This window comes from the organism of the source record quoted next, unplaced genomic scaffold (genome assembly GCF_019419815.1).
Source record: "Pyrus x bretschneideri cultivar Hongxiangsu unplaced genomic scaffold, Pyrus_bretschneideri_v1 Contig7, whole genome shotgun sequence".
NCBI lineage: Eukaryota > Viridiplantae > Streptophyta > Magnoliopsida > Rosales > Rosaceae > Pyrus > Pyrus x bretschneideri.
The window spans coordinates 9,474,638-9,579,540 of record NW_025999809.1 but is presented as its reverse complement, the minus strand read 5'-3'; the positions used below and the strand labels follow the sequence as shown (position 1 = coordinate 9,579,540).

At 36.9% G+C, this 104,903-nt stretch overlaps 14 protein-coding genes and 2 long non-coding RNA genes across 19 annotated transcripts; 12 read left to right on the top strand and 4 right to left on the bottom strand.

The window, feature by feature from the left end:
• The first annotated feature begins 1,631 nt into the window (after positions 1-1,631).
• Positions 1,632-2,336, top strand: LOC103945237 (VQ motif-containing protein 22). The gene has a single exon (XM_009355776.2). It carries the CDS (start codon positions 1,632-1,634, stop codon positions 2,334-2,336), a length of 705 nt encoding a protein of 234 aa, XP_009354051.2.
• A 4,178-nt stretch (positions 2,337-6,514) lies between these two features.
• Positions 6,515-9,438, top strand: LOC103945181 (glycine-rich RNA-binding protein 4, mitochondrial). Its single transcript, XM_048573593.1, has 4 exons — positions 6,515-6,722; positions 8,702-8,770; positions 8,865-8,971; positions 9,057-9,438. The coding sequence occupies exons 1-4, from the start codon at positions 6,578-6,580 to the stop codon at positions 9,192-9,194; spliced, it is 459 nt and encodes a 152-aa protein (XP_048429550.1). The 5' UTR covers positions 6,515-6,577; the 3' UTR covers positions 9,195-9,438.
• Positions 9,439-10,870: 1,432 nt separating this feature from the next.
• Positions 10,871-14,320, top strand: LOC103945182 (choline-phosphate cytidylyltransferase 1-like). 2 transcript variants are annotated; one of them, XM_009355722.3, is made up of 8 exons: positions 10,875-11,211; positions 11,555-11,668; positions 11,993-12,088; positions 12,181-12,223; positions 12,579-12,734; positions 12,834-12,914; positions 13,740-13,850; positions 14,014-14,320. In XM_009355722.3, exons 1-8 carry the CDS (start codon positions 11,084-11,086, stop codon positions 14,140-14,142), a joined length of 858 nt encoding a protein of 285 aa, XP_009353997.1. In that variant the 5' UTR covers positions 10,875-11,083; the 3' UTR covers positions 14,143-14,320. The 2 variants fall into 2 exon arrangements, with proteins under 2 accessions (XP_048429600.1, XP_009353997.1); XM_048573643.1 differs by lacking the exon at positions 11,555-11,668 and having other exon boundaries at positions 10,871-11,211.
• A 1,006-nt stretch (positions 14,321-15,326) lies between these two features.
• LOC103945183 (RING-H2 finger protein ATL74-like) lies at positions 15,327-16,291 on the bottom strand. Its single transcript, XM_009355723.3, has one exon. The coding sequence runs from the start codon at positions 16,087-16,089 to the stop codon at positions 15,553-15,555; it is 537 nt and encodes a 178-aa protein (XP_009353998.1). The 5' UTR covers positions 16,090-16,291; the 3' UTR covers positions 15,327-15,552.
• A 3,037-nt stretch (positions 16,292-19,328) lies between these two features.
• On the bottom strand, positions 19,329-21,612 carry LOC103945184 (polygalacturonase QRT3-like). The gene is given in 4 exon segments (XM_009355724.3): positions 19,329-20,613; positions 20,615-20,734; positions 20,975-21,211; positions 21,364-21,612. Coding segments are annotated over 4 exon segments (1,545 nt in total). The 3' UTR covers positions 19,329-19,674.
• A 13,347-nt stretch (positions 21,613-34,959) lies between these two features.
• On the top strand, positions 34,960-38,613 carry LOC103945185 (allantoate deiminase 2). Its single transcript, XM_009355725.3, has 12 exons — positions 34,960-35,178; positions 35,265-35,341; positions 35,741-35,844; positions 35,918-36,002; positions 36,098-36,214; positions 36,651-36,760; positions 36,845-36,950; positions 37,038-37,124; positions 37,508-37,750; positions 37,858-37,983; positions 38,061-38,225; positions 38,316-38,613. Exons 1-12 carry the CDS (start codon positions 35,025-35,027, stop codon positions 38,436-38,438), a joined length of 1,497 nt encoding a protein of 498 aa, XP_009354000.2. The 5' UTR covers positions 34,960-35,024; the 3' UTR covers positions 38,439-38,613.
• A 3,895-nt stretch (positions 38,614-42,508) lies between these two features.
• LOC103932416 (receptor-like protein EIX2) lies at positions 42,509-45,766 on the bottom strand. Its single transcript, XM_009342013.3, has one exon. The coding sequence runs from the start codon at positions 45,679-45,681 to the stop codon at positions 42,601-42,603; it is 3,081 nt and encodes a 1,026-aa protein (XP_009340288.3). The 5' UTR covers positions 45,682-45,766; the 3' UTR covers positions 42,509-42,600.
• Positions 45,767-46,461: 695 nt separating this feature from the next.
• On the top strand, positions 46,462-47,317 carry LOC125472613. The gene is made up of 2 exons (XR_007254533.1): positions 46,462-46,849; positions 46,976-47,317. It is a non-coding gene; the product is annotated as an uncharacterized LOC125472613 (long non-coding RNA).
• Positions 47,318-52,204: 4,887 nt separating this feature from the next.
• Positions 52,205-56,897, top strand: LOC103945189 (zinc transporter 1-like). Its single transcript, XM_009355728.3, has 3 exons — positions 52,205-54,847; positions 55,200-55,349; positions 56,482-56,897. The coding sequence occupies exons 1-3, from the start codon at positions 54,224-54,226 to the stop codon at positions 56,785-56,787; spliced, it is 1,080 nt and encodes a 359-aa protein (XP_009354003.2). The 5' UTR covers positions 52,205-54,223; the 3' UTR covers positions 56,788-56,897.
• Positions 56,898-65,203: 8,306 nt separating this feature from the next.
• LOC103932412 lies at positions 65,204-67,373 on the top strand. The gene is made up of 3 exons (XR_007254250.1): positions 65,204-65,362; positions 66,021-66,129; positions 66,899-67,373. It is a non-coding gene; the product is annotated as an uncharacterized LOC103932412 (long non-coding RNA).
• Positions 67,374-68,037: 664 nt separating this feature from the next.
• LOC103945191 (protein SUPPRESSOR OF FRI 4-like) lies at positions 68,038-72,870 on the top strand. The gene is made up of 7 exons (XM_009355730.2): positions 68,038-68,347; positions 69,389-69,489; positions 70,137-70,263; positions 70,402-70,778; positions 71,419-71,564; positions 71,661-71,714; positions 72,410-72,870. The coding sequence occupies exons 1-7, from the start codon at positions 68,154-68,156 to the stop codon at positions 72,479-72,481; spliced, it is 1,071 nt and encodes a 356-aa protein (XP_009354005.2). The 5' UTR covers positions 68,038-68,153; the 3' UTR covers positions 72,482-72,870.
• A 401-nt stretch (positions 72,871-73,271) lies between these two features.
• On the top strand, positions 73,272-77,316 carry LOC103932414 (GTP-binding protein ERG-like). Its single transcript, XM_009342010.3, has 8 exons — positions 73,272-73,906; positions 74,775-74,864; positions 75,289-75,434; positions 75,731-75,889; positions 75,990-76,056; positions 76,277-76,384; positions 76,508-76,647; positions 76,736-77,316. The coding sequence occupies exons 1-8, from the start codon at positions 73,412-73,414 to the stop codon at positions 76,818-76,820; spliced, it is 1,290 nt and encodes a 429-aa protein (XP_009340285.2). The 5' UTR covers positions 73,272-73,411; the 3' UTR covers positions 76,821-77,316.
• A 554-nt stretch (positions 77,317-77,870) lies between these two features.
• LOC103932411 (protein UNUSUAL FLORAL ORGANS-like) lies at positions 77,871-80,012 on the bottom strand. The gene has a single exon (XM_009342006.3). It carries the CDS (start codon positions 79,431-79,433, stop codon positions 78,111-78,113), a length of 1,323 nt encoding a protein of 440 aa, XP_009340281.1. The 5' UTR covers positions 79,434-80,012; the 3' UTR covers positions 77,871-78,110.
• Positions 80,013-88,152: 8,140 nt separating this feature from the next.
• On the top strand, positions 88,153-94,531 carry LOC103932410 (DNA polymerase eta). Of its 2 annotated transcripts, none has more exons than XM_048573921.1 (16): positions 88,153-88,317; positions 88,964-89,135; positions 89,229-89,340; positions 89,437-89,607; positions 90,245-90,409; positions 90,546-90,649; positions 90,844-90,963; positions 91,050-91,173; positions 91,693-91,806; positions 91,939-92,154; positions 92,499-92,607; positions 92,704-92,834; positions 93,278-93,350; positions 93,440-93,573; positions 93,788-93,896; positions 93,988-94,531. In XM_048573921.1, the coding sequence occupies exons 1-16, from the start codon at positions 88,242-88,244 to the stop codon at positions 94,278-94,280; spliced, it is 2,223 nt and encodes a 740-aa protein (XP_048429878.1). In that variant the 5' UTR covers positions 88,153-88,241; the 3' UTR covers positions 94,281-94,531. The 2 variants fall into 2 exon arrangements, with proteins under 2 accessions (XP_048429878.1, XP_009340278.2); XM_009342003.3 differs by having other exon boundaries at positions 88,154-88,317; positions 89,015-89,135.
• Positions 94,532-94,728: 197 nt separating this feature from the next.
• LOC103945195 (proteasome subunit alpha type-4) lies at positions 94,729-97,614 on the top strand. 2 transcript variants are annotated; one of them, XM_009355735.2, is made up of 2 exons: positions 94,729-94,889; positions 96,723-97,614. In XM_009355735.2, exon 2 carries the CDS (start codon positions 96,734-96,736, stop codon positions 97,484-97,486), a length of 753 nt encoding a protein of 250 aa, XP_009354010.1. In that variant the 5' UTR covers positions 94,729-94,889; positions 96,723-96,733; the 3' UTR covers positions 97,487-97,614. The 2 variants fall into 2 exon arrangements, with proteins under 2 accessions (XP_009354010.1, XP_048429879.1); XM_048573922.1 differs by lacking the exon at positions 94,729-94,889 and adding an exon at positions 94,991-95,116.
• A 1,637-nt stretch (positions 97,615-99,251) lies between these two features.
• On the top strand, positions 99,252-102,015 carry LOC103932408 (haloacid dehalogenase-like hydrolase domain-containing protein 3). Its single transcript, XM_009342001.3, is given in 5 exon segments — positions 99,252-99,410; positions 100,550-100,743; positions 100,745-100,942; positions 101,203-101,409; positions 101,532-102,015. Coding segments are annotated over 4 exon segments (762 nt in total). The 5' UTR covers positions 99,252-99,410; positions 100,550-100,683; the 3' UTR covers positions 101,829-102,015.
• Positions 102,016-104,903: the final 2,888 nt, after the last annotated feature.

Genomic DNA, 104,903 nt, shown 5'->3' with positions numbered 1-104,903 from the left:
AAGCTGTTTTAGACAAGAAATACTGAAATGCAAAGAGTGAGACTTTGTCGTCATTAAACGTTTAGTGTTCATTTACTACAATGAAACCTTTCTAAAGTAATACTTAAAGGAATAACCTACTTAATAATGACAATTGACTGAGTAGTAGGCTGCCAAGTGCAAATATTGATTGGTAATTGCAATGGCAACATCCCACTTTAATTCAGCATATGTCATGTTTGAAAATTTTTTATATAAATATATATGAAAATGATGACTTGAAAGCGTTAAATTTATTAATGTTGTGTATTGTACCATACAACAAATATTATTTGTTGTGACGTTTTATACTAAAAATATAGAAAATCCCTAATCTCAAAGTTGCCGAGGAAACTAGACTCTAAATAAATATTCAAGTAATGTCAAAGAAATATAACAGTTGTCCTATAATGGTGATTTTCGTATTAGTCTCCCTATCTCAAAGCATACGCATGCATGCAAAGTTGCAAACACCCCCACAGATCCTCTATAAAAAAATAAAATAAATAAAAAAAAATAAAAAAAAGAAAGAAAAAAAAAGAAAAAAAGAAAAAGAGGGACAACTAGTAGTAAGTTACGGTTATCCATCTTTTTCGGAGGCCGGGAAGATCCACAGAAACATTTTAATCTCCCTCTGGCCAGGTTTAGCTTCCACACCAGCAGCGGGATTTGAACTCAAGACTTCTAGTTTTTAGTTTGAAAAAGCCTCGTAATTCACAATTTACCAATGGACTACCTGCTCGTGGATCCCACACATATCCTTTGAGTATATTAACATTTTAAATGGCCTTATCTGAAAACTTATTTAATGGAGCAGAAAAATGTTTAATTAATTAAGTTTTTCTAACCATGGTTAGCTTCTTTTTAACAATTTTCTGACCAAAGAAGCATGGACCGTCTCAAATTGGCTCCACCAATAAATTGGAGTCCAATTGTGATGTGGCTATGACGACCTCATTGATACTAGCTAATCAGAAAATTTTCATTGTAACCGGAACACGAGTGGTATATCACGTATTTTTATAAAAGTGATGAAAATTTTTATTTCTTAAGTTATTAATTTTTTAACACACATATTCCACAATTTGTATAATAATACGTGGTGTATTACTCTGTGTATCGGTCCCACGGAAAAAAAATTTCTAGCTAACAGATGCAATTTCCAGGAAGCACTGTCACCGCATGTGCGTCGCCAATAAGCATCTTTCTCCTCTATGAATGGAAAGGTCAACAAAAAGAATTGTCTTAATATTGACCAAAAGTCACTACAAATACAGTAGAGATATAGAGCTTGTTTATAGTTCCCTTCACAAGTCACTATAAATACAGTAAGGATATAGAGCTTGTTTATAGTTCCCTTCACAACGTAATAGAGTGACATATATAGCCCACCACTCAAAACCATGAGGTACCATTGTTGAAACTCTAACAGTGCTTCTCTACTCACTGTCCTAAATATGTTGAGATCTTTGGCCGATACCATACTGGTACTTCTTCAGCGACTGTCATCCTCTAGGGTTCCTCGGCATTCAATCACTCCAAGTAAGTAAAAATCCAATCAATTCCTATATTATAAGTTATTTTACAGTTTTCAAGGATCAAAAAGGACAAATATGCCTGGTTCGAATGAGAGGGGGCAATACTACCAACACGCCCTCATGGATAATGGGCAGAGAACACCACCCAGTAGTGGAGGGCTTTCAGATTCCACCATCGTCACAACAAGTAGCCCTACTGTGACAGAGATCACTAGCAGCCCAGGAGGCCAGCTCACTCCAACAGGAAGTGTGTCAAAACCCATCAGAAGGAGGTCTAGGGTTTCAAAGAAGACACCCATCACCCTCCTCAACGCCAACGCTAACAATTTTCGAGCTTTGGTGCAACAATTCACAGGTTGTACTGCTTCTAGCACATCCCTTTCCTTTGGGAACCAAAAGGGTCCGATCAACTTGAGTTTTGGATCCAATAATAATGTGACTGGTTCTGTAATGACACCTTTTGTCAATCGCAACTATAACTACCAGTATCAGCAACAGTTGCAGCGGTTGGCGCAGCAGCCACTACAATTACAACAAGAACAACAACAACTACATCGACAACCGCTGCTACAGCTACAAGAAAATCAACAGCTTCATCAAGAGCATCAAGGCATGTATCCGATTGATAACGTTAGCGGTAGTGGTAACGATGTGTTTCAGTATTCGTCGAGCAGTGGTAATTATAATTCTGTACCGAGTATGGAGGTTGTGGATGGTTTTGTCATGGATCGGGAAGATATAGCTTTGTATGAACTTTCTAGGGAATTTTTCTCCGGTTAGAACACAGGGTCACTACATATTCATGAAAATAAGAAAAGCCATGTAATTTTCTTATGATTAAGTTTATTGGTTTATGATGTAATATTAGAATAATTAATTAATATCTCATTTTCACATGTTGTTCATATGCATGATATTTTGTTACTTTCTTTTAAATATCAATTGATACTGAAGAAAGATGGGATGGAACACAAATTACTTGCATGTTTTTCAATTTAATCATTATTTTGGTGTGGAGGAATCCCATGCATTCCCATCAGGAGCACGAAAATTCTGTATGTGTAAATTGCTAAACTTTTATTCTATCTACTAGTATAGTGGTATATGCCCACACAAAGTGTGTGTTAAATTTTTTATTTGTTTTCTAATAATTGAAGGAGAGTGAGAACGTGGGAGTATGAAGACAGGGAGAGAGGTTATTTTTTGTATTTTTTTAAATTAGAGATGATAAAATCACCTGTGGGTGAGGTTTAAACAAAAATCAGCAAAATTTTGTTTTGTGAAATTACGTTACTATCTTTAACATTTTTGTTGTGATAGAAGACAAAAATATATTTTTCATTTTTTTTTTTGTTGACAAAGAAAGTTTCATTGATATGTAGTTTAGATAGTATTTTTAAGGTAAGCAAGCAACATTTGTTAATTACAATATTTCAATTTCCTTGTAGCAAATCAAAGCAATGTAAACACTGCAGCTTAATTTGAGATTACAAAAAAAATACCTACTTCATAAAAAAATTGGGTTTTGATCACCTGTTCTGCTCCTAATTATATACTTACTAGTCTTGGGAGTCAAAACAATTTATGGTTTACCATAAAACTAATTGGTAATATGCATAAAAAGTAGCTTAATTACTTATAAGTACATACAAAGTCCCTTATTTCCCCGATGCGAGATTAATACTCTCAACACACCCTCTCACGTGTGGCGAATTTTCAAGCCTAGCACATGGATAACACAAATTGAATGACGTGAAGACGTGTGACTAGCACATGGATAACACAAATAAAGTGAAGTGAAGACGTGTGACTGTTAAGCTTCACACGTGGAACAACTATCTCTGATAGGATGAAGAAAATTAACGTTCCACCATAAAACCAAATGACAATATGAAAAATAGCTCAATTGTTTATAAGTACATGCAAAATCAAAATCGCTGTTTTCCTTGACTTGAGATTAATACCTCAACGCCATGGAGGTTCCAATGTTTCATTATTGGTGGTGTGATGCAGTAGTTGTGCTAGCACAGCCGCAGTACTCAATTTAGTCAGGGGTATTGACTAATGACTTATAAGAGAATAGACTCAATAAAGAGTGAGAAAAGGGTGAGGGATCGGAACAAGAAAGTGGCTGTTGTTTAATTGAGGACTATTTTTTTTATGTCAATCGACTCTCAGTTGGTTGACCAAGTATCTTAGCTTGCTGATTGGCTTGGTAGAGGGTATACATGCGCCAAATGTAATTAAGAGACTCAATCTTTTTGTTTCCAAGCACTATTTTAAAAGAAAAGTGTTATTGACACTCTAAAAATCTTATTATACATTCCACACAAGTGTATTTTTCTTTCCTAATATAGAAAGTTTGGAGTGTAAAATGAGATTTTTGGAGTGTTAATAACAATTCCCTTTTAAAAACTTAGGAAATAAAAATGGAATTCATTTTGTTTTTAACCATCTAATTGCATAAATTAACAATGAATCAAGTGATAAAAACAAGCAAGAGAATACATGAATAAAAAGTGTGAAAATTATTAAATGCTTCACTAACTTGCATGCGTCCATTTTTTTTTTCGTGAGAGAGAATTTTGAGTACAAATTTCATAAATAGAATTATAAAATCAAACAAAAAAACAAGCAAATGAGAGTAATTGTAAATTAATGCCATATTATAGCGTTTATAATAGGCTGATGTATTAATATTTTTCGAACACATATTGACAAGGATTATTTTTCCTTTTTTTTTCTCTTCCCTTCCTTCTTCTCCTGTTTGAAAGTTCAAGATTTCATTTTTGTAGAGAGAAAAAAAAAAGGTACAAAGAAAAAAGAGAAAAAAAACCTTGAAAAGAGAGAAAGAAGAGGAGAGAAAAAAAAAAGGGAGAGAATCCCATCCATTATCTGCTAGCAACATGCTTCTCTCAAGTGGCTAAAAACCTTCCCATTTGTTAAAGTAGGATGGTGGATGGATGGACATTTTGAGTTTAAGCTTCTAATCACATGAATTAGTGTAAGTCGCTTTTACTTCTTCCTTTTTTGTTGGTTCAAACTTCGAAGTTTTTCAATTTTCTAATATGTTTTGCGGTTTTCTATACATTGGGTTTTTAACTGTTAAACTATTAATAGAGAAATTAATTTCTCCTATTTAGTGAGAGACAAAATAAAAAAAATCACCAAAATTTAATATTTAAAAACTTCAAAATATAAGATATCCAGAGCATGATAGTATTTTCGTGCCTCTGTATACGTTGATGCCATGAAAGGAATACGTAGTAGGCTAGTAGCCCGCGTATATTTTTGCTCACACCCTATCTATCATTACTATTGCATGAGTTTAAATTTTTAGATCTCTATCTATTCATACAATTCTTAAAGTTTAAGCTCATCAAACAATGATAAATAAGATGATAACCATTACCATCACTTGAGTGATTGAAAAAATTATTTTCCATGTAGCCTTGTTTGACTTGGACTGGTTCCAGTCAATATGCTCTTTCCTAAGCATGGAGGAAAATTATTCAAGCCTGAAGCCGTCAACCCAATTGGACTGATCAGATCCGGTCAATCCAAGTTATTGTCCTTCTTAAATAGAGTGCCGTAATTAGCTTCATCATGGGTCTTTGTCTCCCCCTTACCTTATAACTTGTCCATCCCCACCACTACCAAGTATCCTAAAGTTCTTTGTGCACGTTTGAGATCTTTCAAGTTGGATCAGGATCCTCTCCTAAGCTAAGAGTGAGGATTCTCTTGTGCAAGTTCATCGGACCGTTAAAATTTTATCCAACGATTACAATTATTATAACTTTTAGAGGGATCTCCTGTTTGTAACCGTTGGATAAAAATTTCAATAGCTTGATGAGCTTGCTCAGGAAGATCCTTACCCTTATCTCAGGAGAGGATCCTGATCCTTTCAATTTATCAACATTCATGGTTTTTGAAATTTCCAAGCATCACTACTTAAAAGTTAAAATTCCGGGTTCATGAGCAATATTTGGAAGTCTCCTTTTTGACTTGTGACTTGTGACTTGTGAGTCTCCTGTAATTGAGGTTCATCACCTCTGTCAGGAATGTGCTTTTATTTGACCTGGTCTTGGATGTAAATGTGTTTTAGCCTCTGAACTACATGTTGTTTATTTATAGAACAACAAGGCAGCGTGTTCGTCTTTCAAAGTTTGAGTCCACTTTCCATTAAGTAAAAGTTGTTTAGAATAACCACTCGCTCAACTTGTTAAAATAATTTGTCTGTTATAAGTAGGAGATTTTAAGTTCAATTTTCATGAATTACGAATTTCGATATTTAATTGTGACGGATCATACTCGTCTTCCAATAGCGTTGTATGAATAAAAAGTAATTAGCATATCGTTTTGTCACTTTATTAAAAATAAAAATAAAATGAAATTATGGATGTTTAAAGTAGACAAATGGTTTACTTATTTATTTCGCAACCACATAAAGTGTAAATATAAGTTAGACCAGTTGATGAGACTTGAAGCCCCATTTGGTAAGCATGATGAGATGAGTTATCCAATTAAATTAGACTTGTAACCCATCAAATGTTTGATGAGAAAAATTACAACACGGATTGGATTGGCTATCCCAACATATCTAATTTGAGTTGTCTACGCCATCGACCCAATCCTATACAATTTGGTGTTTCACCAAACAAGAACTGAGATTCAAAGCCTAAACAATTTCTACCAATTCAATCCTATCCATGAGGGTCAATCCTATCTTGCCCACCAAACGGACTAACGGACTTTGAGAGTACAACGTTTAGGATGTCTCATAGTCAAAAGACAAAAAAAGAAGGGAAAAAAAAAAAAAGAAAAAAAAAAGGAGTGTGGTATTGAGAAATGGGATGGGCTGAAAGCATAGGGTTGAGGCTGTTGGGCTGGAGCTCGGGTTAAGACCCGTTCTGAAAAACGGGTCGCGGGCTTTTTGCTGTTAACTGAAAAATCGAAGCCGCGAAGAACAGCAGAAGTAAGCAGAAAACTCGGCACTCGAAAAAGAAGAAGATTGAGAAGGCATGTGGGCGGCAACGGTCTCCTTCCCTTGTTACGCACACCCGAAACCGATTCATCTGTCGAATCGTACGGACTCCAAGCCTTTGAAGCTCCAAGTGAGATCTTCCTTTTTCGACTATCCTCTCGCAAGCAAAATCTTGGTTAAAAGTACGCTTTTTTATTACTTTAATTCATACAATTACTGTGAATTCGGTTGGTTTTCCATTTGGGTTTTCTTCAATCTGTGAATTGTGAGAAATATTGATTGATTTTCTACCTGGGTCTGCTTCAATGTGTTAACTTTCGTGTAATTCATGCAGTGGATTAGCTCTTGTTCTGAGTTTTTACTGTTTCACTATCTTGGTTTTTCTTGAAGTTTAGATTTTTATTTAGTTTATGCTGTATTTTAGCTCTGATTGTTTAATTATGACTGACTTATCATTTGATTTTTTACTTAATTTATCTTCTCAATTGTGAAATTTGTGCATTTTTGTAGTGTTAGACTGGAAATTTATTAGCGGGTAGACATATTTTGACTACATTTTATTTGGATTGAGGATGGTTAGCACGCACTCGAATTTCGCTTCGATGTTTAAAATGGAATAAATGTAGGTGAGCAGAGGCACAATAATGAAATTTGGCATGCGGGTGGGATAGTTTAAAATGAGTGTGAAGACTAGGAGGCAGCAGTTTTAAGATTGATAACAAAGAGAAAGTCAAGAGTTTGGTGACTTATTTCATTCTTGTGGTTTAATATTTTCGAAGAGGAAATGGATTAATAAGAGGTTATTGATTACAAGAGGAAGTGAAGGGGAAGATTTCAGTCAGTCCTGGACACATGAAGTTAAGTTGGCACCAACAAAACGCAAAAATACAGCTAACAGAGGTTGTTCATCTGCAGGGTGATAGTTAACAGTAACACGGTAGCATTGAAGGCAATGGATTGGAAAATTGGTAACATCTAATCCATTTGTGGATTTGTAGAATACGATTTGGTTTACTTAAGCTGTTATTAATTGCGCAATCACATGGTTTTCCATCCAAAGTAAGCTCACTGCAAGCAAAGATTGCTTGGAACGCAAATTAAGTACTACCAAGCAAAGATTGCTTGGAACGCAAATTAAGTACTACCAACAATGGAAAGAGCAAGGAGTTGGTAGCAGCTATAGGAATTTCTTCACTGAGGCCTCAGATCTTTCAATTTACAAAAGATGCTAAGTTTAGAGCCTTTTTATGTACCTTAGTATAGGTTGGTAGTAGCAGCTATAGCGAGTTAGCACTTCACAAATATATTACTAGGTAACTGAAGATCCCCAAAAGTATAAAGATACCATGCAATTTGTCTTTAACTGTCCAAGTTCTAATTTGTTTTGAGCTGCAGATATACCTAGGGGTGGTTCGGTATGGGATCCCATACCGAAACCATTGTCCCGATTCCCAAACCGAAATTTTTGGGAATCCCAAATTCAATCCCAATCCCAAACCAAATTTTCGGGAATCCCAATTTTCGGGAATCCCGAAATAATTTCGGGATTTCGGGACAAATCGGGAATCCCGAAATGTTTTTGGGCTTTTGGACTAAAATTTGACATATTATGTTTTTGGGCTAAAATTTGACATATTATAAAGTAATAAATAAAGTAACAAACTCAAAAGCAAAAATATTAGTTACAAGCCAAGGTTTATAAATAAAGTAACAAACCCAAAATCAAAAAAATTAGTTATGAGCCAAAGTTTCAATAATTAAGTTACAAACCAAAAGCTAAAAAGCAAAGCTTAAAGTCTATAAATATTGTTGGCCTCTTCGGCCCCTTCGTCCCCTTGATCTTGTTGATGCTTGTGGTTGCTCCCTTCTTGTTGGTAATTGTGTGTATATATATATATACAGATTAAATCTAAAACAATGAACGGTTGAAATAATTATCTTATAATAAAAAAAATTATATATATATATAATATTTATTTCAATTCGGTATGGGAATACCGAAAAAATGGAGATGGAATACCGAATCCCATACCGAAAATTTCGGTTTGGTTCGGGATTACATACCGAAAATTTCGGGAATTTTGGTTTGGGATTTTTTTGGTTTGGGATCGGGATTTTTTCGGTTTGGTTTGGGATTTTTGGGATTTTTTTCCAGCCCTAGATATACCATATTCCACCAGTGAAAATAGTTTGCAGCAGAAATTTTCGAGTTTCGGCCAGATAGCTGAAGGTACGTACCTTTATTTGCAGCAGAAAATAGTTCACATAGTCCGATCCTTTATTTTTCATGTACACCATGTAACTGTATTTACTGTGTTGATCAGTTAAACTAGTCAAGGATGAATCCTCAAGAAGATCCAAGGGGTTTGCATTTATTCAATATACCAGTCAAGATGATGCTATGCTCGCCCTGGAAAATATGGATCGCAAGGTTCTAAATTGGCCATTTTTCTTTTGCTTTTTTCCCTGATGAAATATTACCCCTAGTGACTCATTTTCCTTTTTGTTACTATAAGAATCTTGACGGCAGGATCATCTACGTAGAGCTTGCGAGACCCGGGAAAGATGCTTATGGAGAATACCCAAGAACCTCTGGTCCGCCAAAGAAGCAGAATTTGCCACAGCAAGAGGAAGTTGCGGACTGCTGGTACTGATAGAAAACAGCACTGTAAGTACGCTCGCTAGAATGGAAATGCAGAGGTGCATTTCACCCCTGCAACTATTAGCAGCGCGGCCGAGTGTTCATCACTGTGTATGTGTAAGTGGTGTATGGTTAGAGCATTGTAATTGGAAAGTCTAGAATGTCGTTACGATACAAATGAGATACTGTATCATTACGATATAGTTTGTAATGATTCTTATTTCAATAACTTCTTATGCTACACAGATTGGGATTGAGCACCGTTTGTCGAATGTCTCATTGATGCTCTGGTGGTCTGTATTAAGTCCGTCGTAGGATCCAAACCCAATTGACCTTTGTTTGTCACAAACACGCTGTTGTGAATGATTGATGTTAGCATTTCCTGTAAGCTGGTTGCGGTTTACATAACTCTAGCACAACTTCTAACTCAAGAAAATGCTCGTGTGATCTAAACGTATTCCATTGGGACGGAGAAGAAATTTGATTTTTCTTCCGGTTGTATTTCCAGTCAAATTAGAATTTAGCCAGTTTGAACATGAATATTTAATTCAGTGACCAACCCAAATAATATTCAACTTTTGGTCTGTTTGTCATAAACATTTTCTTCATAAGGTAGCAGCCTAGCAGGACAGACACCATTCTTTCTCTGCATTTTTGTCTGTAAGCGTTCAAGTCAACTGGTATCAAACACACAATTGAAAAGAAAAGGTATTTAAATGGTATAATATCAAAAGAAATGTGCAAAATCAACTGGTTTAGCAACACGTGATCTCACTTAAGTGGATGAGGTTTAAGTTTGACTAACAACTTATCATATATATGGGTGGACTTGTGGCACCATTTTTTTTATCCAACTTGACACATTTTTTTTGTGGGGTCTATTCCGTCTATCTTTTAGAACACAATTTATATATTATCTATATAAAATATCAGATAAATTCAAAACTATTAAGACATTTATTTATAGTGAAAAAAAATAAACGAATATGGTTTTACAAAACAACCTTAAACTCGTAATTCAATGGTATATTAAGAAGATCCCATAAAACGTTTGTCAAAAACTATATAAAAGATAATAATACCACATATCCATCTCCTATATATATTAGTTAATGAAATATGAAGTTGTAACGTATTCGTATCGTACTACTATTTGTATTAAAAAATAAAGAACAATAAAAAATGGGAATTATTATTGGCTCCAAAATTCTCATCTTACACTCCAAACTTTCTATATTTATCTCTACTAATTAATAAAACACTTATTGTCAACCAAAAGCCTATGAAATCACCAGTTTAACCTTCTAATTAAAACAGAACATGAATAAGAAATATGGGACAGAAATGTAATTTCACACAACCAAATTTTGCTTCAAAGCCTCACATACATGTAATCCTAATATATATCTAATTAAAAATAATATATTTGTTAATGAAATACGAAGTTGTGACGCATTCATTTCGTACTACCGTTTGTATTAAAAAATAAAGAACAATAAAAAATGAGAATTATTATTGACACTCTAAAATTCTTATCCTATACTCTAAACTTTCTATATTTAAAAATAAAAAATACACTTGTAAGAAATGTAGAATGAAAATTTTAAAATCCCAATAACACCTCTCTAAAGAATATAACTGATTTTTGGATGTCGGATAACCGTCAAAACAACGTTGGGGGGCGGATACAAATAATCAATTATCCTCGTCACACCCGTGTTCTTGAAGAGAAACCTGCGTAGAAGAGTATTTGTACGTTAACGTACAAGACTCCAACTGCTGTGGTCCTTGAGAGAGAGAGGGAGAGAGAGGGGCTGTGAAGCTCCCTGCTTTCTGTGTGAGAACCAATTCAGCAAAAACCCAAAGAATTTGCAGTTGAGTGAGAGACTGAGAGAGGCAGAGATGGAGGAAGAGAAGCAGCAGAGTATTAAGGAGGAGGAGGAGGAGCGTCCAGTGAGAGTATATGCAGACGGCATTTATGATCTCTTTCACTTCGGCCATGCCCGTTCTCTCGAGCAAGCCAAGAAACTGTAACTCTCTCTCTCTCTCTCTCTCTCTTTCCCTCTAGAATTGAAGTGGGTTTTTATTGCTTCAGTCAAATTACATGCTTTTTCTTGAATATCAAGCAATTTCCCTGTCAAGACTTGAAATTGTTTCTGGGTTTAATTGGATGCTTACTTTCTTGAAGATTGGTCAAGTAACATTTTTGAATTAGTTCTCTCTTTGCTTCTCTCTGCCTTTGAATTCGAATTCGATGCCAAAAAGTTTCTCTCTATGTTCTTTGTTACTGATTTTACTAGTAAATTTCTAAATTTGAAAAGTTGAATGAGTTTGATTTGGTTTTGGATTGTTTCATTTATGTCTAAACTCTAGGTTCCCCAATACGTATCTGCTTGTTGGCTGCTGTGGTGATGAAATTACGCACAATTATAAGGGAAAAACTGTTATGACTGAGAAGGAGCGCTATGAATCACTCCGCCATTGCAGGTTGGCTTATGCATTTGCCATAAGTGTTCTTGTCATTTTCCTAATCTATGTTAGGTTACAACTTATCGTAGCAAGGAGTCGGATGAAAGTATTTGTTAATCTTATGCTTATTGCTATTAACCTTGTTTTATTAGTCAAAAGATTGCTTTTATCTAACGAAAAATGTTAATTTTGGTAGAACCTAGCTTTCCCTTTTTAGGGAGGGGGTCCACGTGATAGCCAAATTGTTGAACACCATATTTTTGCATCGTCACTCTCAGTTAGCTACTTGACATTACTGAATTGTTGTTCCTAAAGCATTGTGTTGTAATATATTTGCTACAGATGGGTGGACGAAGTTATCCCTGATGCACCATGGGTGCTCTCGCAAGAGTTTCTGGACAAGCATAAGATTGACTTTGTGGCACATGACTCTCTTCCGTAAAGTTAACCAACCCCTAATTAATTACGATTTGCAAATTTCTGCATCATCAATCTGATGCTTCTTCTTTTTCCTAAATTTGTAATTGTAGCTATGCTGATGCAAGTGGCTCTGGAAAGGATGTCTATGAATTTGTAAGTTCTATTGATAACTGAACCTATATGTTTATTTCCTATTAAGAACATTGTTAGGCCTTCTCTTTTTCCATTTTTGTATCTGTCAAGAGCTTTTTGTTCTTTGCAGACGATCGTGCCATAACCAGTTATTGTCTAGTAGACTAATTCTGGGTGGCAATAGGAATGAATTCTTCCCGTCTTATATGCTATGTTTGCTTTCATCTTGCCGTGTTTCAGCTAATTGTTTATCAGTCATTCACTAATGTGAATGCTAACAGTGTCTTAACCTTATTTTGGTAGTTTTACTCTGTAGATATATTTCTCCATCACTCTTGACTATCATTTTTATATGTTTACGTAAACCGCCACACAGGTTAAGTCTGTTGGGAAGTTTAAAGAAACAAAGCGAACTGATGGGATCTCTACATCGGATCTCATAATGAGGATAGTTAAAGATTACAACCAGTATGTGATGCGTAATTTGGACCGTGGGTACTCAAGAAAAGATCTAGGTGTCAGCTATGTGAGGGTTAGTTCTTGTTTATATGAATGTGTCATGTTCAAGTGATCACTTTCTTTTGTTCTAGTGCGAAAAGTGATTTTCGTCATCCTCATTTCTTACTGTTAGGAAAAGCGACTGAGAGTGAACATGGGACTGAAAAGATTGCGTGAGAGGGTGAAGGTGCACCAAGAAAAAGTAGGAGAGAAGGTATGATACCATGATGCTTAATAATCTTTGGTTCCTTTTTATACGCATCACTGACTAGGAGTATCTGAGATTTTAATCCAGTAGGCTCCAGTACCATATATGTAACAGCATGCTTCAAACACCTATACTTTTACATCGCTATCAGTTTGGAATTTCCTTTCATAACTGAATCATTGATTTATATACTTCCCAGTGGAGCTACGCATAAAATACTAAATAGATTTGGTTGCATATTGGAAAACAATGCATGAGATCAACCATTTGTTAGACTGATGATAGTCCAAAAAGAATCGGATGTGTATTGCCTTTTTGGTCTACCCTCTCCAAGGGTACCTTTCCCGTACTTTTACTTCTTCCACGGTCCAACTGTGTTTGCAATTTTGCTGCATATTTTTGCAATTAGAGCAAATGTTTAGTTTTTTAATGGACAATTGGACTTTTGACATCTCTTATCTTTTATTTGCTTCTGGCATCATATTTTTTTTTTTTTTTTTTTATTTTTTTTTACAAATTTGTTGACTAATTCCTTAATTTTGAGTGTCGATGCAAAATAGTTCTCACATCTTACGGATTCCTTGAGAATAAGGTCATGTTTTGCACTCGGCAAGAGCGTACCTTGTATTTTTGAAAACGTTTAGGCTTAGAAAAACCAATGAGACTCACAAATTTTCTTGCGGACATTAGTTCCTGGATAATATTGACAATCTTGTTGGTTTTGCTGGGCCCCTTATTTCCATGCACTAGTAAGAGCACCAGTAAGTGTGTTTTTGCTTAGAGATGTCTGGTCATAAGTTGATTGTATTTTACTCTCTTGTGGATGCGCAGATACAAATAGTAACACAGACTGCCACCATGCGTCGTAATGAATGGGTGGAGAACGCTGACCGGCTGGTTGCTGGATTTCTGGAGAGGTTTGAAGAAGGTTTCCATAAAATGGTGGGCTCTCTCTCTCTCTCTCTCTCCCCTCTCCCTCTCCCTCTCCTTCGCTCTCAGTTTTGTTATACCACTTGCGTTTGCATGCATGACAGCTGATTTGAATATAATCAGGGAAGATTTTTGTTTCATTTTTTGACCTGAACTTGTCATGGTCCTGTATCAGGGAACAGCCATAAGGGACCGAATTCAAAAGCGAATAAGGACACAGCAGTTCAGAGGGCTTTTATATGAAGAAGATGATGAATTCTATGATGACTCTGAAGAAGAAAACGATGATGAAGATGAGAACTGAATTTGCTTCTGTTGCTGTCAATTGCTTAGGAGCTGGAATACTTATCCGTTGTATTATTGTTAGTGGTCTGTCATTTCGTTTCGATAGTGGCTTGTTTGATGTAGTTGACACAATCTTTATGAAGATCACAAATTTGTGCAAAATCGTTCGAGTTTCCACAAATGAATGGCTTTTTCCTTGTCGGTTTCTTGTTTCGGAATCTCGCACATCAGATGAGGGTGATCGCACTAATCAGTACATGTTGGAGAATTTTTACAATATCCATCTAGCAAAAACCAAATGCTGGATAGATTTCCTTGTAAATTTAACAGAACGAAACTGGGACATGCCTTGTTCTTTTCTTCTTTCATCATTTGTGGCGTAATGTGATCCCTTCACCTCTTTGAGTCTATCACATGGGGAGTAAAGTACAGCGGCTCGTCCTTGAGAACTGAGGAAATTCTAGTGCTGGTGGCTTCAGCAGCACTAATAAAATCATATTAAAAACAATTGTTTTTCTATTTATCAACTTTTGTCAACTCATGCTGTTCGAATTCATGACCTCTGTTAATAGGGTGGAGATTGAGTGTTAGAAGACCAAGTAACGTATTTCAAACGTAATTTATGTTTTACAAAAAATTGTGGCTCAATTGCTTTAACGTATTTCATATAAACAGTTCACGTGAGGTGCTGATTTAAACTTTTTTATCCTCACTCTTACTTGTACAAAACATAAGGCAATTAGCATTGATCTAAATGAGTAACATTTTGCACAACAGGAAAAAATATAGAGAAATGTTAAGAAGACTCTTAAAGTGAAACTCTTTATAAACTCTCTACTACCTCACCCTTTAATGTTATTCCCGTGCTAACGTTATAAAATATTGTATTAAAAACTTTAGGTAGCAGAGAATCCATGGAAAGTCTCATTTCTAAGAAAGTTTCCTTAGCATTTCTAAAAAAATATATGCTAAGAAGACTAAATATGTAAATAAAATTTGCTAAACTCAAAAAATTATATGCTAGAGTCTAGACAAAGATTAAAAGGTCCCAAAAGTAGCTTTGTTAAGTGTGAGTTGTAATTTTAATTTTTATGCCTTCACATTATTGTCCGCACCCACCCTAAAAAGAGAGCTCCCATAGTTTTTGTTATATAAAGTCAATTAATAAGTTAAAGTTTTACACACACACATGAAAGTGAAATATGGCGACACCAAAACTATAACATTTATAATAATATAGTTTGCATGCTTCAAAACTCCTCCATTCATAACTCCATATGATATGAACCCTAATAGGATATATAGGAAGAGAAACTAGTATAACCAGATACTAATATGAAACCCTAATACAAATTCATGAGTTTCTGCAGTGTCATATCCCTTCCGCAACTCAACTAAGCCGATGACGTTCTTCTCTGAATTGAGTCTCTTAGGGTGTGACAATCTCAGAAAGAGAGGGCATGCAGTCACTGGACTTGAGCCGATGCCGGCAAGTCGGACAAGAAGAGTGGCAGAGCAACCACTTGTCAATGCAGGCAACGTGAAACCGATGGTTGCACTTGGGCAGCACCCTTAACTTGTCCCCATCAGAAAAATCAGCCAAACAAATAGCGCAGCCTGAAGACGACGAAGATGGAGAAGTAGTACCTGAATCAGCGTAAGTTGAAGTAGGCAAAGCCACCATTTCCTTCTTCTTTAGGCCTGAATTAAGCCGGCGTGAAGCTACCCATTGGACCGGTTCAATGACGGCACGACTTATGCATTGAAAAACGCAGTGCAACATGGAATTGATACCAAGAGCACACACAAAGGCACACAAGATTGCTGCCAAGATGACCATAAAATTGAGATGATGATTGGGTTGGAATTGATCATGATTAGGGTTTTGATCACAAAGTGTTCTTATTGAGATGGGACTGGGAATTGGAGGCACAGAAGGAATTGGAGGAGGGGATGTTTGAGCCATCGAGATAGAGATGAAACTGAAGTGGTGGAGAAAAATTAGAAGCTTTTGTGAGTGGTAGTGGGGATGGTGGAGATAGCAGTTTAATTAGTGGAGAGAAGGGGCATGCATAGAGTTTTAATTTGATAGTACATACTGAAGGGGAACGTAAGTTTGAGGGAAAAGAGAGAAGAGGCTAAGGCTCAGTTAATGGACGTAACGAGTAATATGATTCAGGATAAATGGAAAACACTTAATTTGTTATATAAAGAAGTTATATTTTGATATAAAAATATTAGATTTGACATATGTACATAAACTTTCTTTTGTAACTTTAAGTATATGTATACTAGACAGTGATTTGTAATTACGAAAAATGGTCCATCAATTAATGGAGGGTGTGGAGAGTAAAATGATGGATGAGGAAAATGGTGGCAATGATTGGATATGCTTACTTGGCAATCCACTGTCTTCTCTTTTGTTTAATGCGCTTCAAAGGTATGCAAAGGTATATCTCTCTATGATCTAACCAAAGGAACCTTATCAATTGATCCTATTGGTTGATTGTTTCCCACCAACTTGAAAGTAGTGGAGAGATTTTTTAATGTGTTTGGATCACAGGGTAGGACATCATATATCATTATAAAATTGAAGAAACACTTAAAAAAAAAACTTATATAATGATATTTGGTGTTCTACCTTGTGTTTCGGACACACCGCAAAATCTTTCCAAAAGTAGTTTTCAAGTTATTTTGGAATGTAAATTAACCCTACTAAGACCAATACCTCCTTCTAACTTCTTGGCCAAATCTGGGAAGTTACCCATGAATCTTTTTCTATGTTCTTTGATTGAGATAATGGAATATTTTTCTTTGGCATATGATGCGATATGTACAAACAGAAATTCACCAAAATACAGAGTTATGTCACCATAATATATATATATTTCATTACAGAACCAATAAACCTAGAAAAGATAAAAAATAGATTTTTTGTGAAGGAATTTTTTGCCTCACAAAAATAGGATCTGTGCTTTTACCTGAGTCAAATTTGAAACAAATCTCCAAGTAAGTGAAAATTATTACCATTAAACCAAAGTTAGTTGAGTGAAATACCAGACATTTGACATTTCAATGCTTTGAATGAGATTTAAGTTGAGTTGGAATTGAAGTAGAATGCTAAGCCTTTCGACCGAGCTGATTTCATAAGATCCTTAAATAATTATCAGATGATGAGTTGTGCTACCACGTTGTGCGAAAGCAACTGTTGATAGCATTTCTTATATTAGATACAAAAATTACTCAATTAAAGTCCGAAGTGGCTAAAATAACACCTGCGCAGGTGAGTAGCATCAGAACCACGATCAATATCTTAAGCTTAAGGAAATAGCACAATAAGTATGCTCTGTTGATATAATTGGAAAAGAAAACACTTTTTGTTGCCTAATCTTTGTTTCTTTAGTATGGGTCTCCCCCAAGTCCTTTTCCCAGGCTCAAGAAATTTATCATTACAAAGTTTAAATCTTTCTTGTTTTTTTTTTTTTTTTTTTTAACAGTATTCTAATTAGGGTAGTTGCCTTGGTAATATTCAGCCAAGCTTGACAATTAACTGGCCAAGCCATTAAAATCCAACAAATAACATCTCGTGTCCACTCCCCATGAGCCTCAGGCTTGTCATGTATTTTTCGAAAAAGAAATGCTAAGGAGACTCATTTAAATTGAGATTTTTTTTATGAATTTTCTGGCACCTCACGGTTTAACGTTATTTCATGCTAACATTATTAAAAAATATTGTGCCAAAAACATAAGGCGCCAGTATAAATCTTATGTTGTTCTTATTTTATATTAATCATTGTCCAATATTACAAGCAATAAATGATTAATTTATGCATCCAAACTAAAGACTCGGATTTCTTTATTCTTAGGCTCTGGACACTAATGTCCGGAGGATCCAAATTCCATTACCATTAGTACGCACCTTTAAAGTACAAAGTCCCAAAACTATTATTGTGACATTAGTGGGAATCGTTTTAAATATGCCAAACACCATCATCACCACTACATCGTGTTTTGACTTGTGACAAATAGGGTTTATGGTTTAGATAAAGTTTACTCATTTTTATAGCGTACTTGTCAAATACAATAAATCACTCATTTTAGTTCCATTTCAACCGATTCGCCTCATGGATTTGAACACTATATAAATACACAAAGTTCATGGCATAATATATTTTTTTTTTTTTTTTTTTAAATCTTGAAGTTTTCTGAATTTAAAACACTCTATATATGGTTCAGAATTTAGCATAAGTTAGTTTGTTTGATTTTTTTGCTTTAAAAAACTCACTTACAAAAATTCAAACACATTACGCAACAACGATAATTCATGGGTAGAGACAAATACAATTCTATTGGCTTATTAGTAATTCGATGTTCGATTTTATTCTTAATTTTTTATTTGAAAATACAAGCATCAACTACTTGAATTACAATCTCTCAATAGATCTTCAAAACTAACCTTAAAAGTACTATTTTCTTTTGTTTGAAAAGTCCATCAATTGCTAATAGTAATAGGTGTACTCTTTCTTTCTAATGTTTTTCTCTTTGTCTAAGGTTACTCTACCATCTCTAAAGACTTGTAGCTCATATGATTAAAAAAATATTAGGCAATTGGTTAAAATGATCAGAAATTAAATCTTTGCCAAACTAATTACAAATCCATCTTTATCTCATTTTTTATAAATCCACCTTTTCACCCTAATAAACTCATTAATTTTTTGAATTGGTTAGTTCAACACTTAAATGTGGTAGAATTATTAGAACGAATAAGTTTTCAAAAATATTTGTCCATGCATCCAGAACCACACCTAAGTCGCTTGTAAATATGAAAGAAAGACAATGACGAATGAGTCCTGATCAATAGCTAACCCCCTTCAGCATATACAAAGATTAGTTACGCTATCTATTCAAGAGCTTGGAGTTTTGGCCATTTCTTCTCCTACTCCATGCAACTTCTACCTCACATCTGTTCATATAATCCCCAAGTATTATGTGTACACGTTCACATCTACACAGTCAAAGAGTCATGTTGCTCAAGAGAGTATGAAACGGGTTCACCTCTACGTCATGTTTCATTTCACATGAATTGCTCTTGTTTTGCAGACTCTATAATTGTTTCTAAATGATGTTCAACCAGTCGTCATCTCTAATCATTTCAAGTTTTGGCTTGTGTTGAAATATTATTGTCACATGCATCTTTAATTGTAGTAAGTAAACCAGAAAAGACCTTCCTTTTATTTGATTGGTCAATTTCTATTGCACAAATTTCAGCAATGAGCCATATTCAAAATATGACTTTGACAAAAGCAAATGTGGCCTAAGTTTTACAGAGGTATATGTATTGTATTTGATTAACTCAAACTACTACTACAAGCTACAACATATATGTGTGTGTGTGTGTGTGTGTGTATTCCGTGGCATAATTGAATTGTATAAATCATGACCAAAAAAGAGTAGTTGATAAAAAAGAACATGACAAAATGTTGCCATCTTCCCCAACCTATTCACAATTTGTCCAGTCAATGATCCTGACACAAATTTAGGTCAGCTAGCTTCAGTTTGCCACTCCTTGATCAACTGTCACGAAAACAGAAGCCGGAGCCGCCACATTCGACTCGATCACAACACGGTTATTCGACACGTTCCTTAGGGTATGGTTGGGGAACGCATTGCCACCGGCGCTCAGCGTGTATTGGACATGCCGAATAAGGTTAGGAAATAGTAGAATTGGATTGAAATCTACGGTCCATGAGCTCCCATTGCCTTGCACAGACCTCCTTCCAACTGTGCCTTTTGTGTTCATGCCCCTCACATTGTTCCTGTCCACATATACTTGTTCAACCTCTTTGAAAGGCCCATTATTTTGGTCCAATTGAACAATCTCTACCCCCTTATCGAACCCACTAAACATGTTGTTTACAATATTGACCCCATTGGCAACCCCTTTTATTGATTTTAGGACAATGTATGCTTCACCAAGGAAAAAACTGTTGGAGATATCAAGCTGCACCGGATCTTCCGCAACAATGCCGCTGTAGTCCATGTACGAATTCACAATTCGGGTTTGTGTCAACCCGGGCAATCTCAAATAAATTCCGGTGCCCCCAAATCCGGTAGCCTTATTGTAGCAATGTACCCCGGAAAGTATGTTGGCTGGACCCGAAATCATTATACCTACCGCAGCAGAGAAAATCACCACATCTGTCACAGCATTATCATTCCCCATTAGGTTAATCGCAATCCCAGAAAAGTTTCTTTCACCACGATCACTACCGGCGGTGATGTGCTGCCCTAGGAAGGAGTTTCGGATGTAAGTTTCGTGGCCACTTTGGACTAGGATTCCATTGGTGGTGAAATGTGTTATGTAACAATTGTCTATGCTTATTCTAAGTGAGTTTATGACTGAAATGCCCCCTCCCCTGTAGTTAGAGTTCAAAAATAGGTCCTTGAGAGTCATGTACTCATAGTTGTAGGATGATGAAGAAAGCTGTGCAGGACATTGAGCTCTCCTTTTTGGTTTCTGCTTTCTTGTTAGCTGATGATGTTGGAGATAAATCAATTAGGTATCCGTCAGTTGGGAAATCGTCTGAGGCGCGTAATGTTCCTCCGTGAATCTGTTTGATAAAAAAAAAATGTTCAAATTATTACACAAACCTAATCACATCGCTTAATTCATATCATCATGTTGATATGTATTTGATCAACAATTACGAAACACATATGAGACTCGGTACATTCCCGAGGGCAAGCCAAAGAATGAATATCTGGCATAACTCGCATGTATTGGAATACCGCGGAAAATTTATGGTAGGATTTTATCAAATCTTCAAGAAAATATGTTAATCGGGGCATACCATAAGATTTCCTACTCCAGCTCCAGGCAACCTCAGGGGTCTGCTGATCAGATAATGGCCACCCTCAAGATCGATCTGGGCACCTCCAAGATTGGCAATACCCTCAATCAAGAACCCTTCAGTTGGGCCTCTAAATGCATCTGCCATTGCTTGAGCAAGTGCATCACTGCTGTCTCTGCTCCCCGTCGGATCAGCGCCGTACGATGTCACGTGATAAACACGTGGACTAGTGCTCCCCTGCACCAACCATCACCCATTTTCAACATGGACTGACAAATCACAAATACTTTTCAGCAACAAAGCTTCTGTCCCAACATTTTGACCAAGAATTAAACAACCAAATTATCAAAGAAAAATTTGAAAGTTTATGCACAAAGCGATTGAATTACCGTTGGCGGAACAATAGGGCTAGGACTAGGAGAGGGTCGGATTGAAGATGGTGCAACAGAAAGCGAATCGTGGCGGGTGAGTGAAGCCTTGAACTCTTGCAGTTTTCGCAAATGATCATTGTAATCGCCACCGGAAAATGGACGATAACCCATTTGAGAGTCCTCTGCGTAGACATGAATTACGATGAAGCTACAAAATGCCATGAAGAATGACCATATTAGAGCCGTTTTCGGCATTGTTGCCTCCATATCTAAACTCCTCTGTTTTTCTCTCTGGTTTTAGCAATGTTAGATACAAGTTGTTGGGATATATTTGATCACCTTATATGTCCGGGAGAGAGAGAGAGAGGAAAAGGGAAGGAGAGAAAGGTAGAGTAAAGGGACATGGAAAGAGATGGGGCTAACTAAGATTTGCCAAGAATGTTGGACGAAATGTTTTCCTATAGATTATGGGATCATACAAAAGACACCACCCTTCAATTGTTGGTATTTATACAAATGATGATGACAAATCCTTAAAATCTTTGTTGTTTTTAAAACTGATGAGAAATTTTAATTGTTGTTTTAATTAATCTTTCCATAACGGAAAAGTAAGCGGTTACCAACTTCTTACTTTTGGGACCCCAGCAAGTTTGACATTGTTTAAAAGGTATTTTCACGTCGTTGGGTTTGGTTGATCTATTTATTGAATTTCAATAAGACACTTTACTCTTATTCATCAACAATATTTTTACCTATACTCATTTATAGAAATTTAGAATATATACAAGGATGAAAATATGGTGCAATTACATGGCCCATGACGAAAAGGAATGTTTGAGCTCGAGACTGTACTTGGTTAAAAATAAGACTTTATGCATTGTGACTTTATTTGACACATATTTTATACTTCTTGAAAAAAAAAGGATTTTCCCACTAATGTGGTATCATTTCACCGTACAATAATAATAAACTGATCGAAACTGTTCATTCTATTTGTCATCGTGAAGATATTATTATTATTATTATTTTTTTAAATATTCGATTTAGAGACGATTTAGTTGTTCATGTGTCAAATAAACCGATAGTTATGGTAACATGTGATGAACTATAAATTTCTTAGATTCATATGAATGATTAAGCAGTCTCCAGACTGAATAAATCCTTCTAAAGATGATCTTTGAAAAATACTAGATAATAAACGATTTCAATTATGATATCTTAATAGTAAATTAATGTCAAGTTAGTAGGAAATGAGGAAAGTTTTCAAGTTAAAAGGACATTGCATGTCACGAGTCATTCTTTATTGCAAAGAATAATTTTCATGCAACGGGGGTATAAGTGAGTAACATTTGTATATGGTCTCGAGAATGACTTCCGTGCAAAGAGGGTGCAAATGTGGATGTATTTTTGTTATATATGAGTTTCTCTTGCATGTCACAATTTAATTTACAAATAATAAGGAAATGCGCATTGCCCCATATATATAATCGAGAATATTTTTTCTCATAATTAATCCTCAAGTGATGGTGATGATCATCGTTCAATTTAACACCTTTAGATGCTTTTAAATTTCGAAATCAATGTAGTGGACAAACACAAATCTCAAATTCAAACTCATCTAAAGATAATAAATAAGATGATAGTGAGCATTACCACAATTTAAGAGCGGTCAGCAAAAATGCACCCTATATAATCAATTTATTGGCATGCGAAAAAGTGCTTAACCTAATTGCTCTTGTAGTGGGTTCATTGTTTGAGACAAATCATGCGTCTTAAGTGCATAATTTGAGAAGTAAAACGACAAAGAATGCCTATGAGGTTTTGGCTCTTCCTCCTCCTTTTCTATCTTTTCTTTAGGCTATGAAAGGAAAGAATGCCTATTGTAATTTGTAATCTGCCATCTGTAAAATTTGGGCAAGTAAAAAACAAGACAACCTTAGGATAACATGGAAATAACTACACCTTCAATTGACAGCACACGACAGCCATTGATTATAATTTTCAAGTACTGGAATGCATGCTTTCTATAATAATGTTTGACAAACCATGTCTGATGCCCGTGAAGTTATTAGGATGATAAGGACGGAGATCGGTGTTGATGCGGAGGTGGGAAGCATAGTGCATGACATTTGGGCTAATTACAAATGATGTGGGGTCTGTCTCGTTCGAGTTTGTTTGTCGAAAAGGCAACCGAACTGCACATTCTGTTGCAGCGTTTATAAAAATTGGAGGTTCTTTTAAATGAGATTGTATTGGTCTCAAGTTCTTTTTTAACATCTTGGTTAAAGATGTAAACATTTTAATTAGAATTTAATAAAGTTTATCTGTTGAGGAAAAAAAATAGGAAATTATTATTAGCACTCTAAAAATCTCATTATGCACTTTTCGTAAATGTATTTTCTTTCTAATTATAGAAAGTTTAGAGTGTCAAATGAGATTTTTAGAATGCTAATAACAATTCTCGAAAAATAATGCATGATTTCTCGACTCCTAAGCTCAGATTCCATGCAGTCAAGGACTCATGATATCAATATATGTTACAAGATTTGCAAATTTTTGGGTTAATGTTATTTTGTTTTTTACCTTGAAGTATCTTTTCTTTTGAATGCAAATTACTATATCTTAGGGCTTGTAGTAGAATTGTTTTTAAATTGAAAGTATTTTTAAAGAAAATATTTTTGGGTTTTAAAAGCACGTAAATGTTTCTTGCAAGAAGCATCACTTATTGTACATAGCAATAAAGTGATTTCTTAGGATTCATTTGTCATTTTATTGAGGATGATTCTAAAAACATTTTCACCTAAAACGGTTTCAGCCATTTTAAAAGCACTTTCAAACAAGCTCCTAATCAATAAGTGTTGTGGGGATCAAACCCTAGAATTCTTTCCAAAAAGAAAACCCAAGAATTCTTTCCGTCACATATACTTGTGAATAAATTTACGGTCATGAAAAAAAATAATAAAAACTTTTAACTTGAGGATGAACATGTGAACCCTTAATTTTGTCATTATCCTTTAATTTAACCTTTAATTTTTTCATTAACCTAACTTTTCCCTCACTTTTCAATTCCAACTTACATGGCATGTTTACATTGGGTTAATGCAATAATATGGTGCCTTATCATATACCATGCAAGAGCGGAAACAAAGTTAAACAACATTCTCCAATTTGGACTTGAAAAATTCTTATCCTTCTTTTTAACAAAATCAAAGAAAACAGCAATGGAAAAAATTATGTTAAAAAGAAAACAGCTATGATAAAAGTTGTGTCTATTTTTCATTATGCGATCTAAGAGCATCTCCAATAATATTAGTTAAATATTTTTTTATTGTAACTAGTCAAATGACTCAAATGTTAATTTGGCTAACCAATACTAGCTTTTAGCTTAAGTTAATTTTTTTTAACATTATTTTTTCTAAACTTAACAAACCAGACTCCTTTTCTTCTCTTAAAAGCCGTGCTATTTTATAGTTTTTAACATTTAGCAAAAATTTAAAAGAAAACTAATGAAAATAGCTTGAAAACTTTAAGTTTTAATGATAAGGACAAAATAAAGGGTAAAGTGACTAGTACCAGGATTGACTTTTTAGTGTAAAAATGTGATTTTCGTTAAAGTGAACAGTACCATGGGCTTTTCGTTAAAACTCCCAAAATTTAACTCTCTCTCTTTCTAGCTAAATTTAGCTAGTTACTTTTCAAAAAATTAAGATAATTAGTCATTTAACTAACATGTTGGAGCTTTATTTTTTTGTATTAATGTGCCAAAAAACCTCATTTAGATAAGAATCCGGATCCTCTTTGTGAGGATTGTGGATGCAAATTTTCGCCTTCTCCTTCTTTGACACAATTGCACCTACAAAACAATCAACACCTTTGGTCAAGACCAAGAGCCTCACCCACCCACGATGAATGGGGGGGCTTTGGCTGAAGAACCTCTGATGCCAAAGTTAGAATATAGAGAGAAAAGTGTTTGGAGAGTTTTTGGGAGTTTTGCAATAGTGTGTAACTTAACTTTTTAGAGAAAATGGGGTCCAATTTATAGAGCATGGTTGGCCCTCTTTGGGAGAGAGAGTGGCCGGCGTTTGGGTGTTTTTTGGGGTGTAATGGGTGAGTTATTTGGCAATTTATGGATCCATTAATTGGCCAATTAACTCAAATTATATGGAATGCTTTGAAGGTTATGGAGTAAATACCTTGTAGGGAATTGGCCAAAAATAATATTTTGGGCCAAACGTTGGTTTGGCCCAAAGCTTTTCCAAATATACTATGGGCTGTCTGGTGGTCCCAGGCTGTTCAGTAAAGGTGGTTTTGGATGAGTGGATGGGTCAAAGAAGTCCCAATACGATAAGGGTCCCTAGTGCAATATGGATTTTTGATCGATAATGAATACGGCCTGAAAAGGGGGTGATTTCAAAGTCCTAGTAAGAGTAGGATTGGTCGAGATAAAGTTAGATCAGAATAAGAAGTCCTAATCTGAATGTGGTTTCAACTTGATCTTAAGGAGGATTTGTTGCTATAAATAAAGAGAAGAGTGCATCATTCAAGCCCTTTCCAATTCAACACACAAATGCCCTGCGCAAACCTCTCAAACATCTTGAGATTTTTATTTTCTTTTTCCGTCAACACATCTTCAGTTTGGATAAACAACATTGTGAAGGCAACCGGCAAACATCTTCAGTTTGGATAAACAACACTGTTACCGTAGAATCAGCCGACCGAGGAGCACCTTCAGTTTGGATAAACAGTACTGCATTGAGGCTGACTGGTTACCTATCCAAGTCTCAGTCGAGAAGGGTTTCCGAATCCTTATTGGCGGATGTCATCTTATTAGCCTTCTCGGCGAATTAAGGTGTTACGAGTTACGACATTCGGCACATTGAATGCTGAGTGATTTTATGATTGGATACTCACAAGTGAGTTTCAGAGTTCGGTATTCTGACAACCGAACCACATTTACCATCAAGACATACATCTCCTTTGAGTACTTGTGTCCATATAGTCTGGTGTCGATTCGACGTGCTTATACTCTCACGAATATAATCACTGTGACCGAACCCGGCGCCCACGATTCGTGAACTTTGCAGAACTAGTAGTTTTGTCTTCAGGCTCGAGAATCCAAAGGTCGAGACATGTTTCTTCCTCGACCGCAATCGCAAGATCAAAAAGTCAGTAACACGCTCAACACCACATCAACAAATTGTACTCCTCGACCATGCTCGACCGACGAGTTGGCACGCCCTGCATCAACCAAATGATGTAGTTAGCTCATTAGTTACTCGACCTGCGCACCACGTAGGACTTTGTAATTTTTAAGGTCAACAGGAATATAAGATGAGGATGAATGAAATAATTTTGAATTTGTTACCTATTTTGGGCAGTTTTGGCTTGGTTGAGGGATGCTTGCCCGCTGTTTGTGCATAAGAAACCTGGTGTGCCTTGAGGGTAATTTCGTCATTTTTACCTAAAAATCCATGTGTCTCCTCTTGATTATTTTTGGCTCCACAAGGATTCTTGTGAGGATTCCAGAGATCCGTGAATCGTGTCTGTTCATTGTATGTTGTGCAGTCATAAATCATTTTTTAAATATTTTTATTCAAAATTAAACACAAACAATACCTAACAAAAACTGACCGCACGATATACAATGAACGGACACGATTCACGGATCCCTAGAATCCTCATCAAAAGGATCTGGAAAGGATCCTGTTGGTTTAGTTAAGATGTTGGAGATGCTCACGAGAAGATCGATATAATTTGATTTTTACTATAGTATTTCACTTATGGAGTATGTGGTCGTGTCCTGCCTCCATGATAACTAGTGGCCAAGTAGAATACAAATACTTGGTTCCGACCATTTCATCACAACCCTAATTTATGAAAAGTTTAATCATTGTGTCAATGCGAGGCCCAGCAGATCATATGATGGAATGATATAACAGAAGGCCACGGGCATGTACTTTTTTTTCAGTGTGTGGAAGCCTGGAAGGACACCAAGCTGGATCAAAACAAAGAGTTCTTTCCCTCCTTGTGTGCCAATTTCAATATCTACATGAATCTACTATTGCCTGGTCTTTGCTTTGTCACTTAAGGTCACAAATATCAATTGCATCACGTAGGACAATCAAGTAGGGGAAATATTAGGTAAAAGCGTTTATATATATATACACACACACATATATATAATGAACACTAAATTCAGCATATGATGCATTTCAGTGATCCAAACATTGCACATGTAGCTCTATTTTGATTGCACACCTGTGTGGAGCATATTAAAAGACAGTTTCTATGCCAAATTAATTATATGATTCACATAATAAAATTAACGGTGAAATCAGTTAAATTGATTTGTTAAGATCGGCGTCTCTATGATATATGGATGTGAGGTTGTGAAGAAATGTTATGTATTACAAGTTTATCAAACCTTGCAAGGAGTTGGACTAGTCTACATATTGTAAATTAACTTTATCGTGAGATCTTAATTTTTTTTCAGTGTTTATGTCGAAATTTCAATATGATTATTTTAGTTGAAATTACAACTTTCACATCACATTGTAGGTTTTAAATACGTTGACGATGTTCCACTTTTAAAAAATGTCTAATGCCATAAAATAAAAATAAAAATAAATAAATAAAAAGTACCGTACAAATGTAAGAAAATAAATCTTCAAGAATGAATTGCTTCCTTTTAGTCATCAATTGGATATAAAAATCTTGGAAAGGTACAAAATTGGTAGATATTTCTTCACATCATACTTTGATTGAAGAATAATAGTGATGAGGTTCCTTTTGTTGGCTTGGATTTACATGTCATATGCAATATATAAACAAATTTGACATGTCTGTTGGTGGCAAAGTTTCGTTGGTTTTAATCTATGTACAAACAAAGAAAAAGAAAAAGTTAAACTCGGTTTTCATAGGTCATGCATACGTAGAGAGTGACAATTGAGTTTAAAAAAATATATAGGAAACATGATGTTTTGATGAACAGATGCCTCAATAGACTAAGAAATAACTATTTACATGAAGTTCATCATCTTTGATGAAATTTTATTTGAACATGTCAATATATTTTGAAACAACCAAGCTACTAGAAGGGGAAGAAAAAGTTTGTCACACCTGTGAACACGAAAAATTTCGAAATTTCGATGTCTACAACACCATTGGCCATTGTCTATAAAAGTCTTTATTACTGTATCAAGACATATATGTAAGTTTATACATAATATATATATATATACACACACGTGATGTACATGTAGCATATATCCGTGGATTAGACCAATTAGTTAAAGTAGCGTACGTAGTCTTTACACTTCAGTTTGAATTCCCTCTTCATGAATTAAAGTAATAGTTTAGAAGTTGCTTTATGAAAAATAATATGTTTGTAAACAACTAATTATGTGTTAGAATAATATTGTTCGTATAATAATAATTGATTATATGTAAACAAGGAAGTTTACCAAGGATCTCCTGATTACATGAATTTCAAGTTTTAGTTACTGAAATGATGGAGAATATGATTGTATATCCCCAGATTGAATAGACGAGAAATTTTATTTTCTAACGTTGTAGCTCTTTATTCTTAGCTGCTTAAGGCGTGACTTTTCCGTTTGAATTATCGTGCATGCAACATCCATCCCCATTAGTCAAGGTTAATGGAGAACAAATCATATGGTTAATGAAAAATCTAGTCTTTTACTATATGAATAATATGGATTTGGGCCTCTTAAAATAAACTCAAATTTAGGTATAAAATATGGAAGTATTAAGGACTATGAGATTTCTCTGGCTTTCAAGAGAAAAACTTCATACGATGCATTGTAAAAGTAATCAGTTGTGAATGAGGCTGTTGAGGAATATATATAAATATATATATATATATATATATATGTGTGTGTGTGTGTGTGTGTGTGTGTGTCAAGTATGAGGAATGTTACTAATTCATGATATAACATGTACAAAATGAAAAACCTTTTTGATTCTATATCGCAACCACAAGGGCGGGAATATACTCTCTGGTTAGAGAAACCATATAGCGTAACTAAATATTGCCTTCCGAGTAACTCCGACATTTGGTGGTATTCATCAAGAAGTGTTATACGATATACCAAACAGAAGTATATGCGTATCATAGGTTACGGATGATCATTCTGTGTCTTCAGAAATCATCGCAACTCTGCAGCTGCCATTTATGCCTCGTGAATTTCATTCGCCATACCACTACGGTTATGTGCATGTTGGAGGTCCAACGATCTACCTTATTCTGACCGCAATCATGTGCCCAACCTCTACATTTTATCTTATTTTTGAGGCAGAAAAGATGCATGTTATTGTATTGGGGTATCAACTCACACCGAAAACAAAACTGGAGAGGGGTCAAACTTGTTGCCACTCGTTTCTTTGGTTGTGATACAACGAAGTCCCACATGTCTGAGACCTATCATGCGCATGCTTGGCTGCTATGCTTCGTATGTTTCTTTTCTTACTAAATAATGAGTTATGAAGCTTGTTGATGGAAGGGTTTCTTCCTTTCGTTTGAATAATGCTTGGTTGGGTGTGGCTATGTGCAAAAGAAGATAATATTGAAGGAAAACAAGAAGATCACCGGAAATTCAGAGGCGTTTCCTTTATTTATATGGTAATCCTAATTTGAAGCAAGGCTTAACTAGGTTTTTTTTTATTTTTCCTCTTTCTCTTTGAGGTTTCTAATAGAGTTTAATCTAATGGATGGATGAGCCATTTTTCTTTAGACACACTGACACACACGAGAACATGTTACAAAGTTCTGAAGCTTTTATGTTTATTCATGCCTGACAAAAATATTAGGTTTTGAAGTCCTAAACTTATGTTGCTGCAATTTATGGCATTGAAACTGGCCTATTGTGTATTGACCAATCAACTGGGTGAAGTGATCTTCATGCATTACTTCCGATTTCTTCCTGTCTTATGCCTAGCCTGACTTGATAGTAATTATATTGTTATGCGCTCCTTCACCATCAATATTTATGTACTGATGCATATTCTGCTCTTCACCATCAAGATACACTTGCCCGGACACACAAACACGTCTCAATCTTTATGTCTTTTCATTTTCTAGGAGGATTATATTTTGATGTCCTAATTAACTTCATACTACTGCAATATGTAGCCTTCTAACTTATCCTACTTTTGTAACCAATCAACTTGGCGAAAGGAATCTCCAAACATGGCTTCAATGTCAATCTAGCTAGATTTTTTTATAGTTATGTCAACCCTTGTGCGTGTGTGTAAATAGGGTTAGGGAGAGATGACTTACTTTCATAAATGAGACATGTATAGGTGCATAGATGCATGGTTTATGCTTGGCGTGACTTGATAGTAATTATATTGGTATTTGTTCCTAGTCGATGCTGTCAAGAATTCTTGACCATTAAATAGGAACATTTTCATCTTCGAAGTATTTTCTCCTTCTAAAATACAAATACCTTTTTAGGAAGAAATCAAACTTCGGTTTTGTGTTGATCTTGTATTGCGTTTTATTTCTATGTTTTTTCATGTTCGGTGCTGTATAATCTTCTTCAACATCTTTTCTTTTTTTATTTGAAAGAGCTGAAGATGCTTTATTTACCACCAAGTAAAAATGAATACTATATGGTAGTGGCATGAAATTTTTTGGAGTACATCAGAATCATTCTCAACAAGTCCATAAGAAGTTATTGCATTTTTTTCATCGGGTTAGTGAAGATGGTAGCGACATATCAAATGATTTTCTACCTGACCTTATGAAGTCCTGAACTTATGTTAAGTTTGAAATTTATCCTTCATGTTTTGACCAATCAGCTGGGTGAAGATGGTGTCCACCCAGCTAATGTTTTCTTGTCAATCTCAAGGGATGTTATATTATGGTGTGAAATGTCAAAATTTAACATTTCTCCTCCCTTAATAAAGTCAAATATTCAAACTAATTAATTCTAAAACATGCTTAACCATCTGGCATCAATCAGATAATGACCTTAATTAATGAAATGGGTAGGCTGGGTAGGCTCCTTGTTTCGAACTCACACTACATCTATCCCTCCTTTAAGCCTACGTTTTCTATGCTCAAATATAAGCTTAGACAGAAAACATGCAGCTTGCACTAGCAGTAAACATGTGCTGTACCAGTACAACATTTCACGATGTGTCCAACTACATGAAACTATTTTTCTCATTTTTATATTGTTTCTTCCCCATGCATCCACTTTCAACGATTCTTGTGCATAAAAAAAGAATCTCGAGGAATATTTTGTAGGTCCACTACTGCTCCATATCAATGGAATCCTTAGGAATTTTAGTGCATGATAGCTTGAACTAAATTTTAATAAAACTAAAGGAAAGACAATCGTAAAATATTGCATAGAGGGATATTCGTCATCACGCACATATATAATTAAATAACGCACTGCATGCATTGCTTTCCGGTCTTCAGGGAATCTTCAGACCACCTATGTCCTTCCCTTACAGGTGAAACTGGGAAAAAAGCCAAACATAAATAAAAAGAGTTCTCTGTTGTTTGGACATGATAAGGAGAAACCGATTTGTTGGAATTTTTAGATCGACGAGTCGGGTGGTTCTATTTTAACAATATCGATACGGTTTTCAATTTTACAGCATGTTCAATTCATCAAGTGTGGGGTTTTATCAGGATTGACCATATTTAAACCCATTATTTCTTTTTGCACCCATCAATATGGGATTCAACACTCCTCCTCACGTGTAACCCCATTTAGTGGTTCACACATGGGGATCCATACATTGGTAATTGAACTTAGAGGTCAACTCTATGTTAAGAGTCCAGACATGTTTTCAATAGAACTCAGAGGCCAGCTCTATGTTAAGATTCCCGACTTGTTTCCTTCCTGGTGACAAGCTCGTTAGCTTGAACGAGCTCAAACCTTGGCTCTGATACCTTGTTGGAATTGTTAGATCGACGGGTTTGGGGGCTCCATTCTAACGACATCGATACTGTCCCCAACTTTACCACCTACTCAATCCGTCAGGTTTGGGGTTTTACCACAAAACGGCATCGATATTAATTAGAGTGGGATGATCATATTTAAATCTATTATTTTCTTTTTGCATCCACCTATGTGGGATTCCAACATGATTGAAAAATATAAGAAAAGAAGGGGGAAGGAGAGAACTGTAATATAAGAAGAAGAAATGAATTTTGGAGCTACCAGTTTGTATTTGAAAGTAAGTGGACAAGTTGCCATTTGCGCGTAGTCCAAATTTTGGCCTCCTTAATTTTTCGTCAACATTGAAAGAGAGGCCTAGCTTGTTTCAAGACTTGAGTAATACATACAATACATGTGATCATCAAGACAAGAACTTGCTTGGCTGGTTAAACTACTTGACAGATTATGACAACTTTAGTCTTACGTGATTTGTTTTAATTGCAAATTAAGCGAAGAAGTCACTCACGTAACTTCAACTTGTCCACTTTTGTGAAAACAACATCTCTACCAATTATATATGTCAATATAGGCTGGTTAGCAATTTACTACTAATAATAGTGTTATTGCTTTAAATTTACTACTGTACATATGCGTAGACGCATAGTTTCATCACGAAATATCTTGATATTTTTAATAGCAAAACTATTACAAGTAATAATATATTTTATTAAGTTTTCAATGGGTTACATTTTTTAAGCATATATTTTAATTTTATTAATGGAGTCGTGACAATCCAAAAAAAATTTCTGACATGGGATTACATTCTTTATGTCTGTAATGCTGTTTTCAAGTTAAACATGTGGATCATCTTCAACAAATGGTAGCCTGTTATAATATAGTATAAATGAGCATGATTCTGTATCTTATTGCGTTACTAATTTTCTTCATGAAAATATGCCCATAGACAAGTGTGTCGGCCTTAAGCTTTTGTCTTCATCATAGGACGGTAACACCCGAACATTCTCAAACCAATCAGTTTGATGAGCAATCTTTTGTATTTATTTTTTGTGTGAATTTATTTTGTGTTCTTTTTTATTAGTTGACATGTGTTAGTCTATGACGATAAAGTTAAGAAGGGTTAATAAAATTAATCCGTATCAATTAATGATGAGGTCATTAAAAAACTACACACAAATTTGGTGAAAAAGATTTGAACTACTGTTAGCTTACTAATTTTTCTCTTCTTAAATTTGAAAAAGAAAAATGTTAGAGACTATCTATTTAAATTATTTTTGTAAATCACATGATATAACGGTTAATGATTGCCACATCATGTGTCTACAAAATATGATCTAAAAAGATGGTTTCTTTCTTTAAAAAATTTGGACAATATATTTAGTTCTAAATTTCTCATATTGAAAAAAAAAATATGGATATTTTTGTTATAATATTAGAGCATATTGTGCTATGTGACAATGCAGCCACTCAACTTTTCCATATCTTTCATCACCTATCATTCATGTTTTTCTTTTTAGTTATTCACCTTCCACTAATTTGTTTTCAAGCTTTTAACTTGTTTGTTCATTATATTCTTTTTGAAAGGGATGCGATTTCTTGCAATCCCTATAACACAATATCAAATTTCTTATTATTTGTACTGAAGTTCGAATCCCTCCTCAATCCTCTTTATAATTAGATTAATTTAGCTAAACTATAGCTTGTATAAAAAAAATATTCTTATAAAAAAATATTAATAATAGCTCTATAATAGTTTGAATTCTCCCTTTGAGTTATAGAAACTTCCTTTTCAGTTAACACACGCGGGTCATTCGAGTGTGAAATATTTAAATTTTAATGCGAGATAAGTTAGAAACGAGAATAGAATTTATAAATTATACGTATGATACATATATTTTTCTGGTAATAAACATGCTATATGATGCTAACATTAACAGTAGTGTCATTTTCTGCAGATTCGACATAATTTATAAAAGAATCCTTGTGGGATTCCAAAAACCGCAACATCCATTTTAAAATCTTGTTTTGAATTAAAATAATCAATAGTCTCATATCTTGCATGGATGCTCTCCACATATTAAAATCAAGATTCTGCCAAGTCATACGGGATGGAATTGGTTTCCATCCGGATTCATCTTGTGGGGATCTTAGAAATTTTTATATTTTAGTCATTTATCGTATATCGTGCAGTTATAAATCATTTGATCTTTTTTATTTAAAATTAAATAAAAATAGTATATGACGAAAACTAGTCGCACAATGTACGATGAACGGTTAGGATCCCCACAAAATGAATCCAGAGAGAATCATCTTCCATACAGGACTCACATATATAGTGGAGTCCGCATCAACCTACCCGTTATCATCGTCACATTACCACACAACATATTGATAATTGGTTTTATGAAGAACTTCAATTTTTATATGGGATCAGAACATGTTTATGCATAAACCTAATGAATACACTTCACGCTACCTTATTTGTATTGTTCATATATTAGGTTTGAAAATTCGTCATAATGAGATGTCGTGTTGAGAGTATAAATCTTACATCGAAAAAAAAGCCAATGCACATGCTTGTAAAATTAGTCTAATTTTCATATTAATTTTATAGTAGAATCAAAATTTCTCTTATGTAGACAACCATTAGGGTGCACCGTACATATCACAATTTGCACAAACCTTAGCAATATCATTTGCGTGGCTGCCTCCCTCTCTCTGGTTTTGGTTCAGGTGGCAGCCATGGCAACTGTTACACGTGTCGACAAGAGAACCTATTCAACCATTAATCCCACCTCCATTTTCACCTCCTGCAGGTTCCATGATTCAGTGGTTTTGGTCAGCTATTTGGTGCTTCTGCTTTCTTCAACCATCACTCCATCTTTTGGGGTTTCTGGTAATTATCAATGGCACTAATTGACATGTTTATCTTAAAATCTAATTTGTATTTGTCTTTATCATTAGTAATATTCGTAAGAATAGGTGTTGGAGAAGAAAGCGGTTCGTATCCGGAAATTCTGAGGGATGAGGCTGTGGCTAGACTTCATCAGCTTGGACGGGTATGATATTTCCAGACTTCATGTTCCTTTTCTTTTTCTTTTATCTATGCTAATTTAATATCGCCATCTTTTATTTTTTTTGGAATATAAAAGAAGGAGATATTAAACTAGTTCGATATATACTAATTAATTTATCTAGAACCCATGAATTTTCTATTTTTCATGGGTTCGATTATTGTCTATTTGAAATATATAATCTTAAGTAGGGTTCTTGCAATTGTTACAACTACTGTAACAGTAACAGTAATCCTTAGCAGCTGATCCATGTATGGTTCTTGCGTTGGTTTGGTGTTTCTTTTTGGTTTCTCATTGCTCAATTTTGCAAATCCATGTATGTTATGGTGGTGAAACTGATCATGTTTTAATTTTGATTTTGTTGCCTTGACCCTTGAACATCAGGTGAGTGATGGTGATGGATATCTTGAGAGGACATTCATGAGCCCGGCTGCTCTGAGGGCAGGAAATCTTATCCGGGAATGGATGGAAGACGCGGGTTTGAGAACGTCAGCTTCTATCCATCTATGCATCCAAAATGTGTTTCAGGAATTCTTGTCTCATGTTTTTCTTGATTTTCAGATGGGTTGATTGCTTGGGGAATGTACACGGTCGAGTTGAGGGAAGGAATGCTAGTGCTGAAGCTCTGTTAATGGGTTCTCATTTGGTAATATTTTCTTCCCTCAGTTTCCTAATTATTTGAACTTAAACTTGGGAGTGTTGTTTTTGGATCCTGATATTTAACAATTTGGGTTATAACAGGATACCGTTGTTGATGGTGGGAAATTTGATGGAGCATTAGGCATCGTTTCTGTGTTATCTGCATTGAAGGTTTTGAAGGTCAATGGAAAGTTGGGAGAACTAAGCAGGCCAGTTGAGGTCAGTGAACAATTAAAGTTTTATGGGAAAGATATATATCGGCGCTTTATTGAAACGTTTTTTTAGAAGTTTTCTGTGGTAATATTCTGCTATGTGTTTATCTTTCTTGAATAAAGGTTTTTGTGAAAACATACCAATTTTTCATTTGGAGATATCTCAAAGTAGAATTGCGTGTAGGGTCTATTATGCCTTTTCGATTAAACTTCATCATTAACTCTCTATTTTCCAATTTGTGGCCTTTTCATTCAAGTTGTATATTTCATCGGAGTGAAATTAAGGGAAATTTAACCTGTTCAGTTTTCCAGTTAGTCCCTTCATGTTTTACAGTATGTAGGAGCAGAAATTTCTTGCAAAACTGTATGCGGGGTTGCTTGTGGTGGCTACACCAGAAATATAACTATTTGTTTCATGCTATTCATGCTTCACAACATTGCAGGTAATAGCATTTAGTGATGAAGAGGGAGTAAGGTATCAGTCTACATTCTTAGGCAGTGCTGCTGTAGCAGGAATTTTGCCAGTTTCAGCACTCAGAATATCCGATAAAAGGTTTCCTTGGATAATTCCCATTATATATCTGTTTGAAACACTATTTACCATCAATGTACTTATATGTAATAAATCCTTGTTCAGTGATGTAACAATTGAAGATGCTCTTAAGAAGAACTCCATAGAAATTACAGAGGAGCACTTGTTGCAGCTTAAATATGACCCAAATTCTGTCTGGGGTTACGTTGAGGTACGGTGACCTATGCTGGTTGCATTGTATTAGTATCATCGCCTTGTAAGTTATTTTAGCATTTGACCCTCAATGTTCATGTTGCAGATTCATATTGAACAAGGACCTGTACTAGAATGGGTTGGCTTTCCTCTAGCAGTGGTTAAAGGCATAGCTGGACAGACACGAATAAAGGTATACGATTATGGAATATTTCCGTTTGCATAGTTGCATCATATCTAAATTGTGGTCCCTTTTTATCATGAAAAAGAAGATAATTCTTATATAGTCAGTAATCAGTATTCTATTTTGTGGCTGGATATTATTTCCGGAATTCTGGGAAATTCAAAATCGAGATAAACATAATATATGAAAAATTGGATGAGTATCATGAACTACATATATGTGTATAGCTCACAAGGGTACAATCTTGTAAAATTTTATGGCAGAACTCAGTCAATATGAGATTTGCACGGAAGCTCTTTACAAGTAATATAGACATTATTTGATCATCGATGCCTTGTTGCAATTTAGCTTCTTATCTTGATTGAGCGGTTTGATATGCATAAATGTTGTAGGTTACGATGAGAGGTTCCCAGGGGCATGCTGGAACAGTTCCAATGTCTATGCGTCATGATCCTATGGCTGCTGCTGCTGAAGCGATTTATTCATTAGAAAGCTTATGTAAAAGCCCTCAAGATTTTTTGTCCTTTGATGGTCATTGCAAAAGTTTCTCGATGGAATCACTTTCAGCTTCACTTGTTTGTACTGTTGGAGAGATATCAACTTGGCCGAGTGCAAGCAACGTCATTCCTGGCCAGGCAAGAAGTTCACCTCACGACATGTCAAATTTGATAACCAGCCCAAAGGTGGTTAGTTATCATTCACTTCTTAACATCTGTAATGAAAATGAAACTCTTGGTTTCAGGTAACATTCACCGTAGATTTACGTACGATAGATGACATGGGACGTGAAGCTGTTGTGTATGAGTTTTCTAACCAAGTGTATAAAATTTGTGATAGACGCTCTGTTTCTTGTACAATTGATCGTAAGGTAAGGGACTTTCCTATCCTAGTTAATCTTTTTGCAAGAAGCTTAACCGTTAACATTATATGGTTTGTATTTTTCAGCATGATGCAGGTGCAGTCATTTGTGATTCTGAGTTGAGTTCAAAGCTGAAATCTGCAGCATATATCGGGCTCAAGAGAATGACAGGTGCAGCCATTGAGGATGAAATTCCCGTGTTAATGAGCGGAGCAGGACACGATGCAATGGCTCTATCTCATTTAACCAAGGTTTGTTTTCATTTTCCAGAGAATTATGAACCATGTTATTGTTTGCTTTATTTTCTTGTGTACAATTCTGACCTGAGAAATTGTGAACAGGTGGGAATGCTTTTCGTGCGCTGTCGAGGAGGCGTAAGTCACTCCCCTGAAGAGCATGTATTGGACGACGATGTTTGGGCATCTGGTTTGGCAATTTTGGCATTCATAGAGACTCAACTGTAAACTGCAGGATCTATTGACATGGATTATTGCAGAACATCTAAATAATCTTAGTACGTATAAGAAATTTGTCAATTGTACAGTTTCAGGTGGCTGTTTTGTGTATAGTTTTTGCTCGCTCTTATGAGGTATCATGTTCTCTGCAATGTGAATAATAGTCTTTTTTTCGTTTCGTGTACTCAAAGAGTGTTGTGTTATTTCTGAAACTAGTATTATTTCCGACTTGGAGGTTAAGATTGACCTACCCTCAAAACCAATGCTTTAGTACGATAGGGCTATAAATTGGTGTTATGTGCAATTTTGTTACTTTGGCTTTTATAGCGGTTGCAACTTTAAAGGGAACTTGTATGGCTCAGGTTAAATGCTACACCAGCGTTCAATGTTAATGACATAAGAAAATGTGAAAAAAAACAACTATCCTTGTATTGTTTACACAAAACGGTACATAGCTGTATATCCATGCCATGCAAGTTCATCTTGGCTGCAAGAGCTTTGATGAATTGTTGATGTAAACGAGTACTTGTTTGAAATGTTTAAAAAAGTTGAAGTCAATTTGGAACGATACTAAAAGGTTGGGGAGTTTTAGGTACTCAATCCAAATAATAAATACTAATGTTTTAATACGAATTGTCTGGACTATCAGTTTAGAGGTAGATATACACTTGAACAGTTACTGATTTAAAGAAATTGAGTTGCCTATTACCAACGGGAGCCTTACTACACTGGTACATATATGTGTCGATCATCCAAATCTAGAGATTTAGTAGTTTGCTTTCTTAATTATGATGGTGAACTTGTATCTGTTCATACTTTACACCAAAGAATAGGAGTCCGGTCTGTCGTATATAACAACTCAAGAGATAGTGAGACTGATGAATTATAAAACGACATGGAAAATATGAGGTAAAACGTCTACTGCATTATCGGTTTTAAGAATTATTCTTCACTTTTTTTCATACCATTTATTTGTGTGTGTTTGGTTGTTACATAATTTTCTTGTTATTTGTTTCGTCTCTCAGTTGAGCACTCTTTGGATCAAACGTCGGATAATTGGCCAAGCACGAAGATATATGGTAATTCTTCTTAGGGATGTGTTAATCATAGTACCCTTGTTGTTTATGTACGTAATTTAATTTTCATTAAGTTTAATGATTTTTAGTTGTGGTGTGAATGTGTGCGTTGGCGGGTATTTTCTAATTGTGACTGCCGCATTTGGGATTTGGATCCCATCCGGATCCAAATTATGGGGATCCTAAGGATATTCACATCTTACCCGTTCATCGTGTATCGTGCGTTCAAAAATCATTTGACTTTTTTTATTTAAAATTAAACACAAATAGTACCTAACGAAAACTGTTCACACGATATATAATAAACGGTTAGAATGTGAGAATTCTTAGGATCTCTACAAAATGAATCCGGAGAAGATCCGCTTCTCTGGATTTGTAGAGCATATCAGTGAAATGGCTGCAAGGAGTGGCGACCGCCAAGGCAAATTCTTCTGACATCGTTCTTGCATTTAGTATAATTGAAAATTTACAAATTCAGATATCTACTTGAAATTTTTATTATTTGGGAATCTATGAGCTAGTAGAAGTGGTATAATAAGGTATTTGTATTTTTTTGACATTGTTCACGTAACTGATATTGTCAGTAATTCATACACGTTTTGAAGGAAGTATAACTTTGTAGCGGTGTAACACTTTAATCATTGTAACAGATAAATCCTCATCCTTTATGCCTCTTCGCATCCTTAGTCAATCACTAATAACTGTGTCCCAAATTACAGATTGAGTGTGAGGAATATCATATAATCCATAACTTTCCAAAAAATTTCTTGTATTTCCTACTGTGGTTTTGGAAACAAATGGCTTATTATAGCACTTTTACTTGCCCGTGTATTCCTGAAAATTTTCGATTATTTGAATTTGTAAATTTTTAGTTGCACGAACCATGTCGAATAGGGTTTTTATTCAAGAATCTGGATATTGAGAAAGCAACTGCAGAAATGAGAATTTCCTTCTAAAGCAAAGAAAGTGAGAGGTTGAAAAAAAAAAAGAGTTTTAACGAAAAGTCCATAATACTATTCATTTTACCCTTTATTTTATCCTTGTCGTCAAAACTCAAAGTTTTTAAATATTTTTTTATTAGTTTTCTTTTAAAAAAAAAAAAAAAAAAAACAACACCTTTTGACAGGCCTGCACACCATCAACATTGGATAAGAAACCCCTTTGACAAAGCATAGATAATTGTTGGGTGGCCAATAGAGAGCCTCATCACCACTCTATATGGAACGCATGCTTGACACCTTCCTTGTGAAGGCTTTGCTGCCTACCAAACTAAGGCAGGGTCGTCCAGAGTGGGAGTAGGATTATCTCCCATCCTAACTCTATCATCTTTTCTTTCTTTCTTTCATATTTTGTTTTTTGTCTTTATAATAAAATTACTATAAAAAATTGATATTGCTTAACCATAGTTGTTCAAACAAAAAGAAAAAGAAAGGGAGAGAAATTAAGAAAGGAGAGAATCCTCTCGGGCCGACTCCCCTCTTATATGTGTGTCCATCATCCGTATCTAAAGATTTAGCAGTTTCCTTTCTTTACTTTTCTCTTTTTTTTTTTTTCCTCTCTTGTGTGTATTTAACTTTTGAAGTTTACAAAAGTTAGGATCACTTGCATTCCACCGTTTGCTCATGTCCAAGAAAGGAAGTATTACTTTAATATAGTGGCGTTCTTGCATGTTCAAATATTTAAAAGTATCAATGGACAACGATGGTATATTTCATACAATAACAAAACATGAGCAGAGTTGTAGAAATTCTAAACACAATTAATGGAAGTGGAAATCAGCATTGTTTGAGAGCGTATACTATGGCCGAAATATCACTTACTATAACGATGGGCGAAGAGAATTTGAGTATGCGAAAATTTTATTTGCATATAATCGATTAGGTTGTTTTTGTAAGTGGAGTTCTATTTTTTTGAGGTTATTTATAAAATCATTTGCAAAGAGTGTTAACGTTTGTTTATTGTGAAAGATGCAAAGAGGTTAACATTAACACTCTTTGCAAATGGTTTCTTTGATATTATTATAAATAACCCCGAAAAATGGAAAACTACACTTACAGAAAACAGCGTAATTGATTATGTGCACAAATAAATTTCTCGTAAACTCAAATTCTCCCCAGTAAGTGATCTTTTGGCCATAGAATATGCTCAAACAATGCCCATTTCCACTTTCATTGATTGTGTTCAGAATTTCTATAACTCTATGTTGCAGTTATTGTATGCAACCAACCATCATTTTCCATTGATACCCTTGAGAATTTGAAAATGCAGGAGTGCCGTTCTAAGAAAGTAATACCTTCCTTTCCTGGACATGAGCAAAGGGTGTAACGCAAGGTTTGGCAGATAGTTTTTTGTTCATAAGCATGAAAAACCTTGCCAGTAATTCATACCATGTTGCGATGAAAGTACAACTTTGTACCCGTCCAACCCTTTAATCGTTGTAACAAATAAATTCCCATCCTTTAAGCCTCTTTGCATCAAGACTCACCCCGACGCTGTCGCCTTTCCTCGCTGGACAAGACGAGCAAAAAAATTCGAAACTTAATGGACAAGGAACTCTACTCCTTGGCCTACAAGTAAATTCAATAATACTTAAAACTAATTTCCAACAAAAAAACACTGAAGATTTTAATTAAAAAATGAGAAGCGCTCGCGCATGCTCGTCTATCATTATGAAAGTGATTTCAACAAAGGGTAAGCTAGGAAGTCGCATCACATGGTTTTCAAATTGAAGAGATTTTTTTAATGTGTGCGAAACACGGGTCAGTACACCATATGTTATTATACAGGTGGAAGGAAGTTTTTTTTCAAAAGTCCCTCCACTTATATAATGACGTATGTGCCCATATTCCAAGCACATTAAAAAATCTCTTACAAATTTGGTCTAAAAAATTAATCTACCTAGTATTTCTCTTCACTAAAATATATATGCTTGGAATTCATATCCTAAACAACATGAGAAAATAATGTTCCGTAAGTGACATGAAATCACTTTTCATGCATGCATATCGGAAGTCCATGATTTATTTTTTTGCATAGTAGTATCATACATTACATTACAATAACAGCTAGGCATCGATTACTACCAACATTTCATTTTATTTTTCCCACCTCCTTCTCCAACGAGCCGCTTTGAGTGCAATTGCTAGGGCTGCCTTGTCTTTGATGTTGTCGAAGAATCTAAAATAGGCATACCTCCATGACTTCTTTATTATTAAAGTGCCACAAACTCCCCAGAAGCCTACGACAAAGCCGAGTATCACACTGACATACAACCAAAGCCTTTCTTCTTTATCTGTGTTGTCTTCTACAGGCAAAGGTTGTCTTGTAGGCGTCTCATCCCCGGGGCAAGCAGTTGAAAGAGGAGCGCCGCACAATGCTGGATTTCCCTCATAAATGGATTTGTCAACCAGCGTTTGGAGTTGGTTGCCTGTAGGAATTCTTCCTGTCAAGTTGTTGTAGGACAAGTTCAAGTGAGACAGGAAGGTAAGAGAAGAAAGGCTTTGAGGAATCTGTCCCGAAAGGTGGTTGAGCGAGAGATCAAGAGTTTCCAGCAAACGCAAGTTTCCAATCTTCGAGGGAATCTTTCCACTTAATTGGTTCATCAACAAGTTCAAGGTGCCCAATTCAATGAGATTGCATACTTCTTCAGGGATTTCGCCTTGTAAATTATTTGACGAAAGATCAACGCTCTTCACATATTGCATTTGGCTGCGTCCATAGTCGAGTTCTCTCCCTTTTGATGTGACTGTTGTTTGCGCATCGTATATATATCGATAGAGGTACCATTCACTGGAATCATTAGTGCCTAGAGAAGCAGAATCCACTAGAGAAGTCATGTTATTCAAACACTTTGGAATGCTACCTGAAATGTTGTTGTGATCAAGGTCGAGGATGTGAAGGTAGATGAGGCTGCAGAATTGTTGGGGAATCTGTCCGCTCAAACGGTTGGATCCCAATTGTAACAGTTGCAATGTTGATACATTTGATCCAATCCATAAAGGCAGGTTTCCCGTGAATTTGTTGCCTCCCAGATCAAGTCTCCTCAAAGTAGAACAATTGTTCAAGGAAAAAGGAATTTCGCCGGTGAACTTGTTGTTGTTCATCTTTAAAACTTGAAGAGACCTTGGGATACCCACTGAAGTCGGAATATTACCAGAGAGATTGTTGTATGCAACATCGACAACAGTTATTGTGCTCCACAAACTCCATTCATGAGGGAATTCTCCATATAACCGATTTCTTCTTAGCGACAGGACCATCAGTTCGTGGATTTTGCATACAGAGGGTGGAATAATACCTGTCAAATGATTCTCCGAAAGACACAATTGTCGCAAATTGGGCATCAATTCGTCAATGTTTGAGGGAATTTTCCCGGATAACAAATTGCTTTCAAGATCAATGACGGTCGCATTAGTTGACCAAAGTGGTAGTAGACCATCAAACTGGTTATGACCCAAATTTATAGATTGCAACTCTGGAAACTTCAGTTGGAATGGAAGCCTTCCCTTGAATTGGTTGTAAGATAAATCCAGAGATTTAACTTGTGAAGATATCTTCATGAACCACTCCTCTGGTATGGAATCTGAGAATCCGGCTCTACTAATGGTGACATCAATGAGCTCAGTTTGAGACTGAAGCCAAACAGAAAAGGCAGGGCCTACTCGACAGTTGTTAATCAGAATTGTGTGGAGCTTGAAAGGAGGAACCCACTCAGAAGACACGTTGAAAATGAGGGACATAGGTTCCTCGCTGTATATCGAAATATATTTTAATCTGGTGAGATTTAACATATGGGATTCTGTTAGCATGCCTGCCCATGAATTTGCACTCAGATAAAGATCAACTAGCTCGGAGAGTTGTCCCAAACTTTCTGGAATGGACCCGTTCATATGATTATAAGACAGGTCCAATGTTTTCAACAACGACAAGTTTCCAATAGATTTAGGAATTGAGCCCCAAAAGTAGTTGTTCCCAAGGTTAAGATATCGCAGATTTTTTAATATTCCTAGGGAGGCCGGCAATTGGCTCGTGAACAAATTAAAAGACAAATCCAGTGACTCTAATGTATTATTCGGACAATCTGAGAAACTCCTCAAAAACTCTTCTATCCCCCCATCAAGTATGTTCCCAAAAAGATTTAAGATCTTTAGCTTGCACATATTTCCAATGCCTTTGGGAATGAGACCTTTAAATCCCATGTCAGATAAATCAAGATATTCTAGAGATTTGAGGTTTGCAAGTTCAATTGGAAAGGGACCACTGAAGGAATTCAAGCTTAGATCAAGTTTTCTAAGGCTAGTAAGATTAAAAAGCCATTTGGGAAATGAAGAACTATTTATATGGTTCCATGACAAATCAAGGACCAAAAGTGATGTGAAGTTGATCCTTTGCAGTGAGAGTGGAAGGCTTTCAATTACAATATGACATGAAGATAAGTGCAACTCTAGTAAGGATGGAAGCATGTTAACAGCATGCATCCAACTTACTTTTGAGCCACCAAGGTCGATGCCTCCGAGGTTAAGGTATTTCAGGGAAGAGAGATGAGAAAGCCAATTCAAGTTTCTGGAAGGTATTTCCAATAAGGAGACATCAGAACGAAGGTCAAGATAGTTCAGGTATGACAAGTTACCAAGGGAAGAAGGAATCTCCCCCCCAAACGACGCAGATGAGATATTGAGATACCTCAAACTTTCAAGCCGTCCAAAGAACTCAGGAATTTGAATACCTTGAAAATTGTTGGAGCTTAGATCTAGGTAATTTAAATGTTTCAAGGTAAGCAAAGAAGGATTTATCTTACCACCTAAGCACGAACGTTCATAAGCAAGCTCGTCCCAGTTTTCATCATCACCAGTGGGATTTGGCTCATGCTTATTCCGGAGGTCCAGCTTCGCAACATGACCTGTGCGGTAGTTGCATGAAATCCCTTCCCATTGACAACAATCATTGCCCACCCAAGAAGAAAGCCTGCCAGAGGGATCGGTGAGATCTTGCTTGATGTTGAGAAGCGCACGCCTCTCTTCATCCATGCACAACTTCACAGTAGTGCCCGGAAGTCCATCACCCAAGCAGACTTTAGCAGTGTCTAGATATAAGGACGCCAACAACAAGAGGAGCAAATAGTGAGAATTATTGAGGTGATAGGTAGGGTTGAATAACTTAGCATACAGGGCATCCATCATACAAATTTAATGTTCTCTCAATTTTCTGCAGATGGCTAGTGAGCACAATAAGGGAACTCATATATAAGGTGTTTTTGCTGAATTTTCCAAGTGTGAACAGCCCAGTGTACAAGTCTTCGAGTCCCGTCGGACTCAGGTAGGTGCCCATATTCCAAGTCCTCAACTCATTTTCCAAGTTTTCGAGTCCCGTCGGACTCAGCTAGGTCCCCATATTCCTAGTCTTCTGATAAGAATGTGTCTCGCATTGATAGGACAAGGATCTTGCATAGGCTTATAAAAGGTTGGGCTACTCCCCATAATACCAATTGGTTTTATGGTGAAACCTCAACTTTCTTCATGGTATCAGAGCAGGTTGTCTCATGTGTAAAGCCAAACGGCCACATTCGCTCCACGTCGCCTCGTTGTGTTGTCCACGTGTTAGGCTTGAAAATTCGCCACACGTGAGGGGGGCGAGAATGAGTCCCATATTGATGGGACAAGAGACCTTGTATAGACTTATAAGAGATTGGGCTACTCCCTATATTGCCTTGTCAATTGATTTTATGATGGAACCTCAACTTCCATTTTACAAGTTTATGAGTTCCCTCACACTCAGGTAGGTGCCCACGCGCTTTTAAATCATTTTCATGACTTTAGTATCCAAGGCAATTATGGTAGGGTTTACTCATTGTACCACAAACGTGTTACAGTAGCGTATAATTGTACTACAAACATGTTTACTTTAGGCTTGGTAAGAAATTTTTATACAGCTTTGCAGAGGTAACTTATTTGGTATTTTCGAATGGCCTTGTCATGGTTTTGTTCCTGATACAATCGATAGTGGGGGAGGCTAGGAAGATTCAAAGTCAAGACCTCAGGTGCATGGGTAAATGCTCTTTATCAACTGCGCTATAGTCCCCTTGCAGCTGCTACATACGGTCTTCGCATTCTGTCGAACATGTCCAAGACATTCAAATAAATATGGAACAAATTAAGGTACAAAATCGTGAAATTTTCACATTGCCAGTCAAAAGGTTGGTAACTTGGTATCTTCCAAAATTGGTTACAGGGTGTGTAATTTGAAACTTCCCTAGCTCTACCGCGTTTTTCAAGTTTGCAAGTCCATCATCCAATGAGATAGTAAAGTTGATCTTTCTTCTTGACTAGGGTGTCCACAGCAATAATGGTAGGCTCTATTCATTGGACTTGTTTAGCGCGTTATACAGTTTCACACACAGTTGCCCTTGCTTTGTATAATTTCTGTCTGTACCCTACTTTCTTGTTGTTGCATGAAATCCCTTTCCATTGACAGCAATCATGTTCCACCGAAGAAGGAAGCCTGATTCCGATGGGTGGTCGCGTTGATGCATTTTCTCTACTGTGGGTGCCAAAGCTATAAATGCTTGGTCGGATCAGTTATTTTCAAAGCTAAGACTAGTTTATCACTGTATTTGATAACTACTTTTACATGCCAAAGCTATATAATGCGTTGATGCATTTTCTCGACTGTGTTTGCATTTACTTTCTTTGATCTCCTATCTTGGAAATTAACATGCTCCAGTACTTTGTATTCATAATTAATTAAGGATTATTAAATCAAAAAATAATTGTGTTACTGCACCTCCTTATAGTTATAAAATTAATTTAATTCTAACATTATTAGTTTATTACCATAGAGATTTTAATTGCAACTACTTCTCAAGAAGCCAAACAACACTGACATTGAAAGCAATGTATGGAGTTCCTCTTCCCCCAGTTGATTGGTTCAAGCACAACATAAACTTTGGACTTCAGGAGCTATCTTCTGAGCAAATGAATAAACTTAAAGAATCATATAGTTTGTGAATGTATCCCGATACTGAAGTGCAGAGTACAAATATGCATCAGCAGGGTCGTCTTAAAAAAACATAAGTTCAACTTTTCATAATTAATAATATTTTTATACAACAATATATTTACATTAAGGGATGAGGGAATAAATTAGTTGCGAACTTGTTATTCTCGAAATTCGAAACTAAGACCTTACTTATAACCACTAGACCGTAGTACTATGTGCTCTGTCAGACCCAACCCTAAAACTAAAAAAAAGAAAGGGGAATCAGAGTACATTTCCTCAAGAACGTAAAGGATGGGCAAGGAAAGTTTCCGTGTAGACTTCAGAAGAGAAAGGAGGCATTCGCCAGCATAAGGGGGCCCACCGAGCGAAAAAATCATAAAAGAAGCAAGGTCCACAAAAGTTTGGGAAGTAGTACACCGGATTCACCTTAGCTGTGCTTGTTTGGTACCGAGCTCTTTGATGGCCTTTCGTTATCCGAAAACGCTAAAAGGGATGCGGGCTATTGACTTGCATGACCCTAGGTTTTACCCTATCTACACCCCCTGTCAAATAAAGTAGAGGGAGAGAACAGGAAGACAGAAGGAAAAAGGATTTCTACTGCTTTGTTTTCGCTCCACTCGTGACCGGCACCGTTTGCTTGTGAGAGGACCAATGAGACAGAACATTGTTGTATGTTCTAACAATTACTATTAACATATTATTAATTATGCCACTTATAGTATTACGGTTTAATGATATTTTTATTCACATGATATTCAAATAATTCCTACCTACTATAACAAGGTGCAACCAAGTTTTGCTTTGTAGAAAATTAACAAATGCATATAGTAGGAGCAAATAACAATATAATTACTTTAAATCGGGCCTGACTTAAAACTACCAAGCAGATACGCGGAATTGGTCATGGACTTGTTAGACAGCTTGGTATCGCAATTAAAGGAGCGGGTTGCAAAATGTTCGACCTCCCTTTTCCCCATTTTTGTTGGCTACATCTTTCACCACTTTGGTTTTGGGTTGTAAGGGCTCAAATTTTACGACAGGAATCATTAGGCAACTACACACTGCGGATAAGTAGAATGGGAGATGAGCCAGATCAACAATCTGTATAGAGAAACCATAGCGTCAAAAAATAATAAATTTATGTTTGTTAGTAATGTTTTTGTAAAATAAATTTTAAGATGACAGCGGTGGCAGTGCCAATAGCAGGGTATCCGGCAGACCAATCCTGCATAGTCATAGAGTTAAACCAGTAGCAGCAAAAACCTAAGAAGCCTCGCCGGCAGGTTGACTCACGCTCCACTCTTCACCAACAGTTTGCTATCTGGTCAATCAAATCCCATTCCTTACAATAGCGGCAGCTGAAATTCACAATTTTGGATATGCGTTTCTTCACGATTCAACAAGAAGTCGTAAAAAAAAAAAAAAAAAAACTGAACTGGGTATTGAGAAAGCAATTGCAGACAAGAGATTTTCCCGTGAAAGTGATGCGCTTGTTCTAAAGAGAGCAAACTATTGACGGTGATCACGATGGATGCTTGCTGCTTATTATGTAAATTAAGAGTGCGATGTCAATAAGCTTTTGGTGCTTGCTTATTAGTCAAGGCTCACGCTTCTTCTTGGAGTATGTTTTATGTCTCTTATGGCCAAATGGGGAGAATCATAATTACAATTCGACTTATAAAGGACTCATTTGATTGCCATTTTGTCTTCAAATTTTACTTTGTGTTCGGGATTGAAAGAAAGTATGTGAGAGAAAAGAGTGGTGAAGAAGTGTGGAGGATGGTGGTGGGAAGGATGAGGAGAAATGAAAGAGAATGCATGAAACAAAAATTTAAAAGTGAAACAATTTAAAATTGTTACAATTTTTTGTACTAACTTTTCATCTTACGTATCATTTCTTCTAAATATCTTCCACATCCCTCTCCCACTAGGTTCACGAATTCTAAAATTCACTTATTGAACTATCTGATTGTGCAACCAGACACAAAAAAGAGAGTCCTCTATATTCCTCTTCCCACTTTCTTACCCATGGTCCCACCCGATTGAGAGAGAGGCAGCGTGCATGAGTTAGGCCTGATTTGGTACTGAGGTGATTCTAAAAAAAGTTGGTATCAAAAAAAGCTGAGAGCTGTTTTTGTGTTTGGTAAACATTCAGCTTCAGCTTTTTTTCACAGTTTTGGATGAAAAAAAGCCAAAAACAAGAAACTGCAAAACCCAGCTTTGAAAAATCGGCTTTTTTTTCACATCTGTTTTACATAAAAGTTTACCAAACACTATAATACTGTTTTTTTTTTTCTTTTTTCAAAAGCACTTTTACAAAAGGGTTTACCAAACACTCTGCTGCTTTATTTCACAGCTGCTTATTCTTACAGCACAATAAAAACAACTTTTTTTCAAAGTACAGCAATACCAAATCAGCCCTTAGTCGTACAAAAGATTTTCTCGACCATGCTTCTTTCTTACATCCTTCTTCATTTTTCATTTATCTCATATATTTTCTCATTACCTCTAATAAAAAAAATTAAAACTAAAAACTAAACATGAAATTATTATCAACATAGCTCTAAGCTCTAAAGTTGTATAGCTATGCTGACATGATCTAAATTACTCCAAGTGCCAAGTTCTTATCGGCATGAATAGGGTAGAAGTTCAACTAGAGGTTCAAAGACAAAAGCATGCAAACAAATGTTTTTTTCCCTTTTGGGGTCAATAAATTGTATTATTTGCCAGCATTTGGGATTTCAAAGTGCACCAAGAATCAGTTCTAAGATTTCAAGCAAATGACATAGCATCGTATTATTGGAGAATTTCTAAGAGAAAACTCTAAATTTTTGTTAAACTAGCAAGTGATTAGTGTCAAAAAACTATTTTAGTAACTTAGTTTAAATTTTCATCTCTAACAATACTCTCTATTTTAACAAACTTTGAAGTTTGAATACTTCATTATTAACAATTCAAATCTGAACCACTTATTTTCTAAAGCTTCTCTCTCTTCCTTTTATCCTTGGTTCAAAGACCCACTGTTGAATTTTATAAATTTTTTAACATTTATCATACGAACAGTGACTCTGTAAGATTTAAAGAGCAATTGTTCACTTCACTATTATATATAGTTCTTTATAGATTCTCTTGGAAATGAGTTTTTTAGATTTGCTCTTTCAAATAGAGTTTTAATAGTTTTATTGTTTCTCTTAGAAATGCTCCTAGAGCTCTGCTTGAGTAAGCCCCAACAAAAAATCTTTATTGGAGTACAACCAAAATGGGGAATCTCCTTTTGTTTATGAGCTTATTTTTAACACATTACTTGAAAGTATGTTCTAAATCTTTTAGATTGATATTGGTAGACTGAAACTGGTCCAAAAATAAAAATTCCAGTTGCTAAATATATTCCCTTCAGGAATAGTATTGTGTAGTCTATAGGACCACCAACCAAACAATATTGGAATTATGTTCTGAACCATTCAAATTATTGCTTTCTATAAATATATTTTTTGTTGGAAATTACTTCTTTGATTTGAGGCTGAAAAGGGAGATGCTGGGAAGGAGGAGGGAGAACATGGAACCACAGACATCGAATGGCAACAGGATTTCGTCAGTTTTTCATCCTCATCAGTCTTCTTCATATGGGATGGACAGGGAAGATTTTTTCTCTTTTCGGAAAGATATGTGGCCATGTGAACAATACCATAAAATAACAATCTAATATAGTAAAATTAAAAGGAAAATGTTTCTTAATTTTAAGAAGTGGGACAATTACTTAAATTATCAAATTTTCCATCACATATAATTAAGATTTTAAACTTTAGAGGTGGACATTTTTGCGTGACGTAGAACATTTTTGTTGTTGGCTCACATGCATGCGGGCGAATCGTGAAAAAAGTTGAAGTTTCAATTGAAAAACCAATTAACAACGGAGGAAGTGACACAACTCTTTAAAGCTCTAGAAAGATTTCTTAACTTTCTAATGTGAGATTTTTTCCATCCTCACAATAGTCATGGAGTTCTATTTTGAAGAACAACGAGCAAGAAGGCAATTTGTACACCCAACATGTGAAGAGTACTAGTAGAATATGGACACCCACCATGAAGTATATGCATAACAAAAAATGGTGGAGGCTCTAGAACATTGAAGCCTAAGCTCCAAAAATGTATTATTCCATTTGGTGTGGACATACATGTTCTACTCAACATGGGCCTTAAAACGTTGTAGGTTTTTTGGCTAGAATAAAGGAGCATCTCATCTTAGCTTTCTCAGTTCATCACAATTTAGTCTAGAAAGAATGTGTACTAAAATTTTGTTGCATGGCACAAACTTTTGTTCAGATAAGAAGTAGCTACAATGCAATTTATATGGGAAGTTTTATTGGCAGAAATTTTTCAATATAATGGCCATACTATCACGTCGTATTTAACGTTCAAATTCTAGTAGCGCATTATTATACCTTAAGTTTTAAAATTACTGAGTGTATTGTTGACCAATATTATAACACGTAAAGTAATAATATCACGTAAATTTACAACACCGACTTTGTTTGTAGCATAACATCTCTATCATAATATCATCAATATATTGGCTCAAACAGCACACTTGTCGTTTGTTCACTTCCACACAAACTGAATTCAATTCCATGTCGTCATTTTTACTCCAGCCTTTCTTTGGCCAAATTCTCCAACTCACATATATAAATAAACAGTGTATAGATTAGGCTTTGATAAGCCATAGGCTCACAACCACAGAAAGACCAGTCTATACCACTCCTTTTTCTTACACTCTTCTTCCTCCTCTTCTTTTCCCTTTAACCTCTTTTGTTCTGCAGAATGCACTTGCAGTACCGATGCCGAGCATCGCGAAGAAGCCAAAGCTCTCAAATGCAAGCTAGTTGTAATAAGTTCAATCTTTTTATGGCCAGTAGTTCCCTAAATAAGCATCGAACTTATTGCAACTAGCTTTAATTTTTGAGTTTTATGCCACCATGATTTGTTTTAATAACAACGTTGATCAAATGAAGAGGTAAGGAAGGAAAAATAAAAAGTACGATATAAATCTGGACCTCCCGTGAAGTATATATATGCATCAGTCAAAGTTGTCAGGGTACAATGGGTGGAGGTTCTACGACATTGAATGATTCTTAGTTCTGTATTTCTCTTTATAATCTAAAGTAGCCAGCATGTAGCATAAAGAATTAAAAAGGTGAAAAAAAATATATATGTTATTTTCTAAAAGCTTTCAATGTGGGGAGTCTTCTTCTGTCCGCATAAAGTATCAGAGATAATCGTGTAACTTATTCTTTTTCTAGCATATATATATTTGGAATTGTATCCTCTCCGAGGCAAAGCCTTCGGATCCTTTTGATCGAACAACACGGGCTGTTGGATTTTGATTCAACGGCTACAAACAAGAGGATCCTTCTAAAAGTTATAATAATTGTAGTCGTTAGATCAAAATCAACCGCTCGTGTTGTTTGATCAGGAGGATTCCAAAGCTTTGCCTCGGAGAGAATCCAATTCCTATATATTTAACGCAGAACTTATTCTTTTTCTATATTTTATTGTACTTTTTGCGTATGGCATTTGATACAAACTATATATAAAGCTTGTTTCGGATGAAAAAATATTGAAATGCAACTGGCATGCACTTATATTTTTGTTGTTTGGTTTCAGAAATAAATATCTCTATAATGTTTCGATTTTAAGGAATATCAGTAGTATTGTTGTCATCAATGTTAGAAAATCACTCGACTTCAACGTGAACATATAGGAAACAAGAGAAATACTACAGTGCTCAGGATATCAACCATTGATGCACGTGCAAGTGGCGTCTACAATGTTTCAGCGATTCCGCGTTTACAAATTGTCAATGTGTTAAGCAACTGTTGTTAGCATAACTCATAGCTACAGTACATCACTCTTAATTTCAAAGGCAGACCTCCTAAAACAAAGCTCTTTACGATATTGAACAGTACGTTCTTAGAAGAAGACTAAAAATGTTAAGAATTTTTTGTCCTTTCTAATAAATTTTGGTACGTGTGAGTGCAGTATGTGAAATTGTCATCTTAAAGCTAACACACTGTCACTTGTATAATATGGCTGGATAGCATGATCGATACTTAATAAATAAATATATTACAACATAAATAAATTAACAATACAATATAACGATGTGACGATATACATTCTAATCTATGTTAAACATGACTATGAGTCAAGACCCATGACCAGAATATAACCTTTTTTGTTAAAATCAAAACCGTTTTGGTGCTTGATGTGCCCCACACAACAAGTCAATTCCTTTTCCTAAGTATTGAACAAAAACCATGCTCATGCAATGGCCAATTCCATTCCAAAATGGAACATTGAGGGCTTTTTTCTGCCATCCCTAATAAATACTTATGCCCCCGAGTCCCAGTCAGTGGTCATAAGTGACAGTTTAGATAGTGATCTAAAGTCTAAAACCTAACTAAAATCCTCCAACCTCCTTTAAACTGTTGCGTTAACACATAATGTCGTCATTTGGCTTCACTAACTATACAGTTGCCAACCCCACTTCCCTTCCTAACAAACAGAACTGAATTCCATGTCGCCATTTTTACCTTAATGCCTTTTGCTTTCCCCAAATTCTCCAACTCATATATAAAGTGAGCATGCTCACCACTCCACAACCCCATTTCAAAACCTTCTCTCTCTCCCTCTTTCTCTCCCCCCTCCCCCCTTTCACTGATAGCCATGAAAAAGCTCACTCTCACTCATACGCTTCCTCTTCCTCTTCTCCTTCTTCTCCTTCGTTTTGTCCCCATCTCAGCTTCCGTGGAATGTGAATGCAATTCGGAAACCCTAGACCATGACAAGTTCAAAGTCCTCAAGTTCAAGCTAGTTGCGATAAGTTCAATCCTCATGGCAAGTTTCCTTGGTGTCTCCCTTCCAATGTTGGGCAAGAAAATTCCGGCTCTAAACACCGAAAACGACATCTTCTTCCTGATCAAGGCTTTTGCGGCCGGTGTGATTCTAGCAACAGGGTTCATCCATGTGCTACCGGATGCTTTTGAGAGCTTGAGAAGCCCTTGCCTTAGCGAAACCCTGTGGGACAGCTTCCCGTTTACTGGCTTCATTGCCATGCTTTCAGCGATTGGGACGATGATGATCGACACCTTTGCCACCAGCTACTATAGAAGATCACATTTCACCAAAGCACTGCCAGTGAAGGAGGATGAAGAGATGAATGGGGTGCACCAGGGTCATGTGCATGTTCACGCACATGCCACACACGGCCATGCTCACGGTTCTGGCGCGATTGCACCGGAGGATTCAATTTCTTCTTTCGAAATTGTTAGGAATCGAGTGATATCACAGGTAGAGTTGGTTTGGATTTTCAAGTTAATGGTTCAATTTTTTGGTGCTACATTTTGTTGGGTTGATCTGTGTTTTCACTGTTTCCACTGTTTTTTACTCACCAGTTTTATTAATTTCTTTTATATTAACTAGTTTTGGGGTATTTAATTTAATTTAAGATAATTATTGTTAGCACTCTAAAAAAAAAAAATTCTTTATATTTTTTATAATTAATAAGAAAAATACACATATGAGTATTACATAATAAAAATTTTGAAGTGTTAATGGCAGTTTCTAATTTGTATATGTTTATTTTTATCTATGCAATTTTTCTGATTTAATTATGTAAATTCTTTGCATGAATAATTTTTAGGTTCTGGAGCTGGGAATTTTGGTTCATTCAGTAATTATTGGGATATCTTTAGGTGCCTCACAGAGTCCCAAGACAATCAAACCTCTTGTAGCAGCTCTTACTTTCCATCAATTTTTCGAAGGCATGGGCCTTGGTGGGTGCATAACTCAGGTATCATCAATTTCCTCAAACATTTCATTCTTGTTTCATTATCATTTAATCCCCCTGCATAAATGGTGACTAGCTAGTTAGGGCAATGTGCTTGTTGTCTTACACTTAAATTTGAATCTCTTTCAGTAGATTAAAATTGGAGTAGTGCTAGAAAAACCAACATTTAAACCAAATGATGTGGTTGATAATGATTAAATTATTACTTAAGTGTTGATTAACGTGCTTATTTTTTTATTGGTGACACATCATATTTGCAAATTTGGTCTAGAAATTTGGTTTACCTAGCATTACTCTTAAAAATATGGAATAGAAAATTAGATTGGTTATTGAATTTTAGTCGAAATGGAGTTTTGGTCCATGAACTTTGATCTGTTATATTCTCCTTTAAACACTTTACTTTGACAAATGTTCTGATGCTATTACTAACCAGGACCCATTGCTTCACATTATGACATATTAAATGATTAATACTCATGAACTTTTAATTCATAATTAAAACTCTAATTAGGCAATTTTTAGAGACCAATACTCCAATTTTCTCAAAAGCCAAATATACACCACCTTTCCCCTCCTATGTGATATTCAATAGTAGGATACATATTAACATGTTTAATGTGTCAAACTTCAAGTGAAAACATGCTTTCTATGATGTTCTAGCCATTTACCGATTTTCACATGGCCACATGGGTACCATTTTGTGGGGTTTAGAGCTCCAAATGGTCTTGTTGATGTTGTCACGTAATCTTCTAGGTGCATATTCAGAGATCCTGCATATCCTTTGTAGGATTCAACTGCATTCCATCACGACTAAAATGCCTCACACATCAGTTCATCTCAGCATTTTTTGAAAGTCAACATTCATGTTTTAGGGTACTTGGATTGATGTGTCTTTTCACTAATGAGGGTCCCTAGTCCCACAAGTTTATTCATAATCCCACAGTTACGTAAAATTGTCTTGTCACTAGATATATACACTTGTCTTTGTATAAATTTTGTCGTTTGATGTATATACCCGATGGCAAGACAAAATATCCCCTCACTCCCCAAATCCGAAAACATTTTAGAATTGTGAGTTAGGTTAAACTCCATTACAATTTCTATATTTTAAATGATGTTTCCATTGTCTGTGCAGGCCAACTTTAAGTCCAGGGCCATTGCAACAATGGTGCTTTTCTTCTCCCTCACAACCCCAATTGGAATTGGTGTTGGAATGGGAATATCAAACATTTACAACGAGACCAGCCCAAGTGCTCTAATCGTGGAAGGAGTTTTCAACTCTGCATCAGCTGGGATCCTAATATACATGGCTCTGGTTGACCTACTAGCAGCAGATTTCATGAACCCTAGAATGCAAAGCAATCTAAGGATCCAGCTTGGGGCTAATGTCTCACTTCTTCTGGGCTCTGGATGTATGTCCCTCTTGGCCAAATGGGCATAAATGCTTTAATGTAAATTAGGGCTCCCTTTTGTTTTGTGTTTAGGCTTCTCTGTGTACTTTCATCTTGTAATATAGACTATATAGTCTAGTGGAATTTTGGTAATGCTCAATGTGTTAGTAAAAGCAATCTAATTCTTCTGAAACACCACGACCTAAGACGGTCGAAGCATGCTGGCCGTCACTGAACATCCCACATCAACCAACAGAGAGGGGGTGATGTGCCTTATATGTATATGCCTACCTCCATATAGCACAAGACCTTTTGGGAACTCACTGGCTTCGATTTCCATCAGAACTCCGAAGTTAAGCGAGTTCAGGGAAAACAATCTCAGGATGGGTGATCCACTAGGAAGTTCTCGTCTGAGTTCCCAGAAACAAATCCGTGAGGGAATGGTAAGCCCAAAGGGAACAATATTGTGCTACGGCGAAGTCGGACTGGGATGTGGTAGAATGGTATCAAAGCTACTCTGCCGTTCGGTGCGGATGTGTAGGCGAGAACGCTAGGTTCCTCTTAAGTAGGGTGGATTATGAGATCCTACGTCAACCAATGGAGAGGGATAATGTGCCTTATATGTACATGTTCCCCTCCCTATAGCACGAGACCTTTTTGGAAACTCACTAGATTCGGATTCCATCTAAACTCCGAAGTTAAGCGAGTTTGGGCGAAAGCAATCCTAGGATGGGTGACCCACTGGGAAGTTCTCGTCTGAGTTCCCAGAAACAAATCTGTGAGGGCGTGGCCGGGGCCCAAAATGGACAATATCGTGCTACGGCAGAGTCGAGACTGAGATGTGACATAATGGTATCATAGCCACTTTATCGTGTGGTCTAGTGTGCCGACAAGGATGTCAGGACCCTAAGGGGGGTGGATTGTAACATCCCACATCAACCAATGAAGAAAGGGTGATGTGCCTTAAATGTACATGCTCACCTCTATATAGCACGAGGTTTTTTGTTAACTCACTTAACTTTGGAGTTTTGATGGTAAGCCCAAAGCGGATAATATCGTGCTACGGTGGAGTTAGACTGGGATGTGACAGAATGGTATCAAAGCCATTCTGCCGTTCGGTGCGGAAGTGCCGGTGAGGACGCTGGGTTCCCCTTAAGTGGGGTGGATTGTGAGATCCCACATCGACCAACGAATAGCAAGTGATGTGCCTTATATATACATGTTCCCATCCCTATAGCACGAGGCCTTTTGAGAACTCACTGACTTCGGATTCCATCGGAACTTCGAAGTTAAGCAAGTTTGGGCGAAAACAATTCTAGGATGGGTGATCTACTGGGAAGTTCTCGTCTAAGTTCCTAGAAACAAATCCATAACGACGTGGCCAGGGCCTAAAGTGGACACTATCGTGCTACAACATAGTCCAAACTGGGATGTGACAGAATGGTATCAGAGCCATTCTGTCGTGTAGTCTAATGTGTCGACGAGGACGTCGAGCCCCTAAGGGTGGTGGATTGTAACATCCTATATCAATCAAGGGAGAGAGGGTGATGTGCCTTATATGTACATGCCCACCTCCATATAGCACAAGACTTTTTGGGAACTCACTGGCTTCGGGTTCCATCGAAACTCCGAAGTTAAGCGAGTTCGAGCGAGAGCAATCCCAAGATGGGTGGCCCACTAAGAAGTTCTCGTCTGAGTTCCCAGAAACAAATCCATAAAGGAATGGTAAGCCCAAAGCGGACAATATCATGCTATAAAGGAGTCAGATTGGATGTGACATAATGATATTAGAGCCACTCTGTTGTTCGATAAGGATGTGCTAGCGAGGACGATAGGTTTCCCTTAAGTGGGGTGGATTGTGAGATCCCACATCGACCAACGGATAGGGAGTGATGTGCCTTATATGTACATGCTCTCCTCCCTATAGCATGAGGCCTTTTGGGAACTCACTGGTTTCGGATTCCATCGAAACTCCGAAGTTAAGCAAGTTCGGGCGAGAGTATCCCAGGATGGGTGACCCACTGGGAAGTTCTCGCGTGAGTTCCCAGAAACAAAACCATGAAGGCGTGGCTGGGGCCCAAAGCGGACAATATTGTGCTATGGTGGAGCCGTGACTAGGATGTGATAGAATGGTATCAGAGCCCACTCTGCCGTTCAATGCGGATGTGTTGGCAAGGACGCCGGGTTCCCTTTAAGTGAGGTGGATTGTGAGATCCCACATCGACCAACAGAGAGGGGGTGATGTGCCTTATATGTACATATTCCCCTCCCTATAGCACGAGACATTTTGGGAACTCACTGGCTTCGGATTCTATCGGAACTCCCAAGTTAAGCGAGTTCGGATGAGAGCAATCCTAGGCTGGGTGACCCATTGGGAAGTTCTCGTCTGAATTCCCATAAATAAATCCTGTGAGGGAATGGTAAGCCAAAAACGGACAATATCGTGCTACGGCAGAGTCGAACTTGGATGTGACGTCTTCCATCCCCAAGAAAGTTTCCAAAAACTTCGAATGAAGATAACAATCATATGTTAGTGCAATAAGATGGGATATCTGTCATGATTCAGTTTTAAAATCTTGAGCAGGAAACTAGTCTCCATACCTCACGAGTTTTTTTATGTCAATGTATACCTTCCAACATGCCGGCATTACAAAGAATGGAAAACATAATCAAGAAGAGAACACCAGGAAAAAAATAGAGTGAGAAAATCACCGTTGATTGATAACCTGAATCAATTCTAACTCTGACGAATTAGACCACCCTCACTCGCCAGTTGATCTAACTCAAAGGGCTTTAGAAAATATAGGTTTATTATGTTAGCTAGATAGGTGAAATGATTTTTGCATTTCTGTTTTCTCCTTCTCAATTCATTATTTTATGTATATCCTTAATTCTCTTTGACTTATTCAATCCAACAACTATAAATAATAATAATAATAATAAATGCATAAAAAGTGTGAAAATCACATTTCACAAATAAATAAGTTAAAAATGATAAAAGTTCAAATCCCACAAGGTTGATTTTGTCTTTGAAGTAAACTACTAAATAATTTGGTGGCAAAAGTAAGTGGAGTATAGCATTTTCTATACCAAGTGGCATGTGTAACGATTATTTCATCTGTTAATATATAACAAAAGTACTTAGTACGTGCGTTTGCCAATCGAGTTGGAGGCACAGAAAACGGCCAACGAAATAGAACAATACTTGGCTACTAAAAGATGAGTAGGAGCTCCTACTTAAAACTCTTAGTGTTTTAATCACAGAGCTTTGTGCTTATTGTGGATGCAAATCTCCGTTTTCTTCTTCTTAGACAAAATTGCACTACAAAATAATTAACACCTTAGGTTAAGGCCAAGAGCCTCACGCGCCCACAATGAATGGGGGAGCTTTGGCCGAAGAACCTCCAATGCCAAAGTTAGAATTTAGAGAGAAAAGTGTTTTGAGAGTTTTTGGGAGTTTTGCAAAAGTGTGGAACTAGTCTTTCAAATAAAATGGAGTCCTATTTATAAAGCATGGCCGACCCTTAGATGTTTTTTGGGTGGTGTAATGGTGATTAATGGGTGATTAATTGGGTGATTAATGGATTAATTAGGAATTAGTCCATTAATTAGCCTAATTAATTTAATTTATAAGGAAGGTTTTGAAGGTTATGGAATGATTTCCTTGTAGAAGATATGGAGTAAAGATGGATGAGATAAATTTGAACTTGTTACCTATTTTAGGCACTCATGACTCGGTTGATGGATTCCTCCACTGCTTGCGTGTAGGAAACCCGGTATGTCTCGAGGGTAATTTTGTCATCTTCACCTAAAAATCCACGTGTCGCCTCTTAATTATTTTTGGCTCCATAAATGCCCCCACACCTGCTGGGCTGCTCATAGGAAAGGGCAATAGGTGTAGAGATATTCTTGCTCTAGGACTGCTTCCTATTTTGATGTAGATTATCTCTTTAATATGAAATTAGATCATTCTAGGAAAGGGAAATAAATTTCTCTCAAAGCCTATTTAAGTCCACCTTAAGTGGTTTGTTAAATCAACTTTGGAGAGCCATTTATTCTACCTTACAAGAGAGAAAAAGCTTAGAGGATATTTGTTCCTCCTCCCCTAGTAATTTTCTACACTTGCCCGTGCAAATGATCGCCTTTCGTTGCTTTCTTCGTCTTCTTCGCGCCGCACCGATGTAAGGAAAACTTAATTCTCTTTGTCTTCTTCTTGGGAGGTGTTGCCACGGGGCAGCTGTTGAGGTGGTGTGGCACGTCGGCTAGCAGGGGCCAGAAGTCGGCTTGTTATGGGCTAAGAAGGTGGTGTGACAGGGGCCATTGCTTGATTGAAGCCAAGGATTGGCTCGGCATGGGCCAAGGAAGTGACGTGGCATGAGCAATGGTTTGGGCTGCTTTGCCAAAAATGAGGAAACTGCTTGAGTTTGATTTCTCAGCTGTCATAGATGGAGCAGTCAAGGATAAAGCTGCTAAGATCGGAGCTGTTGAAGATGAAGTGTCGGATAAGTGAACTGTTAAGTGCAAAAGTGGTTGTTGCCCCCTGACCATTTGTTGCCTAGTTGATCTTCAAGCATTCGATCTTTTAAGCTATGTGGCATTCTCGCACTGGAAAGCTTACCCAAATGGGTGTCAAGGAATTAATTTACCCTCTCGCACTGGAGAGCAATTAGTTTACCCTCTCACACTAGAGAGCAATTAGTTTACCCTCTCATACTAAATAGTAAACCCATATGGGTGTCGGGGAATTGGTTTACCCTCTTGGACTGGAGAGCAATTAGTTTATCCTCTCGCACTGGAAAACAGACCTATACGAATGTCAGGGAATTGGTTTACCCTCTCGCACTGGAGAGCAATTAGTTTATCCTCTCGCACTAGAAATCATACCCATAAGGTGTCGGGGAATTGGTTTACCCTCTCGCAATGGAGAGCAATTAGTTTATCCTCTCGCACTGGAGAGCAGACCCTTTTGGGTGTCGGGGAATTGGTTTACTCTATCGCACTAGAGAGCAATTAGTTTATCCTCTTACACTGGAGACCATACCCTTTTGGGTGTCAGGGAATTGGTTTACCCTCTCGCATTGGAGAGCATGGAAATCATTATCGTGAGTGCAGCTAAGGAAAGCTAGACTGCCGGGACAACCGAAATAATCCTTAGCCTACCCCCGATTCTTGGTAGTGGGGCTAGGCGTGTCCTTTTGGTACTCGTCTACCCTCGACGTGCTATTAGGCTGAGCTGCTACATTTGTTAGAACAGAAGTAATCTTTATATCCAGCAATCTATATGGGGTGGTCCCGTCTGCTCGATCTTGTCATTGAAAGATGACTCGCTCATGTTGGTCATGTCTTATCGGAGCGCCTTGTCAATAGCTTCGTTGCGTGGGAAATCAGGCAATCATTCGTTCAAGAGTATTTCTACTTCTTCCTGAATTTGCCTTTGTTGGGGGTGGCAGAGCCCTCGGCTGCCCCCAGTCGTGACTTGTTGTTCTAGGCTGCTCTTCCATGTGTTTGGCTCGTCTATGCCGTTGATGCGATGCGTGTGGTGCGTTCCTAGCAGGTGAGCGAGTTCTTCGCAGGCTACCGGTTAAACTTGAGCTAAATTGAGTGACTGCTTCTCTCCGTCCATCGTGCTGCCTACTCTGATGTGAGGTGGATGATGCTCTTTGCGGGCTTAGCTACGAATGAACATTTCGCTTGAAAGGTTGCTCATGTTGACTATCGGAGTGTGACCCCAACCATGAATTTATGATCATCCATGGGCCTAACCAAGAGTGCACGCTCATCCGCGCGCTAAGACGGGAGTATACGCTATCTCAGGGGCCTAATCGGGAGTGTATACTGCCCAAACGCTCGGTTCGTGGCTGGTCGAGTGGCTACTTGTCGAGACACTACTGGAGAGGTTCTTCGTCTACCTTTGTCCTTCTTCGGGATTTGTTTGGAACACGTTGCATCTTGGTGCACTGCAAGAGCTGGTTCACCAAGGTCGTCTGCTGTGTTAGAACACTCGTCAACTCTATGACTTGTTAAGACAAGTGTTGTTCGCCATTTGGATTGGAAGAGCTTAGAAGGAATGTTTCTCCTTAAGCAGTGGAAGTGTGGTAGACTCCGGGAGCGAGATTTGAGCTGGGAAATGTCAAATCCATAGAAAAATACGGTGAAAATGCTCTCGGTTTGATCATCGGTCTGGAAATTTGGAGCCGGGATGATTGAACTAGTCTTGGACCGATTTGGGCTGCTTGGAAGGCCACGATAGCAGACTGGGCTGCGGGAGCAGGTTGGGCCACAGGATAGGTTGCTCGGTGGGAGCAAGTTGGACCACGGGAGTTGGCTGGGCCACGAGATTAGGCTACTTGGTAGGAGCAATTTGGACCACGGGAGCTGGCTGGGCCACGAGAGTAGACTGCTCAGCAACATCAGGCTGGGCCACGAAAGCAGGCTGCTCAGTGGGAGCAGGTTAGGCCATGCAAGTGGGCTACTCGGCGTGTGGCACACATGGGTGTGAGGCTAAGGCTCGGCTTGGCAATGCGTTGGGCTTACGCTGGTCTTGGATTGACATGGCTTGGGTCATGGCCTTGGTGCCATGAACCTTGGATGGCACAACTTGGGCTTACTTTGGTGGCACGGCTTGGGCCGTGGTAGTGGTGCCATGGACCTCGTTGCGGGTGGCCACCGCGATGGTTCCCATGGTTGAACCTTGTGGTGGTGGTGGTGCCATTCCCCCTAGGATCACATTTAGTCTCGTGGATCGCCGCGGTCCCATTTCTTGAATATTAGAATTTTCACTCATGGAGTTTTCTAAATTTCTAGCCATTGTATTTCTCTTTTTCGTTTTATCAAAGAATCTTTGCAAATAAAAAATTCTAATAATAAGAACGTAAGAAAAATACAAATGGACTAGAAAATAGAGAAAAAACCTTTTTATGCGAGAGTCTTCTACGAGTGTGAATTTCAACTCTCAATGAAAGCACTAATTTGTGGATGCAAATTTCCTCCTTCTTCTTGGACAAAATTGCACCTACAAAACAATTAACACCTTAGGTCAAGGCCAAGAGCCTCACGCGCCCACAATGAATGAGAGGGGCTTTGGCTGAAGAACCTCCAATGTCAAAGTTAGAATTTAGAGAGAAAAGTGTTTGGAGAGTTTTTGAGAGTTGTGCAAGAGCGTGGAACTAGTCTTTCAAAGAAAATGGAGTCCTATTTATAGAGCATGGCCGGCCCTCTTTGGAAAAGAGAGTGGCCGACCCTTAGATGTTTTTTGGGTGGTGTAATGGTGATTAATTTGGTGATTAATGGGTGATTAATTGGGTGATTAATGGATTAATTAGGAATTAATCCATTAATTAGCCTAATTAATTTAATTTATAAGGAAGGTTTTGAAGTTTATGGAATGATTTCCTTGTAAAGGATATGGAGTAAAGATGGATGAGATAAATTTGAACTTGTTACCTATTTTGGACACTCTTGACTCGGTTGATGGATGATTCTCCACTGCTTGTGTATAGTAAACCCGATGTGTCTTGAGGGTAATTTTGTCATCTTCACCTAAAAATCCACGTGTCGCCTCTTGATTATTTTTGGCTCTACACTTATGATCAGAATCATTCATACTATAAATCACACTGTAAAGATCATCTATGCAAAAAAATAAATTAAAACTAAGGTTGTTTAGTCTATCTATTGTAGCAAATACATAGACGGTTCGTAATGCTTTTACCAATACTGTTTATTTGTTTTCAAACAATTTGATGACTAAACGACCTTAATTCATTTTTTGTAGATGTCATATTTATAGGGTGGTTTAGAATTTGAACGATTCTAATTATAAACACAAAGTTCTATAAATTGACAATGAACAATTTTGAGAAATTTTAAGTAGGATTTCCTACTCATCTTTGAGTAGTCAGGTATTGTTTAACGAAATAAGAATCGAAGATGAGATGGAACCAAAGCTTTGACAAGCTAATGTGGCAAACATGTCAGCATGTAGGTGGGCACACTAGAGTTTTCTTAAAAATTTGACAGAATGTGACAAAATAGACGAAAATTGAATTTTAAAAAAACAAAATGACACAAATTTTGTTTCAAAAGACAGAGTGAAATTGAACATAAATCATAGCAAAAAAAAAAAAAAATGTCCAAATTTTTTTTTAGTTTTAATGAAAAAAAATAAATAAATGTATAATGAATAATATCAAAAAAAAAAAGATTAAAATATAATTTTTCGTTAAAACTTCAAATAAAAAATAAAAAAAAAACCGTTTTCTTATTTACCATAGTTGGGTGTTTTAAACGGTCTCATGATATCTTACCCGTTTCTACACATGAGCTCGTTTAAAACACTCACCGTAGGATAGATCTCAACGGCTCATAATTGTAGCGCACCTAGCCAGCGTAGCAGGCAGCCTCTTGTTTTTGAAGCTTTGCTTCTGAATTCCAGCATCCAAAACACAGGTTTTGCTTCCGAAGTAGTGAATTGTTCGAACACCCACTTCAGAGCTGTTTCATATCGCACAGAATATGCAATTTCTGTAGCGGAATCGATCGGCTTGCACAACAGCCAAGCTAACGTTGGGAAGTCAAATCGTTTCTAGTTTACTTTCAACCTCCCGATCCAAGGCTGTCGCTTAGGTACGCTCTTTCTCGCTCCATTATTTTGTCGTTTGAGTATGCGCACACCTAGTGTTCGATTAAATGTGTGTGTGAGCTTAGATCTTTCTGGGTCAATCTCATACTGTGTTACCCTGTTCAGAAACCTTGTAAAGTTTTGAAATTTGGGTGCCTTTGTTCACTGGTGATTGCTTCTTGATTGATTGCACTGAAAAGTTTTGGTCTTTATTTGTATATAGATTGCTTTCAAGTGGTATCTCATATCCCAGTAAAAATCTTGTAGTTAATACTTCAGTTATGCCCTGCATAGAAGTATCCTAAGAGACATCCAGATCAAATTTGTATTCCACTCATGTCTGTAACAAATTTGTATATCACTCATGGTTGTAATTCTTTCTTTTCTGGGTAATTGATATAACTTTCGATTCGATGAATTTAGGATCATTAAAAATAATGTTTAGGTACAGATAGGAACTGGTTTCAGTTATTTGTCCCGAAATTCACTTGCATAAGCTAAATGCTAGCAATGATGCCAATGAACTATGATTATGGCCTACTTGTTGCATATCTGGCTTGATAGTCTTGTACAGCTTTCTCTTTGTAATGTTTGCTTATGGCTTATTGTTCTCTGTGATTTGTTGTTCTGTTGGTTATGATTGTTTTCCCCTTTCTTCTGTAGATTGGAGATAACAATGGCAGGAGTGATACAAAAGTTCGTTACTGCATCAATGTTTATGTGGTAATTCCCGTTGCAATATTATATGCGTTTAACAATAATTTGCTTCCTGGTAAGGCTATTGTGTCAAGTACTGCATCTTATTTGAGGTCCCTTATAGAGTCATTCAAACAAAAACTTGCACTGGTGTTATGCTGGGTATTTTTTCTTAGTGCTATATTACTATCCAATTATCTACCTAAATATTCTTTTTTATAATGTTTGCGTGCTTACCAATTTTTTTCTAAATAAGCAGACTATTTCTAGTTTGCATTTTGTATAAGTCCTTATGACCTTTTTGTAGTTCCTACAGCACCTTAGAGTTTGTCCATCTCACGCTTAGTGTCGTGATAATTGAAATTTTTATCTCAATCAAGTCTTCTAAATCTTGCTTCCAAATTCCAATTAATGACCTCTAAATTCCCATGAAAAAATTGTCATTAGGATCTATATTGTTTTTGCGAATTACGTAGTGGCTACAGTGAATGTGATTTATAATATGAAGATTGCATCCTATTGTCAAGTATAACTGGTGCCAACTGTTAGAACTTATATTTCCAATAGTGGGTAATCTTGTCTAAGGCACTATTGCTGTAGGAAACTTAAAGAGAAAACGTAATCCCTTGCGTGCATATAACAAAATTACCGAGAAGGCATGCCCTTATCACAATCTTGTGAGTGAATGTCTGTGATCAACAATCTTAGGACTTGATCTCATGACTTGCCTTGTCGGAGAAGTATATGATAACTGGATCAACATTTTTGTAGCTAGGATTAAATTGTTTTCTTGCCTCGGTTTCCTTTTGGGTTCTCTGAGCAAGGCTGTTATTCATTTGAAGCAGGTGTAAGCGAGATGTCTCCCTATTCACTCACATTGTTGAGCGGATTCCTTGCTGTTATATCTGTCAACGTAGTTATCGCATTTTACATATATATGGCAATGAAAGAGCCTTCAGACCAACACAAGCCTGATCCTGCATTTCTTGCTGAAGCCGAAGCTAGTGTAAGCAAGTTAAAAGGTGGCGCTGATAGTTCTTCCCAATCCTCCAAGAAAGAAGAGTAGGATACGCTGTTTCCCCGTTTCCACTGTAAGAAGAACGAAGAACACAAATTTAAATGCTGCAGTCTGCAGACTAGATACTGTTTAAGAATCCATTTGATACATGTACGCTTACTTTCGTCTTTGCCGGCTGCTATTGAACCTGAGACGATGTTATCACAAGTTTCTTTCTGGTTGTAATTTCACTTGCAACTGTAGGTGTACTCATCACCCCTTATTTTTCAGTTAAATCTTAGTGTTGGAGGATGATGGTGCAATTACCCTTTTTTTTTCTTAACTCATGGCAATTGTCAAACATTTTGGATGGAACTAACCGAGAATCTGAGATGGGTTTTATGTGCAAAAGATCATGGAAAGTCACGTTAAGGGCATGTCGTGGGTCAGTAAATGCAAGACATGTCGGGAATGAGAATGATACCCATGAATACCAATTCCTGGTAAGTAACATGTCGTATATGTTCTTGAAAGAGCGTTATTAAATCGCAATATAATTAGACAAGATCAATTGCCAATGGCGGTTTGATTAAGTAATATCCGGTCTAAACTTTATCGAGTAACAAACTTTTTGTCTAAAGGAAAGAAAAATGATGGATTATATTCTTACGAGACAACATGTGTTTTTGTAAATTTGAGTGTGACTATCGTTGTCATATGACATAATACGTAAATTAATGGTATCACGTGAGCGGGCAAGAAGTGAGTTGGCCCTCAACTCTGGTAAACCCAATATGTGCCCAGCCTTTTATTTATTTCTTATCTACTAGAACCAATTGGAAAAAGCCCTAGCCAATTACTTACTGGGTAAAAATAAAAATTTATAAACTATAAATACAAATACATGATATTCAACAAATCACAGATCACAGGGAGAAAAAACCCCAAAACAAAAACTCAAATACCAAAACCAAAGGCTCAGAGAGAAGAGAGAGAGAGAGAGAGAGAGAGAGAGAGAGAGAGGAAGACAAGGAGGAGAAGAACCAGAGGAGAGGAGGAAGAAGAGGGTTGCAGAAGGAGGGTAGAGGGGGAAGAAGGGAAATATGGGAAAGAAGAAGAAGAGAGTGGCGTCGAAGGTGTGGTGCTACTACTGCGATAGAGAGTTCGACGATGAGAAGATACTGGTGCAGCACCAGAAAGCCAAGCATTTTAAGTGCCATGTCTGCCACAAGAAGCTCTCCACCGCCGGTGGCATGGCCATTCACGTCCTCCAGGTCCACAAAGAGAGCGTCACCAAGTATGGCTTTCTATACCTTTTCCCCCAATTGTCAAAAACCCTAATTTTTTTTCTTTTTGTTTCGTCGCTGAATTTGTTATTTTAGAATATGATATTGATCAGTTTTTGTTTTTGCTGTGTAAATTTATGATATTTATCGTTTTTGTTTTGTTATAATTAGATTTGGGTCTTCATAGAAATTCATGGTTTCGAAAAATCGCACAATTTGGACATTTGGGACTTGGGTGTGAATTTTGTAATGCGGGCTCGGCAGTTGTAGAAAATTTTAGCTGAAGATAGTTTGGGATTTTAGCTTTTTGTTAGCTGCATAGGGGCAACTTAATAATCAATGGAATTGATAGGCTCTGACCGTTTCTTAGATTTTCGAGCAAAGTTGGGTTGTAGGTGTTTATAATTTTGGTAGCTTGAAGGTGGATCAAGTGCAAAAGTATGGGACTGGGGAATATTTTGTGAGTGCTTGTAATTTTGGTACAATTGGGAATCCAGGAAACAATGAGGCTGTTAATATGAATTGGGTTTCGTTTTGTTGGGATATACTGTAATGTGAACTCATATACATATGGGGCCTGCTTGATAATAAGAGAGCCCATGAAACCTCAGGAAGATAATATACTGATTTAAACTCTTACCCTGTATAAGTTTAAGAGGGTTTTTATGCCCATAGATAATTCTGTAATGGATATAAATATATGCTGATGATGAAGTTAAACTTAAACTTTGTCTACTGTATTAGGAGTTAGGACCAAAATGTAACTGTCAATATATTTCTACTTGAACTGTTACCTGTCTTCCATTTTTCTAATAAGAAAAAAACATAATCAAAAGCCATGGTTCAATTTTTCTAACTGGAACATAATAAGTTTGTCATAGATGGTTGTAGTTATTAATTGTTTGTAGTTACACTATCTCACTGGATCTTTTTCATTAACTATTATAGAGTAGGGTTAAACAATGTTGACTATATATAAGTTGTGCCTCAAATACTTCCTTATCATAATTTCATTCTACTGATTTTCAAACTGTTAAAACTCTGTTTTATAGAGTTCCCAATGCGAAGGCTGACAGGGAGTCAACGGATATTGAAATATATGGGATGCAAGGAATCCCACCGCACGTCTTGGCTGCACATTATGGAGAGGAAGGTAAAGGATCCGTACAAGTAATTGATGTTTATCCAGACAATTTTTGATATTTTATTTTAATGTTATGTTAACATCATTGGTATTTGATGACGTGTGAATTTTTATTTTATTTTAATGCTCAAATTCAACTGGTTTATGATGTCGTTGGGTTTGACTCACATTAAATTATGACCTGGATGTGCTGGTAGATGCAACTATGCATAGATGGACTCATTGATATTGAACTTCTTTGTTTGTATTGAATTAGACATACCATCAGAGTGTTCATAGCAGTATCCATGTAATACTTATTCAATATAAGTAGTTTAATGATTGTATTTTGCCCATGTAATAGTTTTTCAAATTCTCATGTGTTCTTGGTTGAACCAAGTTGTGCTTATGTGTACTTTTGCAAATACACATTCATATGGATCCGGATGTCCTAATCTGGACATATATGAATTCCTGCATAAAATGTTTTGTCATGGTTTTATCTTGTCTGTGCAATAAAATTTGAAAGTGATATCTCATTTATAAGCTAAAGATAAATCAAACCAAGAAAAAGTGTGCAATACCTATCATTTTGAGTAGTTTATGGCTTCTTTTGAAGTTATAGCATTAATCATGTATATTAAGTTTATTTTCTAAATATCTCTATTTATATGCAGATGAAGACGGTCCATCAAAAGTAGCTAAAGTAGACATCCCAACAACCCAGTTTGTTGGTGGTATGGTGCCAGGTTCGATGGGGATTGCATATCCTCCCCAACCACCTTTGGGTGCAATGCGGCCAATGTATGTGTTCTGTCAGGTTCTTGCATGTCCTCTCTAACCAGCTTTGTGAAATTTTAAAATTATGTTGTCTGCAGTACATAATTAGCATTTACATAAACAAGTTATCTGTTTGTTTCTTTTCGTTTTTGTTCACTCCAGGTACAGTTCTGCAGTTCCAGTGCCTCCGAATGCTTGGCAAGTTCCACCTCGTCCCCAGCCATGGTATCCACAGCCTCCATCAGTCTCAGTACCTCCTCCTTCCTCATTGGGTTATGTGCAGCAACCATTGTTCCCTGTGCAGAATGGGAGGCCACCTCTACCATCAACAACAATCCCCGGACCTCTGCCTCCACATATAGCTCCTCCTGGGCTTACTACATCCATGCCTCCTGCTCCTGTATCACAACCCCTGTTTCCTGTTGTTGGTATAAATAATGTACCAACACAAAGTTCTCCCTTTTCTCCTCGTTTGCTTTCAACCAGTATTCCCTTTAGTTCTCCAGTTGAAGTTAAAGGCTCAACAGATGCTTATCAAGGTGCTAAAACTTTCCAAACAAGTAGTTATCTAAGTGTCTCAGTTTTGATTTCTTATTATTGATTTACATAATTGCTCATTTAGTTATTGTTTTTCTACAATTGTTTTATTGTTTAAAGGCAATTCAAACTGTCTGCATTTCGAAATTTTCAAAACTGAAGATTATTTTAGTATTGGAAGAGTTCGACTCATTTAAAGTCTCGAAAAATTCAAAAATGTGTTTTTTTCCTTTGCGTTCATGATAGCAGTATGGTGTCAGAGCTGTCTTCTTGCTTTAACTTCGACTTATCCCTCATGTCTGATAAAATAAGTTGTAGCTGCCTCAGATTTTCTTTTGTTCTTTAGCATTCAAGTTGCTTTTTGAGATCCTTGTAGAGAGTTCTGTTTTAGTCACTTCAAATTTGGATATGCTATCAACGGCTAGTTTTCGCTTTGTTATCTTAAATGTTTGAATATTGCAAAGGCATCTTTTATGTTCCTTCTTGTAATTGTTCTGGTATGCTAAGCCTTATTTATTTTCCCACTGCAATAATGAATACCTCCCACATTGCTAAATTCTCCATGTTGATGCCTTTGGATTGTAGATTCCGTATGTGCAAGGCTTGTGAATCTGACATATCCTTTTCATTTAATTACTACAGGTGTTAATTCACACTCTTATGCATCTGGTCCAAACACTGGTGGTCCATCAATTGGACCACCCCCTGTAATTGCAAACAAAGCTCCTGCTCCCCAGCCAGCTGCTAATGAGGTGTATCTAGTTTGGGATGATGAGGCTATGTCCATGGTAAGTCGTTCTTAATTTTCCTAAATGATTATTTTTCCACTTTGCTAGTCTTGTTCGTTGTTGCTAACTTGTTACATTGGTTAATTTTATTTGCAGGAGGAAAGAAGAATGTCATTGGCAAAGTATCAGGTGCATGATGAAACTAGCCAGGTAAGTCATACTACCTCTTTAATTTACGGAGTTGCATTGCTCTAACCAGCTAGGTAGGCTTTATGTTCAGGCTTTTCAGATTGGGTTGTTTACCAATTGTTTCCTGATTAGAGAGGTATTTACTGTATGAATTTGAACTTTTACTTTTGAAACGAAACAAATTAACAAAGAACATGTGAACCTTTAATCGTCTGTCTTTCTGCTTTCCAACCCAATTGGTTGATGGGCATGCTGTTTTGTTTATACTGCCATTCTCCGGTTTCCACGCAACTGCATCAAAAGGTTCAAGTAGGTATTTACAATAATTTTGCTGTTAGTTAGTGATTACAATTTTGACAAGCTTGCTTCTGTGGGCTCAAGGATTCTCCTATCTAGCATCGTACTCAGTTAAGTTCGGAATGTATATATTTGCTCATTTAAAATTTACATTTATCCATTGTTCACTCTCCCCATGCTTTCTTTTGCGGTGTGGGGGTTCGAGTGAAACAATGTCAAGACCAACAAATTTTTTGTTAATTGTAGCAACATTATTTTATCATTGAACAGTGAAACCAGACTTGGCCAGGTCAGATTCTTTCATAAAGTTTTGTATCTCTTCGGTTAGATCATAGGACCAATCCATTTAAGCTGGCTTAACCAAGTGAATCATGCACACGGTCCCTCTCTGATGATCTCATTGCGGTTTTCTTTTTCAGATGAGTTCAATTGATGCAGCCATAGACAGAAGGATCATGGAGGGCAGGCTTGCTGGTCGAATGGCATTTTAGATCAAATAGCAGCAATGGGACGACGATGACAGTGTTTGCGCCTTTGGAATCTCATGCTGGCGTATGGACCTGGGAACCTCATGCCGATGCACGCTCCATGTCCTGCAGAGTTTATTCGAAGTGAAGGGCGGTTTACAGGACTAACCAGTCATAGATTCGTGTTGTATTCTTTGCAAGAACGTTAAGTAGAAGAGCAAAAATGTCAAAGTTATAATGTAACTTTCATATTCTTTTTCATACTCCCCATAGATTTTGTTGCAAACTTTTTAGGATTAGGGATATTTAAAGGATTCCATTTTGTTCATCGACAATATTCTTCAGTTGACTTAATATTTCAAATGTGGTTATAAACTTGGTTGGTATTATTTATGAACGATGATGTTATTATAGGGCCTTTGAACTTTTAGTTATGACTTTCTTATGCCATTATATTTGTGGCTGCATCATCCAAGGAGAAATTTTTCAGTGTGTCGGAAATAGTCTGGTAGATCAACTGTTATAGTACAAGTAATTGGATATTTGAAAAAAATATATATATTTTCAACTACTTGTATTACGACATTTAGCGGATCAAGTTGTGTTTTTGGCATACTAAAATCCACCTCGTCATAGCAGAATAACACACGAGGCCTTGGATTTTAAAGTAGTTGTAATACTGCCAAAACAAAACCACCAACTGATCCTTTTAATAAAAAATTAAAAAAAAAAAAAAAAAGACTAACTATAAGAAAGAGAAAGAAATGAACAAAAAAAAAAAAAAAAATCGACCATAGAAATTAAAAATAATAAAAATATAAACACTTGCTCGTAGCAATACAGAGTGACAAGACGAACCCTCAAGCCTAAACCCCTAAAACCCCAACAGCCCGCCCGCACACAAAGTCAATCTCTGTCTCTCTCTCTCTCGATGCTTGGTATCTAGCTGCTGAGATGAAAGCTCTGAGAGTTCTGAGAACCCTCTCTTCAAAACCCAGCAAAACCCCATTAAACCCAGCCTCCTTGTTCCACCGGTTCTACGCAGCTCAGCCGCAAGAGGACGACTCCGGTCACAACCCATCTTTCTCAGACCCCGAAAATGGTTCAGACTCGGTTTTTGACAGTACCCATTACGCCATACCATCCGTTGGTTCGGATTCCAAACACAAACCTCCTCAGAAGCCGACTTGGGACAACAAGTACAGATCAAAAGCTAATAAATTGATTGGGGTGGACACCCAGAAGGAGAAATTGAAGCGTTTGGAGGAAGAGGAGGAGCAAAAGAGTAGAGTGCTTGCTAAGGCGCTTCTCGAGGCGGCATTGGAGCGCGCAGATGATGAGGAATCAGGGGATGAGGAGGAAATGGTGAAGGAGGAGGACCAAAAGGCGCTGTCTGTAGGGATAATTGGTGCTCCGAATGCCGGAAAGTCTGCTCTGACCAATTATATGGTTTGTTATTTTGGATTTTACGGTTTAAATGTGTTTAATTTAGAAGAGACGGAGAAAAAAAAAAGGGGGGGGGGGTTTAGGGGGAAGGTTTAATTAACTGTTGGATATGGTGTTGGTTTAGTTAATGATAATATTAAATGATGACTGTGTTACTGTGGTTTATGATTTGGATATGGTGTTGGTTTAGTTAATGATAATATTTTTTCAGTTGATTGACAGTTTGTTTGATGATTTGGCAATTCATTTCCGGAAAAAAAGAAGATGATTTTGTGATGGGGTTTTCAGTAGGGTATAAGCAGGTCCTTAGGATGAGTATAATGCAGTGTTTGAGGCCTTTGATTGTTTCGTTGGACAAGGGTTTGGGTGAAGTTGGTGTTGTGGATTCTTTCATTTGCCTAACTGGTCATGGTTTAATATTGTATGGCAACTAGGGTTCGTCTGTGTTGCTCAGTATTATGTATTATTCACCATGGATATGGTACAATCTGCCTAATTTGTCTGAAAGCGATATCAATAGCTGTTTCATGGTCACTGCACTTTTCTCAGATAGATATCAAATAGTTCTCAAGGCCAAAGTAGGCTTGAGCTTCTTAATATGTCCGAAGTTGTCCCAACAAAAATTTCTTTGGAGGGAAACAAATGAAGAAGCTTTGAAATTCCTCTATTTGAGATATGTACTGGCTTGGGAGATTATACTTTGTTCGTAAACTATGTAATTTGTAGGATACAAATGTTTTGTGGAAATATTTAAAAAAAAAAAGTTTACCATATCAGAGGATTGTAAACTTTTTACTGGCTTTTGTTGTAACCAGAACCTTTCTGGTGACAGATCGTGCAGATTTATCACATGTTTCTGCATTTCTTATAGGTTGGGACGAAGGTTTCCGCTGTTTCACGGAAGACAAACACCACAACTCATGAAGTATTAGGAGTTATGACAAAAGGAGACACACAAATTGTATGTTTCTTGTTTTTAGCTTATAATCAACCAGGTTTTCTGGACTGGGAATGCTTTGATTAAGTTATATTATGTCCTAATGAGCTCTGAAAATTAGTCACAATCATTTGAATTACAATATGCAATTCATTTCTTTATCCTAGTTCTTTGTTTATGAATTTATGGTACAAAAAAGATGTGATGAGCTTGCGACACTTACTTTCATACAGTGATGAGTGTGTTTGATACAGGAAAGGTAATGGTGATGGGTTGTCCTTGCATATTATTCTCGTCGATTACTTTCATCTAGTGATGTGTAGACATGTTATTATTATGTTTTCTCCTCACAGACTGGAGCACAGAAATTGTGGCATATGACATATCTTGCAGTTGTTTGTCCACGTTTTGAGCCATTTATTGACTGTCTTCATGTGTGCCTATGCAGTGTTTCTTTGATACTCCAGGTCTTACATTAAGCAACAAGGGATGTCCTTACAAGGATTTCAAGGTTCGCGTAGAAAGTGCTTGGAGTTCAGTTACTTTATACGATGTGCTCATAGTTATATTTGACGTCCATAGGCATCTTACCAGGTTAGTGATTCATTCCATATGATACCCTGTAACTTTATTATTTTTTTTTTTCTTCAAGTAATCCCATGGTTGACTCTAAGGAAACCTATCCTAGCAAATGTTTATTGCTTTTGATAATAGTGCTTTTTTTTTTTTAATTTCAGCCATTATCCTCATTCCCTGCATTATTTCAGCCACTCAAGTTTATTAACAATTTGTTGTTCGGCTAGCGAAATGCCACCCCTCCCCCTTTTTTTCTAAATTTCATCAGTGTTTAGTCCCTAATCACTCAGTTCTTTGTATTTCCATCTATATAGGCCTGATGTAAGGGTTATAGGATTGATCAAGCGTATGGGAGCACTACCACACCCAGTACAAAAGCGAATTTTATGTATGAACAAGGTTGATTTAGTTGAGAAGAAGAAAGACTTGTTAAAGGTTGCTGAGGAATTCAAAGATCTTCCTGGTTATGAAAGGTGTGTTTCCTTTTACAAAATCAAAGATGGTGTGTTTTCTCTTTTCGCCAGGGTTTTTAAACGTATATCTCACGATCTATTTCTTTCTTTAACCTTGTAGGCGTTTCATGATTTCTGGTCTGAAGGGCTCTGGAGTGAAAGATCTTACTCAATATTTGATGGATCAGGCATGTGAGCATTTTAGTATTGCCTTCATTGTCATCATTTCCTGTGACATTTACCTGTCAAAAATATTCTATTACGAAGGCCTTCTTTAGATTTATGTTTCGGTTGGAAAGAGTTTTCAAGATATGCCTGGTTTACATGTGTCTGCTCATCTTTCTAGCTAATGTTACTGGTGTCCACTATATCCCACATCTCAGTTCTTCGGTGGTTTTTTATGTTTAGGCCATTAAACGGTCTTGGGATGAAGATCCATTCATCATGACTGAGGAAGTTATGAAGAATATATCATTAGAAGTTGTCCGAGAAAGGTTGTTAGACCATGTGCATCAGGTATATCTTCAGTTTCGAAGTACTTTGAGGCTATCGTTTCTATCTGATTATATTTTCATTCCCAAGGTCTGAATTTATAAGCAATTTGAGGATCTTCAGTAATGGCAATTTCTGCTTGCTTAGGAAATCCCATACACTATTGAACATCGGTTAATGGACTGGAAGGAGTTGCGAGATGGCTCTCTTCGGATTGAACAACATCTTATCACGAACAAATTAAGTCAACGCAAGATTCTTGTAGGAAAGAAGGGCAATAAAATAGGGTAAATACTGAAGTCCTAGCATATTGGAATCACTGCTTTTGCTTTCAACATGAGCCAATTTGAATTGAAATACATGCTTCTGAAACAGGAGAATTGGCATGGCAGCTAATGAGGAGCTACGGTCCATCTTCAAGAGGGATGTCCATCTCATTCTCCAGGTTAGACTTAAATGATACATTGGAAAATCGAGTTGAATGTCAAGAAGGGATACGATCCATCAGGAGATGGAAGCGCACCTTATTTGTAAGGTCAGACTTAACGACAAGTTTAGTCAATAGAGTTGAATATCAAAAATTGCAACCCTTTGATCCACCCTATTTTGAAGTGTATATAAAGGAAGTTTCATCAACTTTATGAAGGCCATCTAGTGTTGTAGCTTTGAGTGGCAGAAACTTTGTCAGCTTTAGTTTGGGGATGAAGGCGGGTGACGAATAACTGGAAGACCCCAACTTGGCAGGCAAACACATTAGTCCCGAAATTTTTGAGAATATACAATAGCAAGTCTCTTGATCTTTTCATCATATACTAACCCTTTGTTTTTTTGTTTTTTTTCTTCCCTTAAATATGTGCTTATGTACGAACATAGGAACATAAGAAAGCTTAAGCTACGTTCTTTCATTTGATTTTAATTTGAACTTGTACCTTTTATATTATACTGTTCGAAATCCTCGTATCTGCAATTGATAAGAAGCCATTTATGAATGTTACTTTGCTTGTCGAACTGTAAAATTCAACATGTGTTAAAGGAGTACAGGAATTGATTTGTATGCTCCGCACGCTTCATGCTTGTTTGTTTGGAAATGGAGTCTCTGTCCTGGACTCTTGGCATTGTTTCACTTTCATTTCAACCGCGTAATGCAAAGTCATGTGTTGTTAAGAGAACCGTATAATCTCCATGTGAATGTCTTAGTCGTCGCGTATATGTCCCCATTCCCTAGTAGTAAGGGCTGGCTGGCAGTTTTTGTTGTCAACTAATCATTCGTTTCATCAATCGAAATCTTGTTGATCAATTTGATTAACAGTTGAAACAGTAGCTTAAGAATGGAGAAATATGATAGATCTCGGAAACGGCACAAGCGTCATCCTAGTGGTAACCCTAAGCAGGGAAGAGAAGCTTTAAAACATTCCCCTTTACCTAAAATTGGTATTCCCCTTTAATTTTAAGCGGGAGGTCTTAGCTTCGACCTTCAGAAATGGCACGTTATTATAATCGGTCCAATGGGTGGTTTAGCCGTTTTCAATCTTGTAGTTAATTCCAGGAAATATTATTACATTTATCGCAATAGTTATGCAAACTATCTCCTGTTTCATACACCAGGTAGAAGAGAACGACAAAGCACACAGCAGATTACTTCAAATATAACAAGTAGCTCCTCAGTAGATTGGGTTAAACCTACTAACACCGACCTCACTGCCACTTTCCTACGGCTACGTATTTATATCACATTGCAACTTGAACCCTCCTAAGCACTGAAAGCCTGAAAAGGAATTGTAGTGAGCTGATCAAGCAGCCCAGTGACCGGCGTAGCGAGCCGGGGTTCATAAGCAAAGCCATGCAAGTCCCCATCAACCCCAGCATGAACGTAAGGGCACGGAGGAATCCACTGCCACCTCTTCCTGGACATATCGAACAGCAACGCCTTGTCGGAACCCAGAATCATGATGGTGATGAACTCTCCATGTCCAACACAACGGTACCCATTCCCATTTTCCAGGTCATCAAATTGCACATAGAGCTGCTGTGGCATCCTCTCCATCTCAACCCAAGTTGTTCCACAAGCCTGCAACCCCCAAATCCTCAAGCTTTTCGGCACGTTGAGCTTGCTCTTCTCAACTGCAGAGACTAAAAGCAGCTTCCCACTGCTCTCCATCAAGGTTGGAGATCTCAGGGCCCTTCTCATGGGGGCCTCAATCGTCCAACAATTGTTTGCTGCCACATCATAGGCTAAGACACTGTAAGGACCGTAGTTCATGCAGTAGAATCTTCCTCGAACATTAACCATTTGACCTGATTCGAAATTGCAGAGTTTTGGGAGGGAAGAATTGATTCCCCACAGCGAAAAAAACCCGCCTGCGTCGATATGGAAGCTCTCGGCAGTCAAGTTTTTCACAGCGTATGGAGAGATCAAGTCGTCTCCAGCAACAGTTACGTCAATGGATGTAGGGTTGACACTCAACCCTATGGAAGGCAAGAGCCTTGGTCTTAGAGTTGGAGGCAATGGAGACATAGAACCAACAATTGGGTTGCATAGAATGAGAGTTTTCGGGCCAGCCTCATCCGAAACCCAACAGATTAAACCGCCGGAAGACGAAGTTGGGGAGAAGCCGGAGGGAAGTAGAGCGAACGAAAGGCGATACCATGAAAGTTCATAAGGATCAAAAAGATAACCTTCACAATTAGTACCACCCGTGTTGCTGTCACCGTTGCTTCCTCCAATGTTTTTGTTCCTGTATATGTAGCTTCCCCTGAGGCTCTTGTTCTTGAAGAACAAGAACCAATGGCGGCGCTGAGATACTTCGAGGTAGAGCTGAAGAAAGGTGTCGGAGAACAAGAGAGCGTACCACCTCTTGCAAACACATCGAGCGCGAAAAAAGGCAGGCGGTGGAAGAAAGGCGATGACACGGTCGAGGAGCCGATGGGGGAGCTTGCACCATATCCTAGCATCCATCCATGGATTAGGACATGATGTGGCGATATTTTCAGCAATGCCACCACCAAGTGCACTAGTAGTGGTGTTGAAGGTGTAGGAGAAGGGAAAGGTGAGAGAAGGATGAAAAGCTTCCATTTTTTTTATGTGTTGGATGACAAGGGCTTATAAGTAAAATATGCCTCTAAATTTTAGTTCTTGTTCAGTGGAATGCAAGCAAAGAAATTGGAGGGAATTGAAGAGTAAGCCAATTTGGGAAATAAGTGCTTACATGCAAGCTTGCTTTTTTTCACAAGTTGAAAAGTAGGAATTTTGTTTTGAAAGATGTGAACATAAAAATGGAAAATCTCTCAGGTGGGTTTTAGAAAAGGCATGGGTTTCGATTGGGTGAAGAAGAAAGAACTGCAAGCGAGGCAAGTGAAGGCAGTCAACTGAAGGATGGTTTGCTGTTAACTTTCATGGGATTGGAATGAAGGGTTTGAAGGCTAGGAGAATGGAGCTGAAACTTCACTACATATATAGAAGAAAATTTTGGAGAGGTGAATTTTTTAATGGTAAACTGATTTCTGCATATTTTTCCTTTTTCTGAAACTCATTATTTTTGTCCTCCGATTTTCTTTTGTTTTATTCGATTTACAAATAAGAATTAAACAGATATCTGTATGATCAAAGGAAAAAAATAGTGTGTGAAACTCATTTGCGTGTTAAAAATGTGGTGCCCAAAATAGCTCAAGGGGCTTTGGTTTGTTTTGGATGGTCTCTTTACTGTTCCCTTTTGCATATTGGTTTCTTTTATATTACCTTTTTCCGGAGCGCAGTGATTCTGATGGATGCATCAGTCAAGTTGGTGTTGTTTTGTCAAGGCCGAGGTTGCTAAGACGTGTAACTATTGAGAGAGAGAGAGAGAGAGAGAGAGAGAGAGAGAGAGAGAGGGAGGGGGAGAGGAACAGTTGGAGGCAACAGAAGTTGGATCCTAGCATTAAAACCGATCATTGTTCACAGTACAAGTACGAACTCATCAAAGTGAATGCAACCAATTCAACTTTCCACGAGTTGGAAGCCTCTGAAGTCTGAAACGAGCGGACAAGCATGCACCGTGAAGACTGATTTGTATGCGTAGCAATAAGCGGTTGGATAAACCTTTAAAAAGAAACACGTGTATACTATCTGGTGTTTTCCTCCTTGTAGTCAAGTGTCATCTTGAGGGAAAGAGAAGGGACTTAGAAGAGCATTCAATCGTGTTGGAAAAAGTATATCACCTAGGTTCATGAAATTTGTGAATTTAGAATTTCATAATTTTTAGTCTAAGATGTAATCTCACAAAAAAATATAAAAAAAAACCTTTTAATGAAAAAAATTTCTCGGGCTAAATACCATTTCGTCACCTCTAATTTTGCTTGACAAAATTTTATAGCTAAAGTTACATGACGACTATAACTTTGCCCGTGAACTCTATTCGTTTAGCCAAAATCTCTGCAAAAACCAAAACGTTGACCATTTTTGCTCAATGAACATGATATTTATAAGGTAAAAACTATTTGTCCTACGAATCGTTATTCGTCAAACAAATGATAATTTTTTATAATGTCTTAAAGTCTCATATTAAATATCATATTTAGCAACTTTATTTCATGAAATTTAAGTTCTTGATCCTCCTTTGCACAGATGAAAACTTTACCCATACCAGAGACTCAGACCCCATAACCAAACCTAAACCTTCAAACACAGCTCAAACCCTAGTTGACCTGAGATCATCAGCGTAAACTCGCACCATGAACTTCATGCTCCAATCCACTCATGTGCTGTAGTTCACCCCTTCCTCAAACATAGGCCTTGAACCTAGCTACAATATAGGAGTCTAGGACCATAGTTAGACCCGAGTAAACACACATGTAGATCCTCATATCACATGATAAGAAATGTTAGAACAAGTGATATATGTTCATGCAAGTTTTTCTCTAATTTAAGATATTAATTTGAACATAGAATTTAGCTCATATTGAACCTTATTCTCATGACACGTATTTAGACATAGTCATTAAACCTCAACCATCTGACACTGAACTCAAACCTTACATCTCCGACAATGTGACAAAACTCAAATTCAACACTAACATGTCCTATAAATTTCACATGTATCTCTTTTAAATCTCAACAACTAACATATATGTTAGTAAAACGAGAAACTTAATTAACAACATTTGTACGACTTTAAACTCATCATTTTTTGAAACTCCTTGATCCAATGCTCCTAAATGCCTCATCTAATTGTAGTTGTGCACAACATTAACGACCATTGTATTATTTTAAGGAAGCAAATAGAGTAATTATTTTAATATTATTTGGATAAGTTGTTATTATCACTATTGTTTTACTTGGGAACTGAACTTGGCTGCTGAAAATTCAACAGTAAATACTGCTTACACCCAATTCTAACTCTACACGTGTCTAAATTTTGATTTTTTCAATAAAAAATTGAACACGTATTCAATCGGAATTAGAGATAAGCAGGATCTGCAGCCAAGTCTTTTCCTGTGCTTGGTACTTGGTTGAAAAAGACATCATGCAGCCCTAGACGCAGGTGGTGTGTACGACACAAAGACTTTGTCGGGTCATATGTCCAATCCAATCCCATTGATTGAAGGGCTTTGTTGCAGTAGTTGGACAAATGGCGTGAACAACGAAAAACTTTATTCGAATAAAGGATTTTCATCATTTTTAATCTCTCTTCTCTTGATTCTTTTTCTATATGAATCATTACGGTTTAAATACGTTAATATTTTATATTAATTTTTTTATAAAAACAATAAGATAAAATCAATATGTAAGAAGAAAGAAGAGAATAAAATGAGAATAAAAGTAAGAGAATCCTCCTCCTAATCGAAGACAGTTGAGCAGCTTCACAAACTTGCTTCAAATTATAATATAATAATTATATATAATATTTCACTTTCTGTAAAGAAGCTGGGTAATCTGCTCCTTCTGACTACTCTCCTTTCTCCTTTCTTTGAGTCATCATATTCTCTTTCCGTAGACCATTTGGCTTTTGTTTGGTATTGTTAGAGAAGCAAATCTGAGTCAGGACAATCACCGTGTCTTGTTTGCGTCAATCTATTTAGTGTTATCATTTGTCTCAGAATTTATGCTTCAAAAATGGAAAAAGTAGGGTCGCTCAGATTTGGAAATTTATTTCTTCCCTCAAGAAACTTCCATATACAGAAAAAGGCAAACTCCTCATATTTGGAGATTGTGTTTTCCCTTCAAGCAACCCAGTAGGTCGGTACAGTACCTCTCTCTCTCTCTCTCTCTCTCTCTCTCTCTCTCTCCCCTCTTTTTTCTAGCCTGTCAATGTTTCTTCCTTTAGCTAGCTAGCTAGTTTGGTCTCGATTCCTCATTAGTTTCAAGTTTGGTTTGGCACTTTGACTTGCCCAAAATTTCATGAAGCTTTTTTTAACTTTTACTTTACCTTCTTTTTGGGAAAGCAAGGCTAACTAAAACACATATACCTTCAAGCAATCTAAGGAAAACAAATATCCATTTGTAGATGTTCTTTCTTTCCAAAATTCAAGTATACATTAGGGTTTCTTCCTTGAGCTAGCTAGCTAGCTAGTCAGTAGTTTAGACGTTCTAAACCAAAACTAGAGCATAATGATTAGGGTTTATTAAGGATAAATTAGGTTCTCATCTCTTATTTTTCTTTTCATTAATTGAAACCTTATTTCTTTTTCATTTTTGATCAAAGTTCCTTGACTAATCTCCATGTCATTGTTTGAATATTAAAATTATTCACAAGTCATCATTTGTCAATTTTAAAAATAAAAAACTTATTAATCATTTCCAAATATATCATTTTAGTATTTTTTTCATATGTTTCTATTTTTAATTTGTACGTATATTCTTTTTAGTTTTAATTTGTAACCATAATTTTGAATTTTGATATGTACCCATATTTTTTATTTAATTTGTACTCATAGTTTTTTTGTGAATGTACCCATGCTGATTATATGTATTTATTTTATATTTTAAATATGTTAATAGTTATTTCTTAAACTATATCAATAGTTACATGGGTACATTATCTTTTTTCTACAAGTATGTGAAGCATAATATTACTATATTATTGATTTTTAAGTAATTGTTATATTGTAAAAATATTATTTAAATTTGTTTAAATTTTATAACTTTTGGGATATTGTATGCATAAATGTAGGAGTTAAATATATTAAATAATATCATGGACTTTGATCAAATTATTTAAACAAATAAGATTTAATTATAACAATTAGGTTGATTAGGGATTGAAACCAAAGTGCCCCTTTTTTCAATATTAAATTTGTTAAAAAAAAAAATCAGTCAAAAAAACCAGGTTCATGAATTAAATATGCTCCTTCAATTTTTCTTTTCTTTTTTTTTTCTTTTTTTTCAGTAGGCTTCAAAAAGTTGATTAATTACTAGTCAGATAGCTGCACTCATGTCCAAGCTTCTTATGATGATAGTTCTGTGGGAGAGAGTTGGTTCACATCCATCCATGTGATCTGCTGCTCAGGGTTTCTAGGCTCTTGATGAATCGCATGCTTATGAGTTCGTTAAATCAGTTTTCACTTCATATGACATGCACAAGCAATCAGTAAAAAGTCAAAATTAAAGAAGCAAAATTTGACGAAAACAAAATTAAAAAACAAACATGATAATCGAATTTTTAGTCAGAAAATACATAAATTAATGAATACAAAAACCCCAATGCAACTTTTGTTTGGAGGAGTTAGATTTGAAATTACACTACATTATTTGTCACCCTTAAATTATTTTATAGGATGTTATCCACACATTCATTTTTACTTCTCACTGAACATCTCAATTGTCGGTTGTCGGATCAAATGAATTGAAGAGAATTAAATGATAGAAATTAACAAAAGACGTGTGGAAAGTAAAAAGAGATGTGTGAATAGCAGTTGTCACATCTTAGGCTCGACTCCACCGTAGCACGATATTGTCTGCTTTGGGCCCCGACCACACACTCACGGTTTTGTTTCTGGAAACTCACATGAGAACTTCCTAGTGGGTTACCCATCTTGTGAATGCTCTTGCCCGAACTCACTAGCTTAGGGTTCCGATGGAATCCGATGTCAGCGAGTTCCCAAAATGCCTCGTGCAATATGGAGGTGGGCATGTACATATAAAGCACATCACTCTTTCTCTATTGGTCAATGTGGGATCTTACAGCAACACCACCTGTTGAAATATCCACATCGACCAAAATTCTGTGAAAAAAAAAGTTTAAATATCTCAACCCCACTCCAACTAATACCAAGACATTTTTCGATAAAATCTCATACCTAACGAATTGTGCAGGTGGTAATTACCAAATTGGGGACAATATAGATGTTGGAAATTGGTCTTTGGCCCGTCTTTTTGAAAATTCTATGCCATCGTATTTATAAAAGGAGTGTGTTATCCACACCTATTTTTACTTATCTTACAACTTGTGTTAATTTCTGTCATTTGATTTTTTTGAATTCATCCGAATCAACAGCCGGAAATTAAAAAAATGTGTGAAAAGTAAAAAAATGTACATAGATAACACACCCTTATATAATATGGCTTTTGATGAAAGCTCTCTCTTCATGGTTGGATTTACCATGGTTCAAATTCATCTAGCTCACTCTCTTCCCCTGACAATGGCAGGAGCCGGTGCAACAGTTTGCCCTATAGGCCTTTTAAGAGTTCAACTAAGTTCCAAAGACACACGACGCACCATCCTCCTGTATGGGTTTTGATAGAAAAGTTAAATTGAAGTTAGGAAGTAAAAAAAAGTAAAATTGAAGTTAGGAAGTCAAAAAAACCTTCTCTCTCCCGAAAGGTGAGAGTTTTTCTATCTGCGTGAGAGGTCTTCTCACTGGGTTGTGAGTGGTAAAAATTCCAACGAATCGCTTGGTCGCCGGCCCTAGCAGTGGTCAGGGTCGGCGGCAACCCCTTTTTCTTTGTTTATTTCTTTTCTTCATTTCTCTTTTTATCTGTGTTTCCCCTGTTTTCCTGTTACTTTTTCACTGCCATCCCATCCCCTTACGCCTTCGATCGGTAAGCCCCAAATTCCGACCTTCCCCTTCATCTTCTTCTTACTATTTTTTCACCTACATGGTTCTAATAAATCCATCTTCTGTCTATTCCATTTGGCTCTATCTTCCTTCACTCCCACAAATTTCCAGATCTGTACTTGCTTCGCCTTTCCACTTTTTGTGGGTTAATCGGATGGTGCTTAGAGTTCCAGCTCAGGTGCACCACCATTGGGATGACAATTCTATCCATTAAATTCGATAACCGTGGATAACCGCTCGAATGAATTGGATTTGAATATGCAAATTTGGGTATGGTATGGATATGGGGAAAAATCATGAACTTTATTTGGTTATGATTTTAGATATGGTTATAGGGTTCCCAATCCGTATCCGTCTTCGAATCCGACCCAAATATATATAAATATATATATATATATATATGATATATAATATAATTTTATTCAATTGATCGAACCCTCCTTATACTAATTTATTATGCATGCATTAAACTCTATACTATCTTTATTATGCACCAAACATCATGCATGCTGCATACCAACAACCTCATCAATTCAATATTTTTATTGTTATACTCAACCAAATTGATTCATTGAATCATTTTATATATTAATTATCAAATATTACAAGTTTATTGGATTCATCTATCTTCAAGAGTCTCACTGTCATGAAATTGATGCATGTTATCATGAATAACTTCAAATATATTGTTAGTTTTTTGTAATTGGATATTGCTATTTAATGACGGATTTAGTATCTACTAAAATTTATAATGCGTCAATTGGATAAATATATATATTTTTTTGTTTTTTGAAAATCCATTACCTGGTGGATATGGTTATGGATAATCCCCGATAGTTAATTTGCGGTTATAAATATGGTTAATTTTCGTGATTATGAAGATGGATATAGCATTTCCATCTCAAAACCGAACCGTTGTCATCCCTACACCACCATCCACTTGTCCACCGCTCTCGGCGCTGTTGCTTGTTGTATTTTCCACTGGCTTCTTTTCCTTGGTGGTTGCGATTTGGATATCTGTGGTTCTTGTTGCAGGTAGGTGGAGTCTTCTCCTTTTCATTTATGGGGCTTTGCCTTTTTGGATCTTCCGCGTCTGCAAGGGAAGCTGGTTCATTGTTGATGGTTGGTGCTCCGGCGACGACAGAGGAAACCGGCTGCTTGATTTTTCTGGTTTTGTGTTTTTCTGTTTTGGGCCCCAAAGTTTGTGCTGGGCTCTTTTTTGTGTTGCTATGGAGGTTTATATCTTTGTTTTGTGCTTGTATTGTAAGTGGGCCACCTATGTATATGTGTGCGCGTGATAATAATATTTACCTTTGACCAAAAAAAAGAAAGTTAGGAAGTCAAAGGAGATAGCTCAATATAGAGATGTGCTATCAACCCATCCTTTTTTACTTCTCACACATCTCTTATTAATTTATGTTTTTTGATCTTATTCATTTCATCTGATCTGACGGCAAAAAATTAAAAAAATGTGTGAGGAGTAAATAAAGGTGTGTGAATATCACACCCCCTCAATATATTGAACTATTTGACCAAAAAAACATATATACACATTGAATTGAATTGATTGGACTTGTGTTTTACCTAAATTCTTACCCTTGACTCAAATTTCAATTGTCTTGCGTTTCGTCATTTCGAAGTTCTTAAAAACCTAAAGACCCGTTATAAGTTTTAATTTTCACTTTTTGTTAGTAATAGAGAAGTAAGGGATGAGCAAAGATGAAGGTTGTTGGTGTCGTCGTGCAAATTACACTCCCGTTATCCTCCCCTCGACAGAATATTAGGGTTTAGTGGTTGGTGACTGGAAGCACCTTTAGATAATGAAAAGTTTATAATTTTGGTTCATCACCTCTTATACAAGGCTTCAACTAAAACGCTTTGGTTTTGCTGGTTGTTTGGAATAATTCTTATGCCGCCTTCGTCATACGAGTTTTATATATTCATATAGTTTTGTGAAGATAACCTAGTTGCATATATATAAGCTTAGCTTCTTATGGAGCGGAGTTGCGTGGGAGAGAGATGAATAAAATTTGAGAATGTAAATTAATCGCCTTAACTTTAGGCGATAAATACTATTTTGGGTTCAGTTTGAGAAAGAGAAAGATATTATTTTAATAAATTAATATAAAACGTTGAGTCGGCGAGTCAAATGCTGCTGTGAACAAAAGTAAAAGAACTTTGATAAAAAATTGAAAGGTTTTAGTAAAAACATCGCGGACAAGGGATGAGATCCTAATTTAACCTTTTATTATCTTCTAAAGACCATCTCAATAAAGTTTTATTTGATTTGGAGACTATTTGGTCATCAGTATGAATCAAACAAATTGACAATTCATTATAAAAATAGTATTTGTTATTATAACCGTTGGTTTGTTCAGAACATGTGGAGAGCTAAAAGGTCCTAAAATTAAGTTAATTAATCTCAAGATGATTCCAAGAAGATAAAAAAGAAAGAAAAAAAGATGGATAGTTCAGAGAGATGTGCTATCCACATACCCCATTTTACTTCTTACACATCCCTTGTTAATTTCTATCCATTGATTTTCTTCAATTCATCCGATCCGACGGTCGAAAATTAAAAAAGTGTATGAAAAGTAAAATAGAGTGTGTGAATATCACATTCCTAGTTCAGACCATGACGTTTGCAATATTTCGTGGCCCACTCAAGCCCAAGTAGTCTGAATGCCGAAGCTTTCCATAAAGCCCAAAGGCAATGTGAGAGGGCAAACCTTGTGCGCACTTTAGACAAATGGCGTACGTCTTTACTAACTTACGCCCACTACAATTTTTGCCGGTCGTATACTATTACTGGAAGAAATTGGATTTGGAGGGAAAAAGAAGAGAGAAGAAAATGCCGGTGGCAAGGCCTGAAACCTCTGATTCCAGAGTCATTGCTCACGTCGACATGGACTGCTTCTACGTTCAAGGTCCCTTTCTCTCCCCTCTCCTCTCCCCTCTCTCTCTCTCTCTGGGTCTGTAATTGTATTTTTCAATGGGGACTGTTACTCTGTTAGGGTTTGGAAATTTATAAATGGTAGTAAAAAAATGCAGTCTTTAGATACTCCCATGTGAGTTTTTTGGATAATTGGTATTAAATTGTGATTTAATTACTAAAAACCATAGCTTTCCGGCCTTTGATCGAGAAAATTGAGACCGATTTCGCCTCTCTGAGCAGAACAATGCTGAAATGTAATCTTGTCAATGTGAATTGTTGATTGTTGTAAACTCTTGAAGTTTCACAGGCTGGCCGAAAACTAGTAGACAATGAATAACACGTAGAAATGAAACATTTTCCGACTTGAGAAGGGAATTTACCTTATTTGGTTGATGATGGCCTAGTAATAAGCAACACATACGAAAGCTACTCTATGGGATTAAAATTGTTGTTGTTGAACTGATTAGCTTATTGAAATTGGAAAATGCTTCCACACACCCGTTTAATTCCGTTTGGATAAATTAGGATAAGTCGTTATTATATAACTTACACATTATCTTGGGACATTTCATTAAATGATGTTAACACTGTTGAGAGAATTTTTCTGTTCTTACGGCCCCATTTTCGCTAAATCTTAGAATTGTATCCATGGTTTTGTCGTGGAGTCATATCGTCTATCTCACTTACAGTGGAGCAAAGGAAACAACCAGATTTAAGGGGCTTACCAACAGCTGTGGTACAGTATAACGCCTGGAAAGGTGGGGCCTTGATTGCTGTCAGCTACGAGGCCCGAAAATGTGGTGTGAAACGGTATAATAGTGTTCTTGTTACAACTTCTAGTGCCTTTTTTATAAACAAAAAAGTTTTTTTGTGTCAAGTCTACAACTGAGGCATGATTTTCAGTTCGATGCGAGGTTCTGAGTCGAAGCAAGTTTGCCCACAAATTCAGCTGGTCCAAGTCCCAGTAGCTCGTGGTAAAGCTGACTTGAGCACATACCGCAATGCGGGATCAGAGGTCTCTATGGTTTGAGAGACATTAATGTCTTATGGATTTCTTATCATTAGCGACTCTCTAAGAGAATTGTACTTATAATGAACTTATTTTGTGTAGGTGGTTTCTATTCTGGCAATGAAGGGTCGATGTGAGAGGGCATCAATTGACGAAGTGTATCTTGATCTTACTGATGCAGCAGAAACCATGTTAGTGGAAGCTCCTCCCGAGAGCTTGGAAGTAATTGAAGAGGAAGCTCTCAAGTCGCATGTTTTGGGGCTTCAAAGCGAGGTTAGTTAAAACTTAACACATGTCAATGAACTATGTTTATTTTTAATGTTAATGCGTAGTGTCAATTTGAATTATCATAAATAGCATAGGTTGGCAGAGATAATATGTCTCCAATTCCCTTATGAGATAACATGATGAACATGTTTAGTTGGTCTCTTTTTCTTTTATTTGTGCGTGTTTGGAGTAGCAGGATATATCAATAGTTCAGGGAACATTAACGTTTTACATGGATCTTGGATTCTTGATTATCTTTCTTCTTTCCATCCTCTCAGCTCTCTCTCTAACATGCATCATGAAGCAGAATAGAACAACGTAATATTAAACATTTACATACCCAGATTAAAATCCATTTACACACCATTTTGAGTCTCTTACTGCATTTATTCCTTTGTGTTGGAGTTTGTGTTTATTTTTATTCAGTTTTTGACTATTTAGTATAGTATAGAAGTTTTAGCTTAGGTAATGAACTTGGGGATAATGGTGTACTTTCTGAAAATTTCTAGTAGGCCTAATTTTGCTTCTCAATTTTTATTATTAACGTTGTTTATTCAAAAGCAGGATTACTCGATCCTCTAGTTTTATATATGCTCATCTTGCATTAGAAGTCTGTTATAATACTGAAATTGGGTTCATTCAGGACAGCAGTGATGCCAAAGAAAATGTGCGAAAATGGCTTTGCAGGAGCAGTGTTGATCGACGTGATAAACTATTAGCTTGTGGGGCACTCATTGTTGCAGAACTCAGGTTGCAAGTGTTGAAGGAGACTGAATTTACTTGTTCAGCTGGCATTGCTCATAATAAGGTAGAAACCAAAGTGGTCCTTAGTCTCAAATTTTCTAATTTTGTTTTCCTTTGTGGACTATCATGTTGTCAAGGACACTTACCCTTATGACGAATTTTGATTTTTGTGTCATCAACTATATGTGATTTGTTATCAGATGCTGGCTAAACTTGCAAGTGGTATGAATAAACCTGCGCAACAAACTATTGTTCCGTTCTCATCTGTAAAAGGATTGCTAGATCCCTTGCCAATTAAGAAAATGTGAGTTTGAGATTGTTCTACCCGGAATAAAAGATTTGTGTCAAAATGATATGCCCATTATGTGACTACAACCTGCATTGCAAAACTACATTGCTTGAAGCATGAACAAAATAAAACCAGATTTAATTATATGTTTCTTAGTTTTATATTTCCCAATAAACAGTGCATAGTTGTAAAGAAATCTTTGTTTTCAGGAAGCAGCTTGGAGGAAAGTTGGGGAGTTCATTACAAAGTGACCTGGGTATTAACACTGTTGGTGACCTTTTGCAGTTTTCAGAGGCAAAACTACAAGAACTCTATGGAATCAATACCGGGTGACTACCTATCATTGAATTATTTTCTTTGAATGACAACTTGTCATGATCTCATTTCTGATCTCTACATAATTCATGAATCACAGTACCTGGTTATGGAATATTGCTAGAGGGGTCAGCGGGGAAGAAGTTGAGGGGCGCCTTCTTCCGAAAAGCCATGGTTCTGGGAAGACATTTCCTGGACCTCAGGCTTTGAAGACGATTGCTTCTGTAAGTAATGCTCTCCAATAGACAAATTCGCTTTGTAGCTTGCACTAGCGGTGAATGATTTTGATCTCACGTACTAGGCCATCATGGGATTTAATCTCGTAAATGTCACTCAACTAATGGGAAATGTAAATATGCCAAGTCTCCTTGCTTCTATTGAAAATTTTTAGTTCAATATAAACATCATGAGAAGTTACATGAATGTCACTATTTAATTCAGCCGCACACATTCTTTGTTGTACTGGCACTCTGCACTCACTGGTTTACAGTTTTTCAGACTTATGGTTCTCTCATAGTCTCATTTGAGATGACACAATCGCAAGAAATTGCATGCAGAAATGGCTAATGTGACTTATAGGTATTCGAGCATAACAAAATTTCAGTTTTATTTCAAGTAATCATATATTTACCAAAATTAAGGGGATGTGGGAAATTCCTCATTGTGTTACACATGGAATGAAAGGGGCTTCTATAATATATTCTCTTCAATGGTCGTCATACCAGGTTTTTGGTTCTTTGCAGGTTCAGCATTGGCTTAATCAACTTTGTGAGGAATTGAGTGAGCGTCTTCAATCAGACTTGGACCAGAACAAAAGGATAGCTCACACACTAATGATGCATGGTACTGCATACAAGGTACCTATCTGTTTTGTGTTCGAACCTTCTCTTTTTTACCATTAAATTTTCCCCTACCAGTGGAGATACTCTTAAATTTTGGGTATGGTTTCTTTCCATTTTGCTTTGTTCTGACCATGATTTACCCTTCAGGCCAGTGATTCAGATTCACATAAGAAGTTTCCTTCGAAGTCTTGTCCCTTAAGGTATGGGACTGCCAAGATACAAGAGGATGCTTTTAGTCTATTTCAAGCTGCACTACGAGAATACTTGGGATCATACACAGCCAAAATACAAGGAAATCAAAACAACCAATGGGGAATAACGTCGCTTTCTGTTTCAGCAAGTAAAATTGTTCCTATACCATCTGTAAGTTTTACCAAACTTGGTTCCTAGTATATAGTGTATGGTTCATCCATTGTTTCTACCTTTCCACTTTGATTTCTAGGTCTCTGCCCTATTTACAACCGCTTAAAACACTTCTAAATGGTCATTTGCAGCATGCCCTAAAGAACTTTACAAGAACCGTTAGATATTGATTCTTTTTTCTCAAAACGCCGTGTAACATTTGCGATCATTATCTGCTGGTTGATGCTTCAGAATATTAGCATATTAAAGAAAGTCAACTATTCTATCAGAAAAGAAGTATTTGGACAAATGCAATCCATTTTTTTATAGCATCGTATTTACTATGTGGATATGTCATCTTGCAGGGAACAGCTTCAATCACGAAATACTTTCATGGCAATCATACGTCTTGCTCTTCGACAATGCAAACACAGGATACCATTTTTGAAGAAGCTGATCCTCTGTCACCTGCAGGTATTTCCAGTCTCCTAGTTGTCCTTTGTGTGTAATTACTAAATATAGTTTCAAATCAGTCTTAATCACTCTGATGGAAGCGAAATGTGGATTTAGGTAAAGAAAGCAACCCGGAGGTGAATGTAACTAAGCCACAGATTGAGTTCCCTGGTGGAGAAACCACGATCAAGCATGCTGTGCCTAGTTCGGATCAACTGGAAGACAAAAAGGATTTGTTGAATGACCAGGTTTTTCAATTATTTTTTTTGAGGTTTACGTTTAATTGTGCACCTGAAATCTAAGCAACCAGAATGTATATACTATGAGATTTAATAGTAATTGTGTCTTATGGGCGGAAATATATCATCTTTAGATTCTCTGTGCTTCAACTGACTATGAGATTGACTCCATTATGACTCCTCTTGTGGCCTCAGTTTCCAATCTACAGTTGCTTTACTTTCGTTTTACCCACTTTCTCAGTTGTGTTCAATTTAGTTACTTTCCATGGCATTACTTCACTGGAAAATAGCACTTATCGTATTTTCACTATTTTTATATGATAATTATACTATGCTGTGCGATGCTAATTACAATGATTTAATTGCATGCTTAGTCGTTTATTTGTCATCATTTCCTATGAAACGATTCTGCTCGGGAATATGAGAATCATGATTTACTCTTTCATTTGCAGAATCCATGTTGCTCTTCAGAAAATCAAATACAAGATGAATTCACCCAAGAATCTGTACCCTTGTCGACCTCAGGTAGTATCTTGCACAGGATGTAACTCTTGGTTATCCCACCTACTGCTTTTCTTTTCCTTCTGTCTGTATAATTAAGGATATCCATGCAGGAAGCGAGCACTGCTCACAAATGAATCAAAGTCGACAGATGAACATTAATTATGGGGAAGAACCATGTGTTATTACATTTAACGTGCCTAGTTCCAATAGGCAGGAGCAGAAAAGAAAAGCAGTGAAAGACAAGGTTCTTAAATCATTTTTACCATCTCTTTGATTCATTTTTGTCTGTGGCATTGCAATAATGTCATGAATGCTACCTTAAATCTAGGATGATGAAGAATGAATATATTTTGCAACAAAGTAGTCGTCTTCCTGTTTTTTAGCCATCAAGTGCTCGTATATGGGAAGTTGGGTTTGTAGAAGATTTGGCTTAACTTTATGATGATACTGTATGGCAGGGAACATCTTCGATATTGAGATTCTTTAAGAATCAAGATCCATCTTGCGCTCCACAAAAGCCAGAACGTGTTAAAAATACTGAAGATGTTAAAGCACCGCTATCTGTTGGTAAATTTGTGTCCTGCCACTGTCTCGCTTTAAAATCGAAAACATGAAGACTCGTCCTTGCCTCTCTTGCTAAACTTGAGTTATATTGCAGGCTCCCAGTCTAGAAATGATAGCAGTTTGGATAGTAATCAATCTGAGCTGCCAAAAGAAAGACCCTTCGAAGAAGCTGGGGCTTCCAGTGTGGGTGGTTCATCTCAAATTGAACAAAGAACAGGAGCATCATGGAGTTACAATGTGGATGAGATTGACCCCTCTGTCATCGATGAGCTGCCACCAGAAATACAACAAGAAGTTCGTGCCTTGCTCCGGCCTCACAAGCGGCATAATGTAGTAAAACGGGGTTCCAGTATTGCTCATTATTTCTCACCAACCAAGAACGCATAGTATATGATGTCGTTCTGCACATTGCTGTATTTAAATCGAAGTAATTAGTAAATACTTGCATAGAATCTGAGAGAACCTAAGAACCTTACAGATTTAAGGTAGCTTTTGGCAGTGCCTTGTGTATATTATAGTGCACTTGTATCATTCCTTGGACCACATCAGCTTTGCTGATAACATTATAAGCACAGTATAGTTTACTTATCTTCCACCCGATGTTAAATTTAATAAATTACAGAAAGTTGTTGATCGGATCTACTTGTAAATACGAGATTTTAGGTTTGAATTTTATGGTTAGCAAATTCGATATTATCGGATTCTTTCTATCTGTAAATCAAGAAAACGGTACGGGACTCTTTAAAAATACTAAACATAACGGGTCGAAAACAAAGGGTCCGGTATAAATTTGGGCTGATCCAAGTCGTGCTTTAAACCAACGGCCCAGATTGATTGATGTGCACTAACCTTTTGCGCAAGACAAGAGAAGAGAGAGAGAGACTATACAAACACCTTCCATGGTTGATTCACCACTCTCTCTCTCTCTCTCTCTCTCCGATTTCGTGCTTCCCAGACTATCTCCGATTCTCTATTGCTCAAGATCTACCCAATCAGGTCCACTTCTCTTCTCTCTTTGTAAATATCTGAATTTTTGTGTCTTGAATTTACATAAGCATTTCTTTTCATGGTAGATTCGTGCTAAATTTCTGGGGTTGTAGAGAGAGAACCACAGCAGGGTACTGTCTATTTGTTTTCAATCCGTCGGATTACTCGGCGTTTAGGAGGAATTAGGGACAATTTTTACTGGGTTCTCTTTGTGAGTTTTTTAGAAGTTGAATAAGGTAAAAGATGAAGCTTTTTGTTATTTTCTAATTTTTCTAGGTCATATTTTGATAGTGTTTTGATCTTTCCTGAGAATTTCGGCACTTTAGCTTTGATAGTGAGATCAATTCTTCATCATTTTGGTTTTGAAGCAGAATCTTTTCGTATGTTTAGCGAAAATCCGGTTCATTGGTTGTTATTCTAATTCCAATGCTTCCCTTTCGACTTTGTAGTCAATGCTTAAACGTTGCTTGTTCTTGATTCAGTAGGCTTGTCGGCCTTGCTGATTCGTCGATGGTGCTAAATAAAACTCAATTTGTTTCCTTGAATGGTTAAGTTACAGTATCTTCATTGGATGTGGAAATTAGTACGAGTTTTCTACTGCTAGAGGAGTTGTAGTATTTTTTATCGATTCCCAATAGTTTTGGAAGGAAATTAGAGTCAGAAAAGACTGGAAATAAGCTATGGTTTTAATTAAGGTATAGGGTTTTAGCCTGGATAGTGGATACTGATATCAATTTTTATAGTTTAAAGTTTAAAGTAGAATCCTCTTGTAAATTAAGTTAATATCAGGTTTAATGGTTTTGGTCTAGTTCCATTTTTTTTTTCCTTTTCTAGTTATGCTCAGAAGTAGTCTACGCCTAAACTCTGCTTATGATTGACCCAGTAGCCTTGTCCATTGTGTCAAGATGTGTATTGATGCCGTATAAAATTAAACCTTTTTCTTTGACGGGTCACGTTACAACTTTCAGTATCTTTACTGAATGTGGAAATTAGTGTGATTTTTCTGCTGCTGTAAAACTTGTTTGCCTCTGGTAAATAGTACGTGAACTGTTGGCCTTATAGTTGAGCAATGGTCTTAAAGAGTGGATAGTAACTTTCTTACTGCAAGTATTAGTGATTGCGGCAGATAATAACATGAAAGTGGACGATGCTAGATGCGTTATTTATATCTGTTTGTTAGGAAGTTAGACTATTTGCAGACACATACCTATTTATTAAAATATGGGTTAATATACTGTAATTTTGACCAATATTCCCAGTCCATGGAAAGAGAAAAACGGGTGGAAATATTACCACATGTTGAAATTTCAGCGACATAAAATTTCAGCAGTATATATGTATGCAATTTTGTTTGGAACCTTCATATTCATTCAGCTGTTGGGAACAAGCAGGAACACTTTGCGGCTAGAGTCAAAAGGCATCTGCAAAAACTTGTAGTGAATTTCAGTCTTTTATGTATTATTTCTAAATCAGACAACTTTGTGGGAAGTTTACCCCTTCGAGTCCAAATTTGAGTGCATACCATTGGAAAAAGTGATGTTACTGATGTATGCTCTGTTTTAATTATTTTAACTTTATTAACTTGAAGCTACAAGAACTATTATTTTCTTCCTTTCCACTGTAGGGTTTATTCGAAGAGCCGTTTCAATTTGTTCGAATACGTTTTCATTGTTTCTATAGATACTATTTCTGAAGATGACATGTTTATTGGATGCATTCCTGACTCGTTTAATTCCTGAAATTTCATTTGTAATTCCATGTTCTTAAATAAACTTTGATAATTGCCATTGATACTTCTTATGAGCTGGTATTTAATCAGTTTCATTGTTTTACATATTTCAGTTTGATATCAAATGTCTCGAAGGTATGACAGCCGCACGACGATCTTCTCTCCTGAAGGTCGTCTCTACCAAGTTGAGTATGCTATGGAGGCCATTGGAAATGCAGGGACCGCAATTGGGATATTGTCGAAAGATGGAGTTGTGTTGGTAGGTGAAAAGAAGGTGACTTCCAAGCTTCTTCAGACCTCTACATCAACAGAGAAGATGTACAAGATTGATGACCACGTCGCATGTGCAGTGGCTGGGATAATGTCTGATGCCAACATCTTGATCAACACAGCCAGGGTCCAAGCACAGCGCTACACATTTGCTTACCAAGAGCCAATGCCTGTTGAACAACTAGTCCAATCTCTGTGTGACACCAAACAAGGCTACACGCAGTTTGGTGGGCTCCGCCCATTTGGCGTTTCGTTTCTGTTTGCAGGTTGGGATAAAAACTACGGTTTTCAGCTGTACATGAGCGACCCAAGTGGAAACTATGGCGGTTGGAAGGCTGCAGCCATTGGGGCAAACAACCAGGCGGCACAGTCAATGCTGAAACAGGACTACAAGGATGAAATAACAAGAGAAGAGGCAGTTGAGCTTGCGCTGAAGGTGCTGAGCAAGACAATGGACAGCACTAGCCTGACATCCGATAAGCTCGAGTTGGCGGAAGTATTTGTCTTGCCTTCGGGTAAAGTGAAGTACCAGGTGTGCTCCCCAGATGCACTGAGCAAACTGTTGGTGAAGAGTGGAGTGACTCAACCTGCCGCCGAGGCCTCTTAGGTTTTCCTTGTTCCAATTAGACGTGATTTTCAGACAATGTTTTGGCATTATAACATTTGAATTGCATGTTTCCTCACTTTGTATGACTTTCTTCCAAAACATATGATGGATTTTGGCTCTTGCACACAGACACAAGGCATCTTGAATAAGCTCTCTTCCGGTGATTAAGGCTCGTTTGGAAGTGTTTTTAAAATGACTGAAAGTGTTTTTGGTGAAAATGTTTTTGAAATCAATTCTTAGTAAAAATTTACGTGCATCGTGGAAAAGCACTTTAAGTACTTTTTGCAAGAAACACATATTTGGTGCTTCTTCTAAAAAACAATTAAAGTGCTTTTAGAACTCAAAATCAAATTTCTTCAAAAACATTTTGAGTCATTTTAAAAGTACTTTCAAACGAGTCATAACTCGAGCAAGTACGTAGTGCATCTTGACAGCATACGGTAGACCGACCCGCTTCATTTTGTATCTGTACTTGTTCCCGATAGCGAGCCAAAATACGCATTACGAACAAAAAACTTATACCATTCTTGCCAAAACGCCAAGTTTGTAATCTGCACTGCGTTAAAGCATCATCTGCAAATAAATAAAGTGATTTGAAAAGAGTCCAGGGACAAAAGTCCTGGTAACTTTAGGTGCCTGATTAATTTTCAGGTTTCGCATTAAGTGCCGCCAAACGCCGAGTTTTGGTCTCGAAACTTTGGATGGACCAAAAACCATAAACCGAGAATGCGTGGAACGTGTTTTCCCGGTGCACAATACCACAGGCAACCCAAACCAGCCCGCGAGCGTCCATAGTTTTCAACTTTTCACTGAGACCCTCGGATTTAATTTATTTATACTTGCAACTCCTAAACTTCTTTTTTTATTTATATTTTTGGTCACCTATGAGAAATCGGGACTTTAGTCTTTAATAGTTTATCTTTTGCCACATCGCAATCAGGTTCCAATTCATGGCAGAAAATGTGTGACAGCTTTATTTATTCCTAAGCATATGTTTCCACTCCATAGTAAATACAAGAGGAAATTATAATATGTTTAATATATCAAAATGAAATTTTTTACTGATTATTTGCCATTTCAATTAATTTTTGTGGCAGCATTAGAAAATATTATGTAAAAAATATGAAATGATAAAGTCTTCATAAAGAGTTCCACTTTTGAGTGAGTTTTTTTAGCATTTCTCTTGAGTCTTTTCCAATTAGAGAGGAAGTTGAACCATATTAATTGGAATTCTCAATGTTTTGATGCTTAAACAATAATGCTACAGTCTAATGTTATTCATCTTTACTTGTAAGTGAAATGTTTTAAGTTCGAATTTTGTAAATGGATAGTTCGATACAAATTTATTTCTCCACTCCTTAGTACAGCTATATAGTTATATCAAAAAAAAAAAATGCCCCTTTGAATTTTTGCTTCACTTTCCTGTTATTTACAAATTTATCGCTTTAATTAATACAACGATAATGGACAAAAAATGAAATTTGAATTATACGAGTCAATCATAATTAAGTATTTAACATGTAATTTAAAATATCGCATTGTCAAAAAAAAATCAACCAAGATTTTCGGATAAATCTCAAAACATCTGAAAATATAATTTTGAAAAGACATTTATATTTTTGTCAATTTAAAAAAAACAAAGTCACCACACGGCAAGTCAGCAGGAGGGGCCGAAAAGAAACAAATAGTAAAAGTGCGGGGTGAAATTTTTAAAACCAAGAAATAAAGCAATCAACCAAATTCGCGGACACAGATTACAATTAACTGCGCCTGCTGTATGTGATGTAATCCGCTTGAGAAGCTAGGAAGGTGACTGATTTATTTATTTCCTCGTCCTCCATGAACGTGCAGCTGAAGCTCTATGACCATAAACGGCTTTGCGTTTTCTACTAATTCAGATTCTCTCCCCCATTTCGGCATCTGGGTAAGCTTCAAAATCTCTTCTTGCGAAGTATTTTCGATTTTATTAATTTATTTTGGTGGAAATTTGAGCTTGATTTGGTTGGTATCTCATATTTTTTTAAAGCTGCATTTTCTCTGATTATTCTATATCCGTCAGAATCTGATGTGTTTATTAATTTATTCGGTTTTAATCTTTGCGTGGAATCTTTTGTTGGAGTGCTTTATATTGGATGTTTCTTGAAAAATTAGAACATTAAAATTAAATGGATTGGAATATCTGCATTTTACGGCAAGTTCGTAATTTTTTAGTTGTGGTGATTGGGGATGAACAGAAATGCTAAACTTTTGATGATAGAGATAAAATTTGGTGTGATTTGGGCATCTGGGTAAGTTGGAAGTCTGATATAGTAGTTGGATTTGTTACAGATTCATCCTTTAATGCTTTTGTAAATCTAAAATTATATGTTGGGGGAAGGGCATTTTGTTATCATCAAGATGCTATGTAAAAACAAAACATAGGATGTATTATCTGTTTGATTATTGCTTTAAGGGTGCCTTTGACTAAGTATCTAATGCTATTAACTATGCAACTCAGAAATCATTTGATCTTGATGTATAGCATTTGTTACATCTGTCATTTGTTGAAGGGTGTCCGGTGAAGGGCTAACTCGCTTTGGTCCTTCGTAATTTTGTAATTCGTGATTGTGATCAGCATCTGTATCTGATTCCGATTTATGTTTGCGGGGTTTTTATGTTATTAGAAACTGAGAAGCAGTGCCTTTTACATTTTTTTTATTGTATACTAAGAAGCAATGTATAAGTAGGAAATGTAGATATAGCTGATGCAGGTCATCTTTTTCCATTCCGGTTTGGTAGACTAAGAAGCAATGTATAAGTAGGAAATTCATCTTAGTTTTATTTGTACTAGGAAGAAAGTTGGGAGAAAAGAATGATATTTAGACGGGGTGGTATTCATGGAGTGTTTGTAATTTGTTTGAGTTCTTTTCATCTCTGTATAGAATTCCGAGTCTGATGACATTAATGCTATAAGATAAACGCCGCAGGATTACAAATCTGAATGTGATGCTATTTTGACAGTACTAATTATCTGTAATTGGAACGTTCACATCGTAACCTAATAAATCTACTATGAAAATGCAGTGATAACTGGAACTCCTTGAAGAGGTTGGTTGACTGCAGCAATATTTGGTGCTTTGATCCCAACGTATACTGAAAGTTCCTATATAGGCATTTAGTGGTTCATTTTTTGGGATTCACTACAATACAGTTTTACAATGTCATTGTTGTCGAAGTTGCGGTGCATTACAGTGGATGTGACTGGCACATTGCTAGCATTACAAGGGAGAGCTTGGTGACTACTATTGTATGGCAGCCAAAGCTGTAGGGCTGGAATGCCCTGACTACAAAAGGGTGCATGAGGGCTTCAAATATGCATATAAAGACATGGCCACCAAGTATCCATGTTTCGGGCATGCTGCGAAAATGCCCAACATCGTATGGTGGAAAACTTGTGTCAGAGACTCCTTTATAAGGGTAAGATATTTGACATGGGTTCTCGAACTTGATCCAGTTCTCTGTGATAACTAGCTTCTCGACAACTGTTGTATGTGATGCCAAGGTTTTGTGGTGCTTCTAAATAACTAGCAGAACTTGTTAATCTAGAAAACTGAGAACATCATCCCCCTAATAGAATTTAGACAATAAATAGTATCAGCTAGGACTTTCCAACAAATTTTCTCGAATAATTTTCTTAATAATGAATTGTGAAATGGACATCTTTTTTTTTATAATAGGCTGGATATCATTACGATGAGGAGACATTTGAGAAAGTGTTCCGACGTATATATGCATCCTTTGGTTCCTCTGCTCCTTATTCCATCTTTCCTGACTCCCAACCCTTTCTAAGATGGGTCCATGAACAAGGTCTTAAAGTTGGAATTATTAGCAATGCAGAATACCGTTATCGAGATGTAATTCTTCCAGCCTTGGGTGTGCACCAGGTAAATTAGTTAAATCTCTGTTTCAGCAGCATTACTTGACACTTGGGTATGCAGATCCCTTGGTTTTGGTTTGCTTTCATGTCTTTCTCATCCTGATTGTATCATATCAATGGTTTTTTCAGGGAACCGATTGGGATTTTGGAGTGTTCTCTGGTGTAGAAGGTGTGGAGAAACCAAACCCAAAGATTTATGAACTTGCACTCGAAAGGGCTGGAAATCTGTCACCGGACGAGGTTCTGCACATAGGGGACAGCATGCGCAAAGACTATGTCCCGGCAACAAGTATTGGGATGCATGCATTGTTATTGGATAGGTTCAAGACATCTGATGCCGATGAGTGGAGGAAATCTGGCGCAGTTGTCCTTCCCGACTTAGAAGCTGCAAAAGAATGGATTACTTCAGAGAAGTCAGCAAGCTGAGCTGCTGAAGGGCATTTTCGCCGGTGATGCTGCTGTTAACTTGTAATCTCTTACCCGTAAACGATGCAATTCTGTTAACTTGTACCTGGCCGGCGGTGCGTTTGTGCAATTTGTTTCTGTACCATCTGAATCAAGGCTGTAGCATTTGCAGCAAAATTACAATGGAAAAGAGATGCTTTTGGTTCAATCATTTTTGCTTCCTTTGCAAACAAGTAGCAATAATTTAAGATCTTTCTGAGATTCAGATAGTGATGGTTATTCCGGAAATCAGTCACGTTAATAAAGCAAGCCTACAACTTTGCACTCCAACTGTCTGTGATGATTACAGGAAAAAAGGAGAGCTGTGAGCCTGCAAATTTTGGCCACCCAAAGTGAGAACTTTACCTAATTTTCTATGACACAAAATACATCACTAGATGAAGAGTTGACTCTAATTGACCCTCTTTTGCCCTCTTCAAACTTTATATTATCCCTTTTTCTTTTAATATTTCCTTATCTTTATAACCCTTAAGAATGTTTTTATATATTAGAGATGATATGCAAGTTGTTCAGAGTAATGCACTCACTATCTTGTACTTTAAGTTCAAATTTTTAGCAGGCTAGTTGGTCAAGACGGTATATCTGCCCTTACAACAAAATTTGAATTGATCTTCATAATTTGGAATAGTTTTGAATATCGTTTGGTCAAAAAAATTAGAATGTTTTAAATGAAAACTATATAGAATTTTTTCTTTATAATTTCCTTTTTGGGTCGGAAGTTGATTCAGTTTCTGACTACATTTGAGAGTGGTCATTGTCACTGGGTCCAATGGGACCAAAGGGGCCAGCTACCAAGACTGCCCCATTGTTGTGGGGATAGACAAGGCTCACTTGCGTTCCTCTCAGCCTCCAACCCCTTTGCTTCTTGTCGCTCAGTTGCCACTTCTTCCCCCACCCTCCTCCTCACTCCTCCCCTTTTTATTATTCTATTGCTATCCCAGCTTTACAGGCCCCCTCCGTCCCTCCCTCTCCCTCTCTCTCCTCTCTGTCTCTCTCTCTCTCTCTTCTCACCTACCGACTCCTGAGAGGTGGTGAGAGTTTTTTGGACCCTCCTCCCAAAGCCAATGCACCAGCACGCCTACAACTAGAGACAAGAAAAGCAACCGTTTTTTGGGGTTAAAAACCAGCCATTTTTGTTCTCTGGTAAAACAAGCAACCATTTTTGAAGGTGGAGGAGAAGAACCCGTCTGCATTTTTCAAATGCTTTTCACATTTCCATCCACTTTTTCAGTCATCAATGCTTCAGAGATCTGGATGGGACTCTCGATGCTCTTGGGTTTTCAGTAAAGTTTCAATCTTTGCCCCACCTTTCATTTTTTCTGCACATTTTTTTAATTCAATGAGGGTTCAAATCTCCATGTTGTGACATTGCAAACCATGTTTTTGTTTATTGGGTTGTGAGAAATGCAAGTTTCAGACTCCCCAAAGAACTCTGAATCAGCAGCTCGTTGTTGTTGTTGTTGTATTCCTGCTTCTGGGTTTTGTTGAATGTTAGCAATGAAATTAGGTAATCAACATAACGATTTCGATTCGTCTTTTGAGCAAAGTTTGAGTGGAAGTTTTAGAAAGTTCACATCTGGTTTGCTACAAAATGATATGGGATTGCTGTCTCCGGGCCATAGCTCGAATGGTAGTTTTCAAAGGTCTAACTCCGTTATGTCCACACATTCCGGCGCTTCAGCTTCAAGCAAGTTTGCCTGTTCTTCCAGAAGAGTGTCCAAGGGGCTAAAGGACTATTCAAGGAAACTTGTTGACCTCGAATTGTTCACAGATTGTATTGGGGATTGGGTTTCGGAGAATTCATGCGAAGATTCAGCAACTGGTTTTGGTCCTCCCTTTATGATCGATGAATTGCGCAAGCTTGATGTGGCATTGGAGGGTGTTTTGTTTCAGCAACTTGTCCGGATGCCATGCTCACCTTATGTTTCCGGTGATCCAAATGAAGACGAATATCTTGCGTTGGAAGACTTCCTTCATGCTGTAGTGAGTGGTTTGTGGCATGCATTTTGGCATAAAAGAGGTGAGCTTCCGCTATTTGTATCTTGTCCGCGTTCTCTTGGATCCAAGTTTTATAGTGTAGAGAAGGCGATTTCAAGGGGAGGGCTTAGAAAGCTCTGTGGTTTAGCATTGATATCGAAAGTTGGGAGTGATCAGCAAGTCCAATGGGATCAAATCATGGAGTTTGCCCTGTTTAAACCTGATATATTGTCCGGAAATGAGTTGAAATTATCAGCTTCCGTTGTCTGCGAAGCCGTCTTTTATGGTATTCATATACTTGTTTCTAGGTGTTTGAGCAAGGTTAAAGCTACAAAGAGCAGTTCTGTGTTCCTTTTGGTTCTGGATTCTAAATATGGAGGGGTGGTTAAACTTGGAGGTGATCTTAGTAAACTCGAATTAAACTCAACTAACCCGTACAAGTCTGCGGTTGAATGGATCAAGAACCATGCTGAAGTCTCTGTGTCTCCTGTGGACCGGATATGGAACAAATTCGGGAATGCAAATTGGGGAGACCTAGGAACTCTGCAGGTACTTTTGGCAACTTACAACGCTATTGTACAATGGAATGGACCGCCAAGGAAGTCAATAGCTTCATTAGTCTCGAATCACAGCCTTCGCCTTCAGAAGCGTAGGATGGAGTTCTGCCTCGGCGGGAATGAGAATGGTCTGGTTCCTTACCTACAACAATCTAGTCATCAACAAGGAGAGATTGTTGAAGTTGACCAAACTAATAGTCAAGTTTTCAAACACAGTGCTTCGCGTTTAAAGCTTAATCAGGGTGAGGTTTTGCTGCTGGAAGATCAACAGCAGGGGCATAAAACTTTCCAAGTACAAGAGTCTCTGGTGGCAGGGAACCATTACCTCTATAGTGCAGTTTGTCTAGATTATCCGACACAGTTGTTGACTTTATACATTGGCGCACATCCGACCAAACTTGAACCTTGTTGGGAGGACATGAGTCTTTGGTACCAAGTGCAGAGGCAAACAAAAGTGCTAAACATATTCAAGCATCAGGGAATTACAAGCAAATATTTGCCG

What these genes read in the sequence shown, in the direction of transcription:
- LOC103945237 (XM_009355776.2), top strand. Translation starts at nt 1,632, where the DNA reads ATGCCTGGTTCGAATGAGAGGGGGCAATACTACCAACACGCCCTCATG.
- LOC103945181 (XM_048573593.1), top strand. Translation starts at nt 6,578, where the DNA reads ATGTGGGCGGCAACGGTCTCCTTCCCTTGTTACGCACACCCGAAACCG. An exon ending in TTTCGGCCAGATAGCTGAAG is followed by an intron (nt 8,771 to 8,864) that starts GTACGTACCTTT and finishes TGTGTTGATCAG; the next exon opens with TTAAACTAGTCAAGGATGAA. An exon ending in TGGAAAATATGGATCGCAAG is followed by an intron (nt 8,972 to 9,056) that starts GTTCTAAATTGG and finishes TGTTACTATAAG; the next exon opens with AATCTTGACGGCAGGATCAT.
- LOC103945182 (XM_009355722.3), top strand. Translation starts at nt 11,084, where the DNA reads ATGGAGGAAGAGAAGCAGCAGAGTATTAAGGAGGAGGAGGAGGAGCGT. An exon ending in GTGGCACATGACTCTCTTCC is followed by an intron (nt 12,089 to 12,180) that starts GTAAAGTTAACC and finishes TTGTAATTGTAG; the next exon opens with CTATGCTGATGCAAGTGGCT. An exon ending in GAAAGGATGTCTATGAATTT is followed by an intron (nt 12,224 to 12,578) that starts GTAAGTTCTATT and finishes ACCGCCACACAG; the next exon opens with GTTAAGTCTGTTGGGAAGTT.
- LOC103945183 (XM_009355723.3), bottom strand. Translation starts at nt 16,089, where the DNA reads ATGGCTCAAACATCCCCTCCTCCAATTCCTTCTGTGCCTCCAATTCCC.
- LOC103945185 (XM_009355725.3), top strand. Translation starts at nt 35,025, where the DNA reads ATGGCAACTGTTACACGTGTCGACAAGAGAACCTATTCAACCATTAAT. An exon ending in TCCATCTTTTGGGGTTTCTG is followed by an intron (nt 35,179 to 35,264) that starts GTAATTATCAAT and finishes TCGTAAGAATAG; the next exon opens with GTGTTGGAGAAGAAAGCGGT. An exon ending in AACTAAGCAGGCCAGTTGAG is followed by an intron (nt 36,215 to 36,650) that starts GTCAGTGAACAA and finishes ACAACATTGCAG; the next exon opens with GTAATAGCATTTAGTGATGA.
- LOC103932416 (XM_009342013.3), bottom strand. Translation starts at nt 45,681, where the DNA reads ATGGATGCCCTGTATGCTAAGTTATTCAACCCTACCTATCACCTCAAT.
- LOC103945189 (XM_009355728.3), top strand. Translation starts at nt 54,224, where the DNA reads ATGAAAAAGCTCACTCTCACTCATACGCTTCCTCTTCCTCTTCTCCTT. An exon ending in GGAATCGAGTGATATCACAG is followed by an intron (nt 54,848 to 55,199) that starts GTAGAGTTGGTT and finishes AATAATTTTTAG; the next exon opens with GTTCTGGAGCTGGGAATTTT. An exon ending in TTGGTGGGTGCATAACTCAG is followed by an intron (nt 55,350 to 56,481) that starts GTATCATCAATT and finishes TTGTCTGTGCAG; the next exon opens with GCCAACTTTAAGTCCAGGGC.
- LOC103945191 (XM_009355730.2), top strand. Translation starts at nt 68,154, where the DNA reads ATGGGAAAGAAGAAGAAGAGAGTGGCGTCGAAGGTGTGGTGCTACTAC. An exon ending in CACAAAGAGAGCGTCACCAA is followed by an intron (nt 68,348 to 69,388) that starts GTATGGCTTTCT and finishes TCTGTTTTATAG; the next exon opens with AGTTCCCAATGCGAAGGCTG. An exon ending in TGCACATTATGGAGAGGAAG is followed by an intron (nt 69,490 to 70,136) that starts GTAAAGGATCCG and finishes ATTTATATGCAG; the next exon opens with ATGAAGACGGTCCATCAAAA.
- LOC103932414 (XM_009342010.3), top strand. Translation starts at nt 73,412, where the DNA reads ATGAAAGCTCTGAGAGTTCTGAGAACCCTCTCTTCAAAACCCAGCAAA. An exon ending in GTCCATAGGCATCTTACCAG is followed by an intron (nt 75,435 to 75,730) that starts GTTAGTGATTCA and finishes CCATCTATATAG; the next exon opens with GCCTGATGTAAGGGTTATAG. An exon ending in GATCTTCCTGGTTATGAAAG is followed by an intron (nt 75,890 to 75,989) that starts GTGTGTTTCCTT and finishes TTAACCTTGTAG; the next exon opens with GCGTTTCATGATTTCTGGTC.
- LOC103932411 (XM_009342006.3), bottom strand. Translation starts at nt 79,433, where the DNA reads ATGGAAGCTTTTCATCCTTCTCTCACCTTTCCCTTCTCCTACACCTTC.
- LOC103932410 (XM_048573921.1), top strand. Translation starts at nt 88,242, where the DNA reads ATGCCGGTGGCAAGGCCTGAAACCTCTGATTCCAGAGTCATTGCTCAC. An exon ending in AAATTGTTCCTATACCATCT is followed by an intron (nt 92,155 to 92,498) that starts GTAAGTTTTACC and finishes GTCATCTTGCAG; the next exon opens with GGAACAGCTTCAATCACGAA. An exon ending in TGTACCCTTGTCGACCTCAG is followed by an intron (nt 93,351 to 93,439) that starts GTAGTATCTTGC and finishes ATATCCATGCAG; the next exon opens with GAAGCGAGCACTGCTCACAA.
- LOC103945195 (XM_009355735.2), top strand. Translation starts at nt 96,734, where the DNA reads ATGTCTCGAAGGTATGACAGCCGCACGACGATCTTCTCTCCTGAAGGT.